Raw genomic sequence first — 144,179 nt, 5'->3', positions numbered from 1 at the left:
TAAGGCAACCATCAGCTCCTGTTTGGAAATGTTTTACACAGATCCTAAAGTGAGTGCTGTCACTTTAAACAAGCTGTTTGCAGGCTTTAGCAGTCTTTCAACAAACATTTAAAGTGACAACCATCACTTCCATTAGGATCTGTGTTAAACATTTACAAATTGGAGAAGCTTCAACAAAGCTTGCCTTGCGGCTTGTGTGTGTGTCGGTGTCTATTTTCACTTGGCATACCTCTCAAGGCTGATGTTTATCCTGTGGCTATTGCTCTTGGGGACTGCTCTGTTTGCTATATTTCTGGCTTCTGATACTTCTTCAACTGGATGCTGGGGCTTGCCTGGCCCTCCTTTTTACACCTTACTGCAAACTTTATGCAGGATTAGGTCCTGGTACCCCTATTCCTACCTCTAGGCTGTACCTTATTGGATTTGCATAATCCATTGCAATATCTGTTGCTCTACTTTGCCATATAAGGTTCTGAAGAAGCAGTGTAGTTGGCAAAAGGTTGACCTGGCACATTGGGTTACTGGAAGCATACAGTTCTGTTATATGTCTTGATATTTATACACTCAGGGTTTTTTTTTCAGAGGGAACTTGGTGGAACTCAGTTCCCCCACTTCTGACTCAGACCCATTGGTGCCTGCTCACCACAATCACTTGTAAACACAGAAGTCTGGTTTCTGTATATACAAGTGACAGGCTGCACTCTGTATGTAATGCAACCCTGGTATTTAATGCCCCTTTAAGACCTTCCTACTGTTTTCGTGAAATTTGACTGACCACACCCACTATTTGATGTGAATTGGAGGGTGTGTGTAGGGGGGGGGGGGGGGGTTGTGGGGCAGTGGTTAAGTTCCAGCACCTATTGTTTGACAAAAAAAAAGCCCTATATAGACTTATGGCAAGGGTGGCAAACTCAATTTCATTGTGGGCTGCATTAGCATTTATTGCCCTCAAAAGGGCCGGTTGTATCTGTAAGATTAGATGTCCAGCGCATACAATCCCCTTACATTGGATGTCAAGAGCCACCCCATCATCGGAAGTTGAGTCCCCCACTCTCCCTTACATCATAGTGAACCCCCTTACCTTATGCTGCTGCTGGGAAGAAGTTGTATGCATTGCTTGAAAGCAGAAAGTAAGGGTCTGAAGGAGGGCCAGAGATCTCCTGCAGCTGCAAGAGAGGTGTGGGGGCCACATGAAATGGCCTGGAGGGCCGGATTCGGCCTATAGGCCTTGTGTTTGACACATGTGACTTATGGTCTTCCAGGTTTCTTAGTAGAGCATAATTTGCAACATTTATTTGTGGTACAATTTTAAGCTTATATGCCTTTGTTTTTATGAATTTTGTACACAAATTTTTTTTTCAATTGTTGTCTCCCATGTTGAGCCTTTAAAGTCCTATTAGTTAAGCAGGTTCCTGCATATCTGGTTCTGCAGTCTTTTGTACTTCCTGTTTTTCATGTGGCTTGAGTCAAATAAGTTTTCTATAACACTTGCTAAAAGTTCTGTAAATGCTTTGTAAAAGCTTGCTGTTTACGCTGCTCTAACAACAGCTGAAGCCTTTGTGAAACGGGCCTCAATGAGCATTTAACCCTTGCAGTGTTGAAGGCCCACTGCAAGGGTGGATTTTTTAGTTTTCTCTGAGTTAGGCTTTAAAGCATGGTAGCAGTTGCTCATTTGATTTGGATTCTTCTGCTATCCAGTAAAAATGTCATCCTACTTGGTGCTTAGTTATGAGCAGTGTGTGTTTTTGTTGTTTGTTTCTTTATCTCAGTTAATGAAAGAAGCAGATCATTTAAAAAAATAAAATAAAAAAAACAACTGTATACTCACCTTTTTTCAAGTGTCTTCATTCCGGTGGTCTTCTTCACTCTGGTGAATGGAACCCAAATGTCGCAGAGACTATGTAATGCACTTTATATTTAGAACATTCTTCTTAGAGTCCAGGGTGGTGGGTGAGTCATTTTAGAAAAAAAAGTAGGGCTGTGGAAATTAACTATTAATTCATCGATTAATCTTTAATTTTTTTGATCAATCAAAATTTTTTGGATCAATCAAAATTATTTTGATCGATCAAAATGTTTTGGATCAATCAAAATTATTTTGATTGGTACTTACCTCTCTGCCAGCTTCCGGGCCTTTAGGGAGTTCCGTCGGAGATCTGGTGACGTCACGGACACCGTCGGGGCTTGCCGTGTCCATCTGAAGGGCTCCTTTGCTGTGCCTTCATATCTGCATGCCGGCGGGACCTTACTATCTGCCACAATCAAGGGCTGTTACACTTCCCTCTATCACTTCCCTCTATCAACCTGGGATTCTACAACCATCCATTGGGAGTTGTGATAGTTCCCTTCACGGGACATCTACATGCCAACGGACTGATGTTAACCTCTCCTCATCTTAGTTTAGCAGTGGCATCATTGTACACATTTTTATACCAGTATCATACTTAGCTACATGTTTTTATGACTGCTTTTGCTACCGTTTGGTATTACTCGCACCATTTTTACAGTTTATGTAGCTACATCGATTTTATCTCCAGTGCAATATTTATTTTGTTACCTACTTGAAGACTATAAGGCTTCATTTCCATGGACGTTTTTACAGCCACTTTCTTTAGCCTTTTTTACAGCTTAAAAACACCTGTCCATGTTATTGATTTTTTTTTTTTTGAGCTGGAGCGCAAAAACGCTGTGGTAGCGTTTTTGAGTGTTTTTGAGCGTTTAACGTCTGGCGTTTTTACAGCTCTACTCTGGAGCTTCAGAACGCACTGGTCCGTTTTTTTTTTGCAGCTTAAAAACGGTTTAGCCATCTACAGCTCAAAAACGTCATGGTGGGCATGAGGCCATAGACTAACATGGAGACCTGTTTTTAAGCTGCAAAAAACACTCAGAAAAGTGTCTGTAAAAACGTCCATGGAAATGAAGCCTAAAAGTTTTAATGCTATTCCCATCGAGCGCTGCCTTTGTGTGTTTTTTGTATCCTGCTATCCATTTTTCCAGTGGTTGGTAGCTGCACTGGGAATCAGCCTGCAAGGAGGAGATCAGCTAAAAGTAGTTGGATCTGTATGTGCATTATAATTAATCAAAAATAGTCGTTAATCGATTAAAAAAAACGATTAATCGAACACAAAAATTTGGATCAGTAACAGCCCTAAAAAAAAGACAAAGCATGTTATTTTCCTGGCATGTACGGTTCCATATCACTTGCCTGCCAAGACTTGATTCTATTTTATGACACACACTATCCCAATCCCTTTAATATAACTTAAGTAGACCCAAAATTGGTCATCACCTTCAAAATCTTTGCAAATATACACAACAGATTTCTTTTACCAACAAGCTAGAATAATTGTCTTCGTTTGAGCGCCATTAAAAAGGTTTTGTTTTTATTCTTTTGGGCTAAGTAATTCTCTAGTAAGTGCAGGTATTTCAGACCTTGAATAACTCTAATTAAGAATAGTTCTCATTAATGGCCATGAGCCGCAGGCTAAATAAATACATTTTTTTATGTGATGAAAAAAGTGTTAATTGAAAATCTTCACATCTTCGCAAAATTCATTTGTCCCCTTGTTCTTCCTTTATGGCTGCTGTTAAGATTAAAATTCTTATTGGGGTCTTAAAAATTAACTGAACGAGAGGAAATGTTTCTAGAAGCTTCAGTTAATGACAAGGTCACCACCACTGTCAAAATCAAACAAAATGTCACACTTGAATGAGGCTGAGATGTCTGTGTGTCCCAGGATCTTGGTACAGAAAATTAAACAAGTGTTCCTCTGGTAGCATTTTTCCCAGGCCTGCTACTAATGTATTCTCCATTCACTCATTTTGGTTTGCCAATAATCCCAAAACATATGGAGTCTCTTGACACAAGCCTGTAACATGAAATCTATTGAGGATGGGAATAACAAATGATGAACTGATTGAAAAGGTCTGCTAAATGTACCCTGGGGGACATCCTTGAAGAAAAATATTTTATACTTCACTAACAAATACAAATATTTAACCATCTTACATATTTTTTTTTTCATATTTTGTTGTATGCTGCTGAAGTTAAGTATGTATCTATAAAAATATACTTAAAGTACAAAAAAACTCCTAACTGGGTGAAACTAAATTTGCTAAAGCACTGTGCATACCACAAACAATTGTCATGTTTCTTTTTTGATGTTTTGCATTTTAACTTTACTGATTTTCTTCAGCCTCCATCACCGACTTCCTGTCTTCATGTATACAAAAATGTTGATATGATTGCTTGTAGTTTCCAGTAAAATAAGGTGACCAGACTTTTTAAATGAAATCCGGGGACATATTTTTTTTTTTTTTTTACTAGTGAATGAATGAATGAATGAATTAATAAATGAATGACTTGTATAGCGCAACTCATGCGAACTGAATCGCCTCTGGGCGCTTTTTACAGCCAGAGTCTGCTTGGCTGGTGCGATCATTTTACCCCGTAGGATCGTGACACGCTTGGGACACACAGTCATACACACAGATATACATATATATACTGGGCCAATTTGGACAAGATCCAATTTACCTACCAGCATGTCTTTGGAGTGTGGGAGGAAACCGGAGTACCCAGAGGAAACCCACGCAGACACAGGGAGAACATGCAAACTCCAGGCAGATGGTGTTGTGGTTGGGATTCGAACCAGCGTCCCCTTTGCTGCTAGGTCGAAAGTGCTACTCACTGCACCACTGTGCTGCCCAGTAGTAGCACAGTAGCACAGTATTGGCAGTAATCAGCGACTCTCTGCCCGTTGCCGTCCACCTCACAGCCTGTCGAGTCTTACTCTTCGGACCCGGCTACTACTGGGTGGAGAGCGGAGGAAGATTACCCTGCCAGGGAAGGCAAGGAGATAAGCAGGCCGGCGGCTGGCCGGAACTTGAGCCAAGGCAGAAGAACATGCGAGCGGAGCAAAATGGGCATGCACCTGAAACTGAAGAAATATTCCCTCCGCTCCGACCAACACATGATCATGAGGAAGGGGCACAGAAAATGGAAAAAAATACACCCCCCTAAGTTGGTATGAGCACTGACTGTCTTTGAAATTGCCCCAGCTCCTGTTCAAATCCAATCCGGGGACAAAACCGGGGACAGACTCGTTCCGGGGACAGTGTCCTCAATCAGGGTACTGTCCTCTGAAACCAGGGATGTCTGGTCACCCTACAGTAAAATGGAATGTGACAGGATGGCAACACAGGAGAGAAATTTACACACAAGGACAGACGTTGTCTCCCGATAAAAGGATTAAAAGCTTATGTCAATCTTGAGTAAAAAAATAGAGAATGAACTATCCAGCCTCTGGGCAAATAAAAAAAAAAGCAGCTGCTATCCATATTTCTGGCATTGACCCATGCACACCTACTGATTCAGAGCTGCTCATCAAGCATCATTCAACCCACTGCCTGTGAACGCAGGGTCTCAATGACTCACCCACCACCCTGGACTCTTAGGAGAATATTGTAAATATGGAGTGCATTACATAGCCTCTGCGACATTTAGGTTCCATTCACCACTTATGCCCTGTACACACGATCGGTTCGACTGATGAAAGCGGTCCGATGGACTGTTTTCATTGGACGAACCGATCGTGTGTGGGCCCCATCGTTTTTTTTCCCATCGGTGAAAAAAAATAGAACCTGTTTTAAAATGTTATGATGGTTAAAAAAAGGATAGAAAAAAATGATCGTCTGTGGGGAAATCCATCGGTTAAAAATCCACGCATGCTCAGAATCAAGTCGACGCATGCTCAGAAGCATTGAACTTCATTTTTCTCTGCACGTCGTTGTGTTTTACGTCACCGCGTTGGACACAATCTGATTTTTAACTGATGGTGTGTAGGCAAGACTGATGAATGTCAGCTTCATTGGATATCTGATGAAAAAATTCATCTGTCCGTTTTCATCAGATGAACCGATCGTGTGTACGTGGCATCAGAGTGAAGAAGACCACCGGAATGAAGACACTTGAAAAAAGGTGAGTATACAGTTGTTGTTTTTTTTTTTTTTTATAAAGGGTCAGGGGTGTTCCAGGGTACATTTAGCAGACCTTTTCAATCAGTTCATCATTTGTTATTCCCATCCTCAATAGATTTCATGTTACAGGCTTGTGTCAAGAGACTCCATATGTTTTGGGATTATTGGCAAACCAAAATGAGTGAATGGAGAATACATTAGTAGCAACTTTGTGCTTAGGTTTGTCCTAAGTACAAAGTTGGGCTTTAAAAAAATATTAAAATTACTTCTGAATTTACATTGGCATGTTAATATTATAGGATATTTTAATGATTAAATTAGGTCTGCTTTAAAATGTTTCTAAACCGACAACAGTAAAATCAGTATATGCAGTAAAGCATGCTTGTTATACTCACTGTGGAACCTAAGGGATTAATCCTCAGCATTGTGTAAAAAGGCTGTTTGATCCTGTCTTCTCTGATCCTCCCCTCCTTCCACTGCCCCCTAATAAATTCCTGATAACACAGAGTCTATGGAGTCAGGCTGCACATGCTCAGTTTGGTGTGTATTGCTAGAGAGTTTTTTTTTCTTTCCGCACAGTCCAGATAGGATCTTGCAGTCTCATAGGACAGTCAGAAGACCCCTCCTACAAGCTTTAACCAGTGCTTGGCTGGATACTGATAGAAGTCACAAGACTGCTCTAACTGCTGAGGAGAAAAGGTATTTAGCAGTTTATATTTACTAAAATAATTGTGTTTCCATGTTCTGTGTACTGTGTGAGAGCAGATATGTAGAATGCAAGGTCTTGGGTTTAGTAACACTTTAACCACTTTTTGTTGCTAGAAAATGACTCAGAACCTCAATTTTTTCTAACACCCTAGAGAATAAAATGATGGTTGTAGTGCTTTTGCGCAGCAGTCTTACAAGCACACTTTTTTTGGAAAAAAAATAAAAATGTTGAATTAAAAAATAAGACAACAGTAAAGTTAGCCCAATTTTTTTTATAATGTGAAAGATAATGTTATGCCGAGTAAATTGATACCCAACATGTCATGCGTCAAAGTTGTGCCGGCTCGTGGAATGGTGACAAACTTTTAGCCTTAAAAATCTCTATAGACAACGTTTACATTTTTAACATACGTGGTTTGAAAACCGTTTTCATATGCGAATGCTACTCATTTATGTGTTTGCTTCTGCACGTGAGCAGACGGGGTGCGTTTAAAATTATTAATTTTTTTCTTATTTATTTTACCTTTTATTTAAAACTAGCTGAATACCCGGCGTTGCCCGGTCTTCCTATCTTAACCTTTTGGGGAGGAAAATCATAGTAATATAAATATACCCATCTTTTATATAAGGGTGTAGGTAAGGGTTAATTTAACTGTCATATATTTTTATTTGGCATATAAGTAATATGTGTACCAGGTATTATTGAAATATCTCCAGGCGTACAGAAGTTATGTGGGAACATACATTTCCCATTGATTTGCATGGGACTTTAAACAAAAACCCAGACCCTCACAAATGGGGGTAGTTAAGGGATAAATTAACTATCCTATAGTTTAAGTGGACATATAAGTAACATGTGACCAAGTGTTATCGAAATATGTACAGCCGTTTGGAAGTTATGAAGTAACATGTATTTCCCATAGAGTTGAATGGGACTTTAAAGAAAAACCCTGACCATGGCAAATGGGGGTGGGTAAGGGTTAAACCACTTATCCTATGTTTGTTGCTGACATATAAGTAACATGTGTGCCAAGTTTCATGTTAATATCTTTAGCCGTTTGGACAATATGTGTACCAGGTATTATTGAAATATCTCCAGGCGTACAGAAGTTATGTGAGAACATACATTTCCCATTGATTTGCATGGGACTTTAAACAAAAACCCCGACCCTCACAAATGGGGGTAGTTAAGGGATAAATTAACTATCCTATAGTTTAAGTGGACATATAAGTAACATGTGACCAAGTGTTATCGAAATATGTACAGCCGTTTGGAAGTTATGAAGTAACATGTATTTCCCATAGAGTTGAATGGGACTTTAAAGAAAAACCCTGACCATGGCAAATGGGGGTGGGTAAGGGTTAAACCACCTATCCTATGTTTGTTGCTGACATATAAGTAACATGTGTGCCAAGTTTCATGTTAATATCTTTAGCCGTTTGGACGTGATGCTGGAACATACATACATACACACACACACACACGTTGAGTTTTATATATATAGATTTTTACACTGTTCTTTTAAAAAAAAAAATGTGTCACTTTTATTCCTATTACAAGGAATGTAAACATATGAGATCTGGGGTCAAAAAGACCTCAGATCTCATATTTACACAAAAATAATAATTAAATGTCATTAAAAAAGAAAGTCCCTTTAAGAGCTATGGGCGGAAGTGACGTTTTGACATTGCTTCTGCCTTGCAATGATATGGAGACAGGTCCATCTTTCCCTCACTCATCTCCATGGCAAGCCAGGGAGCAGACGCTATTGCCTTTGTGGTTGCCGGCAGCACTGGTAAGTGGCGGACGGCACAGAGGCCGAATCCGCCGCAGAGACCATATTTATCATGAAGCGGACCGCCCGCTGAAGAAGAGGATACTGAGGTTATGGCCGCTAGCTGCGGCAATAACAATGATATCCCTCTTTAAATTACCAACGTAAAACGACGGCAGGCGGTCCGGAAGTGGTTAAGATTGTGTTTATGTGTATACTTTGTGGATCTTAGCAAACTTTATTGTGGTTTCTACTTTTATTCTATTATTATTATGCTACAGCTATACAAGAACATTTTTGTAGCTCAGTTATTTTGCTACTAAAATTGTTGATTCTTTTCAAAAATCAAAATGTGTCATGAATACAAGTGCAAATAAAGTGTCAAAGCTTATATAGAACAAAAAAAGTAAAACAATGTATTGATATATATTATTGTGCAGTCCTAGTGAAAGTGCCGTACTGTGCTGTGCCATGTTCCCCTCCTTATGTGCCCACACTCACCATATATTGGTGGATCTTGCACCTGATATAAGAGCAATTGTTAATCAGATAATGTTCTCAGTAGATAATCTGTTTGTCCTTGTGGTTATCCAGCAGGTGGAGATAGCTCCTCATATATATTATAGGGAATATAACCAAGAAATATCCATAGTGTAACACTGTTTATTAGGTTAAAAAATAACTTTTACAGCCAATTAAAAGTATATACTAATGCTGTCCTGGAATTCAATGAACCACGGTTTGCATTCCAAGCTATCGTATTATGACACAAACCCCTACCTCGCTATTGTATTATAATGTCACCGGAAATGTCCACCCATCTAATGCATTTCGCTCATCAGATTATGCCCTATGCTGTAAAGTACACAAGCAGCATGTGGTAACAATGTGGTAACAATTCCTCTCTCATGATTGTACAATGCTCCAGTTGTATGTGATTGATTGCAATTGCACAGTACTACATACTACTTATGTATCTAAATCTAGGTATACATGTGCATTTTTTTTTTTTTAGCAGGTTGATCAAAAATAGCTTGACATATCCCCACATCAAAAATCTGACAGATTGTAACATCAGCAAAACAATGTGTAATGCAGAGATCTCCTCTACCTCCCCTACCTTGTATTGTGACAGTCACAGAAGGGACTTCCCTTTTTCATAAACACAGATCAACACATGCATCCATTGGCTGAGAGCGCTGATCAAGCATATAAAAGCTGTGCATTGAGGAAGAGGTCGGTGCTTACTCTGTCAGTCATTGTAGCAAACCAGACAGTTTGTTAGGTGGTTTTCTCAGTAATAGCTCATTTGCCTAACATACAAATACGAAGGAGATTTAATGGGGTTTTGTTAGAAAGCTCCAATGCAATGAGCTTATTTTTAATTTGCTATTAACCTCTTCCATACCGGGCAGTTATACACCCATCCATACCGGGCCTATTCTGGCACTTCTCTCCTACATGTACAAATCATAATTTTTTTTCTAGAAAATTACGCAGAACCCCCAAACATTATATATGTTTTTTTTAGCAGACACCCTAGGGAATAAAACGACGGTCATTGAAACCTTTTATCTTGCACGGTATTTGCGCAATAATTTTTCAAACGCCTTTTTTTGGGAAAAAAATTGTTTCATGAATTAAAAAAATTTAAAAACAGTAAAGTTAGCCCAATTTTTTTGTAAAATATGAAATATGATGTTACACCGAGTAAATAGATACCTAACATGTCACGCTTTAAAATTGCGCACACTCATGGAATGGCGCCAAACTTCGGTACTTAAAAATCTCCATAGGCAACGATTTGAAATTTTTTACAGGTTACCAGTTTAGATTTACAGAGGAGATCTAGTGCTAGAATTGTTGCTGGCACTCTAACGCACGCGGCGATACCTCACATATGTGGTTTAAACGGCGTTTACATATGTCGGCGGGACTTGCGTGTGCGTTCGCTTCTGCGCGCAAGCTACCGGGGACAGGGGCGTTAAAAAAATAAATTTTTATTTCTTTTTTTTTTTATATATATTTATTTCTTTTTTTACACTTTTTTTTTTAATTTTTTTTTTTTTTATCACTTTTATTCCTATTACAAGGAATGTAAACATCCCTTGTAATAGGAATGTGTGTGACAGGTACTCTTTATGGAGAGATGCGGGGTCAGTAAGACCCCACATCTCTCCTCCAGGCTGGAAAGCATGAAATCGGTGAAAAAAAATTCACCGATCTCATGCTTGTGGTTGCTTAGCAGCCGCAATCGCGGCTTTGTTTACTTACGGGACCCGGGCGTGACGTCATCACATCGCGCCCGGGTCCTCCGACGGTCATAGAGATGACTGGTGACCATCTGGTCACCAGTCATCTCTATGCTTCCTGCGAGCGCCGGACGATTCGTTCTCCGGGCCCCCGATGGCACGGGAGAGCCCGGAGAAGCACCGGATGGCGGCGGGAGGGGGGGGGATGTCCCCTCCCGCCGCCTGTAAGAACGATCTAGCGGCGGAACCGCCGCTATGATCATTCTTACGTTGTGCAGAATCGCCGGCAGTTTAGAAGGATATCTGAATGATGCCTCTAGCTGCAGGCATCATTCAGATATCCACCCGGAAACCCCAGGACGTCACATGACGTCCACTCTGAACGGCAGAAGTTCTTTGTGGACGTCATTTTACTATGGGCCGGTAGGGAAGTGGTTAAGTTGGCAAGAATATTTGCACCTCAGAAAGGGTGGAAAGTCTCTGGATAATTTATATACTGGATGTGATTCTAAATAGTTTGGCTTGTTCGAAGGTTCTGGTGCAAACCGAACGTGGGGGTGTTCGGCTCATCCCTAATCTTGAAGTAGAACTATAGACACCGTTTTTTTTCTAATTTGTTTAGATATACAGATTCAAAGGATAAGTTCACCTTTGGGAACATGTTACATGTTCCACCTGTTTTTTAGGGTTGAACATGTAACATGTTACCGCTCCTGCAGCTTTCGACCCAATCCCGGGCCACCTCCCCATGACAGAGGGTGAGGGATCCTCTCTCAGGACCCGCTGTTACAATATGAAAAGTTCCCGGCCGCTCCATTTAGTCACAGAGTTTTGTCTAAATAGTCTACAAGTACCAAAAGCCTTCTCGTAGTTCATTGAATCTTCCTGGACCTAGGTAACTGCCTGCCCACAGCAGAAATATGAGCAGACCACTAAACTGACAGTCTACAGGTGCCTGAAACCGAGGGTGGGGCCACTCGTGACGTGTGACCCTGACCCCTGACCCCCATGATGCATTCGAGGGGGCGGGGTCACCCGTCAATGTCATGGGTGGCCCGGCCCTCGGTTATAAAAGAACTGTCAAACAGCTTTGCGTCATTAGGCAGGTGCCTACGGTGCAGGCAAGATTGTGCTTCGTTTCCGCTGAAGTGGAGAGCATCGCTGGAGAATGGATCACGGCGGGACATCGAGAATGGAATACAACGCTGGACAGACTGGATTATATCGCTGGAATATTTTTTTATTTTTTATTTTTAATAAAGGACTTGTCCCAGCCGTCTTCTGTCATTTTTAACATTTTCACACTTTTTCTTTGTGAAATGGTAGGGGCACAATGTACCCCTTACCAATTCACATGGGGGGGCTGGGATCTGGGGGTCCCCTTTGTTAAAGGGGGTTTCCAGATTCTGATAAGCCCCCTGCCCGCAGACCCCCACAACCACCAGGCAAGGGTTGTGGGGATGAGGTCCTTGTTTCCATCAACATGGGGACATCCTCCTCATGTTTAGGGCATGTGGCCTGGTACGGTTCAGGGGAGGGGCAGTCTTTCATCCTCCCCTCTTTTTCTGCGGCCTACCAGGTTCCCTGCTCGGATAAGGGTCTGGTATGAATCTTTGGGTGGAACCCCACGCCATTTTTTTTAATTTTGGTGCAAGCTTCCCCTTAAAATTCATACCAGACCTAAAGGGTCTGGTATTGGATTTTTGTAAGGAAGTCCATGCTATTTAAAAAAAATGGCACAGGATTCCCCTTAATATCCATACCAGACCTGGAGGGCCTGATATGGAATTTGGGGGGACCCCCACGCTTTTTTTTTTATTTTGGTTCGGGGTTTCCCTTAATATTCATACCAGAACCAAAGGGCCTGGTAATGGACTAAGGGGGGAACCCATGCTGTTTTTTTCCAATGACTTATCTGTATTGCCAGGACCCGACAATTCATTATAGCCGTGAGTAGTTTTAAATTACTTTTTTTCCTTTGGAAATGTCATTTTGTGCAGAGACTTTTCTAAGCACGGGAAACATGTGCTACTTTACAGGCATACTATAGACACCCCCCCTCCGGTATGAAATTTAAAGGGATATTTCACTTTTATTGTTTTACTTTAAGCATTATTAAAATCGCTGCTCCCGCAAAAACTGCCATTTTTAAAACTTTTTTTGCATTGATGCATGTGCCCTGGGGCAGGACTTGGGTCCCCAAACATTTTTTATGGCAATAACTTGTATATAAGCCTTTAGGCTAGGTTCACACTGCTGCAAATTCAAAATCGCAGGATAAATTGCGATTTTACCGCGATTTCGCGGCTGCGATTTTGCCGTGATTTCTGCCGCGATGTAAATGTCAATGTAAATCGCGGCCCAAAATCGCAAAAAGTAGTACAGGAACTACTTTTTGAAATCGGTGCAGCGCCGCAGATGCGGCGTCGCACCAATTAGGCCAGTGCCATTGCCGACAATTGCCGGCAAATGCCGCCGATTTGAGATGCGATTTGTCAAATCGCATCTCAAATCGTACCAAATCGTACCCAGTGTGAACCAGGGCTAAAAATTTGTAATTTTGTCTGGACCCGGCAATTTATTATAGCCGCGATCAGTTTTAAATTACATTTTTTTCTTTAGAAATGTCATTTTGCTGCAGGGACTTTTCTAAGCACGGGAAACATTCTCTACTTTACAGGCATACTATAGACACCCCCCAGGTACGAAATGTAAAGGAATATTTCACTTTTATTGTTTCACTTTAGGCATTATTAAAATCACTTCCAAAAAACGTCTGTTTTTAAACTTTTTTTGCATTGATACATGACCCCTGGGGCAGGATCCAGGTCTCCAAACTTGAATAATCCAAGGCATGAACAGTGACACAAAAGTCAGAGACAGACAGACTCCACCTAGGTTATGAGCAAACAGACAAACCTGGTGATCAAGCATAGACCTGAAAGTGTGTCCATTAATTAGAGCAAGTGGGGACAGGTGTGCACAGCAGTGTCCTGAGTAGTGACAGGTAGATGGCAAGAGTTCAAGGCTGATAATAAACGAAAATCAATGCAGGCAGGGAAGGCAGAGAATTTTTTTGTTTGTCCCCACCCCGTAATACATAAATCACATTTCACTGAAGAAAACAATAAATAGTAAAAGTCTGAGGTCATTTTAAAATAAAGCATATTTAAATTAAACAGGTCACATGAGAAAAAAAATCTAAAAGTCAAATTTTAATGATTGATACAGCTTGTAAACTTGCTAACATAATTGTTTAACCACTTCCAATACCGGGCACTTACGCACCTTCCTGCCCAAGCCAATTTTCAGCTTTCAGCGCTGTCGCAACTTTGAATGACAATTGCACGGTCATGCTATACTGTACCCAAACAATGTTTTTATAATTTTGTTCCCACAAATAGAGCTTTCTTTTGGTGGTATTTGATCACCTTTGCCATTTTTATTTTTTGTTCAACAACTAAAAAAAGACCGAAAATGTTGAAAAAAATTAAGTTTTTATTTTTTTCTGTTAATTCTTTTTGTAAATAAGTAAGTTTTCTTCTTTAATTACGGGCTCTGATATGGCAGCACCGATGAGGTGGCACTGATGGGCACCGATGAGTAGCACTGATGGGCACCGATGAGGTGGCACTGATAGGAGGCACTGATGGACACTGATAGGCGGCACTGATGGTCACTGATAGGCAGCGCTGGTATGCGGCTGGTATGCGGCTGGTATTTCGGCACTCATATGCAGCCCTGGGCACTCATAGGCGGCACTGATGGGCACTCATAGGCGGCACTGATGGGCACTCATAGATGGCACTTATGGGTGGCATTGATGGGTACTTATGGGTGGCACAGATGGGCACTGATAGGTGGGCACTGGGCATGAATGGGCACTGAGAGGTGGCACTGATGGACACTGAGGGGTGGCACTGATGGACACTGTGGGGTGGCACTGATGGACACTGAGGGGTGGCACTGATGGAATTGCTGGGCATCACTTGTTGATTCCATATTGTGCCAGTCAGTGCCCATGTTGCCAGTCAGTGCCCATTTGTGGGCACTGATTGGCATCTATTCTAATTTTTTTTTATAATTGCCCCCTTCCCAGTGTGGGCATCCGAGGGGGGCTGCGCTGATAAACAATCAGCGCGAACCCCCCCCCCTGTCAGACACGAGTGAGGAAGAGCCGATCAACGGCTCTTCCTGTTTACATCGGGATCAGCTGTGATTGGACACGGCTGATCGCGTGGTAAAGAGCCTCCGCTGGAGGCTCTTTACAGAGATCGGAGATGCAGGGTGTCAGACTGACACCCTGCATCACTGATCGCCGCGCTGCACGCCCCCACGTCGGCATGTTATCCTGCTGGACGTCAATAGACGTCCAGTCAGGATTTCAGAACCAATTCCCGGACATCAATTTACTATTGACTGTGCGAGAAGTGGTTAAGAGAACACAATTGGCACAGTTTAAAGGTTTCTGTCACACAAACTTTCAAGGATAAGATCAGTTGTACTTGTTTACCTTTCATGTTGTGTATATGTAATGCTGTGGCAAGACTTATGACACTAAGGGGTTGATTTACTAAAGGCAAATTCATTGTGCACGGCAAGTGCACTTGGAAGTGCAGTCGCTGTAGATCTGAGGGGAAGATCTGAAATGAGGGAAAGCTCTGCTGCTTTCTATCATCCAATCATGTGCAAGCGAAAAAAAAAAAGTTTTTCTTTTACTTGCATGTCCCCCTCAGATCTACAGTGACTGCACTTCAAAATGCACTTGCAGTGCAAAGTGGATTTGCCTTGAGTAAATAAACCCCTCATCTTTATAAGACATAATACAGGCAATCAGGGGTTGATCGTACATTTTCGGAAATACAGTATATCCATTCTCCAATTACAGTGATCATTCTCAGAACAGCAGAGAAAATGTTCTTTATCCATTAATAGAGTATTCATATTCTCATGAATATTCCTAAATATTTATTTCTACTGAGATGATTGTAATATCATGTTGACTTATGAACATTCTAGGTCATAACTACATGTGCTGTAGACAATGTAACTGTTCTCAAGCCTGTGAGGTCATAGGGATTATTCGCAGCTAGCTACTCTACCCATCTACAAGCTGGTTTCTTATATTACTTTCTATACTCCAAAAAAAAAAAAAAAAAATGTTTCCATTTTAGGCTATGATTTGAGCCTTTATTTGTTTTATCAGAAAAAACAAGTATGCTACATTTTATTAAGCATTTTAAGGGGCTGTTTAAAATTGTTGCACAAGAAATGCATACATTATAGTCCGTCCAAACATCTTGTTTTTTTTTTACTTTCAGAGTGATAAGCAGGCATTTTCAAGGCAAGATTTTCAAGAAATTTAATTTGCCCTTTTTTTTATTAGTCATGCAGCTGGGAAGTTGTATTTCCCCTGCACCCTGTTAGACAAAGGTAGAATAGGGCTAGGAACTGAGCAGGACTTTTACATGATTTACCTCAGCTCCTGCAGATATAGATATAGGAAGTGTAAAGCAATGGGCTGTCAGTCTAATGTGCTGTTGGTGTAGCTAGTTTTGGCTATCCACTGGGCTATCAACAGTGCCAGCATCCAAGCAGCTGAAGCAGTGGCAAGCGTACAATAGCTATTTTGTAGTAGTCCGAAAGAACATTTACACACTGTTTAAACAAGCGCATATGCAATGGTTTTACTGGCAGTATTGACAGGTATTTATATAATGTACTAAACCAAAAGTAATCGCCTAAAAGTGTCACTAGTGCATAAATGAGAGTTTAAGTCCCACACAACGTCTCATAGGACGAAACGCGCGCAAAAGTGGTAACGTCATCACAGCCTACTGAGGCACTGATCAGGAATTATTGTTGCTGAGATGCTGTTTTACCTTTTACATTTGTGAGTAAACTTCATATGTTATTGACATAAACACAAGCTGACGTGTTAAATGGTGGATTGCTGCTGTTGGTGAGATGAGCTCTGTCTGACATACTGGGAAGCCATCATCCATCCATCCATTTGGGTTTTCTCCCTTAAATCATAGCCAGACCTTTTTCACTTTAAGGTCTAATGCCGCGTACACACCATCACTTTATGTGATGAAAAAAAATGACGTTTTTAAAAACGTCACTTTAATTGACTGTGTGTGGGGGAAAACGTCGTTTTATGTCTTGTAAAAAACGACCAAAAAAAATTGAAGCATGCTTCAACTTTATGTGTCGTTTTTTAAAAGTGCACTTTTTACTTCACAGAAATTGACCGTGTGTAGCAAAAAACGTTGTTTTCTAAGACGTTTTTTCATCCACGCATGCCCAGAAGCTACTTATGAAGCAAGCTTCAATGGTAAAACGTGGTGGAACGTAACCTCACTTTGCAAGAACATTGTGAGAAAAACGATGGTGTGTAGGCAACTTCGTCTTTGAAAATTGAAGTTTCAAAAACGTCATTTTTTACTTCACAGAAAGTGTCGTTTTTTTTCATCACATAAAGTGATGGTGTGTATACGGCATAAGAATCTGGTAAGCAGTTTGCGACTGTGGGTGCACATAAGTGATGAAGAATCTATCCATCTCTGGGATCATCTGGGCTGCTGTATTTTCCCATGTTTTTCTTTTGTTTTGGACTTTTGCACTTGGCACTTTATAATTACAGTATTATAATTAAGTTGTTCATATGAACATTTATATGAATTTTGTGCATCTTTTATGAACTCAATTTATTTATTATTTTTTTTTTATTTGATATGCACTTTCACTTTTCATTTCTTGGCAGCACAATGCAATTAGAATCATTTATAAAATGTATGTTGTAAATGTTTCCGGAGGACTTATTTCTTTAGGCAGAATACATCTTATATATAATTCGATTTTAGTTGTACTTTTATGCATACAGTGGACAGCTATTTAAAAGCTGTTTTCTTGCATGTGCATAGGTTCTGATTTTATAATTGTGTATCTCCCACTACAGTGGATGCTATTGTGTCATCTCATACTCTGCCACCCCCTGGTCAGCTATTGTAGGTGCAACAAAAAATTCTCAAAACTAAAATGGCCGAACGAAATCCAGAAATGCGGAGCAGCTTAGGGAATATCTTGCCAATACTTTTATAGGAGGCCCTTGGAGGTAAAAAAAATATGGAAAAATCAAGTAAAGACACATATTTGAATACATTTTTACTAGTATTCAATTTATTAAAAATTACAATGAATCATCTGTCCACGAAAGTGGACATCATGTATCATTGGTTATATTTCAGCTTCATTCTATTACTGGGACTTTATTGTTATTGAAAATAATCGAACCAGTGTTTCCATTCAGCAATCAATCCTGAAGAATTTCAATCGATTGAGGAGCAGATCATTCCTTTTAACCACTTCAGCCCCGCAAGGATTTGCCTTCCCGACCAGGCCATTTTGTCGCTTTAACTAACAATTCTGCGCACATATAGAGCTTTCTTTTGGTGGCATTTGATCACATCTGCGGTTTTTATTTTTTCCACTATAAACAAAAAAAAGCACATTCACTCAACTTCTTTGGTTGATCATGGCGATACCTGTTCAGAGTGGAACTTGTCCTGTTAAACCGCTGTGTGGTCTTGGCCACCATGCTGCAGCTCAGTTTCAGGGTCTTTGCAGTCTTTTTTGATAGCTTAGGCCATCTTTATGTAGAGCAACAATTCTTTTTTTCAGATCCTCAGAGAGCTCTTTGCCATGAGGTGTCATGTTGAACTTCCAGTGACTAGTATGAGAGAGTGAAAGCGATACCATCAAATTTAACACACCTGCTCTGTATTCACATATGGGAGTGTCACATGACACCGGGGAGGGAAAATGGCTCATTGCGCAGACCAGGCACCTGAAGATGCACACTGGTGACGAAACATCGGGTTGATTGAGTGTCGTGTGACGCACTGGAGCAAACGGAGTTTACAGCCATCACCTTGTTGGTAGGAAGCGCTGGACGCTTTCCTTTTGCTTATTACCATTTCACATAATGTGAGTTTTTATGTCTAGCATACACTTAATAAATGTTCTAGTTCTTGGATGTCTGTACAATGAGCATTTTTCTTTCCATCCTCTATATATGTGACTACTGAGCTTCATCTCTGGAATGTATGTGTAGCCAAGTTTGCTGGGATCACAGCCAAGCATATCTGGTGTGCAATTACAAACACGTTTCCTTATCGCTGTATCGGTTGGTCGTTGGATAGGAGGAGCCGTGGATATTGCCTTGGTTTACTCAATGCTGATACCCTATGCATTTCTGGTAAGGATCAGTTTTAACGGGTGTTGGTGACAGCTTCATACCTTCTTCATCTCACTGATTTTACAATGTGGATTTTGTTATGAACTTTTTTGCATCTTCAAACATTTGAATTTCATTTAGAACTTTTTTCACTACCATTTGTTTTAGCGCTACACCTTTACCCCATATTTTTTGTATATGTTTTTTGTTTGTAATTTATTTGTAAACAATAGTAAACAACATGGGGAGTTTTTATTTTTGTTGTGTCAGTGTTTTAACAATTTCTTTTTTTTTTAACAACAAGGTTGGTCTTTATTGATTCAAAAATAAAAAGAAGGACATATACAACATATCAAAGTACAGTGCATGCATGGTAGGACGGATGAAGCACATAGGAAAAGCATTACAGATCAAATTGAGACCCCCAGAGGTCAGATAACAGACCGGATGGAAACCACACAACTTCAAGACTTACTTCAGATAGCGAGGGGGGAGGAGAAAGGGGAGAGGGAGAAGGGGGGGAGACCACCAACGTTGAATACGGTGCCAACTCTATCATAGAGGATCAGTCCATGGCCCCCACACCCGTTCAAACTTCAAAGGACAACCCCTGCTTAAATACGTAATCTTATATAGAGAGAGGGCAGTGTTAACCGCATCCATCCACATTTCCAGAGTAGGGGGAGCCCTAGACGTCCATTTAGCCAAAATTGCCTTCTTGGCGTAGAAAAACAGTAGGGACATCAGCAGCTTGGTGAACCTGGGTCTCTGCTCATCATCCTGCACCCCCAACAGAGCCAGCTCCGGGGAGACCGGAAGACTGAGATGGAGGCAGACATTAACAGTCTCAAAAACCGCGGACCAAAAGTCCTTCAATTTGGGGCAGGACCAGAACATATGAATGTAGGTACCCTCGGAGGTACAACATCTTGGGCAATTCGGGGAGCGTTGCGGATAAATCCCATGCAGTCTATGAGGTGTAAAGTAGTGTTTTAACAATTTATTAGTGCTATTTAGTGAAAGAGTAATAGGTCCAAAAGAATGCCTTTATTTGTTCGTCAAGGCAGGACTTTCTATCCTAACAATTATACATAAAACCTCCAAAATCCCTTTAATTTCTCCTGGGACACAAAATGTGCAGATGACACCTGCGCTGTTTGGACCCAGATTGGTCTCATAACAAAAGGGACCTTGTTTTTATTGTGGCTACGTTCTCTGATTCTGAAAAAACACCATATCTATAACAAGAGGTCACATGCTAACTCTGCACTCTTGCTAATGGTACCAATTCTATAAGCCTGGTTGAAAAAGACATGTCCATTGAACATTACCCCCCAAAAAAGTGCATTTTCAGAACAGTAAAACCACTGTTGATTCAGAAGAAGGAATGATATATTATAAAACAAGGATACCAGCAGGAACACCAGGGTGGTATCACTGTAGGGGGGCTGACAGGTTTTTTTTAAGCCTTTTACCACAAAGTTAAATACAATTAAAACAACACAGTAGAGGTAAAAGGGTGAGTGGATTTTTCTAAAACATTAAAAAAGGTAAAACCAGCACAGTCAAACATGATATATAACCTATGAAATTGGCTCCAAATGAATTTTAAAAATCCACATTAAGGGTACTTTAATATTTACCCATTCTGCCTAGCCCATCTTATCTAAACTACCCAACCATGGGATCCCAGAAGTTTACTGACCTAAGCAGGTCCAAAGCAGTCTGTTGTGCTTTTTAATCAGCAGACAAAATCTTCCTCATCCTTGGCTGGCTGCACCTGCTTAGTGAGCCCTCGTAGACCTGCATAAGTCTGTCTTCCAAGTGTCTACGGTCTAGGGCTAGAACACTATATACATTTAAGAAGGCTGACTTTTCAAGAGTAGGTTTGGTAGTTTAGATCAGGGTCCCTGATAGACTTATATAGGTCTGAACACCTTTAGTTTTAGGGGAGGCCTCCATACAAATTTAAGAGGACTGACTGCTCGAGGGCAGTTTGGGTAGTTTATATCAGGGGGACTCTGCAAAGTGGATTAGGTAGTTTAGATCAGTGCCATTGTAGACTGTGTATGTCATTTATCAAAGCATCTACAGTCTCAGGAGAGGATCCATACAAATTTAGGGGGAAAACTGCTCAAGCGTGAGTTGGGTAATTTGCATCAAGACCCTTATAAAATTTTAAAGGTCTGTCTTTCAAACATCTACAGTCCTAGGAGAGGTCCCTATACAAATTTAAGAGGACTGACTGCTCAAGAGTGGGCTGGGTAGTTTAGATCATGGCCTTCATAGACTTATTTAGGCCTGAGCACCTTCCATTGTAGGGGAGGCCTCCTTACAAATTTAAGAGGACTGACTGCTTTTGTGGGCAGTTTGGGTAGTTTATATCAGGGGGACTGGGCAAAGGGGATTAGGTAGTTTATATCAGGGCCCCTGTAGACTGTATAGGTCTATCATTGGAGCATCTACAGTCTCATAATAGTATCCATACAAGTTTAGGGGGCTGACTGCTCAATGGTGGGTTGGGTAATTTACATCAAAATCCTTATAAACTTGTACAGTCTCAGGAGTGTATCCCATAAAAAAATAGGAGGGCCTGACTTCTCATGGGTGGGTTGGGTAGTTTATATACGGGAACTGTGTAAAGTGGGTAAGTGCTCTTTGTCAGAAACTACACTTTTTATGGCAAACTTAAAAGACTTTGACATAGTAGTTGATCAATTGTTTTTACTTATTGCTTGGAAATGCTCCTAAGTTTGCAGTCTTGCATGTTTTTTATCATGTTTGCAGATTAAATAAAAAAACACAAGGTCCATAGTCTGTTTATTTTTCAACATTTATGTTATGTACGGTACTTACTTCTGAAAAGGCATTAAGTATATTTAACCTATGTTTTACATGGACTACATGTGTCTTTGTTCTAAACTCAATTATTGAAACACATTACAAATAATTAACATGATATTCTGCTAAATGAATATTAAAAAATATATATATATATGTTTGTAGAATAATAAATGCCTAAACGTGCTGGCAAAGAGAACATTGTCAGGCATCATGAATATAAAACAGAGTTTAATTCTTTTGTCAGGCTTTTCCATGTTGACAGTTAGAGAGGAAGGTTAATGAGTTCTAGGACCCAAACTGTTTTACAGTGTTAATGAGGTCACATACTTACAGTAAGTACACCAATTTTAAATTAATCCCAGGTTTAAATGTCTCAATTAAATGTATCACTTTTGGCAACCATTTATGGCTAGACTGTATTACACTGGCTGAAAGAACAGAACTCCTTCCTATTTTTGATAACCAGTTATAGGGATAATTGTGCATGTCACAGCTGGCTTTCTCTAATTTTACACCATCAGTGTTTCTTTTGTAGGAATGTAACATTTTTATAAAGTAAAGTAAACTATAACAATGTTGCTTAGGGTAAAAAGGGGCTTTATAGTCTGTCCTTTTTGTTTATATAGGATGTTATCTTTTATAAAGGCCATATAGACCTGGGCAGGGTTGCTAACTCATCCCTTTAATTACTGACACTTCTCAATAAGGGCATGGTCAGCCTAAGGCATAAGTGAACTAGAAGGCTGCTTGGTGCCTTTGGCTATTGCAGGGGCCCCAAGTGAACATGCATTAATAATTTATAATGCCACATAGTTTTCTTACCTAGTTAATATGTAAAACAAACATAAATAGAATGGAAATAAGCACACCATTTGCTCTGTTATGAAACCAACTAACATTTGTCAGGTAGAACATAACATCATGCTGAGGAAATAAACTGTGCACCTTGCGATGTTCTGTTCAATATCACTATGCTGTTTAACTTCTACTATGGAAAGACAAAATTGGTTTCCCTCTGTTTGGTTTCCCTATCTGTACAGACCCAGACAATTAAAGTGCAAGTTTAATCATAAGCTTCATTAGTACTTACAGTGGTTGTTAACCCACTTCTATAAAATCATCTTATCCCATCTGTACCTTAATAAGATCTGCCAATCTGTAATGATATAAGCTCTGTTATGGGCGCACAGCTGATTCCTCTCCTCCTTCTCTCTCCAGGTCACAGCTGCAGTGGGTGGGGCTGAGATGTCCCGCTGATGTCAGCCGGGAGGAGGGGGAGAGAAGAGACAGAAGGCTGACAATCAGCTGGGCGCCTGGAGCTGCGCTCATTCAAGGTACAGGTCGGCAGATTTCAGGTACAGGGACAGGGACACATATTATTAAGGTACAGTAGGTGTTTGTGATATTGTGTTTTTAGCACAACCGCATCGCGCTGATTCTCAGCGACATGGTGCCGAGATCTCGCACTCACTGGAATAGTGACAGCACATTCCAGCAAGCGCGTCATAGAAGCGACGGGAGATCCGACTTGGATTCCCGCCAATTCTACACGTGTGCGGCGTTTGTTATGAATCCTGAAGGGGAAGTCCCCGCCGGATTTTAAATAAAAATTCGGCATGGGTTCCCCCCTCAGGAGCATACCGGCCCTTAGGTCTGTTATGGGTTGTAAGGAGAGCACCCCCTACGCCGAAAAAACGGCGTAGGGGGGTCCCCCTACAATCCATACCAGACCCTTATCCAAAGCACGCTACCCGGCTGGTCAGGAAGGGAGTGGGGACGAGCGAGCGCCCCCCCCTGAGCCGTACCGGGCTGCATGCCCTCAACATGGGGGGGTTGGGTGCTCTGGGGCAGGGGGGCGCACTGCGGCCCCCCCACCCCAGAGCACCCTGTCCCCATGTTAATGAGGACAGGGCCCCTTCCCGACAACCCTGGCCGTTGGTTGTCGGGGTATGCAGGCGGGAGGCTTATCAGAATCTGGGAGCCCCCTTTAACAAGGGGGCCCCCAGATACCGGCCCCCCACCCTAAGTGAATGAGTATGGGGTACATCGTACCCCTACCCATTCACCTGCAAGAACAGTGGTAAAAACACAAATAAACCACACAGGGTATTAAAATATTTTATTAGTCTGCTCCGGAGGCCTCCCCTGTCTTCTTTAGCTCTTTTACCAGGAGAGGCTTCTTCTTCCAATTTCCGGGGGTCTTCTCCTGCTCTCCGGGGTCTTCACCGCTCTTCTGTGGTGTCTTCTCCGTTCCGGGGGGTCTTCTCAGCTCTACTGTGACGTCTTCTCCGCTCCGGGGGTCTTCTCAGCTCTGGGGGGGTCTTCTTCTATATTCGCCGCTCTCCGCTCTTGACTCGGCGCACCCCGGTTCTTCCTCCCGCTGTCCGGTTCCTTCTCCTTCAGGGCTGGCCGCCGCTATACTGGCGGCGGTCAGTCCGCTCTTCTGTAACGTCATCTTCTTCTCTTCTCGTCTTCCGTCTTCTCCAGATGTTGACACGCCGGTCGGCTCTTCTCGCTGCAATGACGTGTGCCCGGCTTGCGTCGGATTTATATAGGCCTCACAGTCCCATCATGCTCCGGTAGGTACCACGTGGGTAGGTATCACATGGGTAGGTACCAGAGCAGTAAAGAGAATTTGGAAACAACTGCGCTAAGGTGAAAAAATCGGATTAATAAGCGGCAATTAAATTGTGTATAAACAAAATAGTAATGGGTAAAGGAGGATAATTGCGCTAAACCAAATCATAAAATTATATCAAACAAACAATTTAGGCATCTGCCCAAGTGCATGTGCTAAACATCTAAATGAACACTCTAAGATATAAACAATTGTGTGAATCGCATAGAGTCGGGGGGCCCAAAGCCGCCCGGCCCTGCTAGGAAATAGTATGTGAAAAACCCAGTGATAATTGCCACAAGTTACTGTGCAAAAAAACACACCGCGGCCACAACAGTACTAATAAAAATAAACCACAGGAGTGGTAAGTGAAGTCCGTGAAGTCCAAAACGAATAAATGAAAAATAAGTGGTAAGTCCAAATAGCAGGGAAGACACCCGTGTAAACTGCAGAAATGATGTTGTTAGGCACCAGACGTGAATCCACCACCAATCATGCAGCTGCTTACCAGAAATCAAGGTCCTGCCGGACCACTATCAGCATATCTCTCTACCATAGATTTTAGATCAGCAGTAAATCCTCCACTGGCGCTAGAACCATGCCACGCTCAACGATGGGTATAAAAGACAAAACAGAGCTCCACATAGCATAAAATCTGGGTGATTTATTTAAAACCAAAATGTAACAGGTATACAACTCACATTTGGGTTGATAAAAACAGCATTTGGCCTGTAACGCCGGCCGGACGTATCCAGGAACAAAGCCACTCGTAGGGAGTAATGAGGGGGATGGTATCCGCACGTCACTCGCTCCACCCAACGCGTTTCGTGAAAGAATCACTTCGTCTCGGGGCACGAGTGGCGTGGGACGCCATCCCTCTTTATAGGAACACATTAACAATCAAACAATATTGGTTACACTGACCAAGCCTCGCTCTGGGATCCGTACACGCGCAAACCGGAAGTGCGCGGATTAACATCCGTGTCACTGAACTCATCGGAACTCAGCAACCATAGGCTGCCCGCCGGCCTCGCCCAAAGGGGCGGACCTTCATGACGCGTGTGACATTCTCCAAAGCGGGGCGTGACAGGAACACCCCCAAGAGGCGGGACTGTGATGTCACTGCTTGAGGCTAAAAAACATATATTAAAACTTTCCACGTGGTAGAATACCGCCTGCTGCACGGGATCACACCACGTGTATCAACGTACAGCATCGGATTCTCCACCCGGTAAAGGAAATTTTAAGTAAAACCATGTCACCGTAACCAAGCCTCGCTCTGGATCACTCGCACATGCGCCCATCAAACACCTCCGAATCACTGCGCTCCACACAGAGCGATACGCGATTCGTTAGTGGGGCAGAGACACTACCCCCCACCCTTATAGGATGGTGAATGAGTCATGACAGTAATTGTAATGCAGAGCTCGGCATACTGGTGTCATGTCCCAAAAGCGGAAAGGGAACCCGCAATTAAGGGACATTACATACGGTGGCTAAACTCAATCAAAAGTCATAGAATTACATACATTTATGAATAAAAAAATAAAAAATAATTAATAATGATTAAAATCATTCCTATTATATGGGTGACCACACCAATCAAAGTCCTATATGTTGGTAAGACATACTTACAATTAATTATTGTATCTTCAATACAAATCACTCAGTCATCTTCTAATTAGTTATACCTAGAGATCTTAAATGAGAAGTGCAAACTAGGCATTATTTATGAAGGCATTAATGTCAGTGTCCACGTTAAGGCCATAAGGAAGGTATGTCCTCAATCTGTGGATCCATGCCATTTCAGTTTTTAAGATTTCTCTGACTAGGGAACTCCCCCTCCAGTTCGGCTTGTATTTGTCAATGCCCACAAACAGAGCCCCATTTGACAACGTCCTATAGTGACGAAACGCGTCTGGGAGGATCACTCAGTGACGTCACCACGCAAGGAGCAGGGCTCCATGTTATGCCGGCCGGCAAATCTGTCTGAAATTTTATCGCTCGATGTGAGTACTTTTATCTTTTTAAATTAAAGTCACCATCTCAGAGTCACGCTATGTGCGGTCTTTTCTTTATTTAAACGGGGGAGCTGGAAACCGAGCGCCTAAGGGAAGGAGGACTTTTTCACCGCAAGGAGTCAAGGACCTAGGCTGGGTTATAGCCATTTGCCTGCTACCTGTTTTCCTCTGGTAAGGAGCCAATCAGGCTGGTGGAGGGTCACCTAAGGTTTTATTCACAGGGTGGTGTGAATTGCATGTATTAACCGATTCCAGGGAGCCACACAAAGAAGTGTAAGGACCCCCTACCATAAGGGGAAGACCTGGGCTGGGTCATAGCCAAAACACCTTATACATTTATCTTCTGGTAAGCGGCCACTGCTATTGGTGATGGGTTATGTATGCACAATCATGAACAATTGTCACTAGGTGGTGTGGACCGTAAATACCATTACTAGAAATTGTCCCAGTATCACGCTATGTGCGCTCTCTGCTTTATTTGCATATAACACGGTGGAGAGGAGGACAAGCGTCTCAGAGGACGGAGGATTTCCTGGCAAAATCTCAGGGACAAAAGGCCTAGGCTGGGTTATAGCCATCTGCCTTAACCACTTGCCTTCTGGTAAGCGGCCTTTTTTGTCACATATCCGGGTCATTCTGTGTTCTTTGGGTTGCGGATTGAAGGAGCCATCATAGTTAAGACCAATCCGGATCCATTTTTGTATTTCTTTCAATACGGAAGCAATATATTCTCAAAGACTGTGCATGTTTATGGACTACTTGTTGGGGCGCGGCTTTTTCCTTTGTTTATAGAGTCCCTTCAGGGTTTCTGTGATGAACTAGGTCATAATGCCTCGAAACCGAATGGTTTGGAAAACCATTTCTTATCTTGGCTATATGCTCGTTCAATCTGATTTTTAGCTCCCTTTTGGTCCTCCCCACGTATTGTAACCCACATGGGCACTGAAGCAAATAAATCACCCCTTTGCTAGAACAGGTGATAAATGGTTTCACTTCATGGGTTCGTCCAGTACTAGTGGAGGAGAAATGAGAGATCTTCCGATCTCGGCATTTATTTAAATGACATACCTGCCTAGTTTGCACTTCTAATTTAAGATCTCTAGGTATAACTAATTAGAAGATGACTGAGTGATTTGTATTGAAGATACAATAATCAATTGTAAGTGTGCTGTTTGGAGACAACTTTCAATGGTGTTTGGGCAAGTCTCTTTTAAAATTTAAATTTATTTACAATTTATTCAAATTTATTTTTTCATTTTTATTAATTGATTGCCCCCCTCATTGGGGATTCATTGGGGATTCATTGGGGATTCACCCATTGAGTATGTCCTACCAACATATAGGACTTTGATTGGTGTGGTCACCCATATAATAGAAATGATTTTAATCATTATTAATTTTTTTTTTTTTTTATTCATAAATGTATGTAATTCTATGACTTTTGATTGAGTTTAGCCACCGTATGTAATGTCCCTTAATTGCGGGTTCCCTTTCCGCTTTTGGGACATGACACCAGTATGCCGAGCTCTGCATTACAATTACTGTCATGACTCATTCACCATCCTATAAGGGTGGGGGGTAGTGTCTCTGCCCCACTAACGAATCGCGTATTGCTCTGTGTGGAGCGCAGTGATTCGGAGGTGTTTGATGGGCGCATGTGCGAGTGATCCAGAGCGAGGCTTGGTTACGGTGACATGGTTTTACTTAAAATTTCCTTTACCGGGTGGAGAATCCGATGCTGTACGTTGATACACGTGGTGTGATCCCGTGCAGCAGGCGGTATTCTACCACGTGGAAAGTTTTAATATATGTTTTTTAGCCTCGAGCAGTGACATCACAGTCCCGCCTCTTGGGGGTGTTCCTGTCATGCCCCGCTTTGGAGAATGTCACACGCGTCATGAATGACTTACCACTTATTTTTCATTTATTCGTTTTGGACTTCACGGACTTCACTTACCACTCCTGTGGTTTATTTTTATTAGTACTGTTGTGGCCGCGGTGTGTTTTTTTGCACAGTAACTTGTGGCAATTATCACTGGGTTTTTCACATACTATTTCCTAGCAGGGCCGGGCGGCTTTGGGCCCCCCGACTCTATGCGATTCACACAATTGTTTATATCTTAGAGTGTTAATTTAGATGTTTAGCACATGCACTTGGGCAGATGCCTAAATTGTTTGTTTGATATAATTTTATAATTTGGTTTAGCGCAATTATCCTCCTTTACCCAGGTACCAGAGCATGATGGGACTGTGAGGCCTATATAAATCCGACGCAAGCCGGGCACACGTCATTGCAGCGAGAAGAGCCGACCGGCGTGTCAACATCTGGAGAAGACGGAAGACGAGAAGAGAAGAAGATGACGTTACAGAAGAGCGGACTGACCGCCGCCAGTATAGCGGCGGCCAGCCTTGAAGGAGAAGGAACCGGACAGCGGGAGGAAGAACCGGGGTGCGCCGAGTCAAGAGCGGAGAGCGGCGAATATAGAAGAAGACCCCCCCAAAGCTGAGAAGACCCCCGGAGCGGAGAAGACGTCACAGAAGAGCTGAGAAGACCCCCCGGAGCGGAGAAGACATCACAGAAGAGCGGTGAAGACCCCGGAGAGCAGGAGAAGACCCCCGGAAATCGGAAGAAGAAGCCTCCCCTGGTAAAAGAGCTAAAGAAGACAGGGGAGGCCTCCGGAGCAGACTAATACAATATTTTAATATCCTGTGTGGTTTATTTGTGTTTTTACCACTTTTCTTGCAGGTGAATGGGTAGGGGTACGATGTACCCCATACTCATTCACTTAGGGTGGGGGGCCGGTATCTGGGGGCCCCCTTATTAAAGGGGGCTCCCAGATTCCGATAAGCCTCCCGCCCGCATACCCCGACAACCAACGGCCAGGGTTGTCGGGAAGGGGCCCTGTCCTCATCAACATGGGGACAGGGTGCTCTGGGGTGGGGGGGCCGCAGTGCGCCCCCCTGCCCCAGAGCACCCAACCCCCCCATGTTGAGGGCATGCAGCCCGGTACGGCTCAGGGGGGGGGCGCTCGCTCGTCCCCACTCCCTTCCTGACCGGCCGGGTAGCGTGCTTTGGATAAGGGTCTGGTATGGTCGTTTTTTCGGCGTAGGGGGTGCTCTCCTTACAACCCATAACAGACCTAAGGGCCCGGTATGCTCCTGAGGGGGGAACCCATGCCGAATTTTTATTTAAAATCCGGCGGGGACTTCCCCTTCAGGATTCATAACAAACGCTGCACACGTGTAGAATTGGCGGGAATCCAAGTCGGATCTCCCGTCGCTTCTATGACGGCTTTGTCTCCATCGCGGCTGGCCAGCTCAGCGCTGGCTCCCGCGATGGGGCTCGTAGGTGCTCAATCTCGCCGAGAAAGGGAGCGAGATTGACACAATATCGCGTGCACCTACTGTAGAGAGGGGATAAGATTATTTTATAGCAGATAGAGAGAAGCAGGAGTGGATCTAGGTGAGGTGTGAGCAGGGAGGGGGTGGAGGACAGAGGACACAGACACAAGGAGAGCTGCAGACAGGAGAGCTGTGGCTGACAGAATCACGCAAACGGACCAGGGTATAAAGGGGGCCAAATTACACAGCACAAGCACTGTCTTGTATAACATGCGTTAAAGGAACAGGATCTGTTATTTGGGGGTTCAAACACTTTAACTCATCAAGCATTTCTTTTTTTATTTTGCCCCAATCTGTACTGCAGTTGATACTTGCAGTACATACTTGTACGTGTGTGTAAAAGCAAGTGGCTGAGCCATGATAATACCACCCCCCAAACTGCCTACCTAAACTAGTGAATGTAGCTGCCTAGGGCTGTACACATGTTGTGTATGTGATGCTTTGATTCACAGTTGCTGCAAAAAAAATTCACCCGGCAGGCAGTACTGTTGCCAAATGAGAACTCTTTGCTTCTTTTGAATCCTAGAGAGAGAGGGGTGTTCTAGTTGGATCTCTTTTGACTATCTTGCTATTTCAGATATGATGACCCCATTATCAATGTGATGGATCTCATTACATTGTTGATGTTGGGACAGAGAATAAGATTGAGAGATTTGTAGGAGAGGAAATCCACAATCCCTTCTCCAGATCCTGCCTCCACACCTCACCTATTTAGATACCAACATGCAGAGGCATGTGTCCATTGACAAGTGTAATGATTTAGTAGTAGTATGATGATAATTAAAAATTATAATTTAAGTTATTCCTGCAGTAAATAGGTTCATCCAGAGAGATGGATTTATTGAGTCCCAGCACAGAAGAAAGTCCACAAGATACTTGCAACAGATGACAAAATCCGACAGAGTAAATATTACAATGAACATCAGCCTGCAGGGTCCCTTTTGTCATTCATATCCTAGCAAGCATAGAGACACTACAATCCAGCATATGTCCAATCCATAATATGCACCTGTATAACATCTATGCATGCGATAATGTGTATTAGAATCTAGATCTGTGCTTTCATCTGATGTATGAAGTTTAAGAATTAATGCTTAAAGTTCCTCAAAAAGTGTAACTTATGCTTATTGTACTCCTCTCCCTCCGGTACTACATTTGGCACCTTTCGGGGGGGAGGGTGGGCAGAATACTTGTCTTTCACTGTTATCCCGTTCCCACTTCCGGGAGCCGCAGCCACGGATATTGACATCACCGCCCGGGCTCCCTCCTCCTTCCTCTTTCTTTCTCGGCCGCTGGGCCAGTAGGAGAGAGGGGCGGAACCTAGCGCTTGCGCAGTAGTGTGTTCCCTTACTCACAATGGAAACATCAGCTGCAGTGCTGACATAGTTGAACTCCAGGACAGGTAAGTGTCCGGTTATTAAAAGTCAGCAGCTGCAGTATGTGCAGCTGCTGGATTTTCATTTTTGCAGCGGTGGGTGGACCTCCGCTTTTTATCTAAAACGTCCCCTAAAATACTAGTCTGACACTGGGGGGTTTCTGATTAACATAGCAGAGTCATCAGCTCCTTTTGTTATGTAAAATATAGTAGGCTTGGACAAATTCTGGTCTGGTCAATATGTCTGTACTGTATGTGTGTGTATATATATATATTGTGATGGTGGGACCTCCTCCCGCACAGCAGCAGTGTTGGCCTCTACCGCCCCTGCCAACCTGCTCACCTCCGCTGTGAGCAATGCTGTGGCAGCCTGCTGCTCCACCATGCAGGCGACCATCGCCACACTGTTTGAGCTTACTTCCTGCAAGCTCTCAGTATCTTTCTTGCCCAGCTCAGCATGCAGGGTGAGGGCCTGCTGCACTGACGAGGAGGAGGACGCCAGGCTGTCCGCCACCCGCCTCAAGTCTGCCACCATGGCCCCTATATGGCGTGTCTGCCGGCCCTGTTCCTCCTGCAGCCCTTCTTGGAGGCCTGAGGGTACACCCCTCATTTTATATAGAGCCTTCCTGGAAGGAGAGGCTGGGGCCCGTACTGAGGGAGAAGACAGGGAGGGGGCTGCCCTGGAGGGGGCGACACTGGAGGGAGGGACACTGGAGGGAGGGACACTGGTTGGAGGGACACTGGAGGGGGCCACACTGGAGGGGCTTGCCCTGGAGGGGGATGAAGTGATGGTCGGGGAGGTGGTGGGGAGGTCAGGGATGGTGGTATCCTCCTCGAGGTAGATTGAGTCCTCATGGTGGAGGTCAATCGACTCCTCGACAACTAGCCCCATAGATGGCATATGGGCGCTCTCCTCCACCAACATGCCCAGGATCTCCATGGGGGCCCACTGGACCCCATGATGTTGTGGGGATGGCGTGGGTCACCCTGCAGCCGACGATGGCCCAGCTTCATCCTCAACATCTGTGGATGACACAAAAAAACACATGTTGGTGGAGCCACACACTTGTCACATGTTCCCTTCTACCCCCTCCCATGATACACACCAAATAGCTATGCTATGTATAGTTTTGCTAACACATATCAAAGTTTCAAAATTGTATTCAGGCATTAGGATTTTTTTTAGCCTGCATTATAAAGGAATTAATAGACAATGGATTGTCAAACTAATGGCATGATGGATTTGGCAATGCCATGTGGGGCATGTACCAAGGCAACATAAAAATATTTAAAACTTTCTTTTCAGAGGGGTGCAGCAAGTTTATTAATAAGTGAAATGAATCTTTTGAAAATGCTAAATTCCTTTAAATAACATCCCTGGGGAATGTCCTTAACCTGCATGTGAAGTAGCGCATCTGTGCAAAAAAATGAAATTTACAAAGTAAAGCAAAACAGTGTTTAAAATGCTATTAAATTACAGAATCCAGCCTCTTCATTCTGTTTGTAAAAAACAAACAAAAAAACACCATGGGATTCCCTTTATCTATATAAGGATCTTATCCTAGATGAGAGTCTGGTATAGATGTAAGGAGGGACACAATAAAACAAGAAACAAAAACGCACGGGGTCCACCCCAAAATTCAAACTAGACCCTCACCTCCTAAACCATACTAGGCCACATGTCCTATGACCCACAGGAGATGTAGGGCCAAAAGAGCTTTGGCCCTACTTCTTCTTACCTTGTGGATGAAAGTACTATCAGAATATGGAAGCCCCCTTTAAAAATAAGGGGTCCACAGATACCAGCTTCCCCTATATGAATGGGTAACGGGTACATTGTACCCCTACTCATTCACAAATGTAAGCAGTAAATAAGAACACTGTTTCTTTTTGACCAGTCCTATGTGCCACTGCTAAATGTATTACTTCCTGCTTCAGCCTGAGATATGGCTCGGCTGATCACTTTCAAACAAGCTTCTAAATGGGAGTTTATCCATAAAAAAAGACTATCTCCCCCTCTGTACAGTTTTTTCTTTTTCATTTGCATTGATTAATGTTCCCCATAGTAGTGCCCGGCTCCCTATTTTAATAGTTGGCCTATTAACTTTGAAAATACCAAAATTTAACAGTAGGATTTACCCCTATAGACTTCAATGGGATTCACAGTTAGGTTTGGGTTTCATGAATTTTAACCGCTTGCTGCCCGCCGGCCGTCAAATGATGGCCGCATGTTGCTGCTCTTGTTCTGGGCAGGCGTCATATGACGTCCTCTCCTTCCCGGGCCACTAGGGCGCGGGCGCGTCACCGGGAACTTGATGCTCATGCCTGGCGGCCACGATGTTTACTGGGCACCCGTGATTGCCCAGTAACAGAGCAGGACCGTGGATCTGTGTGTCAGGTGAGAGGAGACTGAGTTCCTTGTACAGAGGAACACTGATCGGTCTCCTCCCCTTGTGAGTCCCCTCCCCCTACAGTTAGAATCACTCCCTAGGACACATTTTTAACCCCTTTATCGCCCCCTAGTGTTAACCCCTTCCCTGCCACTCACATTTATAAAGTAATCAATGCATTTTTATAGCATGGATCGCTGTATAAATGTGAATGGTCACAAAATAGTGTCAAAGGTTTCTGACATGTCCAGCACAATATCACAGTCATGATAAAAATTGCAGATCACTGCCATTACTAGTAAAAAAAAATGCTTTAAATCTATCCCCTATTTTGTAGACACTATAAATTTTGCGCAAACCAATCAATATACGCTTATTGCAATTTTTTTACCAAAAATATGTAGAAGAATACATATCGGCCTAAACTGAGGAAAAAAAATGTTTTAAAAAGAAAATTGGATATTTATTATAGCAAAAAGTAAACAATATTGTGTTTTTTTCAAACTTGTCACTCTTTGTTGTTTATAGCGCAATAAATAAAAAACGCAGAGGTGATCAAATACCGCCAAAAGAAAGCTCTATTTGTGGGAGAAAAATGATAAAAAAATAATTTGGGTACAGCGTTGCATGACCACGCAATTGCCATTCAAAATGAGACAGCGCTGGGAAGAGAAGAACAATTCTCTCATATTTGGTCCGTTTGAGCTGAGTTTCCAAATTGGGTTAAGGGAAATTCTACCACTGTTTAGCTACGTTAGAGTCAGAGGCGGCTCTAGGCTTTGTGAGGCCTTAGGCAAAACTAAGGCCCCATACACACGGGAGGATTTATCCGCGGATACGGTCCAGCGGACCGTTTCCACGGATAAATCCTCTCGAGGATTTCCGCGGATTTCTATGCGATGGCGTGTACACACCATCGCATTGAAATCCGCGCCGAAATCCTCTGGCGATGACGTGTCGTGCCGTCGCCGCGATTATGACGCGGCGACGTGCGCGACGCTGTCATATAAGGAATTCCATGCATGCGTCAAATCATTACGACGCATGCGGGGATCCCTTCGGGCGGATGGATCCGGTGAGTCTGTACAGACCAGCGGATCCATCCGTTGGGATGGACTCCAGCAGATGGATATGTTCTGCATGTCAGCAAATATTCGATCTGCTGGAATCCATCCCAGGGGAGATATATCCGCGGAAAAAGATCTGCTGGCGTGTACACACCATAGGATCTATCCGCTGAAACCCATTTGCTGGGATTTATCTGCGGATGGATTCTATGGTGTGTACGGGGCCTAAGACATGAGGCCACACTCACACCCATAATGGGAAAAATAATTCAAGCAAGAAAAATGGCTGCATAAAATGCATGGATCTAGCACACAGGTGATCAGCACCACTTCCAGGGCACCCTCCTCACCCATCAGACATATTCAGCCAATGCAAGAGGGGATAGAGAGGGGGAGGTGAGAAAGAGAGAGGGGTAATAGAGAGATCCGATGACGCCGACATTAGTATTGATCACAGGCAAATTAGGCAGCCGTGAGGCCCCTGTGAGTGCAAGGCCTTAGGCGACCGCCTAATTTGCCTAATTAGAGAGCCGCCTCTGGTTAGAGTGAATATATAAATTAATGTTTTCAGAACTTCCCAACTCTTTCCTTTTTTTTTTTTTTTTCTATCTTACTTGGAATAACATCTGATTGGTTCTATAAGCTAAAGTGGAGCACCTTTTTTTTTTTTGGATAGGGAAGATATGTACTGAAAATATGTAAGAATATATACCGTATCTTAAAAAGTATATGTAGATGGTCTCCATATACAGTATATATACCTGTTTTATATAGGGTAAATCCCTGTAATAACTAATTAAACTAATAAAATAATATTGAACTAAAATGAGACAGCGCTGAAAGCTAAAAAATGGCCTGGGCAGGAAGGGGGTGAAAGTGCCCTATATTGAGGTGGTTAAGCAGGATTCGATGAACCCCTGCAAATTGTACCTGGGAAGATTTACCTATCCCTACTTGCTAACTTGCTGGTAAAAAATATATGATTGTATTTTACTAGCGCTGCAGAGAGTCTTGGGGCCAGATTCACGTAGGGGAGCGGCGGCGTAACGTATCGTAGATACGTTACACCGCCGCAAGTTTTCATCGCAAGTGCCTGATTCACAAAGCACTTGCGATGAAAACTACGCTGGCAGCCTCCAGCGCAAGGCGGGCCAATTCAAATGGGCGTGTGCCATTTAACCACTTGACACCCGCACGCCGTCATATGACGTCCAAAACGGGGACCTGTTATCCTGGGTGGACGTCATATGACGTGATGGGCTTTGCGGGAGGGATATCTCAATGATGCCTGCACCCGGAGGCATCATTGAGATATCATTTTTTAGCGGTGGCGATCCTGCGCACCGTAAGAACGATCATAGCGGCGGTTCCGCCGCTAGATTGTTCTTACAGGCGGCGGGAGGGGACATCCCCCCCTCCCGCCGCCATCCGGTGCTTCTCCGGGCTCTCCCGTCCCACCGGGTGCCCGGAGAGATGATCGCCGTTCGCCGGATGTTTGCCATAGAGAAGACTGGTGACCATCTGGTCACCAGTCATCTCTCTGACCGTCGGAGGCCCGGACGCGATGTGATGACGTCACGCCCGGGTCCCCGTAAGTAAACAAACCGCAATTGCGGCTAGTTTGAATGAGATCTGTGATCTTTTCACGATCTCATTCTTTCCAGCCTGCAGGAGAGATGTGGGGTCTTATTGACCCCGCCTCTCTCCTTAAAGAGGACCTGTCACACACATTCCTATTACAAGGGATGTTTACATTCCTTGTAATAGGAATAAAAGCGATTGAAAAAAAAAAAAGTGTAAAAAAAAGTGTAAAAAATAAAGAAATAAGTAAAAAAAAAAAAAAATAATAATAAAAAAATTAAAATGCCCCTGTCCCCGGTAGCTCGCGCTCAGAAGCGTACGCACACGTAAGTCCCGCCCACGTATGTAAACGTCGTTCAAACCACACATGTGAGGTGTCGCCGCGTGCGTTAGTTAGCGTGTGCAACAATTCTAGCACTAGACCTCCTCTGTAACTCTAAACTGGCAACCTGTAAAAATTTTAAAGTGTCGCCTATGGAGATTTTAAAGTAACGAAGTTTGGCGCCATTCCATGAGTGTACGCAATTTTAAAGCGTGACATGTTAGGTATCTAGTTACTCGGCGTAACATCATCTTTCATATTTTACCAAAAAATTGGGCTAACGTTACTGTTTTGTTATTTTTTAATTTATGAAACCATTTTTTTTACAAAAAAAAGCAGTTTAAAAAATTATTGCGCAAATACGGTGCAAGATAAAAAGTTGCAATGACCGCCATTTTATTCCCTAGGGTGTCTGCTAAAAAAACATATATAATGTTTGGGGGTTCTGAGTAATTTTCTAGCAAAAGAATGATGATTTGTACATGTAGGAAAGAAGTGCCAGAATAGGCCCGGGAAGGAGGTGGGTTTTAAAGCCCGGTATTGAAGTGGTTAAATTAGGCGCGCTCCCGCGCCGGACCTCCGTTTCGCAATTCCCGTGACGTAATTTTCTTGAACGGCGATGCGCGTAGCGTACTTCCGTATTCCTGGACGTGTTACGCAAACGACGTTAAATTTTAAATTTCGACGCGGGAACGACGGCCATACTTTAGACAGCAATACAATTGCTGACTAAAGTTAGGGTACCCAAAACGACGACTAACTTTGCGACGGGAAACTAGACTAGCGGCGACGTAGCGAACGCAAAAATCCATCGTGAATCGCCATAACTCCTAATTTGCATACCCGACGCTGGTTTACGACGCAAACTCCCCCCAGCGGCGGCCGCGGTACTGCATCCTAAGATCCGACAGTGTAAAACAATTACACCTGTCGGATCTTATGGATATCTATGCGTAACTGATTCTATGAATCAGTCGCATAGATAGAAACAGAGATACGACGGCGTATCAGGAGATACGCCGTCGTATCCCTTTTGTGAATCTGGCCCTTGGTCTCTTCCCTTGTTTGTGTATGTGTTCATATATAGCCAGAGAGGGCTAAATTCGCAAAGTGTAAATATGTTGTTTTGATACTCAATATACTTTATACTTGTGATACACGCCTCTGAGTGTCTGCAGTGCTAAACAACACACATAGGAAGAAAAACAAAGCAATGTAACTATATAAAGCAAATCTATATATTCTAGCAGGATGTTGGATATACAGTAGTACGCAAAGAGTCCCACCATTAATACAACAAAAAAAAAAATCTTGAATAAATTATTTTTACACTAGTCAATCCATTTGCTAATAGCAGTATAAAGAGATAAAGAATTACAGTATATCACAAGCAAATGATTAAAGGGTCATTGTAAAGTCTCCTTCACAAAATAATAACAATTCATATTCTAAGCTTCTGTCCTCATCCTTTAATTACCTTTGACTAATAACTTGTTACACAAGTCCACTAAGAGTACAAATTGTTTATACACTTGAATGCACTAATGCTCTGCTTTTAATTATGGATAAATTCTGAAATGATCTGTGCAGGTTAATAATATGTATGCATGGAAATACTCACTTTGTTGGATACATGTGGTATTTTAGAAAGATTTGTTACAAAAGTCACAGAAATCACCACTGATCTCAGAAAATGATGTGTCACGTGGACTCTGTTTTAGTTGTACTTTATCTTCAGCCATGTAGGAATAACGTGGCACAATTATGCAAAATTTTACAAATTAGCCATATTATCAAATGGCATCACTTTAAATATTTCTGTAAAATAAGAACTAGAAATGTTGCTGTGGTACTGCAATTCTCAAACTAAGACCCCTTTCACACTGGGGTGCTTTTCAGGTGCTTTTGGGCTAAAAATAGCACCTGTAAAGCACCTGAAAAATGCCCCCCTGCAGTCTCAGTGTGAAAGCCCGAGGGCTTTTACACTGCAGTCTCAATACTAAGGGCTTTCACACTGAGGCCATGCGCTGGAAAGACGTTAAAAAAAACTCCTGCAAACAGCATCTTTGGAGTGGTGAAGGAGTGATATGTACACGACTCCTCCACTGCTCCTTCCCATTGAAATGAATGGGCAAATAGGCTGAACCGCTGGCAAAGCGCCGCCTTCATGGGTGTGTTTAACCCTTTTTCAGCCACCAGCGTGGGTCAAAAGCACCCTGCTAACGGCTGAATACCTCTGCAAGAAACAACGGCAAAGCCCCGCCCCAGTGTGAAAGGGGTCTAAGGCTTCTGGAAGAACAAGGTACTGCTCTACTAAAGCTCCTGCATATTCTGTACTGGCCCCCTCACTCCTACCACTCTTCTCCCCCTCTGCCAAAGTAAAGGCCACCTTCTCCCAGCTCTGCAGTATCGATGTTGCTCTTACTGTCAGCCATGGTGCCCTCTCAATGTAGAGCCCGGGGCACATTCCCCGCGTCCCCCTCTAGTTTTGCCCCTGCCTCCAATGTAGCCATAGCCACATTGCATTTACAGAAAATTACAGTGCTGCAGATTGAAAAGGAAGTAGAAGTTAGCCGTGTGGTAGATATTCTCTACTTTGTTGAAAGAGCTCTGAGAATTCTTTATTGCTTATGATTTGTTGTATAAATGCTTATGTGTAAAACAAAGTTTGTTAAAAAAAAATTGCCCCCAATAATTTCCTTTAAAAGATAACTTCACCATTTAACCGCTTGCCGAACCACCCGCCATGGTTATACGGCGGCAGGTCGGCCTTCATGCGCATGGCAAATGCGCGACAGCAGGCAAGTCTGCGCATACTGCACGCTGCGGGAGAGGGCCCGTGGGTTGGGAAGACTCAATGTCTGCCGGTGACCTGCACTTGCCTATTACAGAGGCAGAACGGGGATCTTCCTTTGTAAACAAGGTGATTCCCCGTTCTGACAGGTGACATGACAGGGATCTACTGTTCCCAGTGATTAGAAACAGTGATCTCTGTCATGTCCCTGGCAGCCCATCCCCCCTATAGTTAGAAGACACATTTAACCCCTTTAATCACCCCCTGGTGTCAACCCCTACCCTGCAAGTGACACTTACACAGTAATCAATTTATAATACTGATTACTGTATAAATGTCAATGGTCCAAAAAAGTGTCAAACGTGTCTGATCTGTCTGCCGCAATGTTGCAGTCCTGCTAAAAATCGCAGATCACCGCCATTACTAGTAAAAAAATTAAAAAAATGCCATAAAACTATCCCCTATTTTTTAGACGCTATTACTTCTGCGCAAACCAATCAATATGTGCCTATTGCAATTTTTGTTACCAAAAATATGTAGATTAATTTATATCATCCTAAACTGATGAATAAATGTTTTTTATATATATTTTTTGGTATGTATTACAACAAAAAGTAAAAAAAATATATATATTTTTTTCAAAATTGTCGCTTTTTGTTTGTTTATAGCACAAATACCACCAACAGAAAGCTTTATTTATGGGGGGAAAAAAATGGATGTCAATTTTGTTTGGGTACAGCTTCACACGACTGCGCAATTGTCAGTTAAATATTGCAAAAAAATGGCCTTGTCATTAAAGGGACAAATCCTGAAGTGGTTAAAGAAAAATAATGAATGCTTATATTTAAAAAGAAAATTCATTATTTCTCCTCACAGGAGTCTGGAAAGCATTGCATCCACGATCAGTGGATTGTGTGTGTAATGTTAATACTTTCCTTTATAATGCTTTGTGTTGTTTGCTTAAACAATATTAATATATCTACGTATATAAGTGTGTGTGCGTATATATATATATATATATATATATATATATATATTTATATATATATATATATATATATATATACATACTGTAAAGCCCTGTACACACACAATCGGTTTGTCTGATGAAAAAGGACCGTTTTCATCGGACAAGCCGATCGTGTGTGGGACCCATCGGTTTGTTTTCCATCGGTGAAAAAAAATAGAACTTGTTTCCTATGGATAAAAAAACAATAGAAAAAAACAATCGTCTGTGTGAAAGTCCATCGGTCAAATATTCACGCATGCTCAGAATCAAGTCGACGCATGCTCGGAAGCATTGAACTTAATTTTTCTCAGCACGTCGTAGGGCCAGATTCACAGATGAAATACGCCGGCGTATCTACTGATACGCCGGCGTATTTTCAAATTTCCCTGCGTCGTATCTTTAGTTTGAATCCTCAAACCAAGATACGACGGCATTTGGGTAAGATCCGACAGGCGTACGGCTTCGTACGCCTTCGGATCTTAGGATGCAATACTTCGGCGCCCGCTGGGTGGAGTTTGCGTCGTTTTCCGCATCGGGTATGCTAATTAGCTGTTTACGGCAAAGCGATCCACAAAGCTACGTCGCATTCTCTTACGTCGGCTTTTCCCGTCGTAAAGTTACGGATGCTATTTCAATGGCTTATATTTAGACCCGCCATGTTAAAGTATGGCCATCTTTCCCGCGTCGAATTTCACATTTTTTTTTTGCGTAAGTCGTCCGTGAATAGGAAAGGACGTAACGCATGTCGCCGTTCAAAAAATTACGTCAGTGCAACGTCATTTCGCGCAAAGCACGGCGGGAAATTTCAAAACGGAGCATGCGCAGTACGTTCGGCGTGGGAACGCGCCTAATTTAAATGATACACGCCCCATTTGAATTAGGCGGGCTTGCGCCGGACGGATTTACATTACGCCGCCGCAAGTTTACAGGCAAGTGCTTTGTGAATCAAGCACTTGCGCTGAAAACTTGCGGCGGTGTAACGTAAATGGGATACGTTACGCCGCCGGAATTCTACGTGAATCTGGCCCGAAGTGTTTTACGTCACTACGTTGGACACGGTCGGATTTTTGACTGATGGTGTGTAGGCAAGACTGATAAAAGTCAGCTTCATCGGATTAGATTCCATCAGATATCTGATCGTGTGTACAGGGCACTAGTATACTACCCTTCACACAACTTTTACTATTGTTTTCACTGTTTGTTAAGTAGGTAAAATAAACATAAAATATAAAAAAAATCCACAACAAAAATAAAAAAGACAGTACAAAAATAATATATTACTGCATAATGCAAATACACACATCTAACAATAACCCGTTTTGGTAAACAAATATTTAATTTTAACATAAATAAACATTTAAAATATTTGTCAAAGATAATGCAGAATTGCTCATCTAGATGTAAAATTCAAATCTCCAGCTTCATATTTTATGAGTGAACTGGTTGCCAATGCAGCGGCTACTTATTTGTCTTTTCATGTGTGTCCCTCCGATGGGAATATTTTCTTAATTGCAAATATTTGATTGACAAACATAGGATGCAATTAATAAGCAGACACAGTTTGAATGTGCAGTGAACTGGATCTTAAAGCCAACAGTTCCTAACTCACCCAGCTTGATCTGAAATAAGCTAGAGTATTAAAACCATATGTTTGCATGCATTAATTTTTCCTCTACTTATAAAAAATCTTATTAGACTGATTTTAATTTTAATCAAGACAGCCTAACTGTAAAGTTCAAACTTTAAAAAAGAATGTCAACATTTTTCTTATATTCTCAGCAGAAAATATTACCTGCATTAAAAATTCAGTTACAGTTCTAAAACCTCTCAATAGACATATCCTTGCTTTATGTAAGACAGGTGATAATAACATAGTAGTGTATGCGTATTTTTTCCTGTACCTTTTAATTCACATTGCCTATGCCTTCTTTAATGTTCAAAGCTTGATATTAGTATCATTTTTGTGGCCAATATAATAAATATTGTATTTTTATTGTTTAGTATTTAAAATCCAAAATTATTGGGAATTTATTTATTGAGAAGAAACACAAGTGTGGTTCTTTTGTTCTGTAGCTTTGTGATCAGCGCTTAAGATGAGTGAAGCAATTCACAAAGTTTCAGTACTCCCTATACCAGGCATCACTAAATGGCGGACCACAGTCCAGATCCGGACTGAGTAACAGTCCTATCCGGACTGCAGCCTTGCCAAATAGTTGCCTGAGTGTCCTCTCCCCACCGCTGGCTCGCCTGCACACCGCTGCCGCTATCATTCTTAATTACAAGGGAGGTGCGACAGGTCTATCCATTTCATTATCACAGCACTCCCCTCTTTTTCCCCCTCCCCACACTGCCCTACCTTATTCACACAAGATGGGAAGCATGGCAGTTCCAGACAAAGAGCGGGACTTTTCAAGGTATGAATTGGGTGAATGGTTACTCGGCAGCATGGCGGTCCCAGCAATCACCTGTCTTTAACATGAAAAGTCCTGTCCTTTGTCTGGACCTGCCATGCTTTCTGCCTTGTGTGACTTAAGTAGGGCATTGTAGGGAGGAGGAAGTGCTGCGATGTTATGAGAGGAACAGTCTGTAATATCGAAGGAGGACTGTTTTGGGAGTCTGTAATGATGGGGGTCTGTAATGGTGGTGAGGGGTCTGTGATTAGGGGGATCTGTGATGGAGGGGGTCTGTGATAGAGGGGGTCTGTGGTGAGGGGTTGTTGATTGAGGGAGGTCTGTGATTGGGGAGAATTTGTGATGGGGGTCTGTGATAGAGGGGGATCTGTGATGGGGGGATCTATGATGGAGGAGGTCTGTGATGGGGGTCTGTGGTGAGGAGTCTGTGATTGGGGGATCTGTGATGGAGGGGGTCTGTGATGGAGGGGGTCTGTGGTGAGGGTTTTTTGATTTAGGGAGGTCTGTGATTGGGGTGAATTTGTGATGGGGGTCTGTGATAGAGGGGGATCTGTGATGGGGGGGATCTATGATGGAGGAGGTCTGTGATGGGGGTCTGTGGTGAGGGGTCTATGATGGAGGGGGGTCTTTAATGGGGGGGTCTGTGATGGGGGTGGGAGGATCTGTGAAGGAGGGGATCTGTAATTAGGGGTCTGTGATGGAGGGGTCTGTGATGGGGGATCTGAGAAGGGGGGTCTCTAAAGGTATGGTCTGTGATAGGTTGGGCTGTAATTGGGGGGCTATGATGGGTTGGTCTGTGATGGGACAGTCTGTAATGGGTGTGGGGGGGTCTCTGATAAGTCAGTCTCTGATGGGGGTCTATGATGGGGTGGTCTGTGATGTAAAAGGGGGATGTGCTATAAAGGGGGGAATGAGGGCACTGATGTAAAAGGGAGTTTGTAATGTGAAAGAGTTACTGAGGACACTGATGTAAATGCTTGTTCACAATTGTGCAGAGATCTATGTTTTTTTGCACTAGAAAAACACAGGTCTCTGAAAGGGCAATAGAAAACAATTGTGACATGCATGGGAGGCTGTGATGTGAAGGTTCTGAGCCATAGCACCAACATGACACTCGGACCCCATGAATTGTAATTCAGTACCACTGCCCTACTGTATACAAAAAAAAATCAAGCTTAGGACACTATGCATATTGAATGGTGTCCCCATGATTCTGAAGTTCATGCTGATCCAATCCACATGGCCTTCAGCACAGAATAGGTATTCTAGGGGGGGGGGCACAATCAAGGGTTCTCCTCTATTAATAAAATCTTATTTTAAAGCCAAATAAATAAGTGTCATATTTTTCTCTCTTTACAGTCTTGTAGTTCATATGTTAAGGATTTAAGATTTTGCTTGAAATTTCCTTAAAACAACCCTTTTCCCCTATGCTTCTTTAAAAAAGCTGCTTTTTGCACTCCTACTCCAAAGCCCTGTGCCAGCAGAGCTGAATTACAGCCACACCCATCATTACACATGTCCTCAAACAGATGCTTGTTGCAAATAAGACGAGGGGAAGTGTCCTATCAAGTCTGTTACCGAGTGCTGACCCTTCGGTCTGGTATGGATTTTAAGGTGGAACACCTACGCTGAAAAACGGTGTGAGGGTTCCCCCAGAATCCATACCAGACCCTTATCCGAGCACGCCGCCCGGTCGGTCAGGAATGGGGGTAGGGACGAGCGTCCTGGCAACATCAGAAGAAAAGAAGAGGGAAGAAGAGGGAAAAAGGCACAAGGCAGAAGGCGACGAGGAAGATGGGCTGGCTGCCACTAGTAAAAGAGCTGCAAGAAGATAGCGGCAGTTTGCTTTCCTGTTGTTGAGGGGGGGGGGGGGGGTTTCTTGGCAATAGTTTGAGAAGATACAATACGTATAAGTTATGAAAATGTATAGGCATGCTCAGGGGGTGTGCCAGGTGTGCCTGGGCACACCCTAATCACTCTGTGTGGTGCAGATTCCCTCTACTGCCTGGGCTTCCCCCTTTGTTGCCCCCAACCACCCTCCCACAGTGCTGCCGGTTTCCCTCCTCTTCTCTTCGCTCCCCTCGGCTGCTGCAGGGGATGTTTCAGGATGGAGAGCAAGGGAAATTATTCTGTCTCTAGGACAGATAGCTAAACCTTCTTATCCTATAAACTTCAGATACCATATTTCTTTGATCTCAGTTTTATTAGAACAAGCCAGGTCAAACTTCAAAATAACAGAAATAGATCACAATAAGAACAATATTGCACACATTACAGCATACATTACAGAAACAACGATCTACAATATAGGATGAGATAGTAAAAACGTAATTTTTAAGTTCTCTGAGGCCTTGTACTCACGACCGGATCTGTGCGCTGGAAACTGTCTGCCCGACAGTTTCCGGCGTACAAGGCTGATTTGTGTTTTGTTCCGCTGGCGTGTACACACCAGCGGACCAAATTCCCGTCGTACCGGAACGCGTGCACGTAAACTACGTACGACGTCACTATAAAGGGGAAGACCAAAGTTAATGGCGCCGCCCTCTGTTCCTCTTTTGCTAGTTACGGGTTTGCTCGTGTTAGTGAAGGTTTGGTTAGAGCTGATTCGCGCTTCTCGGTCTCCAGGCTTTGACAGCGTGTATTCACGGGTTCAGTGCGTGTGCTTGCGGTAACGTAGTTGTCATTCGGCTATAGGCAAGCAGGTTGTTTCTGCTTTAGCAGTTGCATCCTGTGCGCTCGTATCTGTTTGTCACGCGTTTGTCGCAGGTAGTGCTGGATTTGCGAGTGCTTTCTGTTTCAGTGTGTTCTTGACTGACCAGCCGGCCGGTTTGAAGCCATGATGGAGCAGCAGCGTCAATTTTCGCGAGTTGGTGCTGTTTATGGGATGGCTGCTGGATATGTTCATTTGTCCAGTACTTTGGCCAGAAACAGGGGGCGGAGGCGTTTCTGGACCAAGAATTGGTTGCGCCAGCGTGACCAGTTCTCACATATGCCTCTGCTTAGGGAACTCCAGGAGAATAATCCTAATGACTTTAGGAATTTTCTCCGCATGACGGACCCCGTATTCAACCGTCTGCTGGATCTTCTGTCCCCCTATATCACGAGGCAGGACACTGTGATGCGCCAAGCCATCACGGCCGAGCAGAGGCTTATTGCCACGTTGCGGTACCTGGCGACTGGGAGGAGCCTGCAGGACCTCAAGTTCTCGACAGGCATCTCTCCGCAGGCGCTTGGGGTCATCATACCGGACACGTGTGCTGCCATCATCAAAGTTATGCATGAGGAGTATATTAAGGTAAGTTTCCTGGCTCTAATAATGTGGCCAACTAACTTTATTTTTATTTTCCCAGATATGCTGTGTGTTTAACTAACGTTACCTTTTCTCCCTATGCATGTTGATATCAGCTTTACATGTTTTATTCTTGGCCTACCTGCATATTTGTCCCTTACCCAATATTAACCTGTCCAGCATGCTATCCTAGGGACAAACCCACCTTGCCATTTTTTCAAACAGGACTTTTTGGTTTTTGTGTCCCCCCCCCCCCCCCCCCCTTCAAACTTTTATTGTCCCCATCAGAGGGCTGTGGAGTCTCTTAATGAAGTGGCCCTATATATTTCATTTCCCAAATTCTCCATGCACATTTTTCTAATGCAATTTTAATACTGTGAACTGTCACAAGGATGCTTGTAGGATGTTTTTGTTACAAAGTACTAAATCTCTTTTTTTGTTTGTCCCCACAGCTACCCTCCACACCACAGGAATGGCAGTCTGTGGCTTCCCAATTTGCCCAGCGGTGTGATTTTCCAAACTGCGGTGGAGCAATAGATGGGAAACACGTCCGCATTGTGCCCCCACCCCGCTCGGGGTCCTACTATTATAATTACAAGGGTTATCATAGTATTGTGTTGATGGCGGTGGTGTCGGCACAGTATGAGTTTCTATATGTGGACGTGGGGAAGAACGGCCGGATGTCTGATGGGGGAGTGTTCGCACGGACTGATTTCTATGATCGTCTCCAAGCTGGTGGTCTGGCATTGCCACCAGATGAAGATAATGTGGAAGGACTTCCGTTTGTGTTCCTAGCGGACGAGGCTTTCGGGCTTGGTCCTCACCTCATGCGGCCTTTTCCCCAGAGGACCCTCACCTCAGAGAGGAGTGTGTTTAATTTTCGGTTGGCCAGGGCTCGGAGGGTAGTCGAGAATGCCTTTGGGATACTCACCAACCGGTTCCGCCTGTTCAGGACATCGATACATCTGGCGGAATATAAATTGGACACCGTTGTATTTGCCTGCTGCATTTTGCACAACTTTTTACGCAGGCACTCCCAGACGTACCTACCCGACATCGGTTCTGAGGCAAGACTACCCTCAGATCCCCTTCCCGGGCTGGACACTGGTCGCGCTGGCTTGGCCCCCCAATCAGCTCGTGAGGTACGCGACAAATATGTTGAGTACTTCATGGGTCGGGGGGCCATTGCTATGCCAGATCATATTTCTTTCTAATTCGGCCCCCAAAGAAAGGAATATTCTCTCAAATAATAAATAATTAGACCATTGGACTTTATACAGTTGTTTGTCATTAATGCTTTTTCTCTTTTTCTCTGTCTTCCTGGTTCTCTAACTAACTTCTTCAATTGTAATGCATAATTGATTTCTCCACTTTTAGTAACTAACCACATTTTGCACAGTATTCACTCATCTACAAACAGGGTATTGAGTCTAGAAATAATAAGCAACTCCATTTGTAAATTTTGAGGTCAAGTATTTTAATTTTTGCTTGTTCATGACCCCAAAAATTATTTTATATTTTTTTCATTACTCCCTGCTTTTGTACTTAGGAGTCAAAAAAATTTTTTTTTTTTTTTTTTTTTTTTTCAGGTAATTCAACCAAAAATATTATGCAGATTATACATTTATTAACAAGTTCACTTTTTTTTTTATCAAATATAGTTAGATTTATTGTTTACATATATATATATATATATATAGATTATATTTGGTGGGGTGTTTAGCGCCTTAATTTTTTTTTTGGGCATATTTTTTATGCACAAAAAACAATAATTTTTTTAACATTTTTTTTGTTTTTGGTGTGTTTTTCTAAAACTAAATTTTTAGGTGAGAATTTGGAGTCAAATCTCTACTTCACTAAATTCAGTGATTAGAGAGATTTATAATTCTATATATATATATTTTAAATTTTTTACCGTTGTTTATTCTTTATGGTCTAAACTTTATAGTATCCCAAAATGTTCAACATGGTCAAAAAGTAACAAAATCCTATTCCAAAAATATAAAAACTCACAACAGCAGTCAGTCATGGTGTGCTTTCACACTGGAACACGCCAAAATTGGAAGATACACACATTCAGTGCAAACTCGCCAAATGTCATTGGTTCAACAGACAAATGGCCACATGTGCTATCTGACATCATGGGTGATCAATGTCTGTGTTTTGTGGGAGCAAACCCTTCCTCTCAACTACTTGAGGATGGAGGAGGGGGTTGGACCCACAAAGCACAGACATTAGATATTCTGTGATGGCAGATAGCACATGTTGGCACACTGTGTGTGTATCTTCAAATTTTGGCGTATTCATTATTCAAACTGTAAAAATGTTTGTGGGGGCGGGGGATGGGCGGGGGGTGTTTCAGTCTTTGACACGGCCCATCATGTCAATAATGTTCTTAAAATTAGATTCGATGACCATCATTCTTTGCCGCATATTGTCCATTTCCGTGCTGCATTCCAAAAGCACATTTGTTACATTCTGTTCCATGAGAAACATCCTTTCACGCATATTGTGCATTTCAGTGCTGCACTCCATTACCTGCTGAATAATTATAGCAGCACTTGCACGTGAAAATATTGGCACACCATCCTCCTCCCCTAAAACCAACAAAAAAAAAGGCATTTACAACATTATTTTTCGATGAGGCCTATCTACATATGTTTTTTTGAATCAAGCTAGGGTGACACTGACCTGATGGGCTTCTCCTTTCCACCTCTTCGACATCTTCTATCACTCCTCCTTCTTCCACCACCTCCCCATCATCTTCAATCACTCCTCCTTCTTCCACCACTTCCCCATCATCTTGGACTCCTCCTTCATCCATCAATCCACCTTCTTTCAATTCGCCAAATTGTTCTTCCGCCACTTGCCCTTCATCTGCTATGACTTCTAAGTCCAAAATTACTTCTTCCTCCTCTCTTCCTTCCTCCTTTCTTCCTTCCTCCTCTCCTTCCACATCCTCTTCTCCTTCCACATCCTCCTCTCCTTCCACATCCTCTTCTCCTTCCACATCCTCTTCTCCTTCCACATCCTCTTCTCCTTCCACATCCTCTTCTCCTTCCACATCCTCTTCTCCTTCCACATCCTCTTCTCCTTCCACATCCTCCTCCTCCTCCACATGTTGAGATGGCAGATTTTGGCCTTGTCTGGCCCTCTCTGCCTCCTCCAAATGCTGGCGACTTCTTTCCCCTGAAATAAAACAAAAAAAATGTAGACTCATCAGCACACAGATATTGGAGAGCATAAATCGCACACATTGCTTAGAAGATGCTTTCATTTAGTTACTTTTATCTTTCACCAAACCTACATTTAGCAATTACTTCTATATGGCAAGCTCTGATCCTGCCCCTTTTTAGCAAAGTGACACACATGGATGTCCCCCCTAAACTGTATTTCTGGGAGACCCTACCAAAACCCATTTTTTATTTGTGGAGACACAGGTGCTCTGCATTGCAGATGTGAAAACATCTGCTTTAGTACCACTGTTTTTAGAATGTATCCTGTTTGCCTTTCCCATTCTCATACTTTTTTTTTCTAGAACTAGCTTTTACACAATGTTTACAAACAAAGTTTTTGGCCAGTGAGCCATGTCCAGGTGTGTTGTTCCTGGAATAACCGAGCCTTTCTGATAAACTATGTGATGTTACGTTGTTTACTAAGAACACTGTTTGTAAATATGTAGTTATTTATGTCCTAAAAAATAAATGACAACATGTCTTTAAAATTACAAGCAGGCCAAGGAGGCAGATGGTGAAATATACATGGCAACACATTATTGCAGACAATCACCCCCCCCCCCCCCAACCCCAATATATATTTACTTACTTTTACGCAGAATTTTAAGTATTTTCTTCATCTGATGTGGCTCCCTCAATTTTAAGTCTGACCATCGTTTCCTCAGCTGTTCCTTGGACCTGGTGATCCCAAACATCCTCTGCATTCTCCTCGCCACCTTGTCCATAATATGTGCCTTTCGGCGGTTAGGGGTCTTGTATGGCCCTAATTCACCATCATAGTCCTTCTTTCGCATGATGTAAACTAACTCCACCATTTCCTGGAACCGCATATTAGTGGCTTTATATCTTCTTTTCCTTGATCGGGACGTCCCTGCCTCTGTCCCTTCACTTGTGGCATGAGAGCATCGTGCCCGCTCGTGTGACATCGCCATCTTTCCTTTCCCACAGAGATTATGGGCGTGGAAAAGATGAATTCTTACGCCATGGGCGGAGAAGAGGGCGGCGTTTAATACATACGCGGAGTGTAGAGAATGCAAACAACGTGTTTACGTCGGTTACGCGGAGAATCTTCGAGCGCATCCAGAACATACACAGTTAACGCCATATTTCCTAAACTCATTGATTAGGGGCCTCGCAAAGGTGACGAGGGCGGGGTTTCATAAATACGCGGAGTGTTTAAAAGGTTTACGCCGTGATTACGCATCTTACGCGGTAATTAGGCGAGCGTGAGAAACGAGGAGCGAGAGACAGGAAGGTAAGGAAATTAAAAATGTGATCAGCAGAGGCCTTGAAAATGTAGACACATGGGATGGGGGTTTGGGCTGTTGGTTGCACCCTTTTTAAGCTATTCTGTCTATGGGGTACCACAATGTTATTTTGGTATCCAAATGCTTTTGGACACCTCACAAAATAGAGATGTGAACAATGCTGTACCTCATTGACAAGTTTTTGAATGGTGTATTCAGATCAGGCAAAGTATTGTTCAAGTGTTGGTTGTACAGAGGTCATTAGGAAGTGTCTTTTATGTCATCCATTGTCAGGGGCATGAGATTTACACATGAAAGAGTGCCTAGATGAAAACTGTCATTTGTAAGCATTGTTTAATTTTATATATTTAAAATATTTACTGCAATGTGAACAATGGCTCTGCATCTAGCAAATCAATGTTTGGTACAAGCAATGCGGCCGAGCTGCCAATCATTGTTTAAACAAGAGAGACTGTGTTTGTAATTAGATATAGGTAATAAATTTGAAGACACATATTAGATCAAGGTCAACGCTGATCCTTTGGAATATTTATTTTTCTGTGGTTTATGTTTTTGTAATCTAGACTCAAAAAGAAATATAATTTGGGAAAAATTACAATGGACCTCCTACAAAGCAAGGAATCTATAGAGGCCTTACTTCAAAAATACCAGGACACGCCCATCCTGTGGAATTCAAAGCACTCTTTATATTGCAATAAAGAGGTACGAGCGGCAGCACTAGAAGAGCTAGCAAATTATATGCAAACTTGGGTGCCAGGATGCACTGCCAACATGGTGAAGGATAAACTTGCCAACCTCAGAAGCACATACAGGAGAGCATACAAAGCTAATAAAAGCCAAAAATCGGGAGCAGCAGCAAGACAAGCAAAGGAACCCAAACTGTGGTATTATAAACAGATGGCTTTTTTGCGGGACGAAATGGAAGGCAGGAAAACGATGTCCAGTCTTTCTTCCAACCTTTCCTCCATGCTACCTTCCAGCGGACATTCCCCAGATGACCACAGCCCTGCAGAGTCGGAGGAAGAGGGCCTGGCTGACAGAGATGCAGATCTGCCACCCTTCGATGAGGAGGTATAGTAGTTTCCTCTATATTTATGGCGTAAATAATTCTTGGTGGATTAATGATTAGATATTGTAAAAAAAAAACCAAGCTGGGAAAAAGCAAACAAAAAGGTGTACAGACAAATAGGTGTCAGGGATGACAACTGCAGGGGTCAGAAGTAGAGTGTATTCAAGTAATAATGAACAGAAAATACTAAACGAAAAACATGAAAATGAGTGTGGTTTTATTTAGCGAAATTGTAAAAAAATTCCTTTTTTTTCCACACAGGAAGAAGAGATCAGCCAGGAGGTGGCAGATCCTCAGGTGTCTGTCAGCCAGGAGGAGGCCGGGGTCAGTGGCAGCCAGGAGGAGGCCGGGGTCAGTGGCAGCCAGGAGGAGGCCGGGGTCAGTGGCAGCCAGGAGGAGGCTGGGCCCAGTGGCCTGCAGCAGGTCCACCCGGCCAGGAGAACCACCACCAGCCAGTCTTCTCCCCCCCAGGTGAGGCCATCAGGCCGAAGGAGGCAGTTGAGGCCTGTGGAGGAGGCAAGCCTCCGCATGATCCAGGAGGCAAGCGCCATCATGAGGGCCCCCCTCAACCCCACAGAGGCCTTCAGTGCCTCATTGGCCCATGATTTAAATGAAGGGGAGGAGGACCAGAGAAGACTGGCAAAGGCCCTGATGAACCAGGTCCTTTGGTGGATGCAGAGGGGCCTGCTGACCCCAGACACTGGGCTATGTGATCCAGCCCGGCTTGCGGAACACCATCCTCCTGCTGCCACATCAACCCCACCTGCAAGACCCCGTGTTCGATCCGCTGGAAGGCTGCCTGGAGGGAAGGCTGGAAAGAGGAGGAAACGTTGATTTTCTGCCTTCCATTTCCTTCCACATAAAGGACATCTTGTTTGTACTACCACAGTTTGGGTTCCTTTGTTTGTGTGCTGCTGCTTCATATTTTTGTGTTTGGCTCCTGAGGCTTGGAAGTTTATCCTTCACCATGTTGGAAATGCAAGTTTGCATATAGTTTGCTATCTATTCTAGTGCTGCCGTTCTTTTTATTTTTTGTGATGACATTTGCCTGAATAAAAGGCCTTTTGCTTTCATTTGAAAACATGCCTATTGTTTGATATACTGTGGGGATTATTAGGCAGCAAACCTTTAATAAATATACAATGGGTAATTTACAAAGGACACACTCCTTGGGGGGGGGGGGGGGGACATTTGGTGTGCCAACATGGTTTAATATTCTCTAATGAAACACCAAAAAAAAAAATTAATTTAAAAAAACATGTAAAAAAAAAATTGTTTAAATGGTGACATAACTAGAAACTAAAAAAAAATAAAAAAAATGCACATTCCTTTACAAAAATGACTACTCTAAATTATGGAGGACCACCAACCAAAACACACGTCTGGCATAGAAAACATTATTAAAGGATTACATCACAAGCAAGAAATGTGACATTTCAGTATGGGACAACTCTATTGAAATTGCATCAGCAAGAGAACGGGGTTATTCTAGCAAGAGAAGAATTAAGAAAACGAGGCTTTAAAATGTGGTTTAGTGCGCCTTTTTAAGACATTGTTCTCTTGCTAGAATAAAAGGTTTCTAATGACGAATGTGCCATATCCCAAAGAAACGCGAGTTTTACCTGAACGAGCGCTCCCGTCTCCTCATTTGGACTGAGCATGCGCGGGGTTTTTGTACGCTGCTTTTGTGTACAGACGACCGAACATGTCTGACGGACACGATTCCAGCAGACTGTTTTAAAGCAAGACCAGGAAACAGTTGTTCGTTGGAAAACGGTCTGGCCGACGATTGTTTGCTGGAATTCTGTACGTTACTGCCTACACACGAACGAACATGTCCGCTGAAACTGGTCCGCGGACCAGTTTCAGCAGACATGTTTGGTCGTGAGTACGAGGCCTTAGGGGTAATGGCGATAGGTTGAGAAATACATGTTTTGCTTCCTGCATCTTCTCAAAGAATGGTGGCTGATTCTACCCAGAATTCTCTGCTTACTAACAATTTCCTTAACTACACATACAGTAAATCAAATAAACAGAACAAAATGAGGTGAACAGATATCTGTGCTAACTAGAAACACAATAGTACTAGTACAAAGCGGCTAGCACAGTTTGTAGATAAATTAATCTACCCCTCATTGCCTCACACAAAGTCCCACTTTCATTCCCCCCTTTTTCTATGCAGTTTGTAGATAAAGCAAACAAAAATAATGGAGTCCAATAGTGCAGCGCTCCAGTGAATAAAAAATTATAATAATATGAATAATATGAATATAAAAGTCCAAATAAGTATGATCATCAATGAAGTTTAAATAAAGGACCTCCACCAAAGCTTCAGTGTGCAGACAAGGAAACACACCACACCCTTGTGCAATCAGTCTGCTTACTATAAAGACATCATTATGGGCATGGGAATGAAATGATGCATAGGTCAGTGGCAGTCTCACTCCAAACAGGATGTATGGATGAAAATGATGGTCCACAAACAGCGTCAAAAGTAAAGGACGTCCAGAACTCACAAGGACCCAAAAGTGTACATTGCATTCATCAGCAGGAGTGTAACCAAAAATGCAGAGAGGAAACAGCAATAGTGAAGCCCGTAGGTAAAAGCAACATGCAGTTTATTGTATGGTACTTATAGGACCAAACAGGCATCAAAACATATAGGAACTCCACGGCTCATAGCGTACTTGTATCGGCCAGCCTAATAAACAGAACAACTGCAGCAATACCAAAAAAGAACACTAAATAGAGCCTGCACTCCACATATGATTGTCTTATGTAAATTATAAACCTTACATGTAATTTTAACAACACAGATACAGATAATCAGCATAGACATCTGGTGGACAGAACAGAAAGGGCAAGTCAATATGTCATTTACCGTCCCTTCCTTTTCTAAATGAACCCAGTGAACACACTTGCTTACTGTGTTCATTTACAAACTAAAGCATAGTAAACACAGTTTACTATGCTTCAGCGTGTTTGCGCTTTGGGGTGCACACCCTAATGGAATAGGCTGCGCACATATATGTGAATATTTATGTCTCCCTGGCCAAACACTTGGAGGTTTATTTCCAGTAGTACATGCTGGGGAAGGACATAAATATTTTAATGGCCTTCTGGAACCTCTCTTGCTCCCCTGGACTGCTGCCAGGAAAGGAGACTGGGCAAGTGAGGCCAGTGCCTCTCAGACCTTTTGCCTGAGGAAAACTTTTGATAGAGGAGAGAGGCCTGGGTCTACCAGGCTAACCACTTAGAGATCGCCCACCACATATATACTGTGGCAGGGCGTCTCTATTGTGCAAAACAACATACCTCTACGTTGTTTCATGCATGAGATACTGTGGGCGTGCATGTAAACGGGTCCGGCGGGCCCACCCGCGATCGCTGTACAGAGAGGCAGAATGGAGATTTACCTATGTAAACAAGGCAGGTAAACATTCTGAAAAGGCGATATTTGTGTTGTCCCTGTCAGTCCATCCCCCACACAGTAAGAAAACACACTGTGGGAACACCGTTAACTCTTTGATCGCCCTAGTGTTAACCCCTTCCCTACCAGTGTCATTTATACAGTGATCAGTGCATTTTTTAGCACTGATAACTGTGTTGGTGTCACTGGTCCCCAAAAAATGTCACTTAGATCCAGATTTGTCCGCTGCAATGTCACATTCCCACTAAAAATCACTGATTCCGCCATTGCCAATAAAAACAATAAAAGAAAAATCCATAAATCTATTCCATAGTTGTAGACACTTTGACCTTTGAACAAACCATTCAGTATACTCTCTTTGAGATTTTTATTACCAAAAACATGTCGCAGAATACATGGCCTATTTTTTTTTCAAAATTGTCGGTCTTGTTTTAATTATAGCACAAAAAATAAAAACCACAGAGGTGATCAAATACCATCAAAAGAAAGCTCTATTTGTGGGGAAAAAAGAACATCAATTTTATTTGGGTACAACTGCACAATTGTCAGTTAAAGTAACGCAGTGCTGTATCTCAAAAAATGGCCTGGTCATTAAGGGGGTAAATCCTTCCAGGGCTGAAGAGGTAAAGGATGCATTAAAAATCACCTTGTTTCTTTTTATTGGTATTGATTGTCTTTGATAATAAGATAAACTCTTCCTGCTGTAATTTTTTTTTGTCCTAGTTAAACGTTAACATTTAAATTAACATCATGTGATAAATTGAAATAATCACTAAGAAATCTCTTTGACTTTACTTTTTTTATGCTCAGGAACTGACAAAAACACTTGAAGCATCGAAGCAGAAAATACGAAAGTGTAAGCATTTATTCTGAAGATGCTAAAAAGATGCCTTGAAATACTGTACATAAAGACCTTGGAGCTGTTAGTAACACTGAACCACACCTGTGAACTATGTTTCTTATGGGGCAGATCCTCAAAGAAATTACGCCGGCGTATCACTTGATACGCCGCGTAATTTCAAATTACCCGCGTCGTATCTTTAGTTTGAATCCTCAAACCAAGATACGACGGCATCTGGGTTAGATCCGACAGGCGTACGGCTTCGTACGCCTTTGGATCTTAGATGCAATACTTCGGCGTCTGCTGGGTGGAGTTTGCGTCATTTTCCGCGTCGGGTATGCAACTTAGCGATTTACGACGATCCACGAACGTACGCGCGGCCGTCGCATTCTGTTACGTCGTCTCTAGTCGGCTTTTTCCGGCGTATAGTTAAAGCTGGTGTTTTGCGGCGTATAGTTAGAATTGCCATGTTAAGTATGGCCGTCGCTCCCTTTTAATTTGAATTTTTTATTTTTGTTTGCGTAAGTCGTCCCTGAATCGGAATGTACGTAAGTCACGTGTAAGTTAAAAAAAATGACGTCCTAGCGACGTCATTTAGCGCAATAAACGGCGAGAAATTTCGGGACGGCGCATGCGCAGTTCATTCGGCGCGGGGACGCTCTTCATTTAAATTAAACAAGCCCCCTAATCGCCGATTTGAAATACGCGCCGTTACGCCGCTTGAGATACACTACGCCGCCATAACTTACGCAAATTCTTTGGGGATTCAAACCGGCCTAAAGTAAGTTACAGCGGCGTAGCGTATCTCACATACGCTGCGTCGATCTATTTGTATGTGGATCTGCCCCTATGGGCCAGATTCTCATACATTCGCGCTGCTCCTGGGCAGCGGAATATATGAGATCTACGTTACACCGCCGCAGGTCTACAGGTTTACATCCTGATTCTCAGAACACTTACCTGTAAACTTGCGGCGGTGTAGCGTTAGATTGCTCGTCGCAAGCCCGCCCAATTCAAATGGGGCGGGCACCATTTAAATTAGGTGCGCTCCCGCGCCGAGCGTACTGCGCATGCTCCGTCGGGTAAATTACCCGACGTGCATTGCGCTAAATGACGTCGCCCCGACGTCATTTGCCTAGATGTATACGTAAATGGCGTCCAGCGCCATTCACGGACATCTTACGCAAACGACGTAATTTTTATTGAATTCGACGCGGGAACGACGGCCATCGTTAACATTGGTTGCGCCTGCTAATTAGCAGGGGCAACCTTACGCGTCGGGTACGCTACGCAAACGACGTTAATTCGCTGCGTCGACCTCGCGTATGTTCGGGAATCGCCGTACTTACCTCATTTGCATAGACGACGGGGAAAAGCGACGATGCGACACCTAGCGGCGGGAAAAAAAAATACATTTAAGATCTGACAGCGTAACAGCCTTACGCATGTCAGATCTAATGGGTACCTATGCGCAACTGATTCTGAGAATCAGTCGCATAGATACCCGGGGCCAGATGAGGTGTTACGACGGCGCTAATGGTGTTGCGCCGTCGTAACGCCTTTGAGAATCTGGCCCTATGTGTCTAATACATCTGGAGACCTTGTTTTTTAAAATGATAAAAATACTGTATATACATGTTTAAGAGATAAATAAATTAAAAGGAAAGTCTCTTTTTTTTTTAAAGTTGTCTTACAAAAATGTGTAGTTTTAAAATAAAACACAGCATTACCTTTGATCAGTAGAATCTGTTTGATATTATATTGCCAATTTCCATCTTGTGCTAAATGTATTCCTTAGTTTGTGGCAACACCCTTTGGTACACCTCTGTGCTTTCTGTAGTATGCATACTTCTACTTGATGATCATCTATAATAAAGAGCATCCTCCAACACCAAGCTTAAGCTGGCCATAGATGGTTCGAATCTCGGTCAGTTCAGCATGGGCAAGCTGATTGCACCCAAGTCGATCCATTGATCAACTTTGGTACAATCAGCATGTTGTATTTCTTGCCTGTGATTATTGCCAGCAGCTATAGCTGCTAGCAATAATCATTATGTTCCCCCATCAGGGACGGTTCCCCGTGACCCCCCTTTTCCAACGGAAGAGAACACGATAGCTTCACAGGAGGGATTCCCCCATCAACACTGACTTTCTATGGCCTTCCTTAGTGGGAAGTTTAATGTGGAGAGTCTTATAAGTTTAACAGCCTTATATGGCAATGGGTTAAAGTGTATGTAACTCCAGTAATATAAATGCAATATATTGCAGCTTACCAATTCAGTTGGCTGCTTTACTTTACCTTTCAGCCTATTTCCCTATCTTTTTTTTAACCTGTTGATCCAGCCAGTAGCATGTATTCTGCCCTAGAGTGATAATGCTCACTATACTGTACGTACAGAGAAGCAACTTGTTACCTTAGTCTGCCAGCTCCTGATTTATATTACAGAACACCTCCCTCTTATCTTCAGAAATATAGGGGGAGGGATTGTGAAGTCGAAGAGCAAAAATTAGCAGGGCTGATAATACTGCTTGGGATTTCATTGTTTTTACATTTTGCCCTGACATAAACTTTAAGAATGTAGGTTTATAATACCCTAGAGTTTATAATATACCATTAAATATGTGAAAAACTCCTATTCAGAGTCTTGGGGTTGAAGGAAGAAAAAAATGTTTTTGTATTTTGTTATTTCTACAAAAAATTATCTTCAACAGTATAAACTGTTTCTAAAACTAGGCGACCATTAAAATAATACCAGAGCATAAATTTCATAAAACTATAAGAAGCATCCAGATCACATTTTAGGAAGTATAATGGCGCGTACACACGATCGGAATTTCCGACAAGAAAAACTTGGATTTTTTTTTCCGATGGAATGTTGGCTCAAACTCTTGTTGCATACACACGGTCACACAAATGTTGTCGGAAATTCCGACCGTCAAGAACGCTGTGACGTACAACACTACAACGAGCTGAGAAGAATTAAGTTCAATGATTTTGAGCAAGAACTTTTCCTGTCGGCAAATTTGACCAGCTCTCAAATTTTTGCTGTCAGAAATTCCGACAGAAAAAGTCTGATGGGGCCTACGCATGGTCGGAATTTCTGACCAAAAACTCAAACATTTGTTGTCGGAAACTCTGATCGTGTGTATGTGGCATAAGGCTGAGCACCAAGATGGACGAATTATCATTTATCTTTATCCCATCCTTTTCTCCTAAAAGTTTTTGATACACAAACATAAATATCACTCAGACGTGAACTCATTATTTTGTCACATGTTAGGGCATTTAAATGTACAAAGTCTTTTTTTCCTAACGAATAATGATTTTCATATCAAATAGTATTTTATCACCACATTAAATGGCTGTTTTTCCTGCTCTTATCAATAGACAACAGACTAAAACTTAAAGTAATTATAAAACAGAAGCTATAGAAGCTGAAACAGAAGTGATACAAAAGTCTTGTTTTTATTTAGTTGAAAAATAACAAACATGTTATTCTTACCTGATCTCTGCGGTGGTTTTGCACAGAGCAGCCCAGATCCTACTCTTCTCGGGTCCCTCACTGGCGCTGTTAAGTGCCCTCACATAAGGCAGCTTGCTATGGGGGCACCTAAGCCAATCTTCTGCTCTGTGTGTCCATTCAGACATAAATAGAGAATGGGATGGGGTAGTGGCGCTGCCCTACTTATAAACCGTGTAAATATTAATATATTAAACAGTGACCCTAAGGGGTGCGTAAATAAGTAAATAAATATAAACCGTGAAACCAACAGATGTGGACCTGCTGGGTACTAGGTGTAATGGCAGTGACCAGAGACTGGCATAAAGACTGAACTTAACCAGAAGGTCATGCACTAAACCAAGCTGTACTGTCACTAATAGGCTATGCACTAGCCTGTGTGTGTGTTTCACTGAGTGAGTGCAATAAACTTATAAGACCCATAAACATATGGGAGGTGTAATGTTATGAATGCAAACAATAACTCAATTAATATAGTACAGTGAGACAATCAATCTTCATAAATATTGAATAAATAAAAAAATGAAAAGTGAAAAATAAAAATAGTCCAAAACTGTGATGCAATATGAAAAACAGTCTTCATAAAAATAATAATCATATAAATTTAACAAGGGATAAAGTCCATCCAAGAGTTGAAAAGATCCGTGCTTGTAAAGGTGCACCTAAAAGGTGAGTGCTCAAATGAACATTGGTGACAATTCCACACAGTGATCGCGGTGCTCCCCCTTTGGGTCCCCACTCACCAGAGGCACTAACCCCTGCAGGGGTACAGTGCAAGAAGTATGCCTCCAACGGTTCTGGGATCTCCCACGGTTCCTCTTTTGTCCTTGGCGTCTCCTTTCCTCCTTATTGATGGAATTCCGGGTTCAGGGGTGGAGGTAGTGTTTATTGGTCCGCAGTCCTCCAACGAAACAAATAAACTGGCATAGCGTAGTATGTTTGATCAAAAACGCTATTTTATTGACACTAGCAATATCATGCACAGTGTGTAAATATAAAAATAAAAATAAAAATACTGGGAAATAAAAACAGTAGAGCAAAGATAGTACTCTATAGGATAAAAACTAAAAACTAAAAACAAAAGTTGCAGGTGGAGTAGCTAACGCAAGCTAGCATTACTCCTAGCGCCGCACTGCGTGTACCAGGAAGTGTCGGCAATAGCCTGGAAACGGCGTGCGTTCCACCAACGACCAGCTGGAAACCGGAAGTGCGTGCGTGTGTGCGTGTATCCGCTTTACGTACGTTTCGTTCGGATACGTCTTCAGAAGCGGGTGCACGCATACAGCAGAGGGTTGCCTATATAGCCGACTTCATTATGCAAACCCCTCCCACCAGCGGCGGTAGCCAATCGTGTTTATTTGCGTTCGTTTCCCATCGAATCATATGTGGATGGGGGTGAGCCCTTGGGTTGTTCTGTTTGCATATTTGTGCCTCGGCGTCCCAAATGAGGCCAATAATGTGAATGAGATGTCAGCAATATAGGCGCAGATCGATAAGCATTACTATTAACACAGTATATCAATAGGCAACCTGCTCTGCTAGAATAAGCCCTGTATGCATAATCGTGGGCAAGTGTAGATACACAGACTAAATAAAGGAAATTGTGTATAAAGATTGAATAGGGGAGATATAGAGTATAAAGTACAACCAGGTATTATGTTCTAAGAGGATAAGGTCAGGTACATTAACCAGGGGCTAGCTGTCATACGCTAGTTGTTGAAGAACGGGATATACCCGGTCGTGGGTGGCTACATTTGAAGATAAAAAAGGGGTGTATAAAAGATGTATATTAAAGCCACCATAGTCTCATGGCAATCCAACAGTAAGGGAAATGATGAATAGTAATTGATAATTGGTTAGCAAACAAGGTGAGTTTTAGCTAGCAATATATGAAGAGGCTCCCAAAATGATCATGCTAATGATCCCTGCTATGTAATATGAATAATATTAATTACTTCGAGGAGGTAAGTACATAGAGATCATCTTATTGAGAACTGTTTTCTTATTAAAGTAAAAACCTTCTAGGTGATGGGCAAAGATGTAGTTAAGATACATAATCTAATTGCCCTACTGACAACATTTATACTGGAAATAGACGTAAATGTGGGTCACCCCATATCCGCTAAATGGTCATCAGTCAGATAAAGTTTGAAATAAGGGGGACAAAATATCAGCAGGTGGTATAATGCATAGCCCGGCTAGCATAAAGTTCTGTATCACCCCAAGGGGATGGGGGTGTGTAGAGTGGATGAAATCCCATTACATATGTTAGAAAATGGGGGGTGACGAGATAGATGAGAGATGGAGATCTCGTCTAATAATAGAATAGTTGTCAAAATTAGTCAGATTGGTATATGATGGTACATATGTCACATTCTAAATGGTCAAATTCAGGGGTTAGCCAAGAAGCAGTTTAGGTCTATGTCCTTATTTAACCCATAAGGTGCCAATGTTCCCAGACGGTAGATCCAACTAGTTTCGTTCTGGGAGATGGCAGTAGTTTTATTACCACCTCTCCAGTTGTCTTTAACAAGATCTATACCGTAAAAAATCAAGCCACTAGGGTCTTTGTGGTGGACCTCTTTGAAGTGGCGTGAGAGGTAATGTTTGTCATATCCTGTTTTGATCCTATTTATATGCTCACGAATTCTCACTTTGAGAGGTCTGGTGGTTCTTCCCACATATTGTAGGTGGCAGGGACATTCGATGATATACGTCACATGGGTAGTGCTGCAGGTGATGAGTTCTTTGATCTTGTATTCTTTGTAGTCAGTTCTTGATTTAAAACTCATTTTTCGTCTCGGTTGGCTTTTGCTCACTCTGCAGGGCAGACATTTCTGGCATTTATAAAAGCCTTTAAGTTCAGGGCATATATTGACTGATTTTGGTGGGTCTATGACGTTGTGCACAAGGTGATGGCGAAGAGAAGGGGCACGCCTATAGATAAATTTGGGTTTTTTCCCTAATATTTTGGTAAGGGCATGGTCTTCCTGTAGGATTGGCCAGTATTTTTTGATTATGTGCTCAAAATCCTTATATTGAGAGTTAAAACCTGTGATGAATGCTACATCTCGTTTATTCTGCTTGTTCTTTATTTTAGGTGCCAGCATGTTGTTCCTATCCATGTTAAGAACTTCTTCTTTCAATTTTAACAGGTTTTGCTCCTTATACCCCTTTTCCTTGAATCTATCTACGATTATGTCGGCTTGTGTTTTGTAATCTACAATCGAACTACAATTTCTCCGGAGCCGCATCAATTGTCCTTTAGGTATGTTTGATTTCCACCTAGGATGGTGGCAGCTGGCTGATGGAATGTATCCATTGCGGTCCGTTGATTTGAAATGTGTTCTGGTCTGTAATGTTGAGCCGTCTTTGAAAATCTGAAGATCAAGGAAATCTATACATTCTCTATCGCATTTTCCCGTGAAGGTGAGGCCATATCTGTTGGAATTCAACTCCTCTAGGAATTCCTGGAAGCTATCAACCGTCCCATCCCACAGGATGATGACGTCATCGATATACCGACGGTATAGCTTGATATGGGGAATGTTTCTATTGTAAACGTATTCCTCTTCCCAACAGTCCATTAATAAATTTGCAACACTGGGAGCATACCGTGCCCCCATCGCCACGCCTCTGGTTTGAACATAGTAGCTTCTATTGTACCAGAAATAATTGCATTTCATGGCCATTTCAAGTCCTTCTACTATGAAGTTAATCTGTTGTTGCTTTAGCCCTGTGCTTTGATGTAGCGCTTTTTCCACCCCCATAATGCCATCTTTCTGTAGTATACTGGTGTACAGTGAGTTGACATCTATAGTGGCTAATAATAGATCTTGTGCTTCGTCAATATGTTGCAATTCATTGATAAGTTGCAGGCTGTCCCGGAGATGTGATCTCCCCTCTTTGACAATCGGTTGTAAATAAGTGTCCAGGTATTCCCCCAGACGAGAAAAAATGGAATTTATCCCGCTTATATTGGGGCGACCTGGGGGTTTAAGCAGTCTCTTATGGATCTTCGGAGTGTAGTAGATCACTGGTGTTTTAGTGGAATTAGACACCAGGTACTCTGCCTCCTTCTTATTGAGTATCCCCATGGTTGCACCCTTTTTAACATATTTAATCAACTTTTTGATGTATCGCGCTTTCGGGTTGCCTTTGAGTTTTTTATAGGTGTTTTCAACCCTCAATAGGTTCTCCATTTCTTCCTCGTAATCTGCTTTGTTTAGGATTACCAGTCCACCCCCCTTGTCAGCTGGTCTGATAATAACCTCATTTTTATTGCCAATCTCCTTAATAGTTTTCCACACATTTTTATTTTTATTTTTAAATGTTTTCTGTAGTTTCCTTAAATCCCCCTCCACCATCTTTTTAAACGCTCCTATACACTGGTTGCCCGGTGTGTTGGGATTAAAAGTGGAGTTATTCTTCAGGCTAGTTTGGATATACTCTGAGACTTCCGTACCACCCTCCTCTGTGTTGTTCAAAAAGAATTTTTGTAAGTTAAGTTTTCTGAGGAATTTCTGGAGGTCGATGAAGACCTCGAATTGGTCTAGAGTTTTTTCTGGGGCATATTTAAGGCCTAGATCTAAAATGTGTAGCTCTTCTTGGGTTAATTGGATATTGCTGAGGTTAAATATACCTTTCCCTAATGTTGCCTTTGGCGTTTTCTTCTGCCCTCCCCTGCACCCTCTGGTGCGTTTTCTCTTTGGGTTTGCTCCAATTCCTGATTGTAGGGTCTGTTGTTCCATGGGTTGGGGTAGGGTCCCTGACCTTGGTACGGTTGATTTCTTTGGTTTTCTCCTCTTCCTGACGGTCGTGTCTGGGTAGCCCCTCGGTTGCCATTCCCCCCTCTCCATCCGGGGTTTCCATAGCCTGTCCTTGGCCTCCATCTTCCTGGTGGACGGGTATTGTGGCCGCCTCTGTGAAAATCCCCATAGTCCCTCATATCTCTTCCTTGGTTGTAGTAGGGATCATATGCGTACTGGTTTCTTCCTGGGGAATTTCTATTGCGACTCTGTGACCTCCACCTAGGGGGGTTTCTGTTACGGCTTTGTGACCTCCATCTAGGGGGGTTAGGGCTCCTTTGGTATTCATCATCATGGTATCTAACCCTTCTATTGTCAGGCCTCACCTGTTGACCCCTGGGTGTATGACCAGTATTTTGTATGAATTCCCTGGGTCTATCAGGTACTATTAGGTCAGTGATATCTCTCAGGGAGCTGTCTTCTGGATTATTCACCAGGTGCAGTTCATTTTCATCCAAGAGTGTGTCATCAAGGTTTTCACTAGGTTCCTCCATGGAGGCTTGCCATTTGTAAACTTGTGCGTTTTTATAATCTAGCGTGTCTCTTTTGAATTTCTTTTGTTTTTTAATCTGTATATCACTATCATATTTTTTAATCACATCCTGCAATTCTTTAGTTTTATCTTTATAATCCTGCTGGTTTGCAAATGGTAGCAGTAAATTTTGGATTTCTTTTATACTTTGTTCTATTGCCTTAAGTTTAAATTTCCTCCTCTTAACAATTTTATGTAAGAGCTCATTTTCACATGTATTAAAAAAATGGTACCACTCATTCATAAGTTCTGCATCATTAATATTGTCATTGGGATGGACATCCCATCGTAGTCTCCTGGGGGTCATCTTTTCCTTGATATAGGTTTCTAAGGTGGCAACATCCCACCATACTCTGAGTTGTTTTTCCATAGTATGTCTTAGCTGTTTGACCAGCCCCTGCATATCCTGTCTATTGGTGGTGCCATCTTGACTAAAGATACCCCCAAGGTCTATGTTTCTACTGTTCATGTAGCCAAAAAGGTCCATAGCAGCAGTAGACATACACCAAAGGTGTAGGAGATAATGTAAAAAGGGAAATGAACCGCGCTTAGGACCCACCAAGGCTAATACAAGTGCAGAAAACTGTAGTGTGGGGCCAATATGTGCCAATGAAGTGGATATGTAACAAATATAAAGTAAAATGTTAGGCTGCAGCCCCCCAAAAACGATTCCCCGAGGGGAAAGGGTAGAAGACAAATAGAGAATGGGATGGGGTAGTGGCGCTGCCCTACTTATAAACCGTGTAAATATTAATATATTAAACAGTGACCCTAAGGGGTGCGTAAATAAGTAAATAAATATAAACCGTGAAACCAACAGATGTGGACCTGCTGGGTACTAGGTGTAATGGCAGTGACCAGAGACTGGCATAAAGACTGAACTTAACCAGAAGGTCATGCACTAAACCAAGCTGTACTGTCACTAATAGGCTATGCACTAGCCTGTGTGTGTGTTTCACTGAGTGAGTGCAATAAACTTATAAGACCCATAAACATATGGGAGGTGTAATGTTATGAATGCAAACAATAACTCAATTAATATAGTACAGTGAGACAATCAATCTTCATAAATATTGAATAAATAAAAAAATGAAAAGTGAAAAATAAAAATAGTCCAAAACTGTGATGCAATATGAAAAACAGTCTTCATAAAAATAATAATCATATAAATTTAACAAGGGATAAAGTCCATCCAAGAGTTGAAAAGATCCGTGCTTGTAAAGGTGCACCTAAAAGGTGAGTGCTCAAATGAACATTGGTGACAATTCCACACAGTGATCGCGGTGCTCCCCCTTTGGGTCCCCACTCACCAGAGGCACTAACCCCTGCAGAATAGTAGCCTGAAGAATAACTCCACTTTTAATCCCAACACACCGGGCAACCAGTGTATAGGAGCGTTTAAAAAGATGGTGGAGGGGGATTTAAGGAAACTACAGAAAACATTTAAAAATAAAAATAAAAATGTGTGGAAAACTATTAAGGAGATTGGCAATAAAAATGAGGTTATTATCAGACCAGCTGACAAGGGGGGTGGACTGGTAATCCTAAACAAAGCAGATTACGAGGAAGAAATGGAGAACCTATTGAGGGTTGAAAACACCTATAAAAAACTCAAAGGCAACCCGAAAGCGCGATACATCAAAAAGTTGATTAAATATGTTAAAAAGGGTGCAACCATGGGGATACTCAATAAGAAGGAGGCAGAGTACCTGGTGTCTAATTCCACTAAAACACCAGTGATCTACTACACTCCGAAGATCCATAAGAGACTGCTTAAACCCCCAGGTCGCCCCATTATAAGCGGGATAAATTCCATTTTTTCTCGTCTGGGGGAATACCTGGACACTTATTTACAACCGATTGTCAAAGAGGGGAGATCACATCTCCGGGACAGCCTGCAACTTATCAATGAATTGCAACATATTGACGAAGCACAAGATCTATTATTAGCCACTATAGATGTCAACTCACTGTACACCAGTATACTACAGAAAGATGGCATTATGGGGGTGGAAAAAGCGCTACATCAAAGCACAGGGCTAAAGCAACAACAGATTAACTTCATAGTAGAAGGACTTGAAATGGCCATGAAATGCAATTATTTCTGGTACAATAGAAGCTACTATGTTCAAACCAGAGGCGTGGCGATGGGGGCACGGTATGCTCCCAGTGTTGCAAATTTATTAATGGACTGTTGGGAAGAGGAATACGTTTACAATAGAAACATTCCCCATATCAAGCTATACCGTCGGTATATCGATGACGTCATCATCCTGTGGGATGGGACGGTTGATAGCTTCCAGGAATTCCTAGAGGAGTTGAATTCCAACAGATATGGCCTCACCTTCACGGGAAAATGCGATAGAGAATGTATAGATTTCCTTGATCTTCAGATTTTCAAAGACGGCTCAACATTACAGACCAGAACACATTTCAAATCAACGGACCGCAATGGATACATTCCATCAGCCAGCTGCCACCATCCTAGGTGGAAATCAAACATACCTAAAGGACAATTGATGCGGCTCCGGAGAAATTGTAGTTCGATTGTAGATTACAAAACACAAGCCGACATAATCGTAGATAGATTCAAGGAAAAGGGGTATAAGGAGCAAAACCTGTTAAAATTGAAAGAAGAAGTTCTTAACATGGATAGGAACAACATGCTGGCACCTAAAATAAAGAACAAGCAGAATAAACGAGATGTAGCATTCATCACAGGTTTTAACTCTCAATATAAGGATTTTGAGCACATAATCAAAAAATACTGGCCAATCCTACAGGAAGACCATGCCCTTACCAAAATATTAGGGAAAAAACCCAAATTTATCTATAGGCGTGCCCCTTCTCTTCGCCATCACCTTGTGCACAACGTCATAGACCCACCAAAATCAGTCAATATATGCCCTGAACTTAAAGGCTTTTATAAATGCCAGAAATGTCTGCCCTGCAGAGTGAGCAAAAGCCAACCGAGACGAAAAATGAGTTTTAAATCAAGAACTGACTACAAAGAATACAAGATCAAAGAACTCATCACCTGCAGCACTACCCATGTGACGTATATCATCGAATGTCCCTGCCACCTACAATATGTGGGAAGAACCACCAGACCTCTCAAAGTGAGAATTCGTGAGCATATAAATAGGATCAAAACAGGATATGACAAACATTACCTCTCACGCCACTTCAAAGAGGTCCACCACAAAGACCCTAGTGGCTTGATTTTTTACGGTATAGATCTTGTTAAAGACAACTGGAGAGGTGGTAATAAAACTACTGCCATCTCCCAGAACGAAACTAGTTGGATCTACCGTCTGGGAACATTGGCACCTTATGGGTTAAATAAGGACATAGACCTAAACTGCTTCTTGGCTAACCCCTGAATTTGACCATTTAGAATGTGACATATGTACCATCATATACCAATCTGACTAATTTTGACAACTATTCTATTATTAGACGAGATCTCCATCTCTCATCTATCTCGTCACCCCCCATTTTCTAACATATGTAATGGGATTTCATCCACTCTACACACCCCCATCCCCTTGGGGTGATACAGAACTTTATGCTAGCCGGGCTATGCATTATACCACCTGCTGATATTTTGTCCCCCTTATTTCAAACTTTATCTGACTGATGACCATTTAGCGGATATGGGGTGACCCACATTTACGTCTATTTCCAGTATAAATGTTGTCAGTAGGGCAATTAGATTATGTATCTTAACTACATCTTTGCCCATCACCTAGAAGGTTTTTACTTTAATAAGAAAACAGTTCTCAATAAGATGATCTCTATGTACTTACCTCCTCGAAGTAATTAATATTATTCATATTACATAGCAGGGATCATTAGCATGATCATTTTGGGAGCCTCTTCATATATTGCTAGCTAAAACTCACCTTGTTTGCTAACCAATTATCAATTACTATTCATCATTTCCCTTACTGTTGGATTGCCATGAGACTATGGTGGCTTTAATATACATCTTTTATACACCCCTTTTTTATCTTCAAATGTAGCCACCCACGACCGGGTATATCCCGTTCTTCAACAACTAGCGTATGACAGCTAGCCCCTGGTTAATGTACCTGACCTTATCCTCTTAGAACATAATACCTGGTTGTACTTTATACTCTATATCTCCCCTATTCAATCTTTATACACAATTTCCTTTATTTAGTCTGTGTATCTACACTTGCCCACGATTATGCATACAGGGCTTATTCTAGCAGAGCAGGTTGCCTATTGATATACTGTGTTAATAGTAATGCTTATCGATCTGCGCCTATATTGCTGACATCTCATTCACATTATTGGCCTCATTTGGGACGCCGAGGCACAAATATGCAAACAGAACAACCCAAGGGCTCACCCCCATCCACATATGATTCGATGGGAAACGAACGCAAATAAACACGATTGGCTACCGCCGCTGGTGGGAGGGGTTTGCATAATGAAGTCGGCTATATAGGCAACCCTCTGCTGTATGCGTGCACCCGCTTCTGAAGACGTATCCGAACGAAACGTACGTAAAGCGGATACACGCACACACGCACGCACTTCCGGTTTCCAGCTGGTCGTTGGTGGAACGCACGCCGTTTCCAGGCTATTGCCGACACTTCCTGGTACACGCAGTGCGGCGCTAGGAGTAATGCTAGCTTGCGTTAGCTACTCCACCTGCAACTTTTGTTTTTAGTTTTTAGTTTTTATCCTATAGAGTACTATCTTTGCTCTACTGTTTTTATTTCCCAGTATTTTTATTTTTATTTTTATATTTACACACTGTGCATGATATTGCTAGTGTCAATAAAATAGCGTTTTTGATCAAACATACTACGCTATGCCAGTTTATTTGTTTCGTTGGAGGACTGCGGACCAATAAACACTACCTCCACCCCTGAACCCGGAATTCCATCAATAAGGAGGAAAGGAGACGCCAAGGACAAAAGAGGAACCGTGGGAGATCCCAGAACCGTTGGAGGCATACTTCTTGCACTGTACCCCTGCAGGGGTTAGTGCCTCTGGTGAGTGGGGACCCAAAGGGGGAGCACCGCGATCACTGTGTGGAATTGTCACCAATGTTCATTTGAGCACTCACCTTTTAGGTGCACCTTTACAAGCACGGATCTTTTCAACTCTTGGATGGACTTTATCCCTTGTTAAATTTATATGATTATTATTTTTATGAAGACTGTTTTTCATATTGCATCACAGTTTTGGACTATTTTTATTTTTCACTTTTCATTTTTTTATTTATTCAATATTTATGAAGATTGATTGTCTCACTGTACTATATTAATTGAGTTATTGTTTGCATTCATAACATTACACCTCCCATATGTTTATGGGTCTTATAAGTTTATTGCACTCACTCAGTGAAACACACACACAGGCTAGTGCATAGCCTATTAGTGACAGTACAGCTTGGTTTAGTGCATGACCTTCTGGTTAAGTTCAGTCTTTATGCCAGTCTCTGGTCACTGCCATTACACCTAGTACCCAGCAGGTCCACATCTGTTGGTTTCACGGTTTATATTTATTTACTTATTTACGCACCCCTTAGGGTCACTGTTTAATATATTAATATTTACACGGTTTATAAGTAGGGCAGCGCCACTACCCCATCCCATTCTCTATTTGTCTTCTACCCTTTCCCCTCGGGGAATCGTTTTTGGGGGGCTGCAGCCTAACATTTTACTTTATATTTGTTACATATCCACTTCATTGGCACATATTGGCCCCACACTACAGTTTTCTGCACTTGTATTAGCCTTGGTGGGTCCTAAGCGCGGTTCATTTCCCTTTTTACATTCAGACATAAAGCCTCAGCTCAGTCCAGCCCCCTCTCTCTCTCTCCTTATTGGCTCACTGACTTTGACAAAAAGGGGAACCAATGGCACCCACTGCTGTGTCTTAGCCAATCAGGAGGAGGAGTCCCGTGCAGCCAAGATAGACATGGTATAGACAGGATATGTTGCCGCTCAGTTTAAGTGGACTCCTCACTCGGGATAGACATCCGATGGTCCGTCACTGTAGGCTCCTCCCCCACATGTATCGTCACTCGTCACGTAACTTAGTCATGGGTATTCTACCGTAGAATACCCATGACTAAGTCATGTGACGATACATGTGGGGGAGGAGCCTACAGTGACGGACCATCAGATGTCTATCCCGAGTGAGGAGTCCACTTAAACTGAGCGGCAACATACGCTGTCTATATTATAAGCGAGGATACGTGAGTGCACTAAGTGCAACCTTTATCCACATCTATATGGTACAATATTGCGCTATGTTTCCTTTCCTCCTCTTTTGCATGTGACTGAATAAAACTGGAAACATCTGATCGCTGCTGGAGGTTGTTGTAACCTGATCACATTGACGTGAGAGCTTGGCAATTAGGGAAGGAGCACTGCAGACTGACTGATTCAATCATCAGGACTTTTTTCATGATCTACTCACATATATATTAAGAGTTTTCTCACTAGGTTTTTTGCTTGATTGTATATGTACGATTCACATTGCACATGAGTTAATACGAGCGCATCAGTATTTATTCATTTATCATTTGGTTTAGTTCACCGTTTTTTGATTGCTGCTGTATTATTTCGTTTTTTTTTGTGTGGTTTCTTTGAGATTATTTGTTAGTAGCGCTGTAGTTTTTTTTTCACTCCACTTTAAGATTATATTGCTGAAAGTGTGCGTCAATTCTTATTTATATTGTTGTTTCTTTTATCACTTGTATATGAGCAACAATTTATTTGTGTTCACACTAGTCCCTTTTTTTTCATATGGTTCATATATATATATATATATATATATATATATATATATATATATATATATATACACTTTTATACTCACCTGTTAATGCGATTTTTTAGGTTGCGCATTATTCATTATTTTCACTCTTTTACATTTATTCTAGTTTATTATTCAAGCTATTTTAATAATTGCAGCACCTTCTTTTTGACATATTTGGAATTTTGTCCCAGTGGGGACAAATATTATCCACATATATTTTTTTCACATGGTGGCATTTTTTTGCACTTTGTTGCACTATTGCACACCCCCTTTCTTTGGAGATAGCGCGGATTAACCATACTACACATTTTGCCAGTGTCAGATTATCCCTGCTGTCTCCGAGGAAAGAGGAGGAGCGAGCGCCGCTGAATTACAGAGCCGCGATCTCCTGTGTACCCGGCGCTCCGTCACTCACAGCCATGCCTCCTGGCCCTGCTCATATGATAGACAGAACAGTGGCCCAATGCGGGGCCAGGAGGCGTGGCTGTGCGTGACGGAGCACCGGGTACACAGGAGATTGTGGCTCTACGTAATTCAGCGGTGCTCGCTCCTCTTCCAGCAGGGATCTGCGTATAACATGCACCCATGATTTTCCTCTGATTTTAAGGGGAAAAAAGTGTGTGTTATATGCCGATAAATACAGTATATATATATATATATATATATATATATATATATATATATATATATATATATATATATATATATATATATATATATATTAATACAATGAATTTCCCCGCAATTCACTATCGCTCAATTCTGCAAGCGTTCTAATTATCTACCACTGTGTTCTAGCTGGTCTAAAACCACTTTTGACGTAAGCACGTTACTGAGCAAAATTGAGAGTTTGCAATTCGCAATTATACGGTGGCTGAAACTAGTATTATGTGGTGAAATCCCTCTGCCCATTCCTAGGAGAGAGAGAAATGGGATTAAACAAAAAGACCCATCCACTCCCAGCTGATGATTTCTACAGCATAAGGAGAAGACATAGACATTGGTGGTTCATCATATCTGTATTTTGGTTTAAACGGATTCTTGGTTTATATAACTTTTAACACTATTACACTGTACTTTGAAACAAATAAATATAAAGTAATCATCAGCTTTATGTATTATAAGTTTAATAGTGATTTTTGTCCTGACTGGGCTTTTAAAGCTCCATTAGATGATTTGTAAAAAGCATTTTATAAAAAGAGTGAAATTGTTGGAGAAAAAAGCAGATTTACTTTTGTTTCATATGCATTTATCATTGTAGCATCTCTTCAACTGCATCTATGTGCAGAATATAACCATGTGCTGAATTTCTATGCCATTAAAAAGTCTCATTACAGTCACATTATCAGCATTAAAATGTGAATCCAGGAGAGATGCTCTTGTATAACAGGAACAGAGAGCAACCAAGAGAAGTATTGCTTCCTCCTATTAATAAGCTGTCTTTAGGGATCGAACATTAGTGAAATTCAGAGGATAGAGCACAAGGGTATCATTTTTGCATGATTACTCTAAATTTTTAAACTAGAGGCTTAAGGACAAGTCTTCTTACAAAAGCAGCTCTGGGAATTGTTAAATGATTGGCCCAGTACTTAATTCAATAATATATATATATTTTTTTTCTCACATTGATCAAGCCTCTTTAAAAAAAGTGACACTTTGCATATCTTAAAAAGTGCTGTTAACATCCTATGCCGGCAGTTTGTTTGAGAAAGAAAAATAATGAAGAAAAAAAAAAAAAAACGTGTGATGTTGCAGAAGAAGTAATTTGCTTCCATCCATTCAATGATGGCTTGCACTTTATGCAAATTGGTGTCTGGGGACAAGGAATCCAATTTAATACATATGCATAGTTCATAAAAAAATGATGTGGAAGAAAAAGAAGGATAGAGAAAAAATATATAAAGTAACAAGTCAGCAAAAGCACAATAGAGCCAGATCTGAGGAAATTTATTGTCCCAAATTGGACATTTGTAACAGATGATGTAAGCAAGTGCTAACTTTGTTTTTCAGCAGTTCTTAACGAACATGCACCAGCCATTCCACAGATTATGTTTTAAGAATCTGATCTGTAATAAAAAATTGTCTATGGGATTTGTAGTTATGAGTTCCATATGGCTAGAGAGCTGAGAAGTTACAGTGACAAGATTTTTTTTTTCTTTTCAAGCTCATTACGCAAGGCGGTGTTAGATGCGAATTACTGTGCATAGCTATGGGGTACTTACATGACATCCCACAGTCAGCAGATACTGAATGGAAATGAAAGATATAAGGTGCACAGTACAGCTTCGGGGAACATGTTAAACAAAACATCTGCTGGTATCAGAATGCTGTATTATCAGATCATCAGGACTATGAATTTTTCATAAAGACATTTTTTAAAGGCTAGAAGTTTTCAAGTGACATTTTCTGAAAAAGTTTTTCAAGTCTAATGTAAAGGGAAGGAACATCCTAGTTTATTATCTTGGCAAATGAAAACATTGGCAAATTTAAATATGTTTTTATCTTTACATACTGTATGATATACTTGTTGGCTATGGTTGTTCATAATTCACATTACTTCAGGTAAATACTTTATACTGAGCAAGAAAAATTCACTGTGTGTTTTGTCACTTTGGAGTGATATATGCATGGAGATATTACTCCGCATAGTGAGTATTGGGTGGGGGCGCTTGTTTAAGAGTAAAGTGCCACAATCCCTTAAATCAGTGGTTCTCAACCTTCTAGGGCCGTGACCACTTGATAACATTTCCCAAGTTGTGGGGACCCCTAACAGTAAAATTATTTTCGTAGCGTGGGTAATCAGCACCCAAGGCAAGACGAGTAATTTACGCCCCTAACCCACGGACATTTAGCGCTCCCTGAGTCCTTGTATTGGCAACTATAATCGCAGGCAGTGTAACTCACTGTCTCCGGCTTCACTGTGTCTCCAGCTCTGTGGTCTCTCATAGCAGTGACACCTATGCCGAAATCAGGAGATATGGTCTCCTCCAGCCCCTCCCATTTCACATTCCTCACCAGTAAGCTGACCTCTAGTCTTTGCCCCCCAGCCATGCCGTAAACTGAATTGGTGCCTGCGAAGAGGCTGAGTGGGCAGCTGTGGGCTCCAGAGATAGCCCTGCTGGGTGGCTGCAAAAACGCTGGGAGAGTGATATGGGCTTTAGGAACAGCCCAGGATTCGGTGACCCCTGGTAAATCATCATTTGACCCCCGAGGGGGTCCCGACCCCCAGGTTGAGAACCACTGCCTTAAATAGACAATTGTAATGAGAAAATTCCCATGTCTCTCTACATAGGGAGGCAATGGGAGAGTGGGGCTTTTAACATGCCCCGGACAACAAGTCAATATGACAAAACATATAAAACCACAGTATATTTTGTTTAACCAAAACGATTTAAAAACAGAGGTCGTAGAGGCTTCATAAAAGATGGTATATTCTAAACAGAGGCATCTAATACAACCATCTGTGCTTGAATAAATGACAAGAAGTGTATGCATCAATGTGTTTCCCCCAGATAAAGGGCTTCTTCAGGATAGAGTGTTTTAAGATTTTGTAGTTAATAAACAATACAAACAGCATATTAGTTACAAAAATACATACAATATGGGCACATAGTAAAAATATATCATATATAAACATGTCATATCTACAAGAGAAAAAAACAACAAAACACATCATAACATATTTCAATAATTGTGAAATCGATGGAGAGAAAAAAAAAGGAGGGTATCTAACAGGAAGGGGAGGGGAGGAGGAGGGAGAGGGAAGGCAGGAGAGGAAGAGGGGGGGGCAAGCAATGAGGGGTCTGAAAAATATGGAGGACAACACAGGTCAGAATACTGGGGGGATAGGGGGTAAAGAGTGTGGAGGAGAAGAAATACTAATAAATACCTCAATTAGAGGCAAGAAGAAATAAAGCATATACTGTGCATGGATGTTGCAAAGCCAATAACACACTGTGGTTGCAGATTTAGTATTTTGTCTTTAGTTACTGAGTAGGAATAAAGAAAAAGAAACCCCACCATAAGGAAGCCATCTGGTAAAAATAATATTACATATCAAATTGGAAAGACACCTAAAAGAAAAAATTCAAGCAAACATATCTATCTATCTAAAGAAAAAAGGGAGAAAATTGCGCCAACCAAGTAATGTGCAATAAAGTTCTTTGTGTAACCACATATAAATAATCAAATTATCAAGGAAAAAATCACACAATATAAGTGCAAAAATAAGTGCAGATAAGTCCTTAATAGATGCACATATGCAACATCAAAGTCCAAAAAACGGTGAAATCCAGGACAAACAACACCCAGTGTGTAGATAATAACGTAAACGTGATCCGCCACCACATGGACTGAGGCTTACCAAAAAGTAACCAAATAACAGCGTTATTTTAGGTCACCGCAGGAAACTCCAGAGTATGGGGAACAGCTTTGATATGGACCAGGAATGTAAACAGACCACACTTCATAGGAAATCCTCGGCGGGATACAGCAGAATTTAATGTGAAGTACTCCTCCTCGAATCGTCTCATACAGCCCAGTCGATATTAGACATGCAGGGAAGGAGACCGCACATAGGGTAGTAGGTACCAACAATTTTATTAAAAGAATTAAAAACTACTTACAAGCGTTGAGCAAGTATGAGCATAAAAACAGATGCCGGCCGGCATATAGCAGAAGCCCTTCCTGAACGCGGTGACGTCACTGCACGCCGTCCCAGACGCGTTTCGTCACAAATTGACGTTTTCAATGGGAATAGACTCTGCAGTGAACCACCGCTTTATATAACCAGGCCTCGCTTTGACCGCCAATAACCGGAAGTAACAGAAACACCATTTTGGAAGTGGGATATAGCTATGTGCGAGACCAAGAGGTCCCTAAGGCTAAGACAGGGAGATAATCATACTAGCGAGACTCAAAAATACCACAAGCAAAAAATTGCATGCATAATAGTAAGTAATGAATCTCGATCTGTATAAAAAAACGAAACCCAAAGTAAAAATACAATATTCGATACATACAAAGGCAATCCGTCCCCCTACAGGTCGAAACTGAAACAGCATGCCTTTGAATTGATGGAGAGTAAATGAGCATTACCTCATTACTAAATGTACCGAAATTAGATAAATTTGACAATCCAACTCAAATGTGGAGTCCATGTGAACCACAAACTACGCACTGAGTTGGTCTAACTGTGTAAAATTTATAAAAATTATATAAATATGTGTATAACAGCATATACAAATATGCACATATAAAAATAAATATGTGAAAAATTAATTAATATTGGAAACATGATCAACCCCCGTTTCCATAAAAATGAATTATAAAAATTAATTTGAAAAAATTATTATTATTTATGTGAAAATTCTAAAGTGTAATAAAATATATATATATAAAAAACAATTATAAAAACCAGTGAAAGTTCTACAGTGTAATAAATATATGTATCAATATATATCCCAATGTTATAAAAACTAACCTAATTGTGATAGAAAAAATTATTTTTTAACAAAAATTATTCCCATCCTGGTGAGATCAAAGTGAGGCTAAAACAGCAATATACACAAAGTACCATAAATATTCTTATACAAAGGCACATGTAAACCAATAGTATATACCTTAGACTCCAACATAAATAGCATCAGGCGTTATTTATAAACGCATTTACGTCGGTGTCTATATTGAGACCGTGGGGTGCATAACATTTGAGACGGTGTATCCAGGCCATTTCAAGCCTGGATATCTCCCTTACCAGAGCACTTCCCCTCCAATTTGGTCTAAATTTGTCAATACCCAAGAACAGTGTATTTCTTGGGTCTTTGTTGTGCTTTAAAAGATAGTGCTTTGACACCGAATGTTGTTCAAACCCGGTGAGGATATTTGTGATATGTTCATTCAGTTGAACACGTAGTTGTCGCTTAGTGCGGCCCACATATTGTAGGCCGCATGGACATTGTATTAAGTAGACCACTCCTGTGGTCTCACAGGTTATAAAGGGCTTGATGGAATGCTCCTTCCTTGTGACGGTTGACTCAAACGTGGTCGTACGTCTACTCCTACATGAATTGGTTGAACAAACTCTACACCGTCTGCACTGTTAACTGGTTAAAAAAGGTATTTAGACCATTACGCGGGGGATTTAAAATATTCGGTGCAATCCGATTACGTAAGGAAGGTGCACCTCTAAAAACAACCCTTGGTTTATCTGGCAAAAGACCCTTGAGAACAGGATCATTTTTTGCCAGATGCCAGTGTTTGCTTAAAAGTTGTTTGATACCTCCATGCTGTATAGAATAGTCAGTAATAAAGGGCACACAACCCTGAAATTGGTCACATTCAACCTGAGGTCGCTCCATCAAAAAAATATCTATCTATCTATCTATCTATCTATCTATCTATCTATCTTTCTATATATATATATATATATATATATATATATATATATATATATATATATAGATCTATCTATCTATCTATCTATAGATATATCTATATATAGATAGATCTAGTTATCTATTTCTAGTTTTATTTTATCATCTTGATCTGTAGAGCCCAACTTATGTTCTCACTTGTTGACTGTTTTGTCTTAAAGTGCAAGTTCTGTTGAGAAAATATCCCCCCCCACAGCTTTACATAATTTTACTACTTCTAATACTAATACTAAAACTAATACTAATACTAATATTGGGCCAGATTCACAGAACAAATACGCCGGAGTATCTACTGATACTCCGGCGTATTTTCAAATTTGCCGCGTCGTATCTTAGTTTGTGATTCACAAACAAGATATGACGGCTTTTGGCTAAGATCCGACAGGCTTACGGCTTCGTATGCCTTCGGATCTTAGGCTGCAATACTTTGGCCGCCGCTGGGTGGAGTTTGCGACGTTTTCCAGCGTCGGGTATGCAAATTAGCATTTACGGCGATCCACGAACCTACTCGCGTGCGTAACGTCGTTTTTTCCCGTCGCAAAGTTAAGCAATCTTTTTCATTGCTTAACTTTACACCAGCCATGTTAAAGTATGGCCGTCATTCCCCCTTCGAATTTTAAATTTTTCTCTTTTTTTTCGGCGTAAGTATGGCGTAAGTACGTTACGCACGTCGCCATTCACAAACACGTCGGGGCGCCGTAATTTCATGCAAAGCACGTCAGGAAAATTGTGAACGGAGCATGCGCAGAACGTTCAGCGTGGGAGCGCGCCTAATTTAAATGGTACACGCCCCATTTGAATTAGGCGGGCTTGCGCCGGATGTCTTTACGATACACCGCCGCAAGTTTACAGGTAAGTGTTTTGTGAATCAGGCACTTACGCTGAAAACTTGCGGTGGTGTAACGTAAACACGATATGTTACGCCGCCAGAGTTCTACGAGAATCTGTCCCTCTGTGTTTAAATTATTATGTGATCTTCAATTCAAAACACACACACAGCTGACTGATTTAAAGAAGGAATTAAACACCTCTGTGTATCTGTTTCATTTAACGTTTCAGAGTTTTGGAATTTAAAAGAAACTGGCAATTTTGTTAAAAAATACCATAGCATATAAAATTGTTACACAGACTATTTCGCAATTTAATGTTATTAAAAATGACCTTTCCATTTCAAACCGCTGCCACTATATTTTTCTAAAACTGGCAAAAGATTTAATGCAATATGGCCACCTGTTGGCATTCTGTACACAGTAGTTGTACAGAATGGCCCCAGAAATGTAATGTCTTGTTTGTTTAAATTGGTTCACTGCTTTTCTCAGAGGTCTGCACTAAGATATAAATAACATTTTAGGAATTTGTAGGTGGTTGTAAAAAAACACAAACCCTCCCTTTTAATGAATTGGTCTGGAAGGGACACAAAACAAATGGTTACATCTTCAGAACGGAAAATTATATAAATCTGCAAAAAGTTTGTTAAAATCTTTGTAATATAGCTAGACGGCACTACCACAATATTGTAATATAGCTAGATAATTCAGAGGGGATTGATATTTTCTCAACAGAATTTGTACTTTAAGGCAAAACAGTCAACAAGTGAGCGCATAATTCTTATCTTATCTTTTTAGAAAACATACTCTCAAACACTATCATGAAAGTTCACTGATTTGAATGTTTATTTGGAAAATATAGTTATTCACAAGCAATAAAAATGTATATTTAACATTACAAAAATAAGTATCTAGCAATAAATACAAAACAACTGGAAAACCTTGAATGGGATTCATCAAAATGCAGATGTTTTCTCCTATTTGTTGTGTATCAAGTAAATGTATTGTTAGACTTTCAGGTTAATTTTAGGGAACATTATGTAATAAAGTCAAACACAGCTATAGCCTACAGAGATGTTAATAGAATAGCTTATAGAACTTTTAAAGGAAATTTTGATTGTTTTTGCATTTTATTTATTGATGTATTATGCAAAAATGTCCACCTGGCCTCCACCTATTCATCAGAATGCATGTGCTTCCATTGTGGCGTCTCTCATAAGCTAGAGATAGGACCACAGATACCAGCGTGCCGTGACGAGGCTCTGTGGCTTATGCATGTATTTGCAAATGTGTGTGGACTTAACCCCTGTTTTAATGCATACTGTTAGATAGGTTGATTCGGTTGTTAGTGGGCTGGTCGGTGAGTAAAGCTTGAATCTTTCCTTGGATTTATCCTTGGTCTTGTTTATGTCATATGTTCCCTTCCAATGCTACTTGCTGCAAAGGCCAGTTATAGGTGGAGGTAGTGGACACTGTTCTTTGTTGCAATATTACTGTTATATTGGTCAGATAACACACTGACACCTTTGCAGCCATTGTGAGATTTTCTGGGTGTTCAGTGTGCCCATGTAGCTTTAAGAAGAATTGGGCTCCCTTCAGTCCACCTGTCCTCCACCTATCCATCAGAATGCATTGATAGGTTGATTCGTTTGTCAGCGAGCTGGTCGGTGAGTAAAGCTTGGATCTTTCCTTGAATTTATCCTTGGTCTTGTTTATATCATAATTATTGCACAGGTGTGCCTTAGGCTGGCCACAATAAAAAGCCACTCTAAAATGTTCAGTTTTATCACACAGCACAATGCCACAGATGTTGCAAGTTTTAATGGAGCATGCAATTAGCAGGCATGCAATTAGCAGGACTGCAGGAATGTCCACCAGAGCTGCTGCACTGGCTTTGAATGTTCATTTCTCTACCATAAGCCATCTCCAAAGGCGTTTCAGAGAATTTGGCAGTACATCCAACTGGCCTCACAACTGCAGACCATGTGTAACTATACCAGCCCAGGACCTTCACATGCAACATCCTTACCTCCAAGATCCTCTAAGATCAGCTACCCGGACAGTTGCTGCAACAATAGGTTTGCATAACCAATTAATTTCTGCACAAACTGTCAGAAATCGTCTCAGGGAAGCTCATCAGTATGCTCGTCATCCTTATCGGGGTCTCGACCTGACTGCAGTTTATTTTCGTAACTGACTTGAGAGGGCAAATGCTCACATTCGATGGCGTCTTGCACTTTGGAGTGGTTATCTCTTCATGGATGAATCCCGGTTTTCACTGTACAGGGCAGATGGCAGACAGTGTATATGGCGTTGTATGGATGAGTGGTTTGCTGATGTCAACGTTGTGGATCGAGTGGCCCATAGTGGTGGTGGGGTTATGGTATGGGCAGGCTTATGCTATGGACAACAAACATAGGTGCATTTTATTGATGGCATTTTGAATGCACAGAGATACCGTGACGAGATCCTAAGGCCCATTCATCCACGACCATCACCTCATGTTGCAGCATGGTAATGCACGACCCCATGTTGCAAGGATCTGTACACAATTCCTGGAAGCTGAAAACATCCCAGTTCTTGCATGGCCAGCACACTCACCGGACATGTCACCCAATGAGCATGGTTGGGATGCTCTGAATCGGCATATACGACAGTTCCAGCAAATATCCAGAAACTTTGAACAGCCATTGAAGAGGAATGGACCAACATTCCACAGGCCACAATCAACACAATCAACAACCTGATCAACTCTATGAGAAGGAGATGCACTGCATGAGGCAAATGGTGGTAACTCCAGATACTGACTGGTTTTCGGACCCCCTTAACCCCCCCCCTCCCCCAATACAGTAAAACTGCACATTTTAGGGTGGCCTTTTATTGTGGCCAGTCTAAGGCACACCTGTGTAATAATCATGCTGTCTAATCATCATCCTGTGAGGTGGATAGATTATCTTGGCAAAGGAGAAGTGCTCACTAACACAGATTTAGACAGATTTGTGTCGTGTTGTAAATAATCAAGAGAAATGGGTCTTTTGTGTACAAAAATTGTAGATCTTTGAGTTCAGCTCATGATAAATAGGGGCAAACACAAAAGTATATATATATATATATATATATATATATATATATATATATATATATATATATATATATATATATATACAGTATATATATATATATATATATATATATATATATATATATATATATATATATATTGTATTAAATATATAGTGTATGAATTTTTTTTGCTATTTTATATGCACATTTTCAGATAACAGTTAAACTTTCTTTTTGAAACTGCACTGTTGAAAATAAAAGCCAGCGCTCAACAGTTTAACCAAGAAGAAAAATAAGGCACTGAAGTGACCCTTTTCCCACATTCCCATTTTAAGACTGAGTTGTATGAAGTTTCATAACTTTCAGTGCTCAGATTGTGCCATATGATGTTTCATTTAAATGTGATTAAGATAAAAGTAAAAAAAAAACAAAAAAAACTTGAATGAATTTTAGGTATCCATGTATTATAACGAACAGAATATTATAAGGCTGACTTTAGAAAGTAACTTAAAGGGGTTGTAAAGGATTTTTTTTTTCATAATAAGCATCCTTTACCTGCAGACATTTCTCTTTTCACTTCCTCATTGTTTGTTTTTGCTCAGAAGTTGCTCTATTTCTTCTCTGTTCAGTTCACTTCCTGCTTGTCTGATTTTACTGACCACCATGATAGGAGGGTTTACTGCGGTGGTCAGTAATGTGCTCACCCCCTCCTGGGAACTACATCTGTGCGGCAGGATGCTCTCTACATGTTAGAGACTTCAAGGAGGTGTGAATTACTGGGCGTGCCGCAATTCATACTGGGAAATGTAGTTCTTACATTAACTAACGATGCAAACCAGGAGGTGAATGAGAGAACAGAAACTAGAATGCTGGAGGTGATATAGATGAAGGAATTTAATAGGTATTTACTCGTTTTTTAATAGAATCATTACACTATTATGTCTGTCTACCTTGCAGACATTAATTTTAGGCAATTTTTTTTTCCTTTACAACTCCTTTAAGGAATGTTTACTTACATTCTTCTGATGTCTTTCGAGTAGTCACATTACTTCATTTATCACCTTTCTATTCCTTCTTCTGCTGATAGTGGGTAGTCCTGGATAATGTAGCGAACAGTGCTGACTTTAGATCAGAGCTGCATTCTGCAACCAACTGCTACAACTGTCCTTGCACTCAGCCTTTCCTCTTATTTTTTATTAAAAATGCATACTGTCATACACATAGAAACATTTCCACAGCAGGCATGCACATAATAAAACATCTTTCTGAGAAGTGGGATATCAGTAATTGTGGTAGAACAACTGACAACTTGACTGTTTTCTTTGTCAGGGAAGTTGCACTTTGCAGGGAAATTTGGTAAATGTGGTAAAGTTTCACTGTGCAAAGAATACCCAATCAAATGCAAAGAAAAAAAGAGAAAACAGTATTTAGGTTGCACGTGATTGAATGATGCATATCACCTGAGATTCATTTTGCTCACTAAGTTCCTTAGAAAATCCCCATGCGAAGTGCAACTTTCTTTGCAAAGTGAACAGCCTATCTGTTTTTAGTAAACTAACCTCAGTGTCTTAACTAGAACTGTAAAAGTGCAGGAATGCTTTTCCTCAAACCTAATACAGGGACTTTATCATACACACCTCTCTCATATTCCCTTTCTATTTTAATTTTGCTTTATTCTTTACTGCCTTCTTCTTTCCTAGTCTGTTTGCATTTTTTGTTGTATATCTATAGTGTTAGTGAATAGTGAATCGTGAACCTATAGAGCTGTGCATGGTATTACAGAGAGCAATATTCACCTTCTTCTTGTATTTGTATAGGGAACATAAATGTTACATGCCTTGGGAAATTACTGTACTTGCTCTCATTTTGACCTTGTAAAACCAATAAAAACATCAAAACAGAATAGTGTGGTGGGGCTGCTATTTGTACTGAAACAATATGCTTGAAAATGTTTTATTATTTGTATGTCTATTTTGTAAAAAAATATATATATATATTTTGGGTGCTGTTAGAGCGGTAGTAAACTGTGTTAAATTATCCACTTGCTAGTAATGTTGTAATGTGCTAGTATACACAGCATACTAGCACATTATGACAGACTTACCTAAAAAATATCACTCCAAAGATGCCCTGTCAGCGTTGACAAGGGTTCCATCTTCACCTGGTCTTCTTTCCAGGTTTTCAGGCTTCAGCCATTTGAATGGCCAAGCTGCAAAGATGTCACTCCTGTGCACATGTGCACAGGAGTCACAGGCATGGCACAGCTCTCCCAATGGACGGCTTACTCTAGTGCACCATCTATTGAGAGTTCAGTGTGCATGCACTGGGAACACAGCAAGGGTTGGTATGGTGATTCAGGTTAAAGTATAACTTAAGGCAAAACATCTTCTAACTTTTGGATAGAGTGGAGAGGGATTAGAACACATATTAGGTATTCATTGCTGTCTGTGCCCCCGTTAGGGAGATCCATCCTCTCCATTTGTCATGTTTATTATTATTATCATTGATAATGAAAGTAAAATAAATTTCTAAATTTTGGGTAGTCTCCAAAAAAGTAATAGAGGGGAAATCTTCCAATGGGGATACTAGTTCTGCTGACCTTCGGGCCCTGAAGAGTTTCCGTTAATTTGCAAGGATTATCTCTGACTTCCTGTTTGGCTATTGGGAAATTAATGTAAGTATTTCCAATGGGACACAATTGGCAAAAAAAAAAACTGCCAGGGGTAATAGCCATTGTTACTCTATTCAAAAAACAAAACAAAAAAAAAACCTGTAGTTCTACTTTAAGGTTAGAAGGAGGGTTAGTATTAGGGTTGCAGGTATGGCTAGTAAAAGAGTTTGTGTGAGGCCCCATACTCACGACCAAACATGTCTGCTGAAACTGGTCCGCGGACCAGTTTCAGCGGACATGTTCGTTCGTGTGTAGGCAGTAACGGACAGGATTCCAGCAAACATTCGTCGGCCAGACCGTTTTCCAACGAACAACTGTTTCCTGGTCTTGCTTTAAAACATACTGCTGGAATCGTGTCCGTCAGACATGTTCGGTCGTCTGTACACAAAAGCAGCGTTCAAAAACCCCGCGCATGCTCAGTCCAAATGAGGAGACGGGAGCGCTCGTTCAGGTAAAACTCGCGTTTGTTTGGGATATGGCACATTCGTCATTAGAAACCTTTTATTCTAGCAAGAGAACAATGTCTTAAAAAGGCGCACTAAACCACAGTTTCTTGCCTCGTTTTATTAATTCTTCTCTTGCTATAATAACCCCGTTCTCTTGCTGATGCAATTTCAATAGAGTTGTCCCATACTGAAATGTCAATTTCTTGCTTGTGATGTAATCTTTTAATAATGTTTTCTATGCCAGACGTGTGTTTTGGTTGGTGGTCCTCCATAATTTATTGTAGTCATTTTTTTAAAGGAATGTGCATCTTTTTAATTTTTTCTGTTGTTTCTAGTTATGTCACCATTTTCTTTATTTATTTTTTACATGTATTTTTTTTTTTTTTTTTTTTTGTGTTTCATTTGAGAATATTGAACCATGTTGGCACACCAAATGTCCCCCCCCCCCCCAAGGAGTGTGTCCTTTGTAAATGACCCATTGTATATTTATTAAAGGTTTGCTGCCTAATAATCCCCACAGTATAACTAACAATAGACATGTTTTCAAATGAAAGCAAAAAGCCTTTTATTTAGGCAAATGTCATCACAAAAAATAAACAGAACGGCAGCACTAGAATAGATAGCAAACTATATGCAAACTTGCATTTCCAACATGGTGAAGGATAAACTTCCAAGCCTCAGGAGCCAAACCAAAAAATATGAAGCAGCAGCACAGAAACAAAGGAACCCAAACTGTGGTAGTCCAAACAATATGTCCTTTATGTGGAAGGAAATGGAAGGCAGAGAATCAACGTTTCCTCCTCTTTCCAGCCTTCCCTCCAGGCAGCCTTCCAGCGGATCTAACACGGGCTCTTGCAGGTGGGGTCGATGTGGCAGCAGGAGGATGGTGTTCCGCAAGCCGGGCCGGGTCACATAGCCCAGTGTCTGGGGTCAGCAGGCCCTTCTGCATCCACCAAAGGACCTGGTTCATCAGGGCCTTTGCCAGTCTTCTCTGGTCCTCCTCCCCTTCATTCAAATCGTGGGCCAATGAGGCACTGAAGGCCTCTGTGGGGTTGAGGGGGGCCCTCATGATGGCGCTTGCCTCCTGTATCATGTGGAGGCTTGCCTCCTCCACAGGCCTCAACTGCCTCCTTCGGCCTGATGGCCTCACCTGGGGGGGAGAAGACTGGCTGGTGGTGGTTCTCTTGGCCGGGGGGACCTGCTGCAGGCCACTGGGCCCAGCCTCCTCCTGGCTGCCACTGACCCCGGCCTCCTCCTGGCTGCCACTGACCCCGGCCTCCTCCTGGCTGACAGACACGTGAGGATCTGCCACCTCCTGGCTGATCTCTTCATCCTGTGTGTAAAAAAAAGGACATTTTTTACAATTTCGCTAAATAAAACCACACTCATTTTCATGTTTTTGGTTTAGTATTTTCTGTTCATTATTACTTGAATACACTCTACTTCTGACCCCTGCAGTTGTCATCCCTGACACCTATTTGTCTGTACACCTTTTTTTGTGCTTTTTCCCAGCTTGGCTTTTCTTTTACAATATCAACTCATTAATCCACCAATAATTATTTACGCCAGAAATATAGAGGAAACTACTATACCTCCTCATCGAAGGGTGGCAGATCTGCATCTCTGTCAGCCAGGCCCTCTTCCTCCGACTCTGCAGGGCTGTGGTCATCTGGGGAATGTCCGCTGGAAGCTAGCATGGAGGAAAGGTTGGAAGCAAGACTCGACATCGTTTTCCTGCCTTCCATTTCGTCCCGCAAAAAAGCCATCTGTTTGTAATACCACAGTTTGGGTTCCTTTGCTTGTGTTGCTGCTGCTCCCGATTTTTTGCTTTTATTAGCTTTATATGCTCTTCTGTATGTGCTTCTGAGGTTGGCAAGTTTATCCTTCACCATGTTGGCAGTGCATCCTGGCACCCATGTTTGCATATAGTTTGCTAGCTCTTCTAGTGCTGCTGCTCGTACATCTTTATTGCAATATAACGCGTGTTTGGAATTCCACAGGATGGGCGTGTCCTGATATTTTTGGAGTAAGGCCTCTATAGCTTCCTTGGTTTGTAGTTGGTCCATTTCCCGTTATGAAATATGATATTTCTTTTTGAGTCTAGATTCGCAAAACATAAACCAAAGAAAAATAAATATTCAAAAGGATCAGCGTTGACCTTGATATAATATGTGTCTTCAAATGTATTACCTATATCTAATTACAAACACAGTCTCTCTTGTTTAAACAATGATTGGCAGCTCGGCCGCATTGGTTGTACCAAACATCGATTTGCTAGATGCAGAGCCATTGTTAACATTGCAGTAACTATTTTTAATATAGAAAAATAAACAATGATTACAAATGACAGTATTCATCTACGCACTCTTTCATGTGTAAATCTCATGCCCCTGACAATGGATGACATAAAAGACACTTCCTAATGACCTCTGTACAACCAACACTTGAACAATACTTTGCCTGATCTGAATACACCATTCAAAAACTTGTCAATGAGGTACAGCATTGTTCACATCTCTATTTTGTGAGGTGTCCAAAAGCATTTGGACACCAAAATAACATTGTGGTACCCCATAGACAGAATAGCTTAAAAAGGGTGCAACCAACAGCCCAAACCCCCATCCCATGTGTCTACATTTTCTAGGCCTCTGCTGATCCCATTTTTAATTTCCTTATCTTCCTGTCTCTCGCTCCTCGTTTCTCACGCTCGCCTAATTACCGCGTAAGATGCGTAATCACGGCGTGCACCTTTTAAACACTCCGCGTATTTATTAAACCCCGCCCTCGTCACCTTTGCTAGGCCCCTAATCAATGTGTTTAGGAAATATGGCGTTAACTGTGTATGTTCTGGATGCGCTCGAAGATTCTCCGCGTAACCTACGTAAACACCTTGTTTGCATTCTCTACACTCCGCGTATGTATTAAACGCCGCCCTCTTCTCCGCCCATGGCGTAACAATTCATCTTTTCCCCGCCCATAATCTCTGTGGGAAAGGAAAGATGGCGATGTCACACGAGCGGGCACGATGCTCTCATGCCACAAGTGAAGGGACAGAGGCAGGGACGTCCCGATCAAGGCAAAGAAGATACAAAGCCACTAATATGCGGTTCCAGGAAATGGTGGAGTTAGTTTCCATCATGCGGAGGAAGGACTATGATGGTGAATTAGGGCCATACAAGACCCCTAACCGCCGAAAGGCACATATTATGGACAAGGTGGCGAGGAGAATGCAGAGGATGTTTGGGATCACCAGGTCCAAGGAACAGCTGAGGAAACGCTGGTCAGACTTAAAATTGAGGGAGCCACATCAGATGAAGAAGATACTTAAAATTCTGCGTAAAAGTAAGTAAATATATTTTGGGGTTGGGGGGGGGGTTGATAGTCTGCAATAATGTGTTGCCATGTATATTTCACCATCTGCCTCCTTGGCCTGCTTGTAATTCTAAAGACATGTTGTCATTTATTTTTTAGGACATAAATACCTACATATTTACAAATAGTGTTCTTAGTAAACCACGTAACATCACATAGTTTCTCAGAAAGGCTCGGTTATTCCAGGAACAACACACCTGGACATGGCTCACTGGCCAAAAACTTTGTTGGTAAACATTGTGTAAAAGCTAGTTATAAAAAATAGAATTCGGAGAATGGGAAAGGCAAACAGGATTCATTCTAAAAACAGTGGTAATAAAGAAGATGTTTTCACATCTGCAATGCAGAGCACCTGTGTCTCCCCAAATCCAAAATGGGTTTTGGTAGGGTCTCCCAGAAATACAGTTTAGGGGGGACATCCATGTGTGTCACTTTGCTAAAAAGGGGCAGGATCAGAGCTTGCCATAGAAGTAATTCAAAAATGTAGTTTTGGTGAAAGATAAAAGTAAATAAATGAAAGCCTCTTCTAAGCAATGTGTGCGATTTCTGCTCTCCAATATCTGTGTGCTGATGAGTATACATTTTTTTTGTTGTTATTTAAGGGGAAAGAAGTCGCCAGCATTTGGAGGAGGCAGAGAGGGCCAGACAAGGCCAAAATCTTCCATCTCAACATGTGGAGGAGGAGGAGGATGTGGAAGGAGAAGAGGATGTGGAAGGAGAAGAGGATGTGGAAGGAGAAGAGGATGTGGAAGGAGAAGAGGATGTGGAAGGAGAAGAGGATGTGGAAGGAGAGGAGGAAGGAAGAGAGGAGGAAGAAGTAATTTTGGACTTAGAATTTATAGCAGATGAAGGGCAAGTGGCGGAAGAACAATTTGGCGAATTGAAAGAAGGTGGATTGATGGATGAAGGAGGAGTCGAAGATGATGGGGAGGTGGTGGAAGAAGGAGGAGTGATAGAAGATGATGGGGAGGTGGTGGAAGAAGGAGGAGTGATAGAAGATGTCGAAGACGTGGAAAGGAGAAGCCCATCAGGTCAGTGTCACCCTAGCTTGATTAAAAAAAAACATATGTAGATAGGCCTCATCAAATCAAAATTTTTAAAATGCCCTTTTTTTTTTTTTAAGGGGAGGAGGATGGTGTGGCAATATTTTCACGTGCAAGTGCTGCTATAATTATTCAACAGGTAATGGAGTGCAGCACTGAAATGCACAATATGCGTGAAAGGATGGTTGTCATGGAACAGAATGTAACAAATGTCCTTTTGGAATGCAGCACGGAAATGGACAATATGCGGCAAAGAATGATGGTCATCGAATCTAATTTTAAAAATATTATTGACATGATGGGCCGTGTCAAAGACTGAAACACCCCCCGCCCATCCCCCACCCCCACAAACATTTTTACTGTTTTAATAATGAATACGCCAAAATTTGAAGATACACACACAGTGTGCCAACATGTGCTATCTGCCATCACATAATATCTAGTGTTTGTGCTTTGTGGGTCCAACCCCCTCCTCCATCCTCAAGTAGTTGAGAGGAAGGGTTTGCTCCCACAAAACACAGACATTGATCACCCATGATGTCAGATAGCACATGTGGCCATTTGTCTGTTGAACCAATGACATTTGGCGAGTTTGCACTGAATGTGTGTATCTTAAAATTTTGGCGTGTTCCAGTGTGAAAGCACACCATGACTGACTGCTGTTGTGATTTTTTATATTTTTATAAGTTTGAAGTTCTTTTTTTGGTCCATGTTGTACATTTTTGGATACTATAAAGTTTAGACCATAAAGAATAAACACCCAAAAAAATGAAAGATATATATATATAGAATTATAAATCTCTATAATCACTGAATTTAGTGAAGTGGAGATTTGACTCCTAAATCTCCCCCACAAATATTCATATTTAAAAACACACAAAAAAATGGAAAAAAAAAAGAAAACTAAAAAAATAAAAAAAAAATCTGTTTTTGGGACTAACAAATATGGCGAGAAGAAAAAATACAAAGGCGGTAAACACCCCACCAAAAATATTCTATATAGATATATATATATGTGTAAACAATAAATCTAACTATATTTGATAAACAAAACTGTGAACTTGTTCAAAAATGTATATTCTTGAAAATATTTTTGGTTTAATTACCTTAAAAAATAATACACAAAGTCCAAAAAATATTGGAGACTCCTAAGTACAAAAGCAGGGAGTAATGAAAAAACAAAAAAATAATTTTTGTGGTCATGAACAAGCAAAAATTAAAACACTTGACCTCAAAATGTACAAATGGAGTTGCTTCTTATTTCTAGACTCAATACCCTGTTTGTAGATGAGTGAATACTGTGCAAAATGTGGTTATTTACTAAAAGTGGAGAAATCAATTATGCACTAAAATTGCAGAAGTTAGTTAGAGAACCAGGAAGACAGATAAAAAGAGAAAAAGCATTAATGACAAACAACTGTATAAAGTCCAATGGTCTAATTATTTATTATTTTTGAGAATATTCCTTTCTTTGGGGGCCGAATTAGAAATAAATATGATCTGGCATAGCAATGGCCCCCCGACCCATGAAGTACTCAACATATTTGTCGCGTACCTCACGAGCTGATTGGGGGGCCAAGCCAGCGCGACCAGTGTCCAGCCCGGGAAGGGGATCTGAGGGTAGTCTTGCCTCAGAACCGATGTCGGGTAGGTACGTCTGGGAGTGCCTGCGTAAAAAGTTGTGCAAAATGCAGCAGGCAAATACAACGGTGTCCAATTTATATTCCGCCAGATGTATCGATGTCCTGAACAGGCGGAACCGGTTGGTGAGTATCCCAAAGGCATTCTCGACTACTCTCCGAGCCCTGGCCAACCGAAAATTAAACACACTCCTCTCTGAGGTGAGGGTCCTCTGGGGAAAAGGCCGCATGAGGTGAGGACCAAGCCCGAAAGCCTCGTCCGCTAGGAACACAAACGGAAGTCCTTCCACATTCTCTTCATCTGGTGGCAATGCCAGACCACCAGCTTGGAGACGATCATAGAAATCAGTCCGTGCGAACACTCCCCCATCAGACATCCGGCCGTTCTTCCCCACGTCCACATATAGAAACTCATACTGTGCCGACACCACCGCCATCAACACAATACTATGATAACCCTTGTAATTATAATAGTAGGACCCCGAGTGGGGTGGGGGCACAATGTGGACGTGTTTCCCATCTATTGCTCCACCGCAGTTAGGAAAATCCCACCGCTGGGCAAATTGGGAAGCCACAGACTGCCATTCCTGTGGTGTGGAGGGTAGCTGTGGGGACAAACAAAAAAAGAGATTTAGTACTTTGGCACATAAACATCCTACAAGCATCCTTGTGAAACTTCACAGTATTAAAATTGCATTAGAAAAAAGTGCATGGAGAAGTTGGGGAATGAAATATATAGGGCCACTTAATTAAGAGACTCCACAGCCCTCTGATGGGGGACTAAAAAAGTTTAAAGGTGGAGGGGGGGGGGACACAAAAACCAAAAAGTCGTGTTTTAAAAAATGGCAAGGTGGGTTTGTCACTAGGATAGCATGCTGGACAGGTTAATATTGGGTAAGGGACAAATAGGCAGGTAGGCCAAGAATAAAACATGTAAAGCTTATATCAACATGCATAGGGAGAAAAGGGAACGTTAGTTAAACACACAGCATATCTGGGAAATTAAAAATAAAGTTAGTTAGCAACATTATTACAGCCAGGAAACTTACCTTAATATACTCCTCATGCAGAACTTTGATGATGGCAGCACACGTGTCCGGTATGATGACCCCAAGCGCCTGCGGAGAGATGCCTGTCGAGAACTTGAGGTCCTGCAGGCTCCTCCCAGTCGCCAGGTACCGCAACGTGGCAATAAGCCTCTGCTCGGCCGTGATGGCTTGGCGCATCACAGTGTCCTGCCTCGTGATATAGGGGGACAGAAGATCCAGCAGACTGTTGAATACGGGGTCCGTCATGCGGAGAAAATTCCTAAAGTCATTAGGATTATTCTCCTGGATTTCCCTAAGCAGAGGCATATGTGAGAACTGGTCACGCTGGCGCAACCAATTCTTGGTCCAGAAACGCCTCCGCCCCCTGTTTCTGGCCAAAGTACTGGAATAATGAACATATCCAGCAGCCATCCCATAAACAGCACCAACTCGCGAAAATTGACGCTGCTGCTCCATCATGGCTTCAAACCGGCCGGCTGGTCAGTCAAGAACACACTCAAACAGAAAGCACTCGCAAATCCAGCACTACCTGCGACGAACGCGTGACAAACAGATACGAGCGCACAGGATGCAACTGCAAAAGCAGAAACAACCTGCTAGCCTATAGCCGAATGACAACTACGATCCCGCAAGCACACGCACTGAACCCGTGAATACACGCTGTCAAAGCCTGGAGACCGAGAAGCGCGAATCAGCTCTAACCAAACCTTCACTAACACGAGCAAACCCGTAACTAGCAAAAGAGGAACAGAGGGCGGCGCCATTAAGTTTGGTCTTCCCCTTTATAGTGACGTCGTACGTGGTTTACGTGCACGCGTTCCGGTACGACGGGAATTTGGTCCGCTGGTGTGTACAAGCTAGCGGAACCAAACAAAAATCAGCCTTGTACGCCGGAAACTGTCCGGCAGACAGTTTTCAGCGCACAGATCCGGTCGTGAGTACAAGGCCTAAGAATTAGAATTTAGTGTGAGGATCAGTGTTATGTTTAAAGGAAGAGTTAGTGTGAAGAAGACCTTTTGGGTAAAGCATTGCTATCTGCTAGGAGATTAATGTTAGGGTTATTAGGAGGGTTAATATGATGGTTGCAAGGGTGCTAAGTTTGAGGACTAGTGTTAGAGTGGGTGGCTACATGGAAAGTTAGTATGATGAATGAGCATTAGTGTTAGGGTTACAGGGTTACAGGAAGAGTTTGTGTTAGAGTTGGCAATACATTGAAATTTAGTGGATTAGTATTAGTTTTAAAGGATGAGTTAGTGTGAGGGAGACCGTTGGGTAAGGCATTGCTATCTGCTATTGTTAGGGTTATTGGGAGGTTTAATATGAGGGTTTAAGGAAGGGCTAGTCAGGGGGTTAGTGTCATGCCGCGTACACACGATCGGTCAAACCGATGAGAACGGTCTGATTGGTTAAAAAAACAATCGTGTCAGAACGCGGTGATGTAAAACACAACGACGTGCTTAAAAATAACGAAGTTAAATGCTTCCAAGCATGTGTCGACTTGATTCTGAGCATGCCTGGATTTTTAACCGATGGACGTGCCTACAAACGATCGGTTTTGTTCTATCGGTTAGGTATCCATCGGTTAAATTTAAAACAAGATTGCTTTTTTTTAACCTATGAATAAATAACCGATGGGGCCCACACACGATCGGTTTGGTCCGATGAAAACGGTCCATCAGACCGTTCTCATCGGTTTGACTGATCGTGTGTACGCGGCATCAGAGTTGGAGATACAGGAGGGGTTAGGTTAAGTGAGTTGCCTTAGGGTAACGCATTGCTAGCTGCACCTGGAGCTCTGTTTAGAAATTTGGCAGCACCAAACGCTAATATATTAGGGATTTGTTTTTAAATCTATTATTCTACCTTTCTGATATTTTGGCTAGAAAACATTACATCTATATTGGCTGATCTTCCAGGACCCTGCATTTCACAAAGACACACTGCTGTGCATTGGTTCTTTCCTACTGACTGACAGTTGAACCTTGGCACAACCTGACAAAATATCAACTGATAGGAAAATGATCATGTGGCCATGAGGATTATACATCCACCACCTCCTTATATCTCCATAAATAGGCAATGGATATTATAAAACTAGCCTTGGGAACCACCAAAGTAAATGACAATTTGATGTTATAATGCATAAAAATTATAGGCTTGATAGAAATGTTATTTACTACCAGATTCTAAATACACCAATGCTTAAAATAATAAATACAATGTTAAATGGTCTGTGTATTTGCAAAGAGAAATTAATTTTAACTTCTGAAATTGTACAGTATAATTATTCTAAGCTCTCATGGTCAAGATCTCAACTTATATTTTCTCTCAATCACTGTCATTTCTCTGAAGAGCTCTTTTCTGTGCCAGTACTATATAAATACAACAATATGGAAAACAAACATTAGCACTTATCATTGTATTGAGCATAAATGGAATGGATTAAAAAAAAAAGCAAGAAAACAACATGCTTTAATGTGGTTTACATTAAAAATAACACTATATTAATGTTACAGTAAAGACACTATCAGCTTCAAACTTGATACATTGATGAGCCATTTCAAATATTAAGCTGGTAAGAGTACAGTTAACAAAGTACAGCATTATTAATAGTTTTAATATGAAATTAGCAGACTCTTGGCTGATGTCAAGAAATCAGCATGTGTCCCATTAACACAAAATGCATTTATAAGAGATCTAAAAAACACATTTGCACAAACACATTTATCTATTTTGCATGCAGTATTAGCTTTATGTATTAACCAAGTAATGAAAACTGCATTATACTGTTCTATCTATTTAATGAGAAAGGTAAGATTTAGCCTTTAAAAAGAAAACTAATTTAAAAGTTACATTTATATTTTTCATTTCCTATATTAAATTGACATTTTTTACAATCTTAAATCAAAATGATTTAAGGTAAGTCTGAACCCAGACAGGGACATTTAAGGACAGGAGAAAGGTGCCCTTTTTCTGCAAACGGTCGATAACCATACTTATGGGTTTTAGCAACCCAGACTGTGACTGTCTGCATGTTTCCTGCTTTAACTGCCCCCCCCCATGTCCTCTGCTCTGTTCCCATCTCTATTGCCCTGTCCACCTCTCTCCAAGTGCAGCTTTGTCCCCATCTCCTTTCCTCTGTCCCCATGTACTCTTCTCTGACTGCCCCATGTTCCCTTCTGATCCCATCTATGTGCCTTGCTCTGTCCCCATTATGACTTTGTGTGCATCTCTCCTGTACATGTCAGCACCAAGGGCAGTATAACAAGACAGTCACACAGGTGGTTAATAAAGCACTTTGCCTTACCTTCCACTGAGGCTTCCATTCCCGACACTGTGTCTGCTGGCCACTCCCCGTGATCTCAATTGACTCTTCCTCCTTTTCTCACAAGCATTTAAGGCTGGCAGCGATTGCCTCCGTGTTGGACTGGAGTTACTTGTGCTACCACCCAGGTGGGAGGAAATTGATTTTAATTGCGGGGGCTGCAGGGAGAGAAGCAGGTGCTGGAAGTTGGAAACCAAAGGAGTCTGCTCTCCATCTGGGAGGGAGGAGGAGGAACTGGGAGAGCGGCGGAAGAAGTTTACTGCATAGAGCAGAGGCAGCGGATGAAGTTCACTGCATTCACAGAGCCAAGGGCTGTGCTGGCAGTCACCTTGCCAAATGCCTGACCTGTTCTCAGCTAGGTAAAAGTCTGTGTGAGCAAGGCTGGGGCCGGCAAAAGCACATCTTGAACGGCCCCTGGATTTAGCGTCCCCTACATTCTGGCGCCCTGAAGCGGCCACCTAACCTGCCTTGTGCTTGCTCCATCCCTGGGTGTAAGCCATCTGATCCAGGTGCTTTGTTCACATTTAGTTTGCTTTTCTGGACCATATTAATGCTGAGCAACTGTGTTGCATTTGAAATAATAGTTATACCATCTCTATATTTTACATAAGCACAAATACTTTTCTTCATATACATAGATCAAAACAAGGTATTTGATAGGCTTGCATACTTGTGGTCCTCATAGACCAACGTTTTAGTGCTCCTAGGCTACTTACTTCTGATGCCCCATACACAAGATCAGGCTTTTGCCCGGCCAAACTCACATCGGAATTCCGACGGAATTCCATCGGAGTAAAAGAGAACATGTTCTCTATGTAAACTCCGATGGAATTCCTCGGAATATCCGGTGGAAAAACTCTGATGGGCATACACACGGTCTGAATTTCCGATGGAAAAGGTCAGTCAGACTTTTTCCATCGGAAATTCCCATCGTCTGTACGAGGCATAATGTATTTAATTATTTTTCTTATTCTCTTTAGCAATTTGTTGTTCATATCAAATCAGCTTGATTTGTTTAGAGTGCATTGCTTGTGACTCTCTCAACTGATAAAAGTGTTACTTAGTTATATATTTTTTAAAGGCTTTTTCTTATTGTTTATGGCTTTGCTAACACTAGAAGTAAGGCACATAGGTTTTGTTTTTAGCCTTTAAACTTATTGCCCATGGGAAAAAACTGTGTAATGTGTTTACATAAAATCAATCTGAAACACTCCCATTTATGATCCGTCTTGTGTTGACAATATTTCTTCCTCAGCTAAACTACTTGCTGCCCAACTAGGTCTGTTCATTACCTTTGGGCTTGTTTGACTATCGCCTCCACACTGTCACATCTTATAGACTCATGGGACAATTGAGTACTTTTAGGCACATGAAAACCTTAAGTGAAAATGGTTTTCTATAGGTGAAAGGTCTGATTGGAGCAGCTGTTTGTTACAGTACATCTGAGATTTCAGTATCTTGCAGATATGCACATTTGTGTCTTTCTGAATGTTTCAAATCTGTATCTAATTCCTTAATAAGTTATTCTGTATGTCTGTTTCTATGATCCTGATTATTTACTGTATGTTAACAGTAAATTTTAAATTTCTTGGACATAAAACTATATTCAGGAATTTTGTCAATAAACAACCTGGAAATTAGTCTGTATTTAGATCCTTCTGCACAGGGAAATTTAAGAACTGCTTAAAGCTGAGCTCTAAACATATGTAGTAGGCACAAATTAATGCAGTTCTGCATTCATCAATGCAAGTACAGGCATACCCCACTTTTAAGTACACAGTGCAGTTTATTTACTAAAGCTGGAAAGTGCAAAATCAGGCTCACTTCTGCATGGAAACTAATGAGCTTCTAACCCCAGCTTGTTCAATTAAGCTTTGGTAATAAAACCTGAAAGCTGATTGGTATCTATGCAGAAGTGGGCCTGATTTTGCACTTTCCAGCTTTAGTAAATAAACCCCATTATGTACTTAAAGGTGTTGTGAAGGTAAAAAAAAATCCCTAAATAGATTCCTTTACCTTAGTGCAGTCCTCCTTCACTTACCTCATCCTTCGAGCATGAGGGTCAGGACGCTCTCTACTTTGCAGATAGAGAAAGGAGCTGTGTGTTAGTGGGCGTTCTGACTATTCTGATCGCCCCCTCCCCCCTCAAGAGTCTTTCTCCACACCAGGGAGAAAGCCTCGCATTACTGTGTGTAGTTACAGACAGAAGAACAGGAAGTGAGGATTTCTCATAAGAAATAAAGACATTTAAAAGCAAAATCAAATGATAAGGTAAGTGAAGGAGGACTGCACTAAGGTAAAGGAAGCTATTTAGGATTTTTTTTTTTACCTTTACAACCCCTTTAAAAGTGGGGTATGCCTGTAGTTCAAATACCTGAATTTGACCTGGTAAAATCTCTAACCACAGGGCTTAGAGGGGAAGGGGAAGAATCAACATAGGGCACCCACTAAGAAATGTGCTGACAAGTAGCATGATGATAAGCGGAAAAGAGATAAGCTGAATATCATACTGTTTTCCCGTTACAGACCATGACATTGTTTAAATGATACTGTGTATCAGAAAGACTAGAAGACTGAAAGCACCAGGTTGAATATGAGTAATGCAGCAAAGGCTATGTTTTTTATTTTATCTTTTATTGAGCTATTATTTTTATTTTTTTAATTATTGACTAGAGTTCTCCTTTAAATAAAATGCTCACAATAAAACATGTTTGAGTCTTTTAAAAAAAAAATTACAAACGTTTACTAAATGTAACTTGGTGGTTCAAGTAAATATAGCACATTGCAATAAAAAAACACTGAAAAGGACTATTTCAAGCTACAAAAAAATAATAATATATAAAAAAGAACCTAAGGAATGGATATCATACTGTAGTGGGTGCCTCACTCTGTCACCCGCGACCCTGCCAAGCTGGCTGTCTCGATGTACACAGGCTTTCCAGCCTGAAAGAGGGAGAGAGCTGCCTGTCAGTTCCTGCATGGGCTTTTCACCCCCCTTCCTCTACTCACTGAATCCCACAGAGCTGTTCACTCTGCAGCCTCCCATGTGGTCCTATTGGCAGGAGAGGTCCCAATTAAAGACACAGTTACAGCAGCCAATCAGAGGGACTGTACTAAGCTGCAGGAAGCAGCTTCAAAGGACTCTTGCATATGAAGTAGCACAGAGCGGCCTCACAGACTTTTAAAGAGGCAGGACTACAAATCCCATCATGCTTTGCTGGCAGAAAAGAAGAGACTCCATTTTGATTCCTAGAGGAAAATTCAGTCAGCAGGCAGAGGAAGCGATTAGACCAGAGGGAGAGATGCTGTCTCTCAGGTGATCTCGCCGCACAATTTAGGCCTCCCCTGCCAATCGGGACATCCAGCCTGAAAGAGGGGGATCCCAGATGCACATCCCAATGCATCTGCACTGACGGTTAAGCGTTCCAGTGTGAGGGGCCAGTTGGGTCGCCAGGAGAGCCTGCCTGTTTCGGGGCTTTCGTTTGGGCTATAATCGCAGGATTGTGTGAGGGGGCTTTTTGCCTATTTGCAGGAAACAGGGACACTGCACCACAGAAAGAGTTAAATTAATGCTGTATATAGACATCATTGCTAGTAGTCATCTTGCTGACACTTGTAGGGCCACAGGGACAAAGGATAAGGCTATCCATTTCTGGGACACTGTATACAGACATCATCATCCTTTCACCTTGCTGAGAAAGATCCTGCCTGCTTCACTTAATAATCTGGGCCAGTTGTGTTGTTTGGCCTTGCTATCCAGGAGTTCAAGTGCACCAATGAAAGTGGCTAGCTGAAGACACAAAGTTTTATCTTTAGCTTCAAAAGGACTGAAGCTACTAGTGCCATAGGGATCCGCACACACATATTCAGGGCTCTGTATATGCAGTGGGTGTGTGTAGGACAGCTTATCTAGGATGTTAAGCCAATGCATGTTGATTTGAATAAAGTGTATAAAGTTGGACCTGTGGTGTCAGGGGACAGGAGAAAGAGACCTGACACAAAGAGGGTCATTCTTCCGCTCTCCTCCTGCCTGGACTCATATAGCCAACCTGAGTAAATGTAACCAATCTGATTTAGAGTATCTTATTGTGATTTATTTAAAAAATATGTGAGCCTCTGCTCTTGGTGACACTGACTCTCTCCTCATTGGACAGATTGATAGCAGCAGGAGCCATTGGCCCCTGAGGCTGTCAATAAAATCCAGTGACACAGGAGTGGGTGGCGGGGCCGAGTCTCACTATCTGTGTCAATAGACTCGGAAGTGCCCCCAGGAAAAGCAGCTTTCTGTAGGGGCACCTATTAAAGAGGAGGGACCTGGAGCACTGGGATACATAATCACATAATTCACATATAATCCTATGTGAAACTCTTCTTTTCTGATTTATGTCATTTATCTTCAACAAACATTAAAGTATATTATCTGAGAGACAGTAGCCCTAGATGCTCTATTATTCAGTGTCTGGACTGTATCTAATTAGCTTGGTAAGATTACAATACAAGAGGGAGAGATGAGGCATGTTTTATTTTGAAATATAAATTAGAGTGTATTATCTGAAAGAGAATAGCAAAACATATACAGTGGTTTAATAGTATGTAAGTAGTTTGGTTAGGCCTCAATAAAAGAGGACTAGACAAAACAGGTAGGGCCAGATTTGCGTATCTGGGCGTATCTTAAGTTGGGCGTAGCGTATCCTATTTACGCTACGCCTCCGCAACGTAGCGTAAATCGGCCGGCGTAAGCCCGCGTAATTCAAATGTGGAAGAGGTGGGCGTGTTTTATTAAAATGAGCCGTGACCCCATGCAAATGAAGCGCTGATCGTACGACGCATGCTCAGTATTACGTTGAATTTACTCCCTAAGATATGCCGGCTCAATGCCTGTGACGTGAACGTAACCTACGCACATCCCCATTCACATACGACTTGCATTGGCTGCGCCTCATATAGCAGGGGTAACTTTACGCCGGACGTAAGCCTAACGTAAACGGCGTAGCGGGCGCAAGTACGTTTGTGAATCGGCGTATCTACCTAATTTACATATTCAACGCGTAAATCTACGGAGGCGCCGCTTGCAGCCAGCGTATATATGCACCCAAGATACGGTGGCGTAGGAGACTTACGCTGCTCGTATCTTGGCCAAATTTATGCGTAAATGATTCTAAGAATCAGGCGCATAGATACGACGGGTCACATTCGGACTTACGACGGCGTACGTGGAGATACGCTGTTGTAAGTCGGAATGTGAATCTGGCCCATAGTATATTATCTAACAGACAATTTTTGATTGGAAGAGCACTAGAATACAAAACAAAGTAAATCCGCGCTATCCAATAAGTGAGCAGCTACAAAAAAACAGTGAACAAAGGAAGATAACAAACAAAACATACAAATTGTAGCATTGAACAAATGTGATAATGAAATAAAATAAACACCAAGGCCGGAATTCAGATACATTGGCACATATTTATGCCGGCGTAGCGTATATTTTTTACACAATGCTGGAGCAGCGCGGAGAGGCATGTAGTGTATTCAGAAAGCCATTACTCACCAAGATGCGCCAGCGTAGCGTATTTTCCAAGGCGTAGGCCAGCGTAAGTGTAAGTGGGCGTCACCCCATGCAAATGATGGTCAGAGCGTGTCGCAGTGGTTTACGTCGGGCGTATCTTAAACGGCGCATGCGCTGTGACGTGGACAAATTGACTGCACCCATCTGCACATGCTCACAACTACGCCCGGCGTAACCCCTAAGATACGCCAGCCACCGCCTACGCCCAGTGCATAAATATGCCCAGACATGCGCCCGTCAAGTGCAAAAGTACACCAGCAGTTTTTGGTGTTAGTACTTTTGTATTTGGAGCCATGTCTGCACCAGTGACTGGTAAGGATAGGAGGAAGAAAAATTTTAGCCCTGAGGAGAAGGCAATTATTATCGATGCCATCTCCAAGTACGGCGCGTGCCTCCATGGGGCACAGAGTGGCACGACCAGCAAGGTCCAGAAGGAGGAGATCCAGCAAGAGATCACAACGCAGGTCAATGCCCGTGGTGTGGAGGTTAGGACCCCAAGGGACATTTAAAAAAAAAAAATGATCTGCGTCGTTTGGTCCGAGAGAAGCTGGCCATGATCAGGAGGCACGCCAGGGGCACAGGAGGTGGACCAGCCACTAAGATCACCCTCACTCCTGAGGAGCAGGTCATTGCCAGGTGCCTGGAGAGGGAGCAGGTGGAGGGCCTGGAGGGCTATGACTCCGTTGATCAGGCCTTGAGGACAAGTAAGTGTGTTTTATCTTCTCTCCGGTGTGTAGCATGTGAGGGGGTGCAAGGGAACATGTGACAAGTGTGTGGGTCCACCAACATGTGAATGTTTTGTGTCATCCACAGATGTGCTGGAGGGAGCTGGGCCGTCGTCGGCTGCTGGGCGACCCACGCCATCCCTGGAAGAGAGTGCCCACACCTCTCCTCTAGAGGAAGTGGAGGAGGAGCATGGTACTGTAGAGGAGGTTGTCTACCTCATGGAGGAAATCCCCATCCCAGGATCCTCCGAAACCTCCTCCCCCATCAGGGAAAGCCCCTCAAGGGCCTCCTCCCATCAGGGAAAGCCCCTCAAGGGCCTCCCCCTATCAGGGATATCCCCTCAAGGGCCTCCTCCCCCATCAGGGATATCCCCTCAGGGGCCTCCTCCCCTATCAGGGGTAGCTCCTCAAGGGCCTCCCCATACAGCTGGCCCCAAGCCTCTCCTGCCCCCAGGAAGGCTACTCGAAAGACCAGGGGTGATCCAGATGCCTTGGAGGAGAATCAGGCGAGGGACCAGGCCCGGCAGACCCGCCATATGGGTGCCTTAGTGGGTGAACAGCACCGTGTGGCAGAGAGCCTGGCATCCTTGGCCCAGACCCAGGCTGCCTGCACCTTGGCTGCCCAGCAGGGCCTCACACAGCAGGCTGATCAGACTACCTCCATCACTGACGGCTGCACAGCTATTGTGACCTGCCTGGGGGAGCTGCAGGCCACGACATCAGGCCTTGTGACAGAGGTCAGGAGCCTGGTAGTGGCTGTCCAGGCAAATACAGCTGCCATGCAGGTGGAGGGGAGGAGCCTGGCAGCGGCCGTACAGGCGGAGGGAAGGCAGACAAGGCGCCACCAGCGCAACACCACCACCCGCCAGCTGCGTATACAGGTGAAGACCAATGCCGTCCTTAACCGCATTGCCCTGGCATTGGAGGGCAGGTAGCCAGCCAGGGTGAGACCAGGGGATGATCCTCCTCCAGATGCCCCACCCCCCCACCTGAGGCTCCCTCAGGCAACTGAGGACCAGGAGCCTTGGCACCCGACGTAGTGTCATGGTCTTACCTCTCTCCTGTCTCCTTCGTTTGACATGTGCTGGCAGCCATCTTGGTTTCTAGGTCTCTTGTAGCCTCCCACCCTGCGGCTCCTCCTTCCCACTGGGAGGAGCTGGATGCCTGGCTCATATATATAGGAGGTCTGTGGCTTCAGTTCCTTGCTTGGTCCTCCTGTGTTCACATGCTTCTAAGACTGCTGCTGCTGCTTCTGGTTCTGATCCTGGCTTCGTCTGACTTCCCTGCTGGTTCCTGATCCTGGCTTCGTCTGACTTCCCTGCTGGTTCCTGATCCTGGCTTCGTCTGACTTCCCTGCTGGTTCCTGATCCTGGCTTCGTCTGACTACCCTTCTGGTTCCTGACCTCTGGTTTCACCATCCGTTTGGACTTTTGCTTTACAGCTTGATTTTCAATAAAGCCTTCTTATTTTCACTTATCTCTTGTTGTACGTCTGGTTCATGGTTCCGTAACATTAGGACCAAGCCATGAATTTTGACGGTACAGGGCCATCCTCGCTACCCACGCTGGTTGCCAGACTTGATCAGCAGGAGTACCTGTTGGGTCAGTTTGCCGTGGCGTTGCAAACCCTGCTTGAACGCACGGTTCATTTCGCTCCCGTTGCCGATGGGTCGGTTGTCGCTCCTGGGCCCGCTCCTACTGCCGCTCCGGTTGTTGCGCCAGAGTCTACCCCGACACCTGTTGTTGCGCCTGTGGTGTTTCGGGGTATGACCGGTTCTGCCCCCCTTCCACAGCGATTTAGGGGAGAGCCAACTCAGTGCCGAGGTTTCCTTAACCAAGTGGGCATTTATTTCGAGTTGCTGCCACATGCCTTTCCCACTGAGAGATCAAAGGTGGGCTTCTTGATATCGCTGCTCTCGGACAAGGCCTTGGCCTGGGCCAGCCCTTTATGGGAGAACAACAATCCGGTGGTTGCCGAGTTTTCCGGTTTTGTTGCTTCTCTTCGGAAGGTATTCGATGTGCCGGCTCGCGCCGCTTCTGCTGCGAAGCTCCTTATGTCCGTCAGACAGGGTTCACGATCCGTAGCCGAATAAGCCATTGAGTTTCGTACCCTGGCAGCAGAGGCGGGCTGGAATAATGAGGCTCTGGTCGCTGCTTTCTCTCATGGTCTCTCGGATGCCTTGAAGGATGAGGTTGCAGCTAAGGACCTAAAAGATAAAAGACAAGAAAAACAAAAAACTGCGCTACAACACAAAAGATCACCAAGGCAGCAGCTAACGTGTGAAGTACACAGATAAACATAAAAGACAAAAAGCCGCGCCAAGATTAGATTAATAAAGTCCACTACTAGTAAATTATTAACGATGGATAAAGTCTGTGGTTTTTAAAGCAGAGGCAGGGTTGCACTCAATGATACAAAGACACTTATTCCATATAGTGTGGCAAAACGATGTATTGATGAATGTAAATTCCTCCAACACCCAGTGACATGCATGCAGTTTGTGAGATCCTCCACCTGAAAATCAAAGCCTCTTACCAGACGGTAAGAACTCAAAGCGGATGGCTTTAGCCCAGCCTCGGCCTTTACTTTCTCCAGGGATGACAGATCAGGAGTCCGCAGTATCACAATCAAAAGATCACAGTCGCTCCATAGGAGGAAATGTATAAAAGAAGACGCATATAGCGTAATACAGTACAGTACCGAAATTTGTTAAAACAGTCGTCTACTTACATCAATGTTATTTCAAACAGTCATGTGTTAAAATTGAACAAGCCGGCCGGCAAACAGGAGCCCTTCCTCCCGAGCGTGGTGACGTCACTGACGTAGCCTCCCAGAAGCGTTTCGTCACAGGTGACGTTATCAATGGGGGTTGGGCTCTCGACAGTGAAGCACCATTAAATAGCCACCGCTCATAACAAGAGGCAGCCCGGTTGATGTCAACCGCGCCATCTTAACTAAGGTTACATACCCACTCGCTATGAAAGGCAGCCCAGTGGATGTAGACAGCGCCATCTTGAATGAGGTTACATGCCCATAACCAGGAGCGCGGCGCCACGCAACTAGGGCAATGTAACTCCTACATTACTTCATTACAAAATATATGTTAAAATACATTAAGAGTTTGAAATTTTTTTAAAAATTAAATTTGTTACATTTATTCTCTCCTGCTCACTGCACGGGCTCTTAAGGGAAAAGGACGAATAAACTTTACAGATAAAACTCTCCTCGAATGGAAACCTCGCAAGATAAGGGGGGGGGGGGGGGGAAAGATCATCCTGGCACAGGACTCCTCCCACCTCTAAGCCTTCTATATTCCAATCTCCCCAAGTAGGCGAAGGTCATCTTAAACCTTTCTAAATATTCCAAATGGTATTGGGAGGTGAAAACCTCTGTAGCCCCATATGGTTCCAAAAAACGCTCCAAAACCCATAAAGGTATGGATATTGCAATTAATTAAGGCATCCCAGAAATGAAATCAATTCTTTCTGTGATCTATTACCAATTATAACCACTTAAAGGTCATAACTATAAATGTCTCCCTAAACTGGTGTATTGTGCATAGAGAACCAGTGGGACCTCACTGGAACTTAAAGCTAAATTCGAAATTTAATTAACTGAATAAATTCTAACAAGTGTGTTATGCAAATAGAAACCTGGATAATCCAAATCTCGATAAGCATAATTATAAAGTGGTTTAGTGTAAAACAATTGTGTTTACTTATAGTGAAAAAAAGGTAAAAAAAAATTATTTATAGTAAGATTATATTTTTGACCGTAAAGGTCATATAAAGATAAATAGCCAAGATTCCTACTGTGTATATATTTAACCCTTCCCTTTCCGGACTATCTATTAATGTCCAAACGTGTTTTTATATATTAACCAAAAATTGTGCTTAAAAATTTTAAATGGTATAAATTTTTAATATTTTCCTTTTATGAAAAATAGTGAACAAAATTTACAAAAAAACTTTGTGTAGAAAAATTATTTTTTATTTCTTATTCCACTTCCAAGGGTGCCTTTCATAACGGATACGTGTTTATGCATTGTTAATAAAAGCGTTAACATCCGTGTCTATGTTTAAACCAAACGGAGTATATGATTTTAATCGATGTATCCAACCCATCTCCATTTGGGATATTTCCCTCACTAGGTTGCTCCCCCTCCAGTGGGGTTTGAATTTATCAATCCCTAGGAATAAGGTGTTAGAAGGGTCTCGATTATGTTTGAGTCTATAATGGTTGGATACTGAGTGGTCCTTGAAACCTCCCAAAATATTGGTTATGTGCTCGTTGACTCTTACTTGAAAGGACCTCTTGGTCCGGCCTACGTATTGTAGGCCGCATGGACATTGGATCAAGTAAACCACCCCCGTGGATGCACAAGTTATACACGGAACAATTTTAAATTCTTGGTTAGAAACCGTGGAAGTAAATGTTGTAACACATCTCCTGGTATTAGTAGTCAAAGAGCAGACTCTACATCTTTTGCATTTGTAGTACCCCTTAAGTTGGTCAAAGAAACCTCTGCTCCCCATCGGGGGGTCTACCACATTACATGAAATTTTGTTCCTCAAAGACTGAAGTCCCCTAAAGATTACCTTAGGCCTATCTGGCAAGATACCTTTCAGTATAGGATCATTAATTGCAATATGCCAGTGTTTCTGAATCAAATGCAAAACTGACCGGTGTTGGACAGAATAATTGGTAATGAAGGGTGCACAATTTAAAAATTCGGCGCCCTCATCCGGTTTCTTATCTACCAACAAATCTTTCCTATCTATGGCAAGAACTTGATCCAGGGTTCTCTCTAGTTCTTCTTGGGTGTAACCCTTCTCTAAGAAGCGGTTGGTTAGTACTCTGGCTTGAACAGAAAAATCCTGTGGATCAGTACAGTTGCGTTTCAGCCTTAAGTACTGACTCTTAGGGACACCCTTTATCCAAGGGGCATGGTGACAACTGTCAGTTGGAATAAAGGCATTACGGTCTGTGTCCTTGAAAAAGGTGGACGTGACAAAACTGCCTTCCTTAATCCCAATATTTAGATCCAAATAATGGACACTAGTCTGGCTTGCCTCATGTTTTAGCTCTATTCCTCTCTGATTGCAGCTAAGGACCTACCAGTGGAGCTCGAGGCTCTTATTTCTTTCCTGATTTTGATTGACACCAGACTCAGGGAGAGACCTTCCTTTAAGGAGAGCCTGCGGAGGCCTCCTAACAGTTTGGCGCCTACGTTTGTTGTCCCACCCGTGCCTCCCTCTCCTCCCACGCCTCCTGGGGTTGACTTGTCTGGGGGTGAACCCATGCAGCTGGGGTTTGCTCGCCTGTCCGAGGGTGAGAGGGTACTCCGGAGACGCGAGGGCCGATGCATGTACTGTGGTCTCGGTGGGCATTTTCGGTTGGCATGTCCGAACCGTCCGGGAAACGCTCGCACCTGAGATCCTGTCGGGGGCAGATCTTGGGTGGAGTCTCCTCGTCCCCGGTTTCCCGTGTTGATAAACCACTGATCACTGTTGTCCTCTCCTGGTGCCGTTCCTCCTCGCGGCAGGGTCTATCCACTGTCGGTTGCAGAGAATGAGGCCATGGAGGAGTACGTGATGGAGGCGCTGTCCCGTGGTCACATTCGCAAATCCTCGTCCCCGGCAGGGGCTGGATTTTTCTTTGTGAAAAAGAAGGGCGGTGAGTTGAGGCCTTGCATCGATTACAGGGGCCTTAATCGCATCACGATCAAGAACGCTTACCCGATACCCTTGATTTCCGAGCTGTTCGATCGCCTCAAGGGGGCCACGGTCTTTACCAAACTCGACCTGAGGGCGGTGTATAACCTGGTAAGGATCAAGGCGGGCGATGAGTGGAAGACCGCGTTTAACACCAGGACTGGGCATTATGAATCCTTGGTTATGCCCTTTGGGTTGTGCAATGCGCCCGCAGTCTTTCAGGAATTCATCAACGATGTTTTCCGTGACCTGTTGCAGCAGTGTGTGGTGGTCTATTTGGATGACATCTTGGTATACTCTGAATCCATGGAGGCCCACATTCTGGATGTCAAGCGAGTGTTGCAACGGTTACGAGAAAACAAGCTGTTCGGTAAGCTTGAGAAATGCGAATTTCACCGATCCCAGGTAACCTTCTTAGGTTACATCATTTCCGCTGAGGGGTTCTCCATGGACCCTGAGAAGGTTTCGGCTGTCTTACAGTGGCCTCAGCCCAGTGGTCTTCGTTCCTTGCAGCGCTTTTTGGGCTTCGCCAATTATTATCGGAAGTTCATCAGGGACTTCTCCATGCTGGCCAAGCCTCTCACGGATCTGACCAGGAAGGGCAGTAATTCCCAGGTCTGGCCGCTCGAGGCCATCCGGGCTTTTGAGGCCCTAAAATCCGCCTTTGTGTCGGCTCCGATTCTGTCTCATCCCAACCCTGGGTTGCCCTTTGTCCTCGAGGTGGACGCGTCTGAGACGGGAGTAGGCGCCCTTCTGTCTCAGCGTAGAACACCAGAGGGTCCGCTGCTTCCTTGTGGGTTTTACTCCCGGAAACTGTCACCCGCGGAGTGCAACTATTAGATTGGTGACAGGGAGTTATTGGCCATAGTGCAGGCTCTCAAGGAGTGGAGGCACTTGCTCGAGGGCTCGGTGGTTCCGGTTCTCATCCTGACGGACCACAAGAATCTGACCTACCTTTCTGAGGCCAAGAGATTGACACCACGTCAGGCCAGATGGGCTCTGTTCTTGTCACGTTTTAATTACGTGGCCTCCTACCTACCTGGTTCCAAGAACATCAGGGCGGATGCCTTATCACGGCAGTACTCCGAGCTGTCCAGGGAGGAATCTATACCGACTTCGGTCATACCTCCGAATCAGATCCTGGCCGCCATTCGCACCAGCCTGACCTCTCCCCTTGGTGAGCAGATTTTGGCGGCTCAGTCTGGTGCTCCCTCTGGGAGACCCAACGGCAGATGTTTTGTGCCTGAGGAGTTGCGCACTCGGTTGTTGCGAACCTACCATAACTCCAAGACCGCGGGGCATCCTGGTAAGAATCAGCTGTCCTGGGCTGTTTCACGTCTGTTCTGGTGGCCTTCCCTACGTTCCGACATCGCCGCATATGTAGCGGCATTGCTCCGTTTGTGCCCAAAGTAAGTCCCCTCGGCACCTTCCGTTGGGCCTGCTGCAACCCATAGCCACCGGGGAGCGCCCATGGTCACACCTGGGGATGGATTTCATTGTGGACCTCCCTGCATCCCGAGGCCATATGGTCATTCTCATGATTGTGGATCGGTTTTCCAAAATGTGCCACTGTGTTCCTCTCAAGAAGTTACCCTCTGCACAAGAGTTGGCCACGATTTTTGCCCGGGAGGTCTTCCGGTTGCACGGTTTGCCCAAGGAGATAGTGTCGGATCGGGGGAGTCAGTTTGTGTCCAGGTTCTGGCGCGCCTTTTGCTCCCAGTTGGGGATTCATCTCTCCTTCTCCTCGGCCTACCACCCTCAGTCCAATGGGGCCGCAGAACGATCCAATCAGGCCTTGGAGCAATTCCTTCGTTGCTATGTCTCCGATCACCAGGACAATTGGGTTGACCTCCTGCCTTGGGCTGAGTTTGCCAGGAACACGGCTGTGAACTCTTCCTCTGGGACGTCTCCCTTCATGGCCAATTTTGGGTTCCAACCTGCTGTGTTACCGGAGGCATTCTCTCCCCAGGATATTCCGGCTGTGGAGGATCACCTTTCCGTCCTACGCGCCTCTTGGGTACAGATTCAGAAGTCCCTTGAGGTCTCTGCGCAGCGCCAGAAACTCCAGGCTGATCGCAGACGAGCGCCTGCTCCTTCCTACCAGGTCGGAGACCGTGTATGGTTGTCCACTCGCAACCTCAACCTTCGAGTGCCCACTCCCAAGCTGGCCTCTCGCTTTGTTGGTCCCTTCCGAGTGCTTCGCAGGGTAAACCCGGTAGCCTATGCCCTTGCGCTTCCTCCTGGCATGCGGATCTCCAACGTGTTTCATGTCTCCCTGTTGAAGCCACTGGTGTGCAATCGCTTCACTTCCTCGGTTCCTCGGCCTCGTCCGGTCCAAGTGGGCAATCATGAGGAGTATGAGGTGAGCAATATCCTGGACTCACGCCTGGTCCGCGGTCGGGTGCAGTTTTTGGTCCACTGGCGTGGTTATGGTCCAGAGGAGCGTTCCTGGGTTCCCTCCGCAGATGTCCATGCTCCTGCCTTGCTCCGAGCCTTCCACGCACGCTTCCCTCAGAAACCGTTTTTTGCACCGCGGAGGAGGGGCCCTTGAGGGGGAGGTACTGTCATGGTCTTACCTCTCTCCTGTCTCCTTCGTTTGACATGTGCTGGCGGCCATCTTGGTTTCTAGGTCTCTTGTAGCCTCCCACCCTGCGGCTCCTCCTTCCCACTGGGAGGAGCTGGATGCCTGGCTCATATATATAGGAGGTCTGTGGCTTCAGTTCCTTGCTTGGTCCTCCTGTGTTCACATGCTTCTAAGACTGCTGCTGCTGCTTCTGGTTCTGATCCTGGCTTCGTCTGACTTCCCTGCTGGTTCCTGATCCTGGCTTCGTCTGACTTCCCTGCTGGTTCCTGATCCTGGCTTCGTCTGACTTCCCTGCTGGTTCCTGATCCTGGCTTCGTCTGACTACCCTTCTGGTTCCTGACCTCTGGTTTCACCATCCGTTTGGACTTTTGCTTTACAGCTTGATTTTCAATAAAGCCTTCTTATTTTCACTTATCTCTTGTTGTACGTCTGGTTCATGGTTCCGTAACACGTAGCCCACGACAGGGAAAATGAGTGCCTTTTTTACTTTTTCTGTTATGCTCACGTGATGAGTTTTTTTATTTTTATACTCAGGTTATGAGTTTATTTATGTTTTTTATACTCAGGTTATGAGTTTATTTATGTTGTAGTGACTGCACATGGTCAGTAGTGCAGGCTACAGTGTGACTGGTGTGTGAATGTGGGGGTGACACTCCTGCCAGCAAAGGGGTGTCACCCTGGGTCGTCGGGGAGAGGTTATCCCCACGACCATGTGAATGTGGTATGAATGGACAGCGACACCATTGGGGCCTTGGCGCGGCGTTGCTGCTCCCAAGTCCTGCATGGTGGACTTGGGCTAATCCAATGTGAGGTGGATGTGGTGTGTGTGAGCTAGGGACCACAGTGGTGTGCATGCGTGCATTCTCCTTGTGCCATGGTGAATGTGTGTGTTTAACGTGCAAAGATGCCTACCATGAGGCATCTCCTGACTGCTCTTCCCTCAGCAGACGGGGTAGCCTCGGTTAGGGGGGACTGTGTGGTTCGGGGGTCAGGTCATCACGTATGTCAATCTCCAGGCCCTTTCTCATGGCGTAGTTGTGCAGCACGCAACATGCACCGATGATCTGGCACACAAAGTTTGGGGAATACAACAGGGTCCTCCCGGACTTATAGGGGGCTAATACTCATTTGCAGCAGTCTGTGATTGCCTGTGTCCCAAGGGTTGCAGGTTCGATCCCGGCGGGGTCCACTCAGCCTTTCATACTTCCGAGGTCGGTTAAATGAGTACCATTGAGTTAGGTAATAATGACAACCATTATCAGCGCTTAGACGCAGCGGCAACGCTGCAATTGGCGCTATATAAGTGTAAACATTATTATTATTATTATGTGTGCAGCATTGTATTTTCTCTCTCCTCTGGTTTGGGGATTCCGGTATGAAGTCAGGAGATGGGGCTCAAGTACATATGCAGAGTCACCTGGGAGGGAAAAGACAGGAGGATGTTAGCCGTGCATGTGCCCCTCGTGATGTCTGCATCATGGGGTCGGACAGTCATGCCTGACTCCCATGTCACTCACCAAGCAGCCAGCTGTTCCCGTACACGTTCTGTTCAAATTCGGTTGGGATGTTGCTTTGACGGAATATGTAGCTGTCGTGGCTGGCCCCGGGGTGTTTGGCACGGATGTGCCATATGGGGCATTGGTCTTCGGCTATCACCTGTACGTTGATGGAATGCCAATGCTTATGATTACGGTATATGTGCTCTGTGTCACAGGGGGAGGGGGCGTAGAGCCACATGTGTGCAATCAATGGCCCCCACGGTGCGTGGGAATCCCACAATTCTGTAGAAATACTGCATTGCCTTTTGCCGCAGATGCTCATGGGTGTGTTTGATGATGTGGTGGAACATGCGTCTGAGGATTGCGGGGACAACCTGGTGCACACATCTGCTCAGGGTGGATTGTGACATCCCAGCCACGACTCCACTTGTACGCTGAAAAGATCCACTGGCGAGGAAATGGAGTGTTGCCAGTACCTTGACCAGTGGCTGCACTGCATGTACGCATTGTGTCTGGCTGGTGATGTCATCATGCAGGGCTGTGGCTAATTCCAGGATGGCAGCAGGGCTGAATCTGAAGATGCGATACACCTCCGAAACACCCATGCCAAAGACGTTCATGCGCGTTCGGTAGGTCCTCTCCCGTGCCCTCCTCCGTGCCTGTAGACGCAGTAGTGCTATGACCACGGCTGCCCCTGGCATGTTGGCATACAGATGTGTTGTCCTGCAAGTGTGGTTGCTCAGCTCGTCCGTTACGGTGCTGCTGTAGCTGCTCTCCAGCTGACCTGTGCAAGTCTGGTGCAGAGTTACCCCTGCCTTATGAGGGGTAACTTTATGCCGGACGTACAGCTTACGCGCACCGCGCATAGCCTGCGCCGGCCATTCGCATATTTGAATATGAAATCAATGGGAGCGCCAGATGCGTCCAGTGTAAATATGCGTCCACGATACGCCGGCATAGGAAAGTATTTCGGTCGGAAGAAGCCTATTTTCAGGCGTATCTAGTTTTGTGGGTACGGCGCATAGATACGACAGGGCATTCGTGGACTTACGCGGCGTATCAGTAGATACGTCGGCGTAAATTCTTTCTGAATCCCGGCCTAAATGTCTATATCAAAACACCAAGTGACAGATGTGTAAAAAATATATATATGATATAAGAAAAAGTCCAAATAATATATATTGTGATGAAAACTTGATAGATGAAATAGGACTGGATGAATAATCCCAGACCAACAGTGATTCCCACTTGAACGTGATGCACAGTTGTGAAATACCCACCACCAGTAAAGCAGAGGCTTACCAGATAAATTGAACCCTAGTGAGCCTACGCCCAGAGGGTCAACAAAGCTGAGTATATACAAGGGATGTAACAGCATGGAACAAAATCTCCACACGGCAGGAAGCAGCCAGACCACCACTCAAAGGAAAGATGTCCAATGCTTGAAGATGGTAACTCTCACATGGTCAAACCATGACCCGATGTATAAGAGAAGAGTGAAACAGAAGAAATTTTACGTCGTTTGCGTAAGTCGTTCGCGAATAGGGCTGTATGTAAGTTACGTTCACGTCTAAAGCAATGATGACTTGCGGCATTATTTCGAGCATGCGCAGTGGGATTTTTTCCCATTTTTCGAGCATGCGCCGTTCCTAAATAACGTCAAAAACGTGGGGTCACAGTGAATTTAAATAAAACACGCCCACATCATCCCCATTGGAATTAGGCGGGCTTATGCCGACACACATACGTTACGCCGCCGTAACTAAGGGTGCAAGTTCTTTCTGCATACGGAACTTGCGCCCTAAGTTACAGCGGCGTGCCGTATCTGCGATACGTTACGCCCGCCGATAGATAGAATCCGGGCCTGTGTGTTTATTTTATTTCATTATCACATTTGCTCAGAGCACTAGAATAGGCTGAAAACTTTGAGGCACAAAAGCATGGGATCACTGTGGTCTGATTGACAAAGGTGATGATGTAAGTGCATACCAGTAGACATGTGCATTAGTTTTCGTTCGAGTGCATTTTCGTCCACATTTCGGGGATTTTCGCGTTTGTTTTAACAAATGATAACGAATGCACAGAATCCAAAATATCTGACATAAAAAATGCTTTATTTTCATTTTGTTGCGACAACAGTTCGATATAGATAGAAGATTCGACTTGACGGTGACAATAGCGCTCTGTGTCTATCGAACCTGCGGTTAAATGTACCTAACCTAACTCTATTATTCCGAGATTATTTAACATAGAGAGAAAAGATTCGACAAGAAAATTCGACAAAGCAGTCGCCGCGAACGGACATTTATGGTCAAATGCTCCGCCCATAGGCTATAGAAGAATTCTAATGTTGGTTGACAAGTAATAATAATTAATACATTTAATTATTACTAGTCATACAACATTAGAATTCTACCATAGCTTGTGGGCGGAGCATTCGACCAGAAATGTACGATTGTGGCATCGTACCGTTTAGCTGCTTTGTTGAATCTTCTTAGAACTTTCAACAAAATTAGGTTGAATCTGTCAATTGAAGGCTTATGGTGTCTGTCGAATGTTCTAAGAAGATTTGATGAAGCAGCTAAACTTAGCTATGAATAAGCACTTTTGAAAGTGTTAAACACGTCAGCTCCTGTATTCCGTTGTTTGCTGTGGGCTGTATTTTTTGGATTATTACCTCTTTTTAATAAAGGCATTGATTTTGAGTGCGGCTGTCCAGAATTTTCTCCTTACCCAATTGCCTATGCCAGTAGTGTATTTAAGTTTTGTGCTGCCCTAGGCCTGACTAAACTCGTGCACCCCTAATTTAAATATGACCCACCCCTTCCTGTCAAGGCCACACCCATTTCTGTTTAAGACCCGCCCTGAAATTTTAGAGCAAGGACACTAGTTCTGAGAGCCTGGGGGGGAATGGATTCCCTTAATTTACATAGATTTCCTCTCACTTCCTGTTTGGCTATGGGGCAAAAAAATGTGAAGGGAAATCCCTGCAATGGGACAGGGATGGTAAATAATAAACTGACCGGGGCTATAACCCTCCCTTACTCTATTCAAAATGAAAAAAAAGTGTTGCCTATAGCACAAATTTCTGATAATTTTATGGAGAGAACTAAGAAGATATAACCATGTCAATGGTGCAGCAGAAAACATATAGCACAATGAGGAAGGTTTGTGGTCCAGAATGATAGGACAGTCAAAATTAGAAGCAGCGCCCCCCCCCACAGTTGCGGAATACTGGCCGCCCACATACTGGAAGCAGTGTGGCCACTTTATGGGGGCACTAGACTAATTTGCCTCTTAGCCCAGTCAGCCCCATAAGACTGGTGCTACACTTGTGCCGCGTACACACCGATGAGAACGGTCTGATGGACCGTTTTCATCGGACCAAACCGATCGTGTGTGGGACCCATCGGTTATTTATCCATAGGTTAAAAAAAGCAATCTTGTTTTAAATTTAACCAATGGATACCTAACCGATAGAAAAAAAACGATCGTTAGTAGGCACAACCATCGGTTAAAAATCCACGCATGCTCAGAATCAAGTCGACGCATGCTTGGAAGCATTGAACTTCGTTTTTTTCAGCACGTCGTTGTGTTTTACATCACCGCGTTCTGACACAATCGTTTTTTTAACCGATGGTGTGTAGGCACGACGGACCATCAGTCAGCTTCATCGGTTAACCAATGAAAACGGTCCATCAGACCGTTCTCATCAGATGAACCGATCATGTGTATGCGGCATAACAGTGTAGCGCAAGCCGACGGGGACTCTTTCCATTCTGCCGCCCTGCAAAGTGCTGCCCTAGTCCTGCGCCTTGTTGGCCTAGGCAAGGATACAGTGTTGGCCTATGCTTAGCCTGCACCTGCTGTTCCTATTCTAAGGAGAGCTAAATTTCCAGACACCCTTCCTAGAGTGGCATCCCTCTTCGCTTGCTCTCTGTCTGATGTTCTATCCTTCTATGGTCCTAAAACTGTCTACCTCATCTTCAGTATCTGAAATTAGTAAAACTTGCACTTGACCAAGATCATCCCCCTTCAGCAAGTCAGTGATTGTGTGATCAAATAATTCCACTGACTCCTAATTGACAATTTGCAAGAAAAGAGAAGTAGGAGGAAAAAGATGATGCATTAACGGCAGATGCAGATAACTGGCCACTCTGCACATGGAGGAGGAAGAATAAAAAGAAGGCCTTATCAGCCACTCAATTACCTCCTCTGTGCTCTGTACCTGTATAGCATAGCCACTCTCAGATTGAAAAGGCTGATATGCTCTGCCTCCAAAATGTGCAGCCGGACCACCATTTTGCAGAATCTACCCCCTATTACCTCTGCATGCAGAACACCTGAATGTCCCTTTGGTCCTGCCTGACATTTTTACTAAAAGGGGATTGCCTATCTTTAATGGCAGCTATGGCAATAAAGCCCTGCTGCCTGTGCTTATAGATGCAGGTAGCATGGCTCAGGATTGAGCTTGCTATGGGGGTGCACTCAGATAACAGGGATCACCGGTTCAGAGGTTCAGGGTTGCTCTGTGGAATTCCATTGTACAGAGCAGGTAAGTATATCACGTTTGTTATAAATAAAATTGACTATACAATCAATTTAAGTCTTAAATAATAAGGTAATGGTCATGTTTATATATTATTTGCATTGAATCCTCTAAATGCAATAATATATAATTTAAGGAGATGTGCTTATTTTTTAAATAATGTGCTTATTTTAAAAACTCAAACATGGTCTTGTTATCTAGATTGGACAACAAATAAAACCCAAAAGTTCCTTAATAATAAAATAAATCTAAAGGGTTTCTGCAAATGTTTATCTCAGAAATGAAAAGCCAGAAACTGGCTGGATGCCAATGTTTCTAAACAATGAGGAAGAAAAGCATTTTCTCCTCTGATCTCTTATCTCTGGAATTGCAAATATGTATTAAATTGTTTAAATAGTCAAAGTGTTAAATGTTTCTCTGTGTTAGGATGATTCATTCATATTGTTACACGGCAAGATGTGATATTCCGATAGTGTTTTCATTAAAATACATTCATTTTATTAGACTGTCATGCACAATAAATGGACTGATACAATATACTCCACCTCAAATGTGTTACAGGCAGTAAAAAGTAACTAAAATGGAAATTTCTAATTTCACTCAGTCTATTCTGAACAGTGACAATGCAGTGTAAGGAAAAAACAAAATTTTCTTGTTACTGACACAACCGGCTCAAAAGTTTAAAACGCCAATCCTGTAAATAGAATCTTTTGGATTTCTTTTGTGCAGTGAAAGAATAACTGTGAAAATATATGGTGGAAATGGTGATATTGGGCATATAATTCACATCTTGGTGGTGACACAGTGTACATATACACCTGTAGTCTTATTTAATGAGTGGTCACAAACTCTTTAGGGGATGCTGCTGTTGATTTGTATGTAAAGTGGATGTAAACCCGATTTTTTTTTCTTTGCTGTCACAATGTATAGTTTTTCTCTGCACGTCGTTGTGTTTTACGTCACCGCGTTCTGACACGATCGTTTTTTAACTGATGGTGTGTAGGCACATCAGACCATCAGTCAGCTTCATCGTTCACCTTCGGACCGTTCTCATCGGATGGAATGATCGTGTGTACGAGGCTTAAAAGATTCCCTATCACCTGTGCCCAGTCTTGCCACAAAGAGTTAATCCAGCTCTGAGCAATCCTCTTTTATTGTTCAGTGAGATAAAACGGACTAACAGATAAAAACCTTGGTCCGTCCTGGCCCCTTGCTGTGAGTGTAAGGTTATTTACATATCTCATGCACTAGCCTGGAGACAGGCATTGTTTTTTTAATTCCCACCCCCACTCCTTTTCTGAAGTTATGTGGTTACTTTTCTGGATTTTGACTGGATGTTAGTGATCATAGCAGAATTCAGTGTAAGTAATACACAGGACAAAATGCATGTTGACAAGGAGAGTGTAGAGGTGGGCGGGGAGTCTACTAACATCACGACTCCACCCACCGAGCTCCAGACAACAGATCCACCCACAGAATCTGCAGTTTTTCAGTTCTTATAACAGACAAAGAAGATATTTAACAGGTAAGGATACATGCAGGAGGCATCTATATCCTTATAGATCAGCACTATAGCAGTAGTTTAGAAAGGATGAGAGTAGGTTTACATCCACTTTAAAGCCCAATTCAAATAATTTGTTAATGCTGTGCTTACTCCCCCCCCCCCCCCGATAATCACTACTACAATTATAATATTAATATATATATATATATATATATATATATATATATATATATATATATATATATATTATTTTTTTTTTTTTTTTTTTTTTTATATATAAATAAAAATTGCACAGCTGAGCTGTACTATGACACACTGCCTTTTTCATTTTCTGTGCTAGTTCATCAACTATTGGAAATTGACCTATGGGTCCCCTATTCTAAGTATATTATATTATATTATATATTTGATATATAGGTGGTTTGTTATTCTTGTTTCAAGGCACATTTATGAATAGCCAATGAATTTTAATGGAAATTGTTTTTGGTTTGTATGCTTTCTGTAATAAATGTATATTTTTAATACACAACTGTGTTATGTCTATAAAGTCCATCATCTGCCAACTTATCTTCTAAGTTGATTCTGTGTTCCAGTGCCACACCACAATTTATGTTAGTGAAAATCTGAGTTCCAGGATTCCAGAACTGATGCAGGGTCTCCCCATCCTGTGCAATCAAACTTTGTTGTAAGATTTATCTGGAGGTTGCCCTGGAGGTTGCCCTATTAAAAATGATATACGGTATACTTGTGTATATGTTCTTATAAATATATATATATAGGGCCAGATTCAGGTACAATTGCGCCCGTGTAACGTAAGCCGTTTACGTTACACCGCCGCAAGTTCTCAGTTTTAGTCCCCGATCCACAAAGCACTTACCTGGAAACTTGCGGCGGTGTATCATAAATATGTCCGGCGCAAGGCGGTCCAAATCGAATGGGCGGGTAACATTTAAATTAGGCGCGCTCCCGCGCCGGACCTACTGCGCATGCTCCGTTTCGAAATTCCTGCCGTGCTTTGCGCGAACTGATGTCATTTTTGCGATCGGCGACGTGTGTAGCGTACTTCCGTATTCCCGGACGTGTAATGCAAACGATGTGAAATTTTTAATTTCGACGCGGGAACGACGGCCATACTTTAGACAGCAATACGTTTGCTGTCTAAAGTTAAGGCACCCAAAACGACGACTAACTTTGCGACGGGAAACTAGACTAGCGGCGACGTAGCGAACGCGAAAAACCGTCGTGGATCGCCGTAACTCCTAATTTGCATACCCGACGCTGGTTTACGACGCGAACTCCCCCCAGCGGCGGCCGCGGTACTGCATCCTAAGATCCGACAGTGTAAAACAATTACACCTGTCGGATCTTAGGGATATCTATGCGTAACTGGTTCTATGAATCAGTCGCATAGATACTCTGAGAGATACGACAAAGTATCTGAGATACTCCGTCGTATCTCCTTTGTGAATCTGGGCCTGAATGTATATACTATTATTAATCTTTTATTGTAAAAATATTGTATTATTTCCACACTAGTGTGCGCCTACATACTTATAGTTAATGTTATATGCTAGATGCAGCAGTTCATCTGCTCCCAATTATTTAGAAAAGATTACTGATTATTTCCTAGGAAGAAAACTCCCTCTTCTGTCCCTGTCCTGAAACAGGCTTTTATATTGGAATCCTGTATGACAATGCAGGTGCATAGTTGGAAGACAAGGACAGTACATTGTTGCCTTATAAAAAGAGGCACTGGAACAAAGGCCTGCTTGGCAAGGTCCCTATGTTTCATTTTGATAAAAGCTGTAGATTTAAAAATATTGAAAATAACTTTTGAAATGTAACACAAATGTTAAACCTTGGATGAGGTTTTAGTGATTGGGATTAAATATATTTTAATGTTTTTACACTCAAATGTAAAGACAAATCTGACATGTTAATCGCAGAAACAAGGACAGCCTCTACCACCCCAACCCTATTATATCTGTTCTTATTAATGACAGTTATTTTTGTTTAGAGATGATCAGCTACTGAAGATCGTCCATGATTAGGTTTGTTTTAATTCACATGAATGCATTTGCATAATTTTCTTTTAATCTTATGAATTTAGAACAAATCTTATCTACAGTATGATGGTTATTTCTTATATCCATTTCCTACGACACAGTACATTGTAATAGCTACTGTATCTTATTATATCTTAATATAGTTTCACTTGTTAAAATAAATCATGCTCTACATGTGTTTTCAATCCATCAACACTTTGCCAAGTTTCCTGTGGTCTGAGACTCTCCATTGATAATGGCTGCAGATGGAAACATTCGGAGTCAAGGAATTTAACATCATAACTACTCCCCTGCAGGAATTCTTCATGTAATTAATTTATTCTATAACTGACAGATGGAAGGCAATACTCAGGGTAACAAGCCCTAGCTTATCACTTCTGTCTTTTTATTTAACCTCTGCTGAGGTACAGGTGTGTTGAATATGGACACTTCCTGGGGTATGTTTTTCATCAATATTTTACCACATTGGTGTAGAGTGCGAAAATAGGTTTTTCATCAGTTTACATGGCAATCTCTCCCGTTTTAAATGCGATGTAATCTTTCATGTGTCATTTTAGATCATGTTTTTCTTAGATCTGTTAAGTAACCTGGTGGGGATGTGTTTTTGAGTTCCCACAATTGCACAGCTAGGCCCAGATTCTCAAAGAAGATACGACGGCGTATCTCCAGATACGCCGTCGTATCTCTGAGTCTGAGCCGTCGTATCTATGCACCTGATTCTTAGAATCAGTTACGCATAGATTTCTATTAGATCCGACCGGCGTAAGTCTCTTACGCCGTCGGCTCTTAACTGCATATTTACGCTGGCCGCTAGGGGCGTGTACGCTGATTTATGCCTAGAAATATGTAAATCAGCTAGATACGCAAATTCACGAACGTACGCCTGGCCGACGCAGTATAGATACGCCGTATACGTTAGGCTTTTCCCGGCGTAAAGTTACCCCTGCTATATGAGGCGTACATGCGGCATAACAATGTTAAGTATGGACGTCGTTCCCGTATCGAATGTAAACATTTTTTACGTCGTTTGCGTAAGTCGTTTGCGAATGGGGCTGGACGTCATTTAAGTTCACGTCGAAACCAATACGTCCTTGCGGCGTACTTTGGAGCAATGTACACTGGGATATGTCCACGGACGGCGCATGCGCCATTCGTAAAAAGCGTCATTTACGTGGGGTCACATAACATTTACATTACACACGCCCACATCTTCCAAATTTAAATTAGGCGGGCTTACGCCGGCCTATTTACGCTACGCAGCTGCAACTTATGGAGCAAGTGCTTTGAGAATACTGCACTTGCCCGTCTAAGTTGCGGAGGCGTAACGTAAATAGGATACGTTACGCCCACACAAAGATACGCCGATTTACGAGAATCTGGGCCCTAAGCTTTTTCTTCAATGTTAATCCATGTTATAATTTGGAAAATTTGGCTGGACGAGTGGGGACAGTCCTTCTGTAAAAGTAGGAGGGACATTCCAAGGTGGAGAGGGGTAGAGCTTCTTGAAAACATAAGAAGCCAATGTCAACTCAGCTAATCACACCGCAAGGATAATTAAAATATCTTTGTGGGTAGACTGACCATTCACTGAAAGTTTTAAAAGTCAATCCTAACAATGAACTTTTCTTATTTATTCAATTTTGAATTTTGATATGTACCATTGGAAATGGTTTGTTAATTTTTTTTTCAATAAGCACAACCAAAATTTTTGTGAATCCTACACTTTAGCCCCAGGAGGTTGTTTAAGAACAACCACCCCCCCCATGACCAGGATTTTTTTTGCGATACGGCACTGCGTTACTTTAACTGACAATTGTGCAGTCGCGCAACACTGTACCCAAATAAAATTGATGTCCTTTTCCCCCACAAATAGAGCTTTATTTCAGTGGTATTTGATCACCTCTGTGGTTTTTGTTGTTTGCACTATAAACAAAAAAAGACCGACAATTTTGAAAAAAAACAATATTTTTTTACTTCCTGCTATAAAACACATCCAATATTTTTTTTAAAAAAAATCACATTTATTCATAAATTTAGACCAATATGAATTCTGCTACATATTTTTGGTAAAAAAAATCTGATATATTGATTGATTTGAGCAAAAGTTGTAGGCCCAGTATCTTGTACACTGGCCGTATCTCTGCGGCGGCGTAACATATCCGATTTATGTTACGCCGCCGCAAGTTTTTCAGGCAAGTGCTTTATTCACAAAGCACTTGCCTGTAAAGTTGCGGCGGCGCAGCGTAAATGACCCGGCGGAATTTAAATTCGGCGGGTAGGGGGCTTGTATCATTTAAATGAAGCGCGTCCCCGCTCTTAACGAACTGCGCATGCGCCGTCCATAAAATTTCCCAGTGTGTATTGCTCCGAATGACGTCGCAAGGACGTCATTGTTTTCGTGAACGTAAATGAGGTCCAGCCCCATTCACGGACGACTTACGCAAACAATGTAACTTTTTAAAATTTTGACGCGGGAACGATGGCCATACTTAACATTGGCTGCGCCTCATATAGCAGGGGCAACTTTACGCCGGGAAAAGTCTAACGTAAACGTTGTAACTTTACTGCATCAGCCGCGCGTACGTTTGGGAATTCACGTATCTAGCTAATTTGCATACTCAATGGGGAATTCGACGGAAGCGCCACCTAGCAGTAAAAAAAAAATGCAGTTAAGATCCGACGGCGTAAGAGACTTACGCCTGTCAGATCTAATGGATATCTATGCGTAACTGATTCTAAGAATCAGACGGTCGGATTAGGACTTACGACGGCGTACATGGCGCTGCGCCGTCGTAAGTCCTTTAAGAATCTAAGAATCTGGGCCATAGCGTCTACCAACTATGGGATATATTTATGGATTTTTTTTTTATTGTTTTTACTAGTAATGACGGTGATCAGTGATTTTTAGCGGAACGGAGACAAATCTGACACTAAGTGACACATTTTGGGGATCAGGGACACCAATACAGTAATCAATGCTAAGAAAATGCCGCTGTACTAATGACACTGGCACGGAAGGGGTTATTGTCAGGAGCACTCAAAGGGTTAAATGTGCTCCTAGGGAGTGCTTTCTAACTGCATGGCTTTGACTGGGGGGAGACAGAGATACGTGTTTCTTCTTTTCATGTTCCCTTCTCAAAAAAGGGCGATCTGCCTTGTTTACATAGACAGACCACCGTTCTGCCTCTCAGGATGATCGCGTGGTGCCAGTGAACATCGGGTCCCCTGGACCCCTTGATTGACTTCCACTGTGTCCAATCACAGCGGGTCTCTGACGGCACGCATGCACCCTAGACCCAGTGCACAAAATCACGTACAGGTTTCGCGCACGAAGGCCCCCCTGCTGCATTATATCTGCATGGGGCAGTCCAGAAGTGGTTGAAGACAATGTACTCTCGCAAGTTAGTATTGCTCGCAGTTCTCTCTAGGGTCTACTAAATATATCTTCCTAACGCTGCTTTTTTTACCGTGTTTTTATGTGCGATTTGGCACGGTTTTATGCGCCACTTGTGTGCGTTTTGAGCTTTGGCATTTTTTTAAAAGCCAATAGAGATAACTATCATCTGTTGCATAATTTGTTGGAAGGTATTTCAGCTGTTTTAGCTTTTCCCTTTATTTATATTTTAATTATTATTATTAATTTACTATTATTATTATTTTTTTTAGGGTAAGAGGTTTTCCGAGTTAAGGTTAGGGTTAGGATTAGGAGTTGGGATTAAGGTTAGTATTAGGGGTTAGGGTGTCATGTACCTTGGTTGGAGGCTGGGTTGATTTTTTATTTTTTTTGTACTGCAAACACACTAATAAAATGCTAATGTTTCTAAATGCTTCTAAAAGCTTCAAGAAGCTGGAACAAAAATGATATTATCAGCATTTTTTCTAGCTTTTTTTTGAGCTTATGAAACAACGTTAGTGTTCATGGAGCCTGAATACCTTTTTTCACATTCTCACTGTTTCCTGTGTTCTCTGGAGCATAAGAGCTAGGGGAAGAGAAGCAACAGTATACTGAGCTTCCCAGTGAAAGGCTGTGCAGGGGAGGCGTGTCAGGACAAGTCTAGTCATGCACAGCACAGCTAGACAACTGACCATGGTGTGCTCTGCTGCTTAGTGTGGTCAGTTTTTAATAGAAGGGCTGGCAAGAAAACCAGGGATTTAATGCAAAGGAAACAAAGAGAACAGGATACTTTTCCTTCAAGCACATGGTACATCAGGAATATGAAATGTTGGGGTAACAAATACTTGAAGTTAAAGGACACTGTGTCTTTGCACAGCGTGCCTGTAACTTTGGTAGTCTGTTTAGCAACCCCCCCCTCAACCTATGATTGACAGAGGCTTCCAACAAAGCAAGAAGACTTCCTTCTTTGATACAGGTGCACACAGTTAGGGAATGCACTTTCTGCACTGCCTGCCCCCTAATAACCACCACAAAGACCTTCCTACCTCAAGATGTTCTACACTTCCTGCCAGCCCTCTGTATAAATGCCATGTGCCCTGCCCATGACTGACAGCAGCTCCTGGCATTACAAGCAGACCCCCTTCTTGGACGCAGGCACATGCAGCCAGTGAATGAACTTCCCTTTTGTGTATTGTAATACACTGCCCACCCCTGATAGCCATCATATGCCCCGGCCCCTGATTGAAGGCAGCTTGCTGAAGAACAAATATCTTCCCACTGTCTGATGTAACACACTGACCGCCTGCCCTCTGTATAGGTGCCAGACCCCTTACCCTGATTGACAACAGCTCCTGGCAGATGCACACAGATAGCGAACATTCTTTCCTGCTGTGATGTAAAACACCACTTGCCCGCTACATATTTATTTATTTATTTATTTATTTATTTATTAAAATGCTTATTGGGAGCACAGTCATTACCAGAAGGCCTCGATGCGCTCATAGACACGTCCTCTGAATTAAACAAGGCTGTACAGTCACATGGCAACTGAATGACACTTGAAAATAAGGTAAACAATTAATTGTTAAGGAATTAATATAAAAATGCTGCGTTATACACATAAATAAGCAATAGCAGCCAGCAATACAATTTTAACAAAAATTGTGTGAATGAATAAAGTGAAAACAGTGCAGTGCTAAGAATCAAATGTTGAGTATTGACACATCAACATAGTGTGATATACAGTATAAAATAAATTGTGATTAGCATATGCAAAAAACACTAACATCATCATCTGATTGATAGTGTCTCTAAATAAAGTGCACTGTGCAAATCGTAAATCAACATTGGTAGTATAGTCCCATTGGTGATTAAAACATTAATCCATTAGTATATTTTGACGGGAAGGAATTCAGGAGTGTAGGACTAAAGGAGTCAGCGCCGTGTGTGCATCCACCATCCAGGGGGAGATTAAATACGCTTATCAGAAGGTAGAAACAATCAGGCATCTGATATCAAAGCTTTGGCTAATAAGTGGTACAATTCCTCCTCCTCAGCTGAGCCACCTCAGGCAACCTCCACCTGGCATGTGAGAATATGGATTAGGATGGCAATGTCCCAGATGGTAAAAAACCTCCTTCCACCACAGAACCATTTGGTAGGTTTATGGTTAACAGCATCCATAAAAGAACAACAGAAAGCCTTCACGTACGGTTACGTTTATTTGAAACTAGCTGAATACCCGGCGTTGCCCGGTCTTCCTATCTTAACCTTTTGGGGAGGAAAATCATAGTAATATAAATATACCCATCTTTTATATAAGGGTTTAGGTAAGGGTTAATTTAACTGTCATATATTTTTATTTGGCATATAAGTAATATGTGTACCAGGTATTATTGAAATATCTCCAGGCGTACAGAAGTTATGTGGGAACATACATTTCCCATTGATTTGCATGGGACTTTAAACAAAAACCCCGACCCTCACAAATGGGGGTAGTTAAGGGATAAATTAACTATCCTATAGTTTAAGTGGACATATAAGTAACATGTGACCAAGTGTTATCGAAATATGTACAGCCGTTTGGAAGTTATGAAGTAACATGTATTTCCCATAGAGTTGAATGGGACTTTAAAGAAAAACCCCGACCATGGCAAATGGGGATAGGTAAGGGTTAAACCACCTATCCTATGTTTGTTGCTGACATATAAGTAACATGTGTGCCAAGTTTCATGTTAATATCTTTAGACGTTTGGACAATATGTGTACCAGGTATTATTGAAATATCTCCAAGCGTACAGAAGTTATGTGGGAACATACATTTCCCATTGATTTGCATGGGACTTTAAACAAAAACCCCGACCCTCACAAATGGGGGTAGTTAAGGGATAAATTAACTATCCTATAGTTTAAGTGGACATATAAGTAACATGTGACCAAGTGTTATCGAAATATGTACAGCCGTTTGGAAGTTATGAAGTAACATGTATTTCCCATAGAGTTGAATGGGACTTTAAAGAAAAACCCTGACCATGGCAAATGGGGGTGGGTAAGGGTTAAACCACCTATCCTATGTTTGTTGCTGACATATAAGTAACATGTGTGCCAAGTTTCATGTTAATATCTTTAGCCGTTTGGACGTGATGCTGGAACATACATACATACATACATACATACACACACACGTTGAGTTTTATATATATAGACTAGCTGAATACCCGGCGTTGCCCGGTCTTCCTATCTTAACCTTTTGGGGAGGAAAATCATAGTAATATAAATATACCCATCTTTTATATAAGGGTGTAGGTAAGGGTTAATTTAACTGTCATATATTTTTATTTGGCATATAAGTAATATGTGTACCAGGTATTATTGAAATATCTCCAGGCGTACAGAAGTTATGTGGGAACATACATTTCCCATTGATTTGCATGGGACTTTAAACAAAAACCCTGACCCTCACAAATGGGGGTAGTTAAGGGATAAATTAACTATCCTATAGTTTAAGTGCACATATAAGTAACATGTGACCAAGTGTTATCGAAATATGTACAGCCGTTTGGAAGTTATGAAGTAACATGTATTTCCCATAGAGTTGAATGGGACTTTAAAGAAAAACCCTGACCATGGCAAATGGGGGTGGGTAAGGGTTAAACCACCTATCCTATGTTTGTTGCTGACATATACAGTAAGTAACATGTGTGCCAAGTTTCATGTTAATATCTTTAGCCGTTTGGACAATATGTGTACCAGGTATTATTGAAATATCTCCAGGCGTACAGAAGTTATGTGGGAACATACATTTCCCATTGATTTGCATGGGACTTTAAACAAAAACCCCGACCCTCACAAATGGGGGTAGTTAAGGGATAAATTAACTATCCTATAGTTTAAGTGGACATATAAGTAACATGTGACCAAGTGTTATCGAAATATGTACAGCCGTTTGGAAGTTATGAAGTAACATGTATTTCCCATAGAGTTGAATGGGACTTTAAAGAAAAACCCTGACCATGGCAAATGGGGGTGGGTAAGGGTTAAACCACCTATCCTATGTTTGTTGCTGACATATAAGTAACATGTGTGCCAAGTTTCATGTTAATATCTTTAGCCGTTTGGACGTGATGCTGGAACATACATACATACATACATACATACACACACACGTTGAGTTTTATATATATAGACTAGCTGAATACCCGGCGTTGCCCGGTCTTCCTATCTTAACCTTTTGGGGAGGAAAATCATAGTAATATAAATATACCCATCTTTTATATAAGGGTGTAGGTAAGGGTTAATTTAACTGTCATATATTTTTATTTGGCATATAAGTAATATGTGTACCAGGTATTATTGAAATATCTCCAGGCGTACAGAAGTTATGTGGGAACATACATTTCCCATTGATTTGCATGGGACTTTAAACAAAAACCCTGACCCTCACAAATGGGGGTAGTTAAGGGATAAATTAACTATCCTATAGTTTAAGTGCACATATAAGTAACATGTGACCAAGTGTTATCGAAATATGTACAGCCGTTTGGAAGTTATGAAGTAACATGTATTTCCCATAGAGTTGAATGGGACTTTAAAGAAAAACCCTGACCATGGCAAATGGGGGTGGGTAAGGGTTAAACCACCTATCCTATGTTTGTTGCTGACATATACAGTAAGTAACATGTGTGCCAAGTTTCATGTTAATATCTTTAGCCGTTTGGACAATATGTGTACCAGGTATTATTGAAATATCTCCAGGCGTACAGAAGTTATGTGGGAACATACATTTCCCATTGATTTGCATGGGACTTTAAACAAAAACCCCGACCCTCACAAATGGGGGTAGTTAAGGGATAAATTAACTATCCTATAGTTTAAGTGGACATATAAGTAACATGTGACCAAGTGTTATCGAAATATGTACAGCCGTTTGGAAGTTATGAAGTAACATGTATTTCCCATAGAGTTGAATGGGACTTTAAAGAAAAACCCCGACCATGGCAAATGGGGGTGGGTAAGGTTTAAACCACCTATCCTATGTTTGTTGCTGACATATAAGTAACATGTGTGCCAAGTTTCATGTTAATATCTTTAGCCGTTTGGACGTGATGCTGGAACATACATACATACACACACACACACACACACACGTTGAGTTTTATATATATAGATAAAAAGACCTTACATCGATTCCAAGATGTATTGCATCAAGTAAAAAATCTCCTCTGTGATCACAAAAGCATAAAATTCAAAAAGGCGCAATGGCATGGGAAGGACTCATCAAACTGACGTGTTTCGTCTACAAAGACTTTAACTGGGGTATGAGATAACTTTTTAACAAAGAAAATGTGATTACTGTCAGATATTGCTATTTGCTATAATACATTTTTTTTTTTTACTGCTTTCACACATATTTTAATTGACACTAGATTTTTTTTCACCAAGGATCTGTGCCTGGCATAAAAATGACACTTTTTAACATTCTGATAAGCATGTAAACAATTTAACTATAAACATAAGTGTACAGCTTTAATTGTAACCATCAAGATGCCTTTTTTTGTAATTAGACGATCATTTGTATGACTATTAGAAAAAAAAATGCCTAAAAAAAATTCATTGTTTGGTTCACCTAATTGACCATCTGGTTTATAAAGAAATGTACAGGGAAGGCAGTAATTTGAGTTTGTTTACTTGTTTCTTTTATTTCAATAGAGGGAAGGAATAGCAGGCAAAATGTTTGAAGAAATAAATAGCCACTTGAAGAGGACTAGTTACTAAGTTTTGTTGGAATTGTTAAGACATATAAAATACACACATATGCATTTTGAAACCTGTCCTGCTGCTTTTTCACATTTGGACAGCAAACTAAAACACAGCAGTGAAATATAAAGGCACTGATAGGGCACCATTATGTGAATTTTAGGGATTCACCTGCAGAACATGCTGCTTAGGTAAAGACAAGCATGCCACATCATGGAAGGATCATAGCCAATGGTCACTTTATACAGTATATGTATATGTATATATCCTAGAACCCCCATAAAATAATTTTAGTGTCACAGTTTGCTTCATTATTCTACCTTTTACTGTACAACCATATAAACAATCATATGGAAGACACTGTATTTATTAAAAGTATTAATATACTGACTAATAATATTTACCAGGCAGAGGCTGGTGAATGGAATCTTTCCACTTTTTCAGCACTACACTGTAACATTGATAATATTAAACTTCAGAGTGTGTCATAGGCCTGCAAACCCCATTGTGCGCTCTGGGGTAATTGTACAGTGATATAGGGGTCCACAGAGCGCAGTGGGGTACCAAGTAGCTGACTCTTGCAACACTTCGGCCACTGTAGCACCTTTAACCAGTTCCAGACTGCCCACTGTGCATATACTGTGGCAGGGCAGCCCGGCTGCGCAAAACAATGTACAGGTACATTGTGTATGCCTGCGGGCAGGGGGCGTGTGTGCGCACCCCCGCTGTCCCCGCGGCAAGCAGGCTCGTTAGAGAACCGATCAGTGTACATATTCAGGGCAATGATTTATGGCCTGGACCTACTAATTGGTTCTGATAAATGACAGATTGTCCTGTGCCTGTGTAATATAAACACAGGCACAGAAAGTGATGCAATCTCCCCTCCTGGTGCCCTTTTCGGTTCCAGCATGTGGGGAGAAAACATCTTACAGTGAGTACACAAGCACTATACTGGCACCAGGACATGTAGGCATACTTTCAACCCTCTGATTGCCCCCTGATCGCCCCCCCCCCCCAGGTAACCCTTTCACTCCCTGTCACAGTGTCACCAAGTGTAGTTTTAAGGTTTATTTTATTGATCACTGTATTGTTGTCACTTGTGACGCTAAATAGCGTTAGGAGTAGTCAGTGGTAGTTAGCGATAGTCCCAGGTAGGTGTAGGGTACCCCCATATATTTCCTGATAAAGGCTTCACCCCTTGATCACCCCCAATAAACCCTTTCACCCCCTGTCACAGTGTCACTAGTACAGTTTAGTGTACAGATCTATTTTCTGATCACTGTCTTAGTGTCACGGATGATGCTAGTAAGCTAGTTAGTGGGCACCGTGAGTCTTGTATAGCATCAGGGTACCCGCCTTATATTCCCTAATAAAGGTTTAACCCCTTGATCACCCACAGTTAACCCTTTTACTCCCTGTCACAATGTCATTAGTATAGTGTACAGATTTATTTTCTGATAGTGTCATGGGTGACATCAGTTAGGTGATAGCATCAGTTAGTGGTAGTGTCAATCCCAGAAAGCGTCAGATTTTAACCCTTTTTATTGCCAGGAAAACGAACACACACCTACATTATATACCTCCATTACTAGTGTAGTATCTGAACGGATCATTATCTTTGATCTGATCAAAACTATACTAGTGTCCACAATAGTATAGTGTTCCCAAAAATGTGGTGTTAGCAGGATCAGCCCAGACACCTGCCAGCACCTGTGTTTAGCTCCTCCACCCAGCTCACCCAAAGTTCAGTATCAGTAGATTACTGTCACTTCCAATACACAGCACACAAAACCACAACATTAGCAGAGTCACACCTGATTCCTGCTAGCGCTAGCACTTAATTTTTCTAGCCATTCAAGCAGTTTCTGACAGCCAGGTGCTTTTTTACCTGTGAGTCACACTAGGTACCTATTAATTTAGTGGCAAAAATGTTAAATGAAAGGTACACTAGGTATACTACAGGATACTGAGCATGACAGATGAGAGCGCAGAATCACAATCGGATTCAGGCTCACTATTTGAACCTGTAGAGAGCAGCGGCACCCTGACAGATAGCTCTAACAATGGAGTAGAGGTCCCTGCTACGGTCAGGCATACCCGACCCATGGTTCTTGTATGCAGCAGAGAGCCAGTACTAGTGCCACTCAACCTTCTGGTGAACTGGAAAGCACCAGCGGCCTAGTACATCCTGGTCGTAGACAAACCAGCACTGCAGTAACACTTGGTGACATGGTGAGTCCCATAAGTGCAGTTCAAGCTGGTGTGGTGGCTAGCACAAGTAGTCTCCCCAAGAATTCAAACACTGACCCCCATATATTATATATACACTGACCCCCATGTATTATATACACACAGACCCCCTACCACCCATCATCCCATGTACTGTATAAACACTGACCCCCCATGTATGAAGCACAGGGCAGACAGAAAGCTCTGGGTGCATGTTAGCAATTATGATTTTCCAGTCTGTGGGAATGTGTCCCCCTCGCAGGATGTGAGGTGTCCCAGAAGTCGTAGAAGAGTGGCAATTCATATAAACTTTCTTCCTCATGTCATTCCAGCCTGGCAGAAAACGTGTCACCCTGGATGAAAAACCCACTGTAAATCCCCACTATCCCCATCCTACCTGATCTGATCATCTCACATAAGGGGGCGGTGCTGTCCGGGCGGCATGCACACACATAAAATGTCCACAGCTCGGAGAGGAGGAAGATGGGGAGACTCTACATGGCATGGCTCTGTTCGCATGCTGCCCTCTGATGATTTTTAGGTCACGGTGGAAATGCTGCACTGCACATATTTTGATCCCCCTGATTAACCGTACCTGATAATTCCCTCCTGTAACATGATCGTGACATGGCATCCCTCACTGACACTGACCCAGGCTGAGTGGAGAGCAGCAATCAGTCAGAGGTAGAGCACACACAACATGGAGTGACAGGCTGAGGCTCAGTGAGCACACATTAGGGACACTTTTCTGTGCCCCTCTTGATTTTGCGCCCAGGGCCACGCCCCCACGCACCCCCCACATAACGCCCCTGCCTGTCACTACCTATTGCTATCATAGGGGATATTTAGATTACATTTCCCTGTAATAACAATAAAGATTATATAAAAAAAAATGAATGGGACGGTGTAAAAATAAAATAATACATTTAAATAAATAAGTAAAAAGCATTGTGTCATATGCAAACAGGGATTTGCATCATACATGTGAGGTGTCACCGCAAAAGTCAGATCAAGGGCAGTATTTCTAGCAGTAGACCTCCTCTGTAAATCTAAAGTGGTAACCTGTAAAGGCTTTTAAAAATGTATGTAGTTTATTGCCGCTGCACAGGCATGCGCAATTTAAAAGCATATCGTGTTTGGTATCTATGTACTCAGAATAAAATTATCTTTTTTATTTTTTTCTCAAACATTTGGGAAATATAACGTATTTTTGTGCATTAAGATTCAAAATAGTTTATTTCTCAAAAAGCCCTCATTCCGGCTTTTGCTAGGCTGCCAAAGGCTGGGCTGGAAGGAGATGTGGAGGTAGATAAAGAAGTCATGGGGTTCCCTTCAGTTGTGGCCAGATCATCAGGCAGGTCTGTGTAATGTTTGTCGCTGTGCTATGAAGAAGCAGGGGCTGGAGCTTCTACACCATTTTGGCTGCTGCCTCTTGCTGGCTGAAGGAAAAAAACAGTTATCATATTTTCCGGTGTATAAGACGACCTTCTGTACTTCAAATTTTCCCTCAAAAGTCAGGGGTCGTCTTATACGCCGTTACCTGTATGCGCGGTGGGCGTCCATTGTTTAAAAGCCGCGCCTTCTCATGGTACTGTTCCGTGATAGGCGGAACACTGTTTCCCAGCAGCGCCTCTGTTCAGTGTTCTGCCTATCACGGCTGTCTTCTCATCTTTGGCCTCGAACAAAACGGACATCCGTGATAGGCGGAACACTGAACACAGGCACTGCTGGGAAACTGTGAGTTCCCCCTATCATGGAACAGCACGAGGAGGAGGCACAGATTTTAAGCAATGGACACCCGCAATCTGACTGAGACTGCATGTCAGGGATAAGGTAAGGGATCATCCAGGTGAGGCATGTAATGGCACGGGAACAGTGAGGCATGCAATGGCACGGGAACAGTGAGGCATGTAATGGCACGGGAACAGTGAGGCATGTAATGGCACAGGAACAGTGAGGCATGTAATGGCACAGGAACAGTGAGGCATGTAATGGCACGGTACAGTGAGGCATGTAATGGCACAGTGAAGCAAGGGGGTCATCTTATACGGTGAGTATATCCCAAAACCAAGATTTTAGCTGGAAAATTAGGGGGTCGTCTTATACGCCCAGTCGTCTTATACGCCGGCAAATACCGTAGCTTCTTCGGCTATCTGTCCTCCTTCTGTTTTGGAGACATTGTTGGCAGACTGAGGAGAGGTGGTAGGCTACAAAACTGCTGCTCTGGTATAGTCACATGACTTATTGTTAGAAGGCAGCTTTGTGGCAAGGTCTTTATACTGGTGCCTTGACTTCCACTTTTAGCTATATCTACATCCTATAGAGTATATACACTGTTATCTATTTATAAAATTATTTACATTAATAATTGATTACCATCTATTAAAATGTACAAATAAAATTTCATACTGTATGTGCACAGCAATTTTGTTATTTCTTTGCTAGTACAGACAGGGGTTAAAACTCCTAGTTTTAAGTGTAAATGCACAATCTTTTATTCACTGTAAATATACATATACAAATGTTTGTCATATTTATTGCTATTTTTATACACTAATGACTGCAAAAAGGGCGCATGTGAAAAAAAAACGAAGATATATTTTGCTCCTGATTTGTTATATTTATGTTCATGAGTGCACATCAAAATATTCTTGTTTACATAAGCAACAAAAAGTAAATTATATCTCTATTTACAGTAGAAGTTTCTATGAAGACAATTTATTATTCCTTGAATAGTAATAAAAGTTCTTCTCAGTCTACAGATGCCTTTGTCTCAGGAGAAAACATTATAATCTCAGGCCCCATACACACCATAGAATCTATCCGCAGATAAATCCCATCAAATGGGTTTCTGCGGATAGATCCTATGGTGTGTACACTCCGTCGGATATCTATCCGCAGATAAATCTCCCCTGGAATGGATTTCCAGCAGATAAATATTTGTCGACATGCACAGAATATCTATCTGCTGGAATCCATTCCAACGGATGGATCCGCTCGTCTGTACAGACTTACCGGATCCATCCGTCCAAAGGGATTCCCCGCACGCGCCGTAATGAATAGACGCATGCGTGGAATTCCTTATATGACAGTGTCGCGCCCGTCGCCGCGTCATAATAGCGGCGACGGCGCGACACGTCATCGGCAGAGGATTTCAGCGCGGATTTCAATGCGATGGTGTGTACACGCCATCGCATTGAAATCCTCTGAAATCTTAGAGAGGATTTATCCGCGGATACGGTCCGCTGAACCGTATCTGCGGATAAATTCTATCGTGTGTATGGGGCCTCAGGTGCATTTATTCAAAATCTGCCTAAAGTATGAAAAAAATGATTTGTCAGCACATTTTCTTTTAGAAACAAGGGTCATATTTTATAGGCACTTAAACCATGCAATCACAAACTGTCCATGTCTTGTCCAAAGACTACAGACATCAGCATCCTTATTTCCATACAAATCTAGGTCAAGGCAATAGCTGTATGTTAAAAAGCTGGAATATCATTGACAAAGCAAGAAACGGCCAGAAAAATACCATGGCACCCAAAATGCAAACCTTTTCAAATCATACTTCATAAATCGAATTGACATTTACGAACTAGCAATCACATACCAAATTATTCTGTGAGTGACCATGTAATTATAGATTGAATAATTATTTCATTAACACTGGAATACTCCTTTTTTTTATTTTTATTTGATTTCACCATTTTTAAACTAAGGTTTAATTCAAAGTATAATAGATATGATCTCAACATATTGTGCTTTTATATTTTATTCCTGTTTTTTTTTTTTTTTATGTAAGCCTTAACACATATATCTAGCCAATTATGGCCTTTTGTGACATCCCTGTACCAAGTTACGTTTGTTTATGACCTAGTTTTAAATAACGACTGTGTCTGTTTGCTAAATAGATTGTGCAATGTTTTGGCTTTAAGGGGATTTGCAATTTGTAGAAAGATTCCATGTTCAAGATTATTTTCTTGGCCCACATGCAACACATTTTGTTCTCTTTCCCTCCATTCCTGCAGTTTAACAGTCTTTGATTGGGCGATTGGAATAATCTGGCCCTTCCACTGATACAGGAGGTCTATCAGTTTATCTATTGCCCCTATTACATTATGGAACACATTAGACGTAAGAGGGAGACATACTGTAGTGCATTTCAGTATTGTGATTTATTCCCCATATCATCATCACAATGACATCATTGTAAATTGTTACTCACCATGTACAATATTATTATGTGAATATGTTGTTGAGCTACATAAGGCAAAAATGCTTTTATTGGTGCGCTGTTATTTTTCTTTTACCAATCCTGTAAAATCCATTTCACAAAACAAACCTGTAGTATCTTGAAGAAACGCAGATCAAGATACTTTACGTACCAGTTCACACAGGGGCAACCCGACTTACAGCGCGGCTTTGCAAGGCGACTTCAGCGTGACTTGGAGCAACTTGCAACGTGACTTAACCACTTTAGCCCCGAACCATATTGCTGGTCAATGACAGGGTCCCTTTTTGCGACGATTTAACTGACAATTGCGCGGTCGTGCGACGTGGTTCCCAAACAAATTTGACGTTCTTTTTTCCCCCACAAATAGAGCTTTCTTTTGGTGGTATTTGATCACATCTGCGGTTTTTATTTTATGCGCTATAAACAAAAATAGAGCAACAATTTTGAAAAAAAAAAAAGAATATTGTTTACTTTTTGCTATAATAAATATCCCCAAAAATATATAAAAAAACTATTTGTTTTCCTCAGTTTAGGCCGATACGTATTCTTCTACATATTTTTCGTAAAAAAATCGCAATAAGCGTTTATTGATTGGTTTGCGCAAAAGTTATAGCGTTTACAAAATAGGGCATAGTTTTATGGCATTTTTATTAATATTTTTTTTTTACTAGTAATGGCAGTGATCAGCGATTTTTATCGGTACTGCAACCTTATGGTGGACACTTTTGACACATTTTTGGGACCATTGTAATTTTTATAGCGATCAGTGCTATAAAAATGCATTGATTACTATAAAAATGCCACTGGCAGGGAAGGGGTTAACCCTAGGGGGCAAGGAAGGGGTTAATTATGTTCCCTGTGTGTTCTAACTGAAGGGGGGTGGGACTGACTAGGGGAAATGACTGATCGCTGTTCATACATTGTATGAACAGACGATCCGTCATTTCTCCCCCTGACAGGACCGAGAGCTGTGTGTTTACAGGTGTGTGCAATCATGTTCCATTACAGCTGTCAATTATTACACAGTAAAACTATCAATTGACAGTACATTAAAAGAAGGATATCCACATAAACACTCCAACGCGCTTCAACTTATTCAGTCATAATCTTCTTCAGGGGGGTTGGTTCTAAAAAGATATATCAAAAATGTTCAATACCTTATATTCTGTGAGCATGTGTGCATGTGATATATTAGTAAATTTATAATTACCACTCGGGAAATGGAACTCTACCATATAGCCATAGATTGTTTAAAAAGATCCCAGAGGTCCAAAAATCTCCATACGCCGTTTCCACCTCCTCAGGATGAAGCTTAGGTCCAGAAGGCTTGCAAGTAGCCACACATGTTCCTCCTGGGATGGGAAAATGTACAGCACCTGTAATTTTTAACAATACTCTCAATTAATCAATGAAATGGTAGTAAGTGTAGTAAAATGAAAATGATCACTTTGTTCATTTTCAGTACTAGTGAAACGTGCTGAATCTGTTAATGTCCATATATACTGGTTCGTTTGGAATTATATATTGTTATTTATTTATAGGATACCATTTGGTTTTTGTTTCAAATATTAGTTGTTTTTATTTTTGGTTAAATACTATTGGAATTTCAAATGTAAAACCCTAAATTAGTGTCTATTGTGTGTGTGTGTGTGTGTGTGGGGGGGGGGGGTGAAGAGTTAAGTGTATGGATTGAGTGTGGGGTGTCTCCTAGTGTGTGGAGTGTGTGTGGGAAGTGTGTGTGAATGAAAAATTATGAATATGTAGAAGGAGTGAAAATAAGTGCAATGCAAGGAATAATAAGTGCCATGTATATCGAAATGGATGTTAGTGTGTAAAAAGTGAGTGAACAAAATATGAAAAAAAAAAAGAGTTCAAAATTGTGTAAAGCATTTTGTGTAAATACATTTAAATAAGACAACTAACCAAGCACAAAAATACACAAAGCTACCTTGGCTGTTAAGGGATGTGTATGGACAAATGTTGTAATTTAAATCTCCTGCCAACAGAGGTATATCACTCTGATAATGTGCAGGGAAAAGTGCCATATCTAGTAATTATAAAAAATAGTAATGATAAATCATATTACCATAGTATCTAATATAAATGGACTCTAGTTCTTATTGAATGAGGTGTTGGCAAAATAGAACATTATTTTAGCATTCTAAATAAAAGCACATACTTCTAGGACTGTGATTTTTCATGTGCAGCATGTCTAGGAGAAAGACCTTTTCTATTCCTATAAGTCTATATGTGTGAAGTGTAGTAATCCTTATACTCACCCACAGTAGTTGCAGAATATACAAATGATGTCAATGGGTGGTAGTTGTGTGATGACTAAAACATACAGTTGCACAACTGGGTTATTTGTCTTCATTAGAAAGGAATGTAGAGTACAGTAAGCATGTTTTAGAGGATGTGGCCTCTTACATCTTCAGGGCTAAAGCAGAGTCACATAGGGGTTGATTTACTAAAACTGGAGAGTGCAAAATCTGGTGGAGCTGTACATGGTAGCCAATCAGCTTCTAACTTCAGCTTATTCAATTAAGCTTTGCCAAAAAAGGAACTGGAAGCTGATTGGTTTCTATGCAGAGCTGCACTAGGTTTGCACTCTTCAGCTTTAGTAAGTCAACATCATAGTTACATAGGGCCAGATTCACGTAGACTAGCGGCGGCGTAACGTATCGTATATACGTTACACCGCCGCAAGTTTTCATCGCAAGTGCCTGATTTACTAAGCACTTGCGTGAAAACTTACGCTGGCAGCCTCCGGCGTAAGCCCGCGTAATTCAAAGGGGCGTGTGCCATTTAAATTAGGCGCGCTCCCGCGCCGGACCTACTGCGCATGCTCCGTTTTGAAATTCCCACCGTGCTTTGCGCGAAGTGACGTAATTTTTTCGAACGGCGACGACGTGCGACGTGCGTAGCGTACTTTCGTATTCCCCACCATTTTACGCAAGACAAAAAAAAACGGCCATACTTTAGTCAGCACATACGTGTGCTGACTAAAGTTAGGGCAGGTCAAACGACGACTAAAACTGCGACGGGAAACTATACTAGCGACGACATACCGAGCGTGAAAATCCGTCGTGGATCGCCGTAACTGCTAATTTGCATACCCGACACTGGAATACAACGCGAACTCCACCCAGCGGTGGCCGCGGTATTGCATCCTAAGATCCGACAGTGTAAAACAATTACACCTGTCGGATCTAAGGGCTATCTATGCGTAACTGATTCTATGAATCAGTCGCATAGATACTCTGAGAGATACGACGGAGTATCTGAGATACTCCGTCGTATCTCCGCTGTGAATCTGGCCCATAGTTAGAGTAATGGGTGAATCCTCTGCGCTCAGGAGTTGCTATGTTAGGAGTAGCTGCCAGCACATAAAGGTCTTGATCTAAAGGTCCTTGCACTACATGGTTTTAATACCCAAACTAAATATTCATAAAAAAGGGCAGAGTTTCAAAAGCAAATTCTAAATAAATTCATATAATCACAAAAATATGATATAAAAATCAATAAAAAACTATGACTACCCAGAAACGAATATCAAAAACGAAATCTCCACTGAAAGGTGAAAAAAAATATATACAGAATCTGAGTTCATATGTGTATTAAGTCCATACAGATGAAATCTTAATAAGAAACTCCAATGAGCAGTGAATGAGCAAGAACAGATTCCTTTCCCACAAGCAAAGTATAATAAAGCCTCCCCCACAAATGTGCTCTGGTAAACAAGTTCACCTTACCAGAAAGCTTGACCACCTATTATGGATGGCCAAACAGACTTTGGCCCAGATTCTCGTAGAATCGCGCAAAACTGTAGCGGCGTAACGTATGTCATTTACGTTACGCCACCGCAAGTTTTACAGGCAAGTGCTTTATTCACAAAGAACTTGCCTGTAAAGTTGCGGCGGCGAAGTGTAAATCCCCCGGCGCAAGCCCGCCTAATTCAAATGAGCCGGGTAGGGGCGTGGAGCATTTAAATTAGGCGCGTTCCCGTGCCGAACGTACTGCGCATGCGCCGTCCCTAAAATGTCCCAACATGCATTGCGCTAAATGACGTCGCAAGAACTTCACTGGTTTCGACGTGAACGTAAATGGCATCCAGCCCCATTCACGGACGAGTTAAGCAAACGACGTAAAATTTTCAAATTGCGATGTGGGAACGACGGCCATACTTAACATTGGATACGCCACCTAGGGGGCATGTTAATCTTTACGCCGCATATCTCTTGCGGAAACGGCGTATCTTTACTGCGACGGGCAAGTGTACGTTCGTGAATCGGCGTAATGACTCATTTGCATATTCTACGCCGACCTCAATGGAAGCGCCAACTAGCGGCCAGCGTAAATATTGCACCCTAAGATACGACGGCGCAGGCTGTCGTATCTTGGGCATGTTTAAGTGTATCTCAGTTTGAGCATACACTTAAACATACGACGGGCTTAGATTCGGAGTTACGTCGGCGTATCTACTGATACGCCAGCGTAACTCTTTGTGAATCTGGGCCTTTGTTTATAATCTATGTAGCTCAGGGAACGACCTCCAGGGAAAACACTCTCCTAGTAGTCACTCAGAAGTGTCCATTATAATCAAGGAAAATGTAAGAAACTCTCTCATGGTGTAATATTTAGTCAAACTGGTTTAAAATAGAAGGTTAAAAATACTCACAAAGCCAGCAAATAAAACGAGTGGTATATTAAAAAGAGTATAAAGGTATCCAAATTCTCTCCTTGTGCTGCATGTCCAAAGTTATGGGTCCTGACCGCTGTGATCGTGTCACTCTCTCTAGTCCTGCTCGACGCATTTTCTCACAAAGGATGTCATCAGGGGGAGTGGCCTGGTACATATATACATGGTCAGTCCGGTTGTAAAAAAGACAAAGGTCCATCTAGTTCAACCAATAGAAAAAAAAAACTTCCATATACAGAATCTTATACAGTACCCACAGTTGATGCAGAAAAAGGCAGAACAATTAACAAAGCACAATCCAGTTTACTCTAATGGGGGGTAAAAAATTACTTCCTGATCCCCCAGGAGGCAGTCAGATATTCCCTGGATAAATTACCCATGGTGTTATTACCTATAAATGTTAGTATCCAGTAGGGATGGGCCGAACACTCCCAGGTTTGGTTCGCATCCAGAACATACGAACAGACTGAAAGTTAGCGCGAACATTCAAACACCGTTAAAGTCTATGGGACTTGAATGTGAGAAATCAAAAGTGTGAATTTTAAAGGCTAATATGCAAGTTATTGTCCTAAATAGGGTTTGGGGACCCATGTCCTGCCCCAGGGGACATGTATCAATGCAAAAAAAGTTTTAAAAACTGATGTTTTATCAGAAGCAGTGATTTTAATAATGCTTAAAGTGAAAAAACAAAAGTGAAATATTCCTTTAAATATTGTACCTGGGGGTGTCTATAGCAGGGCTCAAAATGTCAAGTTCTGAGCTACTAGCCAGGCCTCAAGGGTTGCTCGCCACCAGTTGCCCGCCTAACCTCTACCATGCCCCGCCTCTAATCCCATCCCTAAACCCGCCCTCATAAATTATCTCATGAAATGACAGTACTTTTATGTTTTGTTTGGAATAACTTAATTCTGTTTTATGCAGAATTAAGTTATAAAAATGTTAACAACTTTTCGCCTGCCCGTGTCCACCAATGCAGCCTGTATCCGCCAAAGCCTGTGCCCAGCAATGCAGTCCTTGTCCACCATGCAGCCTGTGTGTGTCCACCATGCAGCCTGTGTGTGTCCAGCATAATGCAGCCTGTGTGTGTCCAGCATAATGCAGCCTGTGTGTGTTCAGTATAATGAAGCCTGTGTGTGTGTCCCATAATGCAGCCTGTGCCCCCATTATACAGCCTGTGTCCCCCATTATACAGCCTGTGTCCCCCATAATGCAGTCTGTGTCCACTATAATGCAGCCTGTGTCCCCCATAATGCAGCCTGTGTCCCCCATAATATAGCCTGTGTCCCCCATAATGCAGCCTGTGTCCCCCATAATACAGCCTGTGTCCCCCATAATACAGCCTGTGTCCCCCATGGTGCAGCTTTTGTCCCCCATAATGTAGCCTGTGTCCCGCATAATACAGCCTGTGTCCCCCATAATACAGCATGTGTCCCCCATAATGCAGCCTACCTGTGGATGGGAGGAGAAGAGAGCCATCGCTGGATCAGAGCAGGGAACATCACAGCTTTCATTTCAGTAGCTGTGTGTTCCCCTGCGGCAACAAGCCCCTCCTCTTGTCTGGGGAACTTTGATGCATGTCACCTGTCCTAGGATTGGACGGTGATCTGTCTCAGTCCCAGAAAAAGAGGAGGGGCTTATGTGACAGCGCACGGCGTGGGGAACACACAGCTATTGAAATGAAAGCTGTGATGTTCCCTGATCTGATCATCCAGCGACGGCTCTCCTCTCTTCCCCTCTGATTGGCGGTGCTCGCTCCCCGAGGTCCCAGGCAGCCATTTCCACCAGCCCTCAAAATCCACTCGCAAAATGCGAGTGGGCGAGTGGATTTTTTTGAGGGCTGGTCTATGGTATGTATTTGTAAAGAGTGCACCAAAGATGGCAACAAAGGAGAAATTAACACAGTGCACTTTCCGGCGCCAATAAGGATAAAGTTACTACTTAATGAGATGCTGTCATATGTGGAAAAAAGATAGTATTAAATAAATTAATCACATACAAACACCCTGCGGTGTAATATGTCAAAATCTATGGGAAACAGCAGCCATTTAAAAACAAATGTAAATGCATCTATATAAGACATATAAAACAAGATATCATACACGTATAACCCGAATGGATATAAAATTATAAAACATAGCTAAACCATAGTCCAACGTAGAAAATAGAGAAATATATAACTGGAATAGTCCATAGGAAGATCAAACAAAGAAAAGTTTTAAGAGGTGCAAGAGAAATATTCAAGGAATGGTATCGATCCCGCCACCAACTTTCAATCTTCACCCCGCAACACGTGAGGCACGCTCCCCTTTGTGGTTCACACTCACCAGATTGCAGTTTAAACAAAGCCTTAAGGTTAATTAGATCCTCCTGATCTGAACTCAAGTCAATATTCCAGGACCAACCAGGGTTTGGGTTTCAACTCGCAAATCATAAAAAGACAGAAGCACTAAACAGTGTAATTCCGTTTAATGATACACAATAAACCCATACAAGTTCACCCCGCTTCCTATCTACGTACAATAAAAACGTTTGTAAATGAGCATAGAGTGTAATCACCGCTCTCTGACGTTCCCCGGGGATCACGCTTGTGTCAACTGCACACTGCTGCGGACTCCTCTCCTGGTTACAGTCGTAGAGCACACTCGTATTGTTTCTTGGTTACGCCGTCGTCTATGGTATGCCTGTGAAGTGGCACGTGTTTCCTGTGTTTAGAGCAGTCCCTGCACAAAATGACATTTCTAAAGGAATAAAAGTCATTTAAAACTGCTTGCGGCTTTAATGTAATGTTGGGTCCTGGCAATATATTATTGAGAAAAACAGCATGGGTACCCCCCTCCCCCGAGCCCATTACCAGACCTTGTGGGTCTTGTATTGATATTAAAAAAAGAAAAGGCGTGGGGCCCCCAGGCCCTATATACTTTGAACAGTAGTATACAGGTGGTCCCAAGAAAGACAGGGACTGTAGGTTTGTTCTTAAGTTCAATCTGTTTGTAATTTGGAACAGGTACATTTTGTAAGTGTAGCTCAAGTCATTTTGTAAGTGTAAGTGAAGCTTTTTGGATATCATAGGGAAGGGTTATCATCACCCCTGTAACATTTGTTTTGTTGTCTGTGCCCCTGTTCAGAAGATTTCACCTCACTTTCTGGGCCAATGACAATTGGATTTTGGAAATTCAGGGTTTATAGGGAAACAAGTATTGGTGATAAAGCATCAGTGGTTACACCTTTTTCACACATTAACTCTTACAGGAGAGTTTCCCTTCCCAGGGGTAGATTTCCTCTCACTTCCTGTGGTCCCCCTCCCTTTGTAAGTAGGAGTCATTTGTAAGTTGGATGTCTGAAAGTAGGGGACCGCCTGTATATACTATATGGCCTGCCCTATATACTCTGCATAAAATTGGGCATTAGGTGTTGGTGGTACCAGAACACTGTAAGCTCTCACAGTTACTCTTGGTGGGCACTGGAACAGGCCCTGCTTTGAACTATTATATCAAGAATTGTAATTGCATGCCCCCATTGAACACGGGTAGAAAAATTGGGCCTTTGGTGGTGGTGGTGGTGGTGCTGGTGCCACAACACTGTAAGTCCTCACAGTTACCCTCTGTGGACGCAGTAACGGGCCCTGATGTGAAATATAATATCAAAAATTGTAATTGCACGCCCCTGTTAAACATGGACACAAAAATGGGGCTTTAGGCACTGGTGCTGATGCCACAACACTGCAACCCCTCACAGATACTTTAGTTGAGCGTAGGAACGAGCCCTGCTGCAAAATATTACAGCAAAAATTGTAATTACATGCCCCTGTTAAACAGGGGCAGAAAATTGGTCTTTAGGCACTGGTGCTGGTGCCTACTGCCTAGAACCAAAACTATTCTTAGAAGCTATCAACATGAACATTGAGGAGGAATAGGATAGTCACTCAGCATAACAGGATAGTCACTAAGCATCAGCATAGGCAGTCTTAAAGGGATCTCATTCATAAAAAAAATGAATTGGTTACATCAGCATCAAGTGCTTTGTAGCTGGTGATCCAAGACTGATTCATGTTTATGAAGGTGAGCCGATCAACTCAGTCGGTGGACATGCACACTCTGTGATCGGTTACAAAGCCTCCAGCAGCACTGAATGTGTGTTTCGAAAGAACGCTGGATGCAGGACAGGCCAGTATCTTAATTGCATACTGTGGCCAGTAATCCCTC

This window comes from Rana temporaria, chromosome 4 (genome assembly GCF_905171775.1).
Source record: "Rana temporaria chromosome 4, aRanTem1.1, whole genome shotgun sequence".
NCBI lineage: Eukaryota > Metazoa > Chordata > Amphibia > Anura > Ranidae > Rana > Rana temporaria.
Note: the sequence above shows the minus strand (reverse complement) of the source record.